The 140,343-nt window shown below is 53.4% G+C and overlaps 1 protein-coding gene and 3 long non-coding RNA genes across 11 annotated transcripts; all 4 read right to left on the minus strand.

Moving 5' to 3' along the window:
• Window positions 1-4,517: 4,517 nt before the first annotated feature.
• Window positions 4,518-47,342, minus strand: LOC106026765 (uncharacterized). 8 transcript variants are annotated; one of them, XM_063241626.1, is made up of 18 exons: window positions 45,243-47,342; window positions 44,965-45,115; window positions 44,638-44,844; window positions 35,767-40,740; window positions 35,489-35,639; window positions 35,162-35,368; window positions 26,281-31,258; window positions 26,003-26,153; window positions 25,676-25,882; window positions 16,815-22,850; window positions 16,538-16,688; window positions 16,211-16,417; window positions 12,770-13,432; window positions 12,172-12,351; window positions 10,809-10,887; window positions 5,430-5,536; window positions 4,951-5,063; window positions 4,518-4,744 (listed from the first exon to the last, which is right to left on the minus strand). In XM_063241626.1, exons 10-13 carry the CDS (start codon window positions 17,291-17,293, stop codon window positions 13,223-13,225), a joined length of 1,047 nt encoding a protein of 348 aa, XP_063097696.1. In that variant the 5' UTR covers window positions 17,294-22,850; window positions 25,676-25,882; window positions 26,003-26,153; window positions 26,281-31,258; window positions 35,162-35,368; window positions 35,489-35,639; window positions 35,767-40,740; window positions 44,638-44,844; window positions 44,965-45,115; window positions 45,243-47,342; the 3' UTR covers window positions 4,518-4,744; window positions 4,951-5,063; window positions 5,430-5,536; window positions 10,809-10,887; window positions 12,172-12,351; window positions 12,770-13,222. The 8 variants fall into 8 exon arrangements, 7 of the variants coding, with proteins under 7 accessions (XP_063097696.1, XP_063097695.1, XP_063097698.1 ...); XM_063241625.1 differs by having other exon boundaries at window positions 4,518-4,778; XM_063241628.1 differs by lacking the exon at window positions 5,430-5,536.
• A 59-nt stretch (window positions 47,343-47,401) lies between these two features.
• LOC134474322 (uncharacterized) lies at window positions 47,402-73,635 on the minus strand. Its single transcript, XR_010045110.1, has 6 exons — window positions 73,587-73,635; window positions 73,260-73,466; window positions 64,330-69,314; window positions 64,052-64,202; window positions 63,725-63,931; window positions 47,402-50,220 (listed from the first exon to the last, which is right to left on the minus strand). It is a non-coding gene; the product is annotated as an uncharacterized LOC134474322 (long non-coding RNA).
• A 9,589-nt stretch (window positions 73,636-83,224) lies between these two features.
• On the minus strand, window positions 83,225-94,135 carry LOC134474304 (uncharacterized). The gene is made up of 5 exons (XR_010045049.1): window positions 92,926-94,135; window positions 92,648-92,798; window positions 92,321-92,527; window positions 83,401-88,391; window positions 83,225-83,273 (listed from the first exon to the last, which is right to left on the minus strand). It is a non-coding gene; the product is annotated as an uncharacterized LOC134474304 (long non-coding RNA).
• Window positions 94,136-94,176: 41 nt separating this feature from the next.
• LOC134474340 (uncharacterized) lies at window positions 94,177-102,302 on the minus strand. The gene is made up of 3 exons (XR_010045124.1): window positions 102,204-102,302; window positions 101,877-102,083; window positions 94,177-97,921 (listed from the first exon to the last, which is right to left on the minus strand). It is a non-coding gene; the product is annotated as an uncharacterized LOC134474340 (long non-coding RNA).
• Between the last annotated feature and the right edge of the window lie 38,041 nt (window positions 102,303-140,343).

Consider the following 140,343-nt stretch of genomic DNA (forward strand, 5'->3'; position numbering starts at 1 on the left):
TCTCTTGCTCCTCCTCTTTCTCCTGCTCCTCCCAGTGCAACCTTCTGCTTCTGCCTGGGTGCAGGCGCAGTGCTCATAGGGAGAAGCTCACTTTGGCGGGTTTCAGGCTCCTGGGCCCTGGCCTTTCAGATCCTGCTGGTCGTGTCTTGCAGTAGGCGTTCTGGGGCATCCTGAAGCTGCAGGAACATGTCCCACCAGGACTCTTGTTCCTCTGCCTCTTGGCCCTTAAAGTGTCTGTGACAATGCAGTTTCCATAAATGATCTCTCTTTTCAGTGAGCCGTCCATTGCACGTCTCTATGCATCAGAGCTTTTGAGGTGTGCGATTCTCTAGCAGGGGTTGAAGGCCACAATGCGGGATGAAGCTCTCATTATAGATTGTGTCTGGGTTTTTGCAGAGAAACTGGCAGAAGCAGTCATAGAAGGCTGCCTGTTCGCATGATATCCACAGGTGAAACTCGAGAAGCCTAGCATCGTGGTGTGGGTTCGGTGGGCACTGCAGCTGGCTTCCTTGTCTAACTTCCGGTTTGCCCTCAGAAGGTCTGGTGGAGGCAGCCGGGCTGTGCTGTGGAGGTTTTGAATGATGTGTTCTGACAAGGTGTGTTACACGGATGTGCTCCATGCCTCCCAGGCGACGTAGTATTGGTGGCACAGAGGCAGAGATACCTCACAGTCTGGGCCGGAGGTATGAGGCTGGATCTGGCCGTGGCCCTGGTGATTAGAAACGTCCTATGGTGGAGAAGCAGAAGCCACCAACCTGAGGTGCTTCTGGCTGCTGCCTGTGCTCTGGGGGCAGGCTGCAAAGTGGCTGGGAGGCGTGGGGTGTTGAGGCCGTCCTATGTGTCCATTCTGAGCCTCATAGGCTGGGCTTCCCGGCTCTGCATTTTCATGTGGGAAGCCCCAGGCATGCCATACCTCCGAGGAAGCATATCCCTGCCAAGGCCTTCTGTGGCCCTGCCTCCTGAATGTCCTGAAGGCTCTGTCTGGCCTTGGGCTGGGATACAGCCAAGCATTTCCATTGGGCCACCAAGTCCCTGGCCAACCTGCCAAGCTGCTGGTCTTTGCACAAACTCTTGACTGTCTCTGACACCTAAGTGCTCAAGGACTTCTGCAGTCATTGGTAGGGTGGAGAGCTTCCTTAAGTATTTGCCAAGCTTGTGGGAGTCGCTTGTGCCCAGCAGGCACCCTTGAAGCTTGTGTGCTGCTTGAATCACAGGTTCTAACCTGGGCCTCACCATACCTGTCCTACCCAGGTCTCACCGCCCTGGCCAAGCACCCTGGAGCAGCGATGGCTGCTCACCCTTCTCTGGACCAAGCTGGGCTCCCAGGTCCAGAGGGGGCAGGGTTCACACAGCAGAGATGGGTTGCTCCAACACACAGTTCAGTGAAATCCATGCAGTCTGGGTTCAGAGAGGCCACCACAATCCCCACCTTCAACAAAACAACAGGTGTTTTTCCAAGTGCAGAGCTGAGCTGCAGGAGAGCAACCTTCCTCCTTTCTCTTCCTGCTTCTCACTCGCCTCTCCCACATGCATCAGGCCTAAGCAGCCAGCAGATTCTCCGTCCCAGTGTGCGTCCCAGCCAAGCAACACAAGAGCCCCCAGGGCAGCTCTCAAGGCTTGGGTCCTTTTTATGCCTTGAGCTCCGCCCATTCACCCATAATGCATCTGGCCAGAAGTCCCACCCACTGTGCAAAAGCCTTGCTATGAGAGAGGCTGGAGGTGGGCCCTCCTCTTCCCTCTTCACCTCATCCCTTCATTCATGAGCCGTACTCTTGTTCCACTTTCTCTTACTTTCTGGTCTCCTTGCCTCCTGCCTTCACTTCCCCTGCCCTGGGCTGTACACAAAGGTCATTGGGATGAGCTCTGTGCCCGAAGGCGGCCCACTGCCATGAGCTCTTTGGCCACAGGTGGCCCTGTGGTCAAATCATGTCATGTGGGGCCCAGCAGGTTCTCTTTCAGCTGAGGAAGGGCCGGGGCTGAGCTCAAAGCGCCCTCTGCCTGCACCAGCCTCCCAGAGTCCTGGCATGAGAGGCTTGAAGCTAAAGTCCCTGCCTAGAGATGGATCTGCTCTCAGCAATCCACTAGGCTTCATGCACTCCCCTCTTCCAATCAAACCATGAGGCTTGAGAGTCACCACAATTCACACCATCTGGCCTTTCCACAGGGCCTTTGGTGTTGGGGCTGGAGTGTGTCTGCTCTAGTAACCTCTCCAGCTCTGGAGGTCATCTGCCCCCCTTTTGGCAAGTAAGTAGCTGGGAGCAAGGATGGATGACAAGCTGACAGACAAAAGCATGTGGCATCTTCTCACCATCCAGAGATACCACAGTGTTTTTCAAGAGGTGTAGGCTGATAGCTTCAGGCAGCCTGCTCCCCTCCTGGCTCTCAACATTGAGTCAGGAGCATATGTGGATCCTGAACATGAAAGCACACACATAGTGTCCCTTTCCCTGCCTCACCAGAATCATCACACACAGGATCTGGGGCATCACACCTTTGACAGCTCTTGCAATGTGCCCCAGTGGGGCTGCATCTCATCCCCAGCCAGTCTCTACACATTGAATTTCTTCACAGTCACAGGGGACACAATGTAAACTGACTCAGGAACACAGTGTCTAGAAACCAGAGTCCCAGCATCTTATAGGGCCTAGCGGCATGGCAGCCCTCTATGTTCTCCTGAGAAGCAGAAGCACTCAACCCATGCTTCTCAGGAAATGACCAGTCTGCAACTGAGACAAGGGTCCCTTTTCAAGCATGGATAAACCCTAGAGATTCTACATTTCATTCTGTGTGTCTGTATGTGTAATTCTCTCTCTCTCTGTCTCTCTGTCTGTCTCTGTCTCTCTCTCTCTTCCTCCGTGTGTCTGCATGTGTGTGTGTTTCTGTGCATGTGTAGGTGTCTTTGTGTGTATTTGTTTTTGTCTGTGTGTTTGGCAGTGTTTGTGTGTTTGCATGAGTGTGACAGGATGTGTTTCAATCTGTGTGTCTGTGTGTGCATATGTCTGTGTGTGCCTGTGAAGAATTTTGGGCTTGACTATGCGTAGGGCCATCTCCATCCCAGGACAATGGCATTAAGGAACATCCACAGGCCTTTCTGAGATTTGCCACCAACCCTGCGGCTTGCACGTCGGCCCCACTGGGTCAGAACTTGCCACTGCCCCGCCACAGATCGCCAGAGCCACCACCTGCGGTAGTCTGTGTCAATGAAGGTAGCACAAGCCCCTTGTCCAGAGCTGGAGATCCAACTTCACAGGCCAGTCTCCTAGGGATTGTCTCATCCTTGAAGAAGAGAGGGAGAGCCCAAGTGAAAAGTGGGAAGGCGTTTACATTCAGAGGGGGCTCTAGCCCTTTTGCTTAGGGTGGCTGGGACAGCAAGACTGCACCCTAGGCACAAGCCTGTCTTGCCCTGTGTGTGTGTTCTAGCAGTTGGGGACACCTACTGGGAGATTTGTGGGCCCAGACTAATGTGTGTTTAAGCCTTGGGAATTCCTAGGATGGAAAGAAGTGCTGGCTAGGAGAGTGTTATGCTCTATGCTTATTGCCCTAGTAACCATGTACCTGGAGCACAGATCACATTGTTATAAATGTGATAAATTAACTGAGGTGTTGCCATACTGTTCTGTATGTGTCATCACCATAGTAACCTGTTTGCTGTGTCAGCCATTGTTCCCTTTGCGAGAGACAAATAATGCTGTGTCAACCTTTGTTCGTTTTGTGAGAAACAAATGTTCCTGGAATTAGCAGACCAAAGGCTGTAACTTAAGAAAAAAAGGGATAACCACCAACTGGGAAACATCTCTGATCTCAAGCAAAGGGAAACAAAGGCCTTCCAAATTCCTGCTTTGTCATGTCACTTGGTTAATGTGCTATAAAAATCTTTCAAAATTCTGACTCAGTTGCACAGCTTTGCAAATTTCATCTGCACTGTGTTGCTGGTGGCAGCTAAAATAAAAGTGCTTCCTTTTTAAAAAATGATGTTGTCTGGCCCTGTTTTTCATCTCAGGTGCTTTTTGGGGTACTACATTTGGGAGTTCATCTGGGATTACACAGGGACCCCTCCCCACATTATTTTTCACCAATCGATTGGCTTGAACCATCTGTATTTGGATCTTTTGTTCTTTGTAATTTGAATGTGTACGTTTGAAGTTGCAGACGAGCCTGGCTGGCTCCTTCTGCACCAGAGCAGGATGCCCTCTGGGAAAGGGCTTCTAGCCCATTTGTGATTTGGGAATTTTTGCCCATTTGGTTTTGTGCTTGGTATATTTTTACTGTGGAGCCATTTGCTTGTTTGAATCTGTTACCTCAGTACTAACATTCATATTTCTTTTATTTCTCTAAAACTACTGTTGCAGGTTCCATGTGGCTTATTGGACTTAAGGGTTATAATGAAAATTTATTTTCCTTTAGGTCACCAAACTGCGGAGAGAAAATCCTTTGTTTGTGTCTTTAATGTCAGTCTTGTCTTTTGTGGTGCCTTGTTAAATGTTTTAGTCCTCAACTGATTACTTACAACCTCGGCATGCCTTTAAAAATTATTTTTATTTCTGGTTAAAATGCAAATATATATATATATATATATAAATTAAAAAGGAATGTAATTCTCAGTGCCATCCCGACTAGGAGCCATCAGCGTTCAGAATCGCCGGACTCCTCTTCCTCACCCCTCAGGGCCTTATTTCTCTTTTGGAGTCTGTCTTCTCCATTCACCACCCCACTTGGGATGACTACAAGCAGATTTTGGTAGGTTCTGTTTACAGCAGAAGGGAGAGAGAACATTCATACTGTGGGATAAAAAATAGTATGAATTCCAGATAAAAACCTGTTCTCTGATCCTGAATGCCAGAACCATGTTTTCCCCTTTCCCGCCCTGACTGGAAAACCAGAGGTAACAAGGCTCTTGATCAGTATCGCCAGTTGTTCTCAGAATCCTTTAAGGGATGCCAGAAAACCCACCAATTTTTCCAAGGTAGAAGAGGTGAGACAGTTGGATGACGAGTCCTCCTTGGGGTTTCTGGAATAATTGCTAGAGGCTTATTACTTTTGTACACCCATAGATCCAGTGGCACCTAAAAATGCAAGGGCCATTAATATTGCCTTTGTAACTGTTGGCCCCTGATATTAAGTGAAAATTGCAAAGGCTTGAGGGATTTGAGGAAACGCCCCTCAGTTATTTATTAGAGTTTGCTTAGAACTGATTCTTTCCTCCCAGCAGATGCAAGCCATTCAACAGATTCCAGTCCCTGTGACTAGAAAGCAACTATGAGAATTTCTAAGAGCCATAGGATATTGCTTGCTTTAGATTACAGACTCAGGAGACCAGGCTTTTAAGAAATCAGTCTTAACAGAAGCTCCAGCTCTGGCTCTGCCAAATTTGCAAAACCTCTTTCCCTCTATGTTGATGAAAAGTGAGGGATAGCAAAAGGAGTACTGACCCAGAGATTAGGACCATGGCAAAGGCCTGTTGCCTATCTTTCCAAGAGACTTGATAATGTGGCAGCCACATGGCTGCCTTGCCTCCAGATGATTGCCTCAGGCCCTCCTGGTGAAAGAAACCCAAAAATTGACATTTGAACAAAAACTTTTAATTATCTCCTCTCATTCACTGGAGACTCTCATCAAAGCTCTGCTGGACTGATGGCTGCCTAACTCCTGAGTCATGCACTATCAGGCTTTACTTCTGGATCTGAGTACCATCAGTTTAAAGGGGACAAGGGCTTTGAACCCAGATACTCTTCTGCCTGATGATGACCCCTCCTTTCCCCTCTGATCATCTCATGGGCATTCGACCAGACTTGACAGATGAACCACTATCTGGAGTTCGATCATATTTCTCCAATGGAAGCAGTTACATCTGTCAAGGTAAGCAGGTCACAGGAGCCACCATCACTATGGACTCTCAGATTCTATGAGGCAGGAACACCAGCCTAATGGGCTGAACTGATTGCCCTCACTGAGGCCCTCAAGTTGTCAGACTGATAGCAGATACGCATTGGCTCCTGCCCATATTCATGGGGCCATTTATCAAGAATAGGGTTTATTGATTTTAGGGGAACAAAAGATCAAAATGCTCCCCAAGTTTTGGATTTTTCAGCTGCCATTTGGCTGCCAAGGAAGGTGGTTAATAAATAATCTAGCAGACACTGCTGCCCAAAAGCAGCAACAAAATCAGTGGGGATTAAGACAGCCCCAGCATTGCTGCTGATTCCATCTATTCTGTCAGAGCCCTTTTCTCAAAAAGTCTTGCATTTGGCAGCTCAACTCCAAGCAAAGCCTCATATCCCCAGGGGCTGGTACCAACTGCCTGATAAGCGAGTCCTCCTCCCTGAGGCCTTGGGATGAGAACTCACTCAACAAGCTCATCAGTTCACTCATGTGGGAGGATCAAAACTCACTGTCCTTTTTAGAGATAGTTTCTTTATCCTTCAGCTATTGAAGCTTAGTCTGTGAACATTAGTGCCAGTTGGTAAACTCAAAGTGACAGCAACAAATGGAAACCATTCATTATCGTGGGACTATGCCTGGAAAACATTGGGAAATAGATTTCACAGAAATGGGAAAGCCTGGACTTCAAGGGAATAAAGTACTTATTAGTACTGGTAGATACTTTCACTGGATGGGTCAAAGCTTTTCCTACTAAGTCTTGAGTCAGCCCTGATAGCAGTTTCCCTGATTTGGCCTCCCTTTATCCATGAAATCTGACAATGGCCTGGATTTTATAGCCCAGATAACTCAAAAACTAACCCAAGATTTGCAGATTGATTAGAAACTCCATTGTGCTTACTGGCTTCAAATTTCAGGACAAGTAGAAAGGATGAACCAGACTTTAAAAATGGTAATAACTAAGATGGCCTTAAAAACTGGCAAGAACTGGGTGAGTCTCCTTCATTTTGCCCTCTTGCATGCATGATGTACCCTCTATGTTTCAGGTGTTTCCCCTTTTGAAGCTCTATATGGGAGACTTCCTCCTCTTATTCCTAAGGTTTCTGAGGAAAAACTAGCTGATCTAGCTAATCAAGATCTTGTTAAGTCCCTCCAGGCCCTTCAGCTAGTTCTGACTTCCATCCATCGGTTATTTGGACAACAATATCCTCCGCCTGCAGCCCATCCTGAGGACAAACTTCCTGCAATGGAACCAGGAACACTAGTCCTCATCAAGAGACATCACTGTGAATCTCTCGAACCATGGTGGGGAGGCCCCTACACTGTGGTCCTCAGTACTCTGACTGCCGTCAAATTCACTGGAAAGCCTGCCTGGATTCATCATCCCCACTTCAAACTGGTTCCAGCCTCTGACAGCAATCAGCCTACAGATAAGTGGACTGTTTTTCCCTCCATGGAGTCTTTAAAGCTTAAAATTGCCAAATGTATCCGATAATCTTGTTCTTATGTGTTTTTCCTTATGAGACCCCAAGGAGATACCTCATAATCCACTGTTTGGAACTTGGAGAATTACTATTTCACAGGTCAATTATTCATAGACAATACTACTGTCTATGGGATAATTAAGATAGATTTATGTGCCCTATTAAATAACATCCCAGCAAAAATTAGACAGAAGAGAATGTTATTGGGTCAGCATTCCATACTGCTGGAAACCAACTGGGCCTTTCAGGGACCTATGTAGTCAAAAGGAATTACAGTCCACTGGGAGGTATCTTTGCCCCCAAAAGCAACAGCCAGCCTTAGATCCCAGGTGTTCACACTCCATAGAGACAAAATATTTTTGTGGACATTGAGCTTGTGAATCTTATGTCTCCTTGGCAGGGAAATAAACGGGGGTCATTACCTTTTTCTCACTTGGGAAACCCCATCTTCCGTTCTCCTCCACCAGACTTCCTGCTCCTGAGACCTGTTTGCCCTCTGCCATATCTGTGCCATCTGGAGACCCCTTCTTGCTTCTAGACATTGCTTATGGCAAATCAACTTTTAAATTCCTGTGCAGACAACACCACTTGTTGGTGAGATGCTAGGCCCCTGCTCACATTGGCTGCCTCCCACTCCTCGCACACTTCCCCTTATGCTGCGCTCTGTAATCTTACATCTTCAGCTTTGGTTCATAATTTTTCTTATCCTGCTAATCAGCACCTTGTTGCTCCCAACAGAGCCTGGTTTGCCTGTACTTCTGGTATAACTCCTTGTTCCATGCGTTACCTGTTCACTCAGTGCCCTGAGCTTTGCATATTAACCCATATATTTCCCCAAGTGTACTGGCACTCTGGAGATAATGGTAGGAGTCACTAGTTCACTAGCTTTGACTTAAAGAATCCAGTCCTGGTGAAGAGAAATCCTGTATGCTTACCTGTATAACTGGAAATTGGGATGGCGGGGTCAATAAGTTTAGGAGTGTCCAGCCTAATAATTGGAGACCAAAACTATAGATACTTAAGTGTACTCATTGATAAAGATCTATCAGCCCTTAGTGACATTGTCTCCAAATTAGATGATTCTTTAAGTTCACTGGCTGAGATGGTTTTACAAAACTGGCGGGGTCTAGACTTCCTGGTCCTGAAGGACAGAGGCCTCTGTCTGGCATTAGGAGAAAATTGTTGCTGCTCTGTCAGTTACTCTGGGGTTATCAGACAAAGTATGGCCAGCCTTAAAAGGTAGCTACAGGAATGAGAACAAGCCAGACAAGCTGAACAGAATTGGTTTGAATGATGGTTTTCTCTATCTCCCTGGTTGACAATGTTAATCACGACAGCCTCTAGACCTGTTAGTCTCACTTACTTGTTTAACAATTGTCCCTTGCATTATAAACAAATTGGTAAATTATGTCAATAATTAGGTTCAAACTATAAAACTCATGATTTTAAGGACACAAGTTTATGAACAGATACCACTGCTTGAAAACTCAGTGAGACAATGATTTGGCTCACTGACAAAAATTAGTGGGGAATGTTATGCTCTATGCTTATCATCCTAGTAACCATGTACCGGGAGCACCGACCACATTGTTATAAATTTTATATAAATTAACAGAGGCATCACCATACTGTTTGTATGTGTCATCACCTTAGTAACCTGTTTGCTGTGTCAACCTTTGTTCCCTTTGTGAGAGACAAATGATGCTGTGTCAACCTTTGTTTGTTTTATGAGCAACAAATGTTCCTGGAATTAGCAGACCCAAGGCTGTAACTTAAGAAAAAAACAAGGACTAACCACCAACTGTGAAAAGTGTCTGACCTCAAGCAAAGGGAAACAAAGGCCTTCCAAATTCCTGCTCTGTCACATCACTCAGTTGATGTGCTATAAAAATCTTTCAAAATTCTGACTCAGTTGCACAGCTTTGCAAATTCCATCTGCACTGTGTTGCTGGTGCCAGCTAAAATAAAAGCGTTTCCTTTTTAAAAAATGATGTTGTCTAGCTCTGTTTTTCATCTTGGGGGTCTTTTTGGGGTACTACAGAGACTTTTGATTTTCCTCTCCTGGCTAGGGCTCTAGCAAAGGCTGGTTTCGACTGCAGGGACCCTTACCTTGTGAGTCCCTGTGCCCTTGTCCCTGGCAAGCCCAAGATGGTCAAGTGGCCAGGCTTCTGGCAGTGCTTTCAAGGGCGGATAAACCCTAGGAATTCTGCATTTCATTCTATGTGTCTGTATGTATATGTCTCTCTCTGTCTCTGTGTCTCTCTCTCTCCCTCCCCAGCCTCCCAGAGCCCAGAGACCAGAGCCCAGAGCCCAGCAGCTGTCCTGAGAAAAGCAAAGAAAGAGACAGAGATGAAAACGGAGAAACAGACAGAGGCACACATGCCCAAAGAGTCAAAGAGTCCCCTGAAAAAAGCATGGAAGGGGGCAGGTGGGCTGGTGGTAAAAAGGAAAGGACAGGAAGAATAAATTTGGGATGAGGGAGGAAGGGAGTGATCCGCAAGAGGCAAAGGGAATGAAGACAGACATGGCGATCTGAGCAGCCAGATCCAGGCGGAGGTGGACATTAGAATCCACTGAGCTGAGCAGAGCTGAGCTGAGCTGAGCTGAGCTGAAATGAACTGAGCTGCATGTGTCAGGCTCATGGCTGAGGATCAAGGCATAAGTGTGTGTGTGTGCTGTTAGGGTCTGAGAAAAAGCAGGGAGGAAGAGAGTGAAAAGAGGCACAGGGCCAGCAAAACAGCTGAGAGACAGCTAAAAGCAAGGGCCAGGTGCAGGATGAAAAGCACAGAGAGAGAGAGAGAGAGAGAGAGAGAGAGAGAGAGAGAGAGAGAGAGAGAGAGAGAGAGAGAGAGAGGGAGAGAGAGAGAGAGAGCAAAAAGAGGGAAACGGGACTCAAGTGGGTTCGTAGATGATCTAGGAGTCAGTCTAATCAGGGGCAAATGGATAGACAGACACATTTGGTGTTTAGCGAGCCCAGCTGAGCAGAGCCAAGCAGAGCCGAGCAGTGCAGTGCTGAGCCTAGCTAGTTGCATATGCCAGTTTATAGGTGATGATTAGGACATCTGTGTGTTACAGGTGGGTGCGGGTGGATATGGGGGCAGCACGTTTGTGTTGTGAACCTGCACTCATCAGTGGCCAGTGTGAGCGCAGGAGGCTGGGAGCCAGGGAGCCAAGCCTGAACACTCTTCCTGTGTTTTTTCACAGATCTCTGGATCCGAGAACCACCAAACCAAACAGGCAGACAGGTATCCTGCTGGAAATGAGATTCGACTAGAGTCTGACATCGATTTTCGCTTAGCATCAGACAGACAGACAGACAGACACACAGAAAGACAGACAGACAGAAAGACAGACAGACACCTATCTTCTAACACCTCCTTTGGTGAAGTGAGAGGGTTGATTTTTGTCTCCTGTGTGTGGCAGGTGTGGGGAAGGGGCGTGGCTCACCCTGCTCGCTGGCTTCTTTTGCTTCTCTCATAGGACTTGAACAGTGAGTGAGTGATTTCTCCATGTTTCACGATGCTGCCTTTGGAACAGAAAAACAAAATTTTTTCCAGGGGAAAAATTCACCTAGAGTCTCCAGTTCCTTTTTGGTAGAACACAGAAACTTCCTCCCTGGATGAGGGGCATCTAATACGGCCTCTAAGCTGACATTCCTCTGTGGTGGGTGGGGGAGGGAGTAGGAGGTGGGGATTCACAGGCATGGGGGCTTCTCTAAGCCACTGGCTCATGAAACCCAGCATATTGCTAACCCTGACCCCTCTGCTAGACCTAATCCTAACCCCTGAGGGCCACTCCCTTGACCCAATGCACTGCTACCCAAATCCTCAAGAACCACGTCCTGCCTCCAGACATACCACTGGAAGTGATTTAGCTATAATCTGACATTCATCAGTCAAGGATGGGCTCATCAGAACTAGGGGTCTGCAGACCCCCTACCAGTTGGAGGGTGGAGCCATATGGGTCACACTAGGCTGTGCTCCACAGAGAGTCAGTCCCTCTAGGTGGTACTAGCACTGCTCCCTCCTGAACCTCAGAGGAGGAGCTGATATCAGCCTGCTCTGTGACCCCAACAACCTTCCAGTGTTAGCCCAGGAGGGTAGCTAGTGGGCACAATGCAGACCATCATATGAGCCTGAAGGGTCTATGCAGAGCCCAGGATGAAGGTAAGTGTAGGGGAAAAGACCCCAACATTGGAGGACCCATGGAGGCAGGCAAGACCAACAGCAGGGATTCATTCCAGGGGCTGTGCCTGCTTTTCAGAAGGACCCAGGCCAGTCCTGGCACACACTAGATGCTGACCCAGCCCTATACACACACAACCCTGAGTTCCCCTACATGCAGCCCAAAGACAGAGACAGTCAACAGCACGTGGCACCACCTCTCTCCTGTCATCAGACACAGCCACCACTTGCTATGGCACCCTTGGTGGCAGGTAACAAGGTAACTCCCTTCTGACCAGACAGACAGACAGACAGAGGGTGACAGGGCTGCAGGTTCCTCGAAGACATGGGCCCCAGGAAAATGTGCCCATCTGTGTGTCGGTACAGTTCTTCTGTCTTCACTTGCCACAGACAGTCCATGTGACCTTCACATCCTTTTGTGTGTCAGCTGTGCGGGTGCCCCCTGGTGCTCCTGGATGGCCTCCTTCCTTGGTCATAGCCTTCCTTAGGAATCTCCTGACCCCTTGGCCTGTCCATGTAGGAGGGCCCTGCTGGGGCAAGGCATCCCCCTCACACTCACACACACATGTGCACACTAGAAACGGGCAGGATACATATCTATAGCCAAGCGAGGGTCCTGGCATCACCTCAGAGGGTACTAGTGTCCAGCAGCAGCCATCAGAGATTGGTACGGAGCCCAGTGGACTCCAGTCTCCAACCTAAGCCTCAGTCCCCAGTGGGAAACCTTCCCTGCACAAAGTATATGCTCGGGGATATGGGCCTATAGGTGCTCGTGGTCTACACCAACAGCCAGCCCGGGTGGTCATCTGCAAAAGAGAGAGAGAGAGAGAAATAGCCCTCATCACTGTGTCATCAGCTTTCCTGCCTGCCATGCTCTTCTCAGATGAGACAGCGCCATCTGCTGGCTACAGGGGACATGCACATCGTCCTCTTTGCCCGAATGAGACAGCGCCCCTTTTGGCTAAAGAGGACAGGCACATTATCCCAGAGGTACCACCAGGATCCAAGTTCTCGGACAACCTCCAACCTCCTATAGATGAAAAGAGAAATGGGGAAGAAACACTGGCCTCAGATGCAAGGCCAAAGGCAACTCCAGAAAGATGCCAGTCCTCAGGAAAGCCAGTGTCAGAGCACCTTCCTTAGCTTTCACAGCCTAAAACCCTGACACTGAGCCTAAGCCTAAGCCTAACCCTCCCAAGTGAGGTGCCTTCCTCCCTCCTGTACCTCCCTCCAACTCGGGCAGGTCCATTCCAGAAAGAATGTGTCGCGCGCAGTGTCTGTGATGTCTTTCTCTGCCTCTATGTCTGTCTGGGTGGACTTAAGAATCTTCCACTGTGGCTGGGTTTGCAAGCTTTGCCCTCTGGTGGCCAAACATGGAACAGGCGGCAGCATCAGAGTGAACTGCAAAAGGGATAGAGTCTCTGAAAGAGAGAATCCCAAAAGACATCCTGATATTGTTCCAAACAATTTGGCTCGAATCTTTCAGTCCTTTTAAGTTGACCGACAGCTGAACCCTGCTTCTTTGGGTGAGCAGGTTTCCATGTTTTTCTCAATCTGTAGGTACCACAGCTCATTCTGGTTTTCTCATGGGACTTGTATCCTGAGTCATCTTCCATTTTCTTGGGTCAAATACAGGGCACTAGTAAAATGAAATTCTGGGCTTGTTGCTGGTGTCAGTTATGCCAAGCTACCACATGGGCCAGAGAGCAAAAAGATGCAAATGGTCTGAAGTGAGTTCGTGAATGACAGACACACAGAGGAATCCGAGCAGCAGGATGGATGCATTTGCAGTCCAGTGAGATGAGCTGAGCTTAGCTGGCCTGCACTGAGGGACCACCACTGGCCTGGATCACTGGTGTCAAAAGTCTCAGAGAGTCGCTGGTCAGCCTGGAGCCAGGAAAAAAAATCACAAAGACTTTGAACAGTGAACCACCAGAAGGAAAGATGTCCCACTGCAAAGGATTTAGCGAGAGTCTGACATCCAGTCAGACACACAGACAGACACCTGACCTATGTGTCTCCTGCTTCCTGGGTGGAGTGAGTGGGTTGATTCTACTCTCCTGCGTGTGGTTAAGGCTCATCTGCTTTTCTCATGGGACTTCGGCCCTCCCTCCTTCCCCGAGTATGGATCGTCCATATTTCACAAGGCTTTTTCACCCAGAACCACCAGATAAATAGAGACAGACATCCTGTCACAAAAGTGAGAGAGAGAGAGAGAGAGAGAGAGAGAGAGAGAGAGAGAGAGAGAGACAGAGAGAGAGAGAGAGTCTTATATCGATATTGGGGGTGGCATGTGTCTGTTAGCGTGAGGAACTAAGACTGTGTGTGTGTATGTATCTATCAGGATGAGTGTGGTGAGTGGGACATTGTGTGTGTGTTACTGTGAGTTGGGGGAATGATTTTAGGGTGAGGGTGGGAAACGTGGCTTGTGTGTGTTTTAGTGTGAAGTAGGAGAAGGAGCCAGCTTGTGTTTTCCGAATGAGCCCATGGAACGGGGCATGTGTGTATATTTAGCATGAGCTTGGGGTAGACGGCGTGTGTGTGTTTTGAGGGTGAGCCCAGGGATTCTGGCATGTGTGAGCATATTAGGGTGAAGTTCAGGAGCGGGGAATGTGTGTGTTTTCACCTGAGTGTAGGAAACCGGGCATGTGTGTGTGTGTGTTTTTGGGGTGAAATGCGACCAATCTGACGTCTCAGGAACCCAGCTGCTCCCTCGGAGCACTGACAGGTCACCCTGAAGCCTGAAATCCTAACCCTAACCCTTTTCCCAAGCAGTAACCCTAACCCTAACTCAAACCCTAGCCTAACCCCGCCTCGCTTTTCCTCCCTCCCATGGCTAACCCAAAATCATGGCATTTGGGTTCCTCACTGGTAGACAGACAGACAGACAGACAGACAGATAGACAGACAGGGAGACACACACACACACACACACACACACACACACACGCACACGCACACCCACACGCACAGGCACACAGCAGATTCCAAGCTTCTTACATTGACAGACTTTGGAATATCTTATTAGCTGAGCTGGGAAACCTCCCACCTGCATGCAAGGGCACCCCCTCTTCCACATGTGTTGGAGGCAGACACTCATACCCACCAGCCTCGGCTGGCCCCAGAGCCAACCAGGACTGAGCAGAGGGACGGAAGGAGGGAGGGACAGAGGGACAGATGGACAAATGGTCTTTAGTGGTCCTTCCTTCCTTCCTTCCTTCCTTCCTTCCTTCCTTCCTTCCTTCCTTCCTCCCTTGCTTCTGGTCAAATAAGGGGCATGTAGGGAGTTGGAGACCAGCCTAGGCTCCAAAGGGAGCTCAATGCCAGGCCGAACTGCATCCATAGAGAATCCCTGGCTCAAGAAGTGAAAAAAATTAAAAATAAAACAAATAAAAGACACGAAAACATAAATCCTTTACAAATGATGGGGGAAGTGTGGTTTGAAAGGCCATGACACTGAGCATTTCTGAGACTGCGTGGCTGGCAGGATTCCAGGGTATTAAACTGGTGACCTCCCATTTGAAGTGTGGGCACAGGGACCGCTGAGCCAGAGGCCCAGAAGGTTCATGGCTGACGTCCGTTTTTGAATAGAGACAGAGACAGGTGCAGTCTGTCTGTCTGTCTGGCTACACTCCCTCCCTTGTGAGCTAAATGCATCAGTGCTGCCCCCAGACCACTCCTGAGCCCCTTTCTCTGCCACATGTGGGAAACAGGCAGGGAGACAGACCAGCTGAAATGGGAGGGGACGGGATGGGAGGTTTGAACTCACATGCAAATTAAAAAGTGACCCTGGACTTAGTCACATCCAGCTCCCACCTCCACCAGCAGCACCCACCGCTCCTTCCTTCCATCTCTGGCTAATCCAAGCTCAGTTCCGAGGGCCCAAACTCCACTCCACACATCTCTCCCTAATTCACCATCAATCCCAAGAGCCTAATGCCCCCACCCTTCCACCCCTTCCCCTGGTGTTGGTGCCTAGGATTGGGGTGGGGGCCCCGAGTTTCTGTCCATCTGTGGGTCCAGCATCAGTATTGAGGAGAGAAGGAGGAGGAGGAGGGAGAAGAATGAAAGGAGGTGAGAGCCAGGGGTGAAATGGAGTGGAGCGCTGGAAAGGCAGAAGCAGCAGCCACCACCGTGGTCCAAGCAAACAAACCCCAAAACATCAGAGAGCAGGCAGAGTGAGGAGAGAGGAGAGAGGAGGGAGGGGAAAGCACAGAGAGAGAGAGAGACAGAGGGAGAGAGAGAGCAAGCCTAGAGAGGGAGAGAGGAGGAGGGCAGAGGTCCAAAAATGGGCGGGGTGGAGGGACTGATGAATGGAGACAGTGATGATTCTCCCTTTATTGGTTCTTCTGTTCATACATTCCTTCATTCGTTCATTCTCTCATTCATTCATTTATTCGCCCCTTGGTTTGCAGGGAGCCTTTCTTTGTTCCTTCCCTTCCTTCCATCTTTATGGGTGAAAGTCAGATGGCTGCCCTGGAGCCTGGTGGGTGTGTGGCCCTAAGAGGCACAGAGGAGAGGCATGAAGCATCCCAGGGCTGGAAGGAAGGGCCCTGCCCTACGTGGCAGAGGCTGCCATAGCCTGGCAAGAGGGCAGCCCAGAACGTGAGCCCTCCACAATGCACGGGGGGGCGGAGGCGGGGGAGGCTGCTGAAGAACCCTCACCTGGCTGGGCTGTGCTGTGTGGTGTATGGCTGTGGTCCCAGTCATCTCCTCTTGCTCATCGTGGTGGGGTCCTGGAAGGCAGGAAGGCCAGCAGGCAGTCAGGCAGGCAGGCAGGTAGGAGCTTCGAGCAGAGGGGGCAGCTTGGAGCTGGGAGCTTGGAGCTGGGGGGGCCAAAGCCCTGAGCCCAGAGAGCTGGGTTCCAGGAACCTGGAGGGAGGGAACCAGCAAGGGGTGAGCAAAGGGTGGGCCAGGGGGCGGCCCAGAAAGTGAGCCCAGCACCACACACCACAAAACATCATGGGGGCCCCCAGGCACAAGGACCCTCACCTTGCTGGCTGTCTGGTAGACAGCTGTTGTCCTCCTCAACTCATCGTGGCCCGCATCATCATGGGGTCCTGGAGGGCACGCAGGCTGGCAGGAGGGAGGAGGTGCATGGTGAACCAGAATCCAGGAGCTGGGAGTGCCAAGTCCCAGGAACCTGGAGGAAAACATGGAGCCAGTGAAGGCTGAGCTGGGGAGGCAAGGGGGAGGCCCAGAACTGCACCCCACCACTATACTCCACTCCACGGGGGGCAGGCGGGCGGCTCAGTCCAGTGACCCTCACCTCACTCGATGCATGGCAGATGGTTGTTGTCCCCATCTCTTCTTGGTCCGCATTGTCATGGGGTCCCAGAAGGCAGGCAGGTAGCCAGGCAAGCAGGCAGAGCTCCTGGGAGAGCTGGGAGCCAGGAGCTGGGCAAGCAAGAGGGGTCCTGGGAACCTGGAGGGGAATGGAGAGAGAAAGCAGCGAGGGGGTGCTCTGGAGGGCAAGCCAGGGGTCTGGCTGTGTGGGCCGGTTAACTCCTGCTGCCTGGTGCCTGGTGCCTGAGCCTGTGAAGCCTTGAGCTTGCTCAGGGAGAATGCATGGGAAATCCCGGAGGCCAGGAGCCAGTAGATCTGGCCACGCCCGTGCAGCCCTGCTAATCCCTCCACCCTGGCTGCAGATCCCTCCACCCTGGCCGCTAACCCTTGCATCTCCTCCTGTGGCACCTTGCTGGTGTCCAGGAAGCCCCTTTCCCTTTGCTCACTTTCTTGCTCGCTCATTGGTTGAGGAGGAGGACGGGGTTGTGGCGGGTCCTCAGGATTTCAGAGGCAGGATTTTCATTTTATTTCATTTATTTATTTTTTTGGTCTTTTTCATTTTTATCTGTACTGGGGATCGAATTCAGGACTGCCTGCTTGCAAGGCAGGTGCTTATGCCCCTGAGTTAAACCCCCAGCCCCCAGGATTTTCATTTAAAAAAATGGAAAAAAATATGGGGCTGGTTAGGGATTAGGGCTGAGAGAGCAGAGGGCCATCAGCGTGTGGGGATCAGCAGGGTGTACTCCAAAGAACTCTGGATGGGAGAATCACCAAAATGGGATGACCACGTGGACAGTGAGGACTAGGAGGGAGGGTGGCCTGTGCTGATGCCCCTGGGTGAAGGCAAGGAGGCTGGCAGCCAGGCCAGGAGCACAGAGGAAGGCAAGGAGCCAGGGAAGGAAGGGGGCCCGGGAAGCAAGGACATCAGGGAGGCAATCCAGGGCAGACAGAGGAGGCAGAGAAGCCTGGGGAGGCTGAGCAGCACCCAGGGACCACAAAGGAAGGCAAGGAGGAGCCAGGGAGCCCAGGGAGCCTGGGAAGAAGGGGTGCCAGGGAAGCCAGGAGGGGGATCAGGAGATCCAGCCAGGGCAGCCAGAAGAGGCAGAGAGGATAGAGGAGGCAGGGCACCCAGGGAGCTCAGGGAACCCAGAAATCCCAGAGAAAGCAGGGTAAGCCCAGGGAGGGAACCTTGACTGAACTCTGCCCAACCTTGGAAGGCAGACAGCCAGCCACTCAGGGACTCAGGAGAACCTCGGAGGCCTTGGATGCTGAGAGGAAGCAGGAAAGCCTAGGAGAATTCGATGTTCTGTCAGCAGACAGACTTTTCCCACTTGGAAAATTTCACCTCGGCTGTGGAATTCATGTTGGATGAACCCACAGCAGATCCAATCCAGCCTGGGGTGTGGCATGGCTGCTGGGGCGTGGCAGTCCATTGCCTCCCTAAATCCCTGCCTGTTAAGCCCAGAGGCTGGCTAAACTGCCACCCTCCACTAATCCTAACCCTAGCCATTCTAACCCTAGTTGCCTGGGGTCCACTGCTCTGCCCTAATCCAGCGCTCCTCTAGGTAAGCCTCAGGAACCAACACCCTGTTGCCACCCTACTCCACTCCCTGCATCCCATCTGCCACCCCCAGGCAGCCCACTCACTCACTCAGTCCCCTCCAGTCTGTTCCCAGCCTCCAAGAGCCCAGAGACCACAGCCCAGAAACCAGAGCACAGAGCCCAGAGCCAAAAGGCAAGAATGTAAAACTTCAAAGAGCAGAGGTCCTGAGAAAAGCAAAGAAAGAGACAGACACAGAGATGGAGAAACTGCCACAGACAGAGATGTCCAAAGAGTCAAAGGGCTACCCGGAGAATAGCACAGAGGGGACAGGCCAGCCAGTGGTAAAAGGGAAAGGGGGGGGGATAAACTGGGGAATGAGGGAAGGAGGGAGGGATCCAAGAGAGGCAAAGGGACTGAAGACAGACAGGGCAATCCCAGCAGCAAGACCCAGGCAGAGGCTTAGGTTAGAATCCACTGAGCTGAGCTGAGCTGAGCTGAGCTGCTGTGTATGTTAGGCTAGTGGGTGAGGATCAGGAAATAGGTGTGTGTGTGTGTGTGTGTGTGTGTGTGTGTGTGTGTGTGTGTTTGTTGTTAGGGTGTTAAAAAAGTGGGGAGGGCAACAGTGAAAAGAGACATGGGTGGGGCGGCACAAACAGCTGAGACCCAGCCCCAAAAAGCCCAGGGGAAGGTAAGAAAGCAGAGAGAGACTGAAAAGCAGCCCAGGGAGGGAGAAAACCCGAGAGAGTGAAAAAAGACTGCAGCTCCTCCCCCTGCAAACAAAACCAGAGAGAACCCAAACTAGGCAAAGGCCAGAGGAAAGCAGAGACAGCGAGAGACAGTGACAGAGACAGAGAGACAGACAGACAGAGAGAGTGAGGCAGAAAGAGAGATGCAGAAAGAGTCTAAGGGCTCAGAGAACAGTACAGAGAGGGTGCAGATGGGTGGTAAAAGGGACAGGACAGGGATGAAAACAGGGAGGGATCAGAGGGAAGATCCAAAGGTGTTTGTGTAGGACAGATGTGGGAATCCCAGCAGAGACATGCAGGAAGAGGAGTAGGTAGATCTGGGATCCATCAGCAGAGCTGAGCTGAGCCGTGAGTGTTAGGCTCACGGGTGAGGATCAAGGCATAAGGGTGTGTGTGGTGTTAGGGTCTGAGAAAAAGCAGGGAAGGAGAGAGTGGAAAAAGGCACGGGGCCCCAAGAACAGCTGAGAGACAGTTAAAAGCAAGGGCCATTGCAGGACATAAAGCAGAGAGAGGTAGAGAGAGAGAGAGAGAAAGAGTGAGAGAGAGAGAGAGAGCAAACAGAGGGAAACGGGACCCAAGTGGGTTCATGGATGATGATCTAGGAGTCAGTCCAATCAGGGGGCAAATGGATAGACAGACACATTTGGTGTTTATGGAGCCCAGCTGAGCTGAGCCAAGTGAAGCAGAGCAGTGCAGTGCTGAGCCGAACTGAGCTTCATATTCCAGTTTTATAGGTGAGGATCAGGACACCTCTGTGTGTTGTTAGAGTTGGGGTTTGGGTGGATGCGGGGGGAGCATGTTTGTGTTGTGAACCTGCACTCATCAGTGCCCAGTGTGAGCACAGGAGGCTGGGAGCCAGGGAGCCAAGCCTGAACACTCTTTCTGTGTTTTTTTTTCACAGATCTCTGGATCCGAGGACCACCAAACCAAACAGGCCGACAGGTATCCCACTGGAAATGACATTCGGCTAGAGTTTGACATGGATTTTCACTCAGCATCAGACAGACAGAGAGACAGACACCTTTCTCCTCCCGCCTCCTTTGGTGAAGTGAGAGGGCTGATTTTTGTCTCCTGTGTGAGGCAGGCCTGGGGAAGGGGCGTGGTTCACCCTGCTGGCTGGCTCCTTTTGCTGCTCTGATGGGACTTTAAAGGTGAGTGAGGCATTTCTCCATGTTTGAGTATGCTACCTTTGGAACAGAGAAACACAATAAATATTTCCATGGCGAACAATTCAACTAGACTGTCGATTTGCTTTTTGGTACAACACAGCAACTTCCTCTCTAGGTGGGGGTGTTTCTAATCCAGCCTCTAAGCTGGCATTCCTTTGTGGTGGGTGGGGGAGGGAGTAGGAGGTGGGGGTTCATGTGAATAGGGGCTTCTCTAAGCCACAGGCTCCCTAATCCCAGCAGATCTCTAACCCTCACGCCTCTGCTAGACCTAACACCAACCCCATAGGGCCACTCCCGTGACCTAACACACTGCTCCCCAAATCCTCAACAACCACCTCCTGGCTCCAGAAGTCCCACTGGAAGTGACTTAGTTAGAATCAGACATTCATCAGTCAAGGTGTGGGCTCATCAGAACTAGGGGTCTTCAGACACCCTCCCAGTTGGAGGGTGGAGCCATATGGGTCACACTAGGCTTTGTTCCACAGAGAGAGTCAGTCACTTTAGGCAGTACTGACACTGCTCCCTCCTGAACCTCAGGGGAGAAGCTGATATCAGGCTGCTCTGTGACCCCAACAACCTTCCATTGTTGGGCTTGGAGGTTAGCTAGTGGGCACAATGCAGACCATCGTATGAGCCTGAAGGGTCTATGCAGAGCCCAGGGTGAAGGTAAGGGTGGGGTAAAGACCCCAACATTGGAGGACCCACAGAGGCAGGAAAGACCAACAACAGGGATTCATTCCAGGGGCTGTGCCTGCTTTCAGAAGGACCCAGGCCAGTCCTGGCACACACTGGATGCTGACCCAGTCATATACACACACAACCCTGAGTTCCCCTACATGCAGCCCAAAGACAAGGACAGCCAACAACATGTGGCACCACCTCTCTCCCGTCTGTCATCAGACACAGCCACCACTTGCTATGGCACCCTTGGTGGCAGGAAACAAGGTAACTCCCTTCTGACCAGACAGACAGACAGAGGGTGAAAAGGCTGCAGGTTCCTTGAAGACATGGGCCCCAGAAAATGTGCCCATCTGTGTGTCGGTACAGTTCTTCTGTCTTCACTTGCCACAGACAGGTGAACCAGTCCATGTGACCCTCACGTCCATTTGTGTGTCAGCTGTGCGGTGCCCCCTGGTGCTCCCGGATGGCCTCCTTTCTTGGTCATAGCCTTCCTTACGAATCTCCTGACCCCTTGGCCTGTCCATGTAGGAGGGCCCTGCTGGGGAAGGCATCCCCCTGACACACACACGAGCACACTAGAAACGGGCAGGACACATATCTATAGCCATCCGAGGGTCCTGGCACCACCGCAGAGGGTACTGGTGTCCAGCAGCAGCCATCAGAGATTGGTACGGAGCCCAGTGGCCTCCAGTCTCCAACTGAAGCCTCAGTCCCACCTGGGAAACCTTTCCTGCACAAAGTATATGCTAGGGGATCTGAGCCTACAGATGCTCGTGGTGTACACCAACAGCGAGCCCGGGTGGTCATCTGCAAAAGAGAGAGAGAAATAGCCCCCATCACTGTGTCATCAGCTTTCCTGCCTGCCACGCTCTCCTCAGATGAGACAGCACCATCAGGTGGCCAGAGGGACACGCACATCGTCTTCTTCTGCCCAAATGAGACAGCGCCTCTGGTGGCTAAAGAGGACAGGCACATTATCCCAGAGGTACTGCCAGGGTCCAAGTTCTCTGACAACCTCCAGCCTTTTATGGATGAAGAGAGATGGAGAAGAAACACTGGCCTCAGATGCAAGGCCACAGGCAACCCCAGAGAGATGTTAGTCCTCAGGAAAGCTAGTGTCAGAGCACCTTCCTTAGCTTCTACAGCCTAAAACTCTGACCCTAGCCTAAGCCTAAGCCTAACCCTCCCAAATGAGGTGCCATCCTCCCTCCTGTGCCCCCCTCCAACACGGGCAGGTCCATTCCAGAAAGAATGTGTCGCGCGCAGTGTCTGTGATGTCTTTCTCTGCCTCTATGCCTGTCTAGGTGGACTTGAGAATCTTCCACTGTGGCTGGGTTCTCAGCTTTGCCCTCTGGTGGCCAAACATGGAACAGGCGGCAGTATCAGAGTGAACTGGAAAGGGATAGAGTCTCTGAAAGAGAGAATCCCAAAAGACATCCTGATACTGTTCCAAACAATTTGGCTCGAATCTTTCAGTCCTTTTAAGTTGACCGACAGCTGAACCCTGCTTCTTTGGGTGAGCAGGTTTCCATGTTTTTCTCAATCTGTAGGTACCACAGCTCATTCTGGTTTTCTCATGGGACTTGTAGCCTGAGTCATCTTCCATTTTCTTGGGTCCAATACAGGGCACTAGTAAAATGAAATTCTGGGCTTGTTGCTGATGCTGTCAGTTATGCCAAGTTACAACATGGGCTAAAGAGCAAAAAAATGCAAACGGTCTGAAGTGAGTTCGTGAATGACAGACACACAGAGGAATCCGAGCAGCAGGATGGATGCATTTGCAGTCCAGTGAGATGAGCTGAGTTTAGCTGGCCTGCAATGAGGGACCACCACTGGCCTGGATCACTGGTTTCCAAAGTCTCAGAGAGTCGCTGGTCAGCCTGGGGCCAGGAACAAAATCACAAAGACTTTGAACAGTGAACCACCAGAAGGAAAGATGTCCCACTGCAAAGGATTTAGCGGGATTCTGACACCAGTCAGACAGACAGACAGACACCTGACCTGTCTGTCTCCTGCTTCCTGGGTGGAGTGAGTGGGTTGATTTTTCTCTCCTGAGTGTGGTTAAGGCACATTCTGCTTTTCTTATGGGACTTCGGCCCTCCCTCCTTCCCCCAGTATGGATCATCCATATTTCACAAGGCTTTTTCACCCAGAATCACCAGATAAATAGAGACAGACATCCTGTCACAAAAGTTAGGGAGAGAGAGAGAGAGAGAGAGAGAGACAGAGAGAGAGACAGAGAGAGAGACAGAGAGAGAGGGAGAGAGAGTGAGTCTTACATCAATATTTTGGGTGGCATGTGTCTGTTAGCGTGAGGAACTAGGATTTTGTGTGTATATGTATCTATCAGGATGAGTCTGGTGAATGGGACATTGTGTGTGTGTTACTGTGAGTTGGTATGATTTTAGGGTGAGGGTGGGAAACGTGGCTTGTGTGTGTTTTAGTGTGAAGTAGGAGAAGGAGCCAGCTTGTGTTTTCTGAATGAGCCCATGGAACGGGGCATGCGTGTATATTTAGCATGAGCTTGGGGTAGACGGCTTGTGTGTGTTTTAGTGTAAAGCAGAGAAGGTCTTGTTTGTGTTTTGAGGGTGAGCCCAGGGATTCTGGCATGTGTGAGCATATTAGGGTCAAGTTCAGGAGCGGGGAATGTGTGTGTTTTCAAGCTGAGTGTAGGAAACCTGGCATGTGTGTGTGTGTGTTTGGGGTGAAATGGTACTAATCCGACGTCTCAGGAATCCGGCCGCTCCCTCGAAGCACTGAAAGGTGACCCTGAAGCCTAAAATCCTAACCCTAACCCTTTTCCCAAACAGTAACACAAACTCTAACTCTAACCCTAGCCATAACCCCGCCTTGCTTTTCCTCCCTGCCATGGCTAACTCAAAATCATGGCATTTGGGTTCCTCACTGGTAGCCAGACAGACGGACAGACAGACAGGCAGACACACACACACACACACACACACACACACACACACACACACACACAGCAGATTCCAAGTTGCTTACATTGACAGACTTTAGAATATCTTATTAGCTGAGCTGGGAAACCTCCCACCTGCACACCAGGACACCCCCTCTTCCACATGTGTTGGAGTCAGACACTGAAACCCACGACCCTTGGCTGGCCCCAGAACCAACCGGGACTGAGCAGAGGAATGAAAGGAGGGAGGGACAGAGGGACAGATGGACCATGGTCTTTTAGTGGTCCTTCCTTCTTCCTTCCTTCCTTCCTTCCTTCCTTCCTTCCTTCCTTCCTTCCTTTCTTCCTTCCTTCTTTCCTCCCTTCCTTCCTCCCTTGCTTCTGGTCAAATAAGGGGCATGTTGGGAGTTGGAGACCAGCCTAGGCTCCAAAGGGAGCTCAAGGCCAGGCCAAATTGCATCCCTAGAGACCCTGGCTCAAGAAGCGAAAAAAATTAAAAATAAAACAAATAAAAGACACAAAAACATAAATCCTTTATAAATGGTGGGGGAAGTGTGGTTCGAAAGGCCATGGCACCGAGCATTTCTGAGGCGGCGTGGCTGGCAGGATTCCAGTGTATTAAACTGGTGACCTCCCATTTGAAGTGTGGGCACAGGGACCGCTGAGCCAGAGGCCCAGAAGGTTCATGGCTAACTTCCGTTTTTGAATAGAGACAGAGACAGGTGCAGGTTGTCTGTCTGTCTGGCTACACTCCCTCCCTTGTGGGCTAAATGCATCAGCGCTGGCCCCCAGAACACTCCTGAGCCCCTTTCTCTGCCACCTGTGGGAAACAGGCAGGGAGACAGACCAGCTGAAATGGGAGGGGACGGGATGGGAGGTTTGAACTCACATGCAAATTAAAAAGTGACCCCGGACTTAGTCACATCCAGCTCCCACCTCCACCAGCAGCACCCACTGCTCCTTCCTTCCATCTCGGGCTAATCCAGGCTCAGTTCCGAGGGCCCAAACTCCACTCCACACATCTCTCCCTAATTCACCATCAATCCCAAGAGGCTAATGCCCCCACCCTTCCACCCCTTCCCCTGGTCTTGGTGCCTAGGATTGGGGTGGGGGCCCCGAGTTTCTGTCCATCTGTGGGTCCAGCATCAGTATTGAGGAGAGAAGGAGGAGGAGGAGGGAGAAGAATGAAAGGAGGTGAGAGCCGGGGGTGAAATGGAGTGGAGCGCTGGAAAGGCAGAAGCAGCCAGCCACCACCGTGGTCCAAGCAAACAAACCCCCAAACAGCAGAGAGCAGGCAGAGTGAGGAGAGAGGAGAGAGGAGGGAGGGGAAAGCACAGAGACAGAGGGAGACAGAGGGAGAGAGAGAGCAAGCCTGGTGAGGGAGAGAGGAGGAGGGCAGAGGTCCAAAAATGGGCGGGGTGGAGGGACTGATGAATGGAGACAGTGATGATTCTCCCTTTATTGGTTCTTCTGTTCATACATTCCTTCATTCGTTCATTCACTCATTCATTCACTTATTCGTCCCTTGGTTTGCAGGGAGCCTTTCTTTGTTCCTTCCCTTCCTTCCATCTTTATGGGTGAAAGTCAGATGGCTGCCCTGGAGCCTGGTGGGTGTGTGGCCCTAAGAGGCACAGAGGAGAGGCATGAAGGATCCCAGGGCTGGAAGGAAGGGCCCTGCCTACGTGGCAGAGGCTACAATAGCCTGGCAAGAGGGCAGCCCAGAACGTGACCCCTCCACAATGCACGGGGGTGGGGGGGTGGGGGAGGCTGCTCAAGAACCCTCACCTGGCTGTGCTGTGGTGTGTGCTGGATGGCTGTGGTCCCAGTCATCTCCTCTTGCTCATCGTCGTGGGGTCCTGGAAGGCAGGAAGGCCAGCAGGCAGTCAGGCAGGCAGGCAGGTAGGAGCTTCCAGCAGAGCCGGCAGCTTGGAGCTGGGAGGCTGCAGCTGGGGGGGCCAGAGCCCTGAGCCCAGAGAGCTGGGTTCCAGGAACCTGGAGGAAGGCAATGAGCAAGGGTTGAGCAAAGGGTGGGCCAGCAGGTGGCCCAGTAAGTGACCCCAGCACCACACACCACAAAACATCATGGGGGCCCCCAGGCACAAGGACCCTCACCTTGCTGGCTGTCTGGTGGACAGCTGTTGTCCGCCTCAACTCATCGTGGCCCGCATCATCACGGGGTCCTGGAGGGCAGGCAGGCTGGCAGGAGGGAGGAGATGCATGGTGAGCCAGGATCCAGGAGCTGGGAGTGCCAAGTCCCAGGAACCTGGAGGAAAACATGGAGCCAGTGAAGGCTGAGCTGGGGAGGGCAGGGGAGAGGCCCAGAACTCCACCGCACCACTATACACCCCTCCACGGGGGGCAGGCGGGCGGCTCAGTCCAGTGACCCTCACCTCACTCGATGCATGGCAGATGGCTGTTGTCCCCATCTCTTCTTGGTCCGCATTGTCATGGGGTCCCTGAAGTCAGGCAGGTAGCCAGGCAAGCAGGCAGAGCTCCTGGGAGAGCTGGGAGCCAGGAGCTGGGCCAGCAAGAGGGGTCCTGGGAACCTGGAGGGGAATGGAGAGAGAAAGCAGGGAAGGGGAGCTCTGGAGGGCCAGCCAGAGGTCTGGCTGTGTGGGCTGGTTAACTCCTGCTGCATGGTGTCTGGTGCCTGAGCTTGTTAAGGCTTGAGGTCAGTCAGGGAGAATGCATGGGAAACCCTGGAGCCCAGGAGCCCAAGATCTGGCCACGCCCGTGCAGCCCAGCTAATCCCTCCATGCTGGCTGCAGATCCCATCAACCTGGCCCCTAATCCTTTCATCTCCTCCTGTGGCACCACCCTGGTGTCCCGGAAGTCCCCTTTCCCTTCACTCACTTCCTGGCTCGCTCATTGGCTGAGGAGGAGGATGGCATTATGGGGTGGACTCAGGATTTCAGAGGCAGGGTTTTCATTTCATTTTTTTTTCTTGGTCTTTTTCATTTTTATCTGTACCGGGGATCGAATTCAGGACCCCCTGCTTGCAAGGCAGGTGTTTATGCCGCTGAGTTAAACACCCAGCCCCCAGGATTTTCATTTTAAAAAAGTGGAAAAGAATATGGGGCTGATTAGGGATTAGGGCTGAGAGGGCAGAGAGCCATCAGCGTGTGGGGATCAGCAGGGTGTACTCCACAGAACTCTGGATGGGAGAATCACCAAAATGGGATGGCCACGTGGACAGTGAGGACTAGGAGGGAGGGTGGCCTGTGCTGATGCCCCTGGGTGAAGGCAAGGAGGCTGGCAGCCAGGCCAGGAGCACAGAGGAAGGCAAGCAGCCAGGGAAGGAAGGGGGCCCGGGAAGCAAGGACATCAGGGAGGCAATCCAGGGCAGACAGAGGAGGCGGAGAAGCCTGGGGAGGCAGAGCAGCACCCAGGGACCAGGAAGGAAGGCAAGGAGGAGCCAGGGAGCCCAGGGAGCCTGGGAAGAAGGGGTGTCAGGGAAGCCAGGAGGGAGACTGGGGAAGCCAGCCAGGGCAGCCAGAAGAGGCAGAGAGGATAGAGGAGGCAGGGCACCCAGGGAGCTCAGGGAACCCAGAAATCCCAGACAAAGTAGGGTTTAAAGCCAGGCAGGGAACCTTGACTGAACTCTGCCCAATCTTGGAAGGCAGAGAGCCAGCGACTCAGGGACTCAGGAGAACCTCGGAGGCCTTGGATGCTGAGAGGAAGCAGGAAAGCCTCGGAGAATTCGATGTTCAGTCAGCAGACAGACTTTTCCCACTTGGAAAATTTCACCTAGGCTGTGGAATTCATGGTGCATGAACCCACAGCAGATCCAATCCAGCCTGGGGTGTGGCATGGCTGCTGGGGCGTGGCAGCCCATTGCCTCCCTAAATCCCTGCCTGTTAAGCCCAGAGGCTGGCTAAACTGCAACCCTGCGCTAATTCTAACCCAGGCCATCCTAACCCTAGCTGCCTGGGGTCCACTGGCCTGCCCTAATCCAGCACTCCTCTAGCTAAGCCTCCGGAACCAACACCCTGTTGCCACCCTACTCCACTCCCTGCATCCTGTCTGCCACTCCCAGGCAGCCCACTCACTCACTCAGTCCCCTCCACTCTGTGCCCAGCCTCCAAGAGCCCAGAGACCACAGCACAGAAACCAGAGCACAGAGCCCAGAGCCAAAAGGCAAGAATGTAAAACTTCAAAGAGCAGAGGTCCTGAGAAAAGCAAAGAAAGAGACAGAGACAGAGATGGAGAAACAGCCAGAGACAGAGATGTCCAAAGAGTTAAAGGGCCCCCCGGAGAATAGCACAGAGGGGACAGCCCAGCCAGTGGTAAATGGGAAAGGAGGGGGGGGGGATAAACTGGGGAATGAGGGATGGAGGGAGGGATCCAAAAGAGGCAAAGGGACTGAAGACAGACAGGGCAATCCCAGCAGCAAGACCCAGGCAGAGGCTTAGATTAGAATCCACTGAGCTGAGCTGAGCTGAGCTGCTGTGTGTGTTAGGCTCATGGTTGATGATCAGGGCATAGGTGTGTGTGTGTGTATGTGTGTGTGTGTGTGTGTGTGTGTGTGTGTGTGTGTGTGTCTGTGTGATGTTACAGTCTGTAAAAGAGTGGGGAAGGCCCCAGTTAACAGAGACATGGGTGAGGCTGCACAAACAACTGAGACCCAGCCCCAAAAAGCCCAGGGGAAGGTAAGAAAGCAGAGAGAGACTGAAAGCAGCCCAGGGAGGGAGAAAACCCGAGAGAGTGAAAAAAGACTGCAGCTCCTCCCCCTGCAAACAAAACCAGAGAGAACCCAAACTAGGCAAAGGCCAGAGGAAAGCAGAGACAGAGAAAGACAGAGAAACAGACAGAGACAGAGACAGTGACAGAGACAGAGAGACAGACAGAGAGAGTGAGGCAGAAAGAGTCTAAGGGCTCAGAGAAAGGTACAGAGAGTGTGCAGATGGGTGGTAAAAGGGACAGGACTGGGGATGAAAACAGGGAGGGATCGGAGAGAGGATCCAAAGGTGTTTGTGTAGGACAGATGTGGGAATCCCAGCAGACAGGCAGGAAGAGGAGTAGGTAGATCTGGGATCCATCAGCAGAGCTCAGCTGAGCCCTGAGTGTTAGGCTCTCGGGTGAAGATCAAGGCATAAGGGTGTGTGTGGTGTTAGGGTCTGAGAAAAAGCAGGGAGGAGAGAGTGAAAAAAGGCATAGGGCCACAAGGACAGCTGAGAGACAGCTAAAAGCAAGGCCCCTTGCACGACAAAAAGCAGAGAGAGAGAGAGAGAGACAGAGAGAGAGAGAGAGAGAGAGAGAGAGAGCAAACAGAGAGAAACGGGTCCCAAGTGGGTTCATGGATGATGATCTAGGAGTCAGTCCAATCAGGGGGCAAATGGATAGACAGACACATGTGGGGTTTATGGAGCCCAGCTGAGCAGAGCCAAGTGAAGCAGAGCAGTGCAGTGCTGAGCCGAGCTGAGCTTCATATGCCAGTTTTATAGGTGATGATCAGGACATCTGTGTGGGTTGTTAGAGTTGGGGTGTGGGTGGATGCGGGGGGAGCATGTTTGTGTTGTGAACCTGCACTCATCAGTGCCCAGTGTGAGCGCAGGAGGCTGGGAGCCAGGGAGCCAAGCCTGAACACTCTTTCTGTGTTTTTTCACGGATCTCTGGATCTGAGAACCACCAAACCAAACAGGCAGACAGGTATCCCACTGGAAATGACATTCAGCTAGAGGTTGACATGGATTTTCACTCAGCATCAGACAGACAGACAGACACCTTTCTCCTCCCGCCTCCTTTGGTGAAGTAAGAGGGCTGATTTTTGTCTCCTGTGTGAGGCAGGCCTGGGGAAGGGGCGTGGTTCACCCTGCTGGCTGGCTCCTTTTGCTGCTCTGATGGGACTTTTAAGGTGAGCCAGTGATTTCTCCATGTTTCAGGATGCTACGTTAGGAAAAGAGAAATGCAATAAATTTTTCCATGGGGAACAATTCAACTAGACTGTCAAGTTGCTTTTTGGTACAACACAGCAACTTCCTCTAGGGTGGGGTTGATTCTAATCCAGCATCTAAACTGGCATTCCTTTGTGGTGGGTGGGGGATGGAGTAGGAGGTGGGGGTTCATGTGAATAGGGGCTTCTCTAAGCCACTGGCTCCCTAATCCCAGCAGATCTCTAACCCTCACCCCTCTGGTAGACCTAACATGAACCCCCCCAGGGCCACTCCCGCAACTTAATACACTGCTCCCCAAATCCTCAACAACCACCTCCTGGCTCTAGAAGTCCTGCTGGAAGTGACTTAATTAGAATCTGACATTCATCAGTGATGGGTGGGCTCATCAGAACTAGAGGTCTTCAGTCCCCCTCCCAGTTGGAGGGTGGAACTATATGGGTCACACTAGGCTGTGCTCTACAGAGAGATTCAGTCCCTTTAGAGGGTACTGGCACTGCTCTTTCCTCAACCTCAGAGGAGGAGCCAATATCAGGCTGCTCTGTGACCCCAACAACCTTCCATTGTTAGCCCTGGAGGGTAGCTAGTGGGCATGATGCAGACCATCGTATGAGCCTGAAGGATCTATGCAGAGCCCAGGATGAAGGTAAGGGTAGGGGGAAAAGACCCCAACATTGGAGGCCCCATGGAGGCAGGCAAGACCAACAGCAGGAATTCATTCCAGGGGCTGTGCCTGCTCTCAGAAGGACCCAGGCCAGTCCTGGCACACACTGGATGCTGACCCAGCCCTATACACACACAACCCTGAGTTCCCCTACATGCAGCCCAAAGACAGAGACAGCCAACAACACGTGGCACCACCTCTCTCCTGTCTGTCATCAGACACAGCCACCGCTTGCTATGGCACCCTTGGTGGCAGGTAACAAGGTAACTCCCTTCTGATCAGACAGATAGACAGAGGGTGACAAGGCTGCAGGTTCCTCGAAGACATGGGCCCCAGGAAAATGTGCCCATCTGTGTGTCGGTACAGTTCTTCTGTCTTCACTTGCCACAGACAGGTGAACCAGTCCATGTGACCCTCACGTCCATTTGTGTGTCAGCTGTGCGGGTGCCCCCTGGTGCTCCCCGATGGCCTCCTTCCTTGGTCATAGCCTTCCTTACGAATCTCCTGACCCCTTGGCCCGAACATGTAGGAGGGCCCTGCTGGGGCAAGGCATCCCCCACACACTCACACACACGTGCACAGTAGAAACGGGCAGGATACATATCTATAGCCATCCGAGGGTCCTGGCACCACCTCAGAGGGTACTGGTGTCCAGCAGCAGCCATCAGAGATTGGTATGGAACCCAGTGGCCTCCAGTCTCCGACCTAAGCCGCAGTGCCACGTGGGAAACCTTCCCTGCACAAAGTATATGCTCTGGGATCTGAGCCTATAGATGCTCATGGTCTACACCAACAGCCAGCCCAGGTGGTCATCTGCAAAAGAGAGAGAGAGAGAAATAGCCCCCATCACTGTGTCATCAGCTTCCCTGCCTGCCACGCTCTCCTCAGATGAGACAGCGCCATCTGGTTGCTAGAGTGGACATGCACATCCTCCTCTTCTGCCCAAATGAGACAGCGCCCCTGTTGCTAAAGAGGACAGGTACATTATCCCAGAGGTACCGCCAGGGTCCAAGTTCTCTGACAACCTCCAGTCTCTTATGGATGAAAACAGAGATGGGGAAGAAACACTGGCCTCAGATGCAAGGCCACAGGCAACCCCAGAAAGATGCCAGTCCTCAGGAAAGCCAGTGTCAGAGCACCTTCCTTAGCTTCCACTGCCTAAAACCCTGACACTGAGCCTAAGCCTAAGCCTAACGCTCCCAAATGAGGTGCCGTCCTCCCTCCTGTTTCCCCCTCCAACACGGGACAGGTCCATTCCAAAAGAATGTGTCGCGTGCAGTATCTGTGATGTCTTTCTCTGCTTCTATGTCTGTCTCTGGACTTAAGAATCTTCCACTGTGGCTGGGTTCGCAAGCTTTGCCCTCTGGTGGCCAAAACATGGAACAGGCGGCAGCATCTGAGTGAACTGGAAAGTGACAGAGTCTCTGAAGGAGAGAATCCCAAAAGACATCCTGATACTGTTCCAAACAATTTGGCTCGAATCTTTCAGTCATTTTCAGTTGACCCACACCTGAATCCTGCTTCTTTGGGTGAGAAGGTTTCCATGTTTTTGTCAATCTGTAGGTACCACAGCTCATTCTAGATTTCCGATGGGACTTGTATTCTGAGTCACCTTCCATTTTCTTGGGTCAAATTCAGGGCACTAGTAAAATGAAATTCTGGGCTTGTTGCTGATGCTGTCAGTTATGCCAAGCTACAACATGGGTCAGAGAGCAAAGAGATGCAAAAGATCTGAAGTGAGTTCGTGAATGACAGACACACAGAGGAATCCGAGCAGCAGGATGGATGCATTTGCAGTCCAGTGAGATGAGCTGAGCTTAGCTGGCCTGCACTGAGTGACCACCACTGGCCTGGATCACTGGTTTCCAAAGTCTCAGAGAGTCGCTGGTCAGCCTGGAGCCAGCAAAAAATATCACAAAGACTTTGAACAGTGAACCACCAGAAGGAAAGATGTCCTCCTGCAAAGGATTTAGTGAGAGTCTGACACCCAGTCAGACAGACAGACAGACAGACAGACAAACACCTGATCTGTGTGTCTTCTGCTTCCTGGGTGGAGTGAGTGGGTTGATTTTACTCTCCTGCGGGTGGTTAAGGCTCATTCTGCTTTTCTCATGGGACTTCGGCCCTACCTTTCTCCCCAAGTGTGGATCGTCCATATTTCACAAGGGTTTTTCACCCAGAACCGCCAGCAAAATACAGACAGATATCCTGTCACAAAAGTGAGAGAGAGAGAGAGAGAGAGAGAGAGAGAGAGAGAGAGAGAGAGAGCAAGAGAGAGAGAGAGAGAGAGGGAGAGAGAGCGAGTCTTGCATCAATATTTGGGGTGGCATGTGTCTGTTAGCGTGAGGAACTAGGATTGTGCGTGTGTATGTATCTATTAGGATGAGTCTGGTGAGTGGGACATTGTGTGTGTGTTACTGTGAGTTGGTATGATTTTAGGGTGAGGGTGGGAAACGTGGCTTGTGTGTGTGTTTTAGTGTGAAGTAGGAGAAGGAGCCAGCTTGTGTTTTCCGAATGAGCCCATGGAACGGGCATGTGTGTATATTTAGCATGAGCTTTGGGTAGACGGCTTGTGTGTGTTTTGAGGGTGAGCCCAGGGATTCTGGCATGTGTGAGCATATTAGGGTGAAGTTCAGGAGCGGGGAATGTGTGTGTTTTCAAGCTGAGTGTAGGAAACCGGGCATGTGTGTGTGTGTGTTTTTGGGGTGAAATGCGACCAATCTGACGTCTCAGGAACTTAGCTGCTCCCTCGGAGCACTGACAGGTCACCCTGAAGCCTGAAATCCTAACCCTAACCCTTTTCTCAAACAGTAACACAAACCCTAACTCGAACCCTAGCCCTAACCCCGCCTTGCTTGTCCTCCCTCCCATGGCTAACTCAAAATCATGGCATTTGGGTTCATCACTGGTAGACAGGCAGAAAGACAGACAGACAGACAGACAGGCAGACACACACACACACACACAGACACACACACACACAGACACACACACACAGCAGATTCCAAGCTGCTTACATTGACAGGCTTTGGAATATCTTATTAGCTGAGCTGGGAAACCTCCCACCTGCACACCAGGACACCCCCTCTTCCACATGTGTTGGAGTCAGACACTGAAACCCACGACCCTTGGCTGGCCCCAGAACCAACCGGGACTGAGCAGAGGAATGAAAGGAGGGAGGGACAGAGGGACAGATGGACCATGGTCTTTTAGTGGTCCTTCCTTCTTCCTTCCTTCCTTCCTTCCTTCCTTCCTTCCTTCCTTCCTTCCTTCCTTTCTTCCTTCCTTCTTTCCTCCCTTCCTTCCTCCCTTGCTTCTGGTCAAATAAGGGGCATGTTGGGAGTTGGAGACCAGCCTAGGCTCCAAAGGGAGCTCAAGGCCAGGCCAAATTGCATCCCTAGAGACCCTGGCTCAAGAAGCGAAAAAAATTAAAAATAAAACACATAAAAGACACAAAAACATAAATCCTTTATAAATGATGGGGGAAGTGTGGTTCGAAAGGCCATGGCACCGAGCATTTCTGAGGCGGCGTGGCTGGCAGGATTCCAGTGTATTAAACTGGTGACCTCCCATTTGAAGTGTGGGCACAGGGACCGCTGAGCCAGAGGCCCAGAAGGTTCATGGCTGACGTCAGTTTTTGAATAGAGACAGAGACAGGTGCAGGTTGTCTGTCTGTCTGGCTACACTCCCTCCCTTGTGGGCTAAATGCATCAGCGCTGGCCCCCAGACCACTCCTGAGCCCCTTTCTCTGCCACATGTGGGAAACAGGCAGGGAGACAGACCAGCTGAAATGGGAGGGCACGGGATGGGAGGTTTGAACTCACATGCAAATTAAAAAGTGACCCTGGACTTAGTCACATCCAGCTCCCACCTCCACCAGCAGCACCCACCGCTCCTTCCTTCCATCTCGGGCTAATCCAGGCTCAGTTCCGAGGGCCCAAACTCCACTCCACACATCTCTCCCTAATTCACCATCAATCCCAATAGCCTAATGCCCCCGCCCTTCCCCCCTTCCCTGGTGTTGGTGCCTAGGATTGGGGTGGGGGCCCCGAGTTTCTGTCCATCTGTGGGTCCAGCATCAGTATTGAGGAGAGAAGGAGGAGGAGGAGGGAGAAGAATGAAAGGAGGTGAGAGCCAGGGGTGAAATGGAGTGGAGCGCTGGAAAGGCAGAAGCAGCAGCCACCACCGTGGTCCAAGCAAACAAACCCCCAAACAGCAGAGAGCAGGCAGAGTGAGGAGAGAGGGGAGAGGAGGGAGGGGAAAGCACAGAGAGAGGGAGACAGAGGGAGAGAGAGAGCAAGCCTAGAGAGGGAGAGAGGAGGAGGGCAGAGGTCCAAAAATGGGCGGGGTGGAGGGACTGATGAATGGAGACAGTGATGATTCTCCCTTTATTGGTTCTTCTGTTCATACATTCCTTCATTCGTTCATTCACTCATTCATTCACTTATTCGTCCCTTGGTTTGCAGGGAGCCTTTCTTTGTTCCTTCCCTTCCTTCCATCTTTATGGGTGAAAGTCAGATGGCTGCCCTGGAGCCTGGTGGGTGTGTGGCCCTAAGAGGCACAGAGGAGAGGCATGAAGGATCCCAGGGCTGGAAGGAAGGGCCCTGCCTACGTGGCAGAGGCTACAATAGCCTGGCAAGAGGGCAGCCCAGAACGTGACCCCTCCACAATGCACGGGGGTGGGGGGGGTGGGGGAGGCTGCTCAAGAACCCTCACCTGGCTGTGCTGTGGTGTGTGCTGGATGGCTGTGGTCCCCCTCATCTCCTCTTGCTCATCGTCGTGGGGTCCTGGAAGGCAGGAAGGCCAGCAGGCAGTCAGGCAGGCAGGCAGGTAGGAGCTTCCAGCAGAGCCGGCAGCTTGGAGCTGGGAGGCTGCAGCTGGGGGGGCCAGAGCCCTGAGCCCAGAGAGCTGGGTTCCAGGAACCTGGAGGAAGGCAATGAGCAAGGGTTGAGCAAAGGGTGGGCCAGCGGGTGGCCCAGTAAGTGACCCCAGCACCACACACCACAAAACATCATGGGGGCCCCCAGGCACAAGGACCCTCACCTTGCTGGCTGTCTGGTGGACAGCTGTTGTCCGCCTCAACTCATCGTGGCCCGCATCATCACGGGGTCCTGGAGGGCAGGCAGGCTGGCAGGAGGGAGGAGATGCATGGTGAGCCAGGATCCAGGAGCTGGGAGTGCCAAGTCCCAGGAACCTGGAGGAAAACATGGAGCCAGTGAAGGCTGAGCTGGGGAGGGCAGGGGAGAGGCCCAGAACTCCACCGCACCACTATACACCCCTCCACGGGGGGCAGGCGGGCGGCTCAGTCCAGTGACCCTCACCTCACTCGATGCATGGCAGATGGCTGTTGTCCCCATCTCTTCTTGGTCCGCATTGTCATGGGGTCCCTGAAGTCAGGCAGGTAGCCAGGCAAGCAGGCAGAGCTCCTGGGAGAGCTGGGAGCCAGGAGCTGGGCCAGCAAGATGGGTCCTGGGAACCTGGAGGGGAATGGAGAGAGAAAGCAGGGAAGGGGAGCTCTGGAGGGCCAGCCAGAGGTCTGGCTGTGTGGGCTGGTTAACTCCTGCTGCATGGTGTCTGGTGCCTGAGCTTGTTAAGGCTTGAGGTCAGTCAGGGAGAATGCATGGGAAACCCTGGAGCCCAGGAGCCCAAGATCTGGCCACGCCCGTGCAGCCCAGCTAATCCCTCCATGCTGGCTGCAGATCCCATCAACCTGGCCCCTAATCCTTTCATCTCCTCCTGTGGCACCACCCTGGTGTCCCGGAAGTCCCCTTTCCCTTCACTCACTTCCTGGCTCGCTCATTGGCTGAGGAGGAGGATGGCATTATGGGGTGGACTCAGGATTTCAGAGGCAGGGTTTTCATTTCATTTTTTTTTCTTGGTCTTTTTCATTTTTATCTGTACCGGGGATCGAATTCAGGACCCCCTGCTTGCAAGGCAGGTGTTTATGCCGCTGAGTTAAACACCCAGCCCCCAGGATTTTCATTTTAAAAAAGTGGAAAAGAATATGGGGCTGATTAAGGATTAGGGCTGAGAGGGCAGAGAGCCATCAGCGAGTGGGGATCAGCAGGGTGTACTCCAAAGAACTCTGGATGGGAGAATCACCAAAATGGGATGGCCACGTGGACAGTGAGGACTAGGAGGGAGGGTGGCCTGTGCTGATGCCCCTGGGTGAAGGCAAGGAGGCTGGCAGCCAGGCCAGGAGCACAGAGGAAGGCAAGCAGCCAGGGAAGGAAGGGGGCCCGGGAAGCAAGGACATCAGGGAGGCAATCCAGGGCAGACAGAGGAGGCGGAGAAGCCTGGGGAGGCAGAGCAGCACCCAGGGACCACGAAGGAAGGCAAGGAGGAGCCAGGGAGCCCAGGGAGCCTGGGAAGAAGGGGTGCCAGGGAAGCCAGGAGGGAGACTGGGGAAGCCAGCCAGGGCAGCCAGAAGAGGCAGAGAGGATAGAGGAGGCAGGGCACCCAGGGAGCTCAGGGAACCCAGAAATCCCAGACAAAGCAGGGTTTAAAGCCAGGCAGGGAACCTTGACTGAACTCTGCCCAATCTTGGAAATCAGAAAGCCAGGGACTCAGGGACACAGGAGAACCTCGGAGGCCTTGGATGCTGAGAGGAAGCAGGAAAGCCTCGGAGAATTCGATGTTCAGTCAGCAGACAGACTTTTCCCACTTGGAAAATTTCACCTAGGCTGTGGAATTCATGGTGCATGAACCCACAGCAGATCCAATCCAGCCTGGGGTGTGGCATGGCTGCTGGGGCGTGGCAGCCCATTGCCTCCCTAAATCCCTGCCTGTTAAGCCCAGAGGCTGGCTAAACTGCAACCCTGCGCTAATTCTAACCCAGGCCATCCTAACCCTAGCTGCCTGGGGTCCACTGGCCTGCCCTAATCCAGCACTCCTCTAGCTAAGCCTCCGGAACCAACACCCTGTTGCCACCCTACTCCACTCCCTGCATCCTGTCTGCCACTCCCAGGCAGCCCACTCACTCACTCAGTCCCCTCCACTCTGTGCCCAGCCTCCAAGAGCCCAGAGACCACAGCACAGAAACCAGAGCACAGAGCCCAGAGCCAAAAGGCAAGAATGTAAAACTTCAAAGAGCAGAGGTCCTGAGAAAAGCAAAGAAAGAGACAGAGACAGAGATGGAGAAACAGCCAGAGACAGAGATGTCCAAAGAGTTAAAGGGCCCCCCGGAGAATAGCACAGAGGGGACAGCCCAGCCAGTGGTAAATGGGAAAGGAGGGGGGGGGGATAAACTGGGGAATGAGGGATGGAGGGAGGGATCCAAAAGAGGCAAAGGGACTGAAGACAGACAGGGCAATCCCAGCAGCAAGACCCAGGCAGAGGCTTAGATTAGAATCCACTGAGCTGAGCTGAGCTGAGCTGCTGTGTGTGTTAGGCTCATGGTTGATGATCAGGGCATAGGTGTGTGTGTGTGTGTATGTGTGTGTGTGTGTGTGTGTGTGTGTGTGTGTGTGTGTGTGTCTGTGTGATGTTACGGTCTGTAAAAGAGTGGGGAAGGCCCCAGTTAACAGAGACATGGGTGAGGCTGCACAAACAACTGAGACCCAGCCCCAAAAAGCCCAGGGGAAGGTAAGAAAGCAGAGAGAGACTGAAAGCAGCCCAGGGAGGGAGAAAACCCGAGAGAGTGAAAAAAGACTGCAGCTCCTCCCCCTGCAAACAAAACCAGAGAGAACCCAAACTAGGCAAAGGCCAGAGGAAAGCAGAGACAGAGAAAGACAGAGAAACAGACAGAGACAGAGACAGTGACAGAGACAGAGAGACAGACAGAGAGAGTGAGGCAGAAAGAGTCTAAGGGCTCAGAGAAAGGTACAGAGAGTGTGCAGATGGGTGGTAAAAGGGACAGGACTGGGGATGAAAACAGGGAGGGATCGGAGAGAGGATCCAAAGGTGTTTGTGTAGGACAGATGTGGGAATCCCAGCAGACAGGCAGGAAGAGGAGTAGGTAGATCTGGGATCCATCAGCAGAGCTCAGCTGAGCCCTGAGTGTTAGGCTCTCGGGTGAAGATCAAGGCATAAGGGTGTGTGTGGTGTTAGGGTCTGAGAAAAAGCAGGGAGGAGAGAGTGAAAAAAGGCATAGGGCCACAAGGACAGCTGAGAGACAGCTAAAAGCAAGGCCCCTTGCACGACAAAAAGCAGAGAGAGAGAGAGAGAGAGACAGAGAGAGAGAGAGAGAGAGCAAACAGAGAGAAACGGGTCCCAAGTGGGTTCATGGATGATGATCTAGGAGTCAGTCCAATCAGGGGGCAAATGGATAGACAGACACATGTGGGGTTTATGGAGCCCAGCTGAGCAGAGCCAAGTGAAGCAGAGCAGTGCAGTGCTGAGCCGAGCTGAGCTTCATATGCCAGTTTTATAGGTGATGATCAGGACATCTGTGTGGGTTGTTAGAGTTGGGGTGTGGGTGGATGCGGGGGGAGCATGTTTGTGTTGTGAACCTGCACTCATCAGTGCCCAGTGTGAGCGCAGGAGGCTGGGAGCCAGGGAGCCAAGCCTGAACACTCTTTCTGTGTTTTTTCACGGATCTCTGGATCTGAGAACCACCAAACCAAACAGGCAGACAGGTATCCCACTGGAAATGACATTCAGCTAGAGGTTGACATGGATTTTCACTCAGCATCAGACAGACAGACAGACACCTTTCTCCTCCCGCCTCCTTTGGTGAAGTAAGAGGGCTGATTTTTGTCTCCTGTGTGAGGCAGGCCTGGGGAAGGGGCGTGGTTCACCCTGCTGGCTGGCTCCTTTTGCTGCTCTGATGGGACTTTTAAGGTGAGCCAGTGATTTCTCCATGTTTCAGGATGCTACGTTAGGAAAAGAGAAATGCAATAAATTTTTCCATGGGGAACAATTCAACTAGACTGTCAAGTTGCTTTTTGGTACAACACAGCAACTTCCTCTAGGGTGGGGTTGATTCTAATCCAGCATCTAAACTGGCATTCCTTTGTGGTGGGTGGGGGATGGAGTAGGAGGTGGGGGTTCATGTGAATAGGGGCTTCTCTAAGCCACTGGCTCCCTAATCCCAGCAGATCTCTAACCCTCACCCCTCTGGTAGACCTAACATGAACCCCCCCAGGGCCACTCCCGCAACTTAATACACTGCTCCCCAAATCCTCAACAACCACCTCCTGGCTCTAGAAGTCCTGCTGGAAGTGACTTAATTAGAATCTGACATTCATCAGTGATGGGTGGGCTCATCAGAACTAGAGGTCTTCAGTCCCCCTCCCAGTTGGAGGGTGGAACTATATGGGTCACACTAGGCTGTGCTCTACAGAGAGATTCAGTCCCTTTAGAGGGTACTGGCACTGCTCTTTCCTCAACCTCAGAGGAGGAGCCAATATCAGGCTGCTCTGTGACCCCAACAACCTTCCATTGTTAGCCCTGGAGGGTAGCTAGTGGGCATGATGCAGACCATCGTATGAGCCTGAAGGATCTATGCAGAGCCCAGGATGAAGGTAAGGGTAGGGGGAAAAGACCCCAACATTGGAGGCCCCATGGAGGCAGGCAAGACCAACAGCAGGAATTCATTCCAGGGGCTGTGCCTGCTCTCAGAAGGACCCAGGCCAGTCCTGGCACACACTGGATGCTGACCCAGCCCTATACACACACAACCCTGAGTTCCCCTACATGCAGCCCAAAGACAGAGACAGCCAACAACACGTGGCACCACCTCTCTCCTGTCTGTCATCAGACACAGCCACCGCTTGCTATGGCACCCTTGGTGGCAGGTAACAAGGTAACTCCCTTCTGATCAGACAGATAGACAGAGGGTGACAAGGCTGCAGGTTCCTCGAAGACATGGGCCCCAGGAAAATGTGCCCATCTGTGTGTCGGTACAGTTCTTCTGTCTTCACTTGCCACAGACAGGTGAACCAGTCCATGTGACCCTCACGTCCATTTGTGTGTCAGCTGTGCGGGTGCCCCCTGGTGCTCCCCGATGGCCTCCTTCCTTGGTCATAGCCTTCCTTACGAATCTCCTGACCCCTTGGCCCGAACATGTAGGAGGGCCCTGCTGGGGCAAGGCATCCCCCACACACTCACACACACGTGCACAGTAGAAACGGGCAGGATACATATCTATAGCCATCCGAGGGTCCTGGCACCACCTCAGAGGGTACTGGTGTCCAGCAGCAGCCATCAGAGATTGGTATGGAACCCAGTGGCCTCCAGTCTCCGACCTAAGCCGCAGTGCCACGTGGGAAACCTTCCCTGCACAAAGTATATGCTCTGGGATCTGAGCCTATAGATGCTCATGGTCTACACCAACAGCCAGCCCAGGTGGTCATCTGCAAAAGAGAGAGAGAGAGAAATAGCCCCCATCACTGTGTCATCAGCTTCCCTGCCTGCCACGCTCTCCTCAGATGAGACAGCGCCATCTGGTGGCTAGAGTGGACATGCACATCCTCCTCTTCTGCCCAAATGAGACAGCGCCCCTGTTGGCTAAAGAGGACAGGTACATTATCCCAGAGGTACCGCCAGGGTCCAAGTTCTCTGACAACCTCCAGTCTCTTATGGATGAAAACAGAGATGGGGAAGAAACACTGGCCTCAGATGCAAGGCCACAGGCAACCCCAGAAAGATGCCAGTCCTCAGGAAAGCCAGTGTCAGAGCACCTTCCTTAGCTTCCACTGCCTAAAACCCTGACACTGAGCCTAAGCCTAAGCCTAACGCTCCCAAATGAGGTGCCGTCCTCCCTCCTGTTTCCCCCTCCAACACGGGACAGGTCCATTCCAAAAGAATGTGTCGCGTGCAGTATCTGTGATGTCTTTCTCTGCTTCTATGTCTGTCTCTGGACTTAAGAATCTTCCACTGTGGCTGGGTTCGCAAGCTTTGCCCTCTGGTGGCCAAAACATGGAACAGGCGGCAGCATCTGAGTGAACTGGAAAGTGACAGAGTCTCTGAAGGAGAGAATCCCAAAAGACATCCTGATACTGTTCCAAACAATTTGGCTCGAATCTTTCAGTCATTTTCAGTTGACCCACACCTGAATCCTGCTTCTTTGGGTGAGAAGGTTTCCATGTTTTTGTCAATCTGTAGGTACCACAGCTCATTCTAGATTTCCGATGGGACTTGTATTCTGAGTCACCTTCCATTTTCTTGGGTCAAATTCAGGGCACTAGTAAAATGAAATTCTGGGCTTGTTGCTGATGCTGTCAGTTATGCCAAGCTACAACATGGGTCAGAGAGCAAAGAGATGCAAAAGATCTGAAGTGAGTTCGTGAATGACAGACACACAGAGGAATCCGAGCAGCAGGATGGATGCATTTGCAGTCCAGTGAGATGAGCTGAGCTTAGCTGGCCTGCACTGAGTGACCACCACTGGCCTGGATCACTGGTTTCCAAAGTCTCAGAGAGTCGCTGGTCAGCCTGGAGCCAGCAAAAAATATCACAAAGACTTTGAACAGTGAACCACCAGAAGGAAAGATGTCCTCCTGCAAAGGATTTAGCGAGAGTCTGACACCCAGTCAGACAGACAGACAGACAGACAGACAAACACCTGATCTGTGTGTCTTCTGCTTCCTGGGTGGAGTGAGTGGGTTGATTTTACTCTCCTGCGGGTGGTTAAGGCTCATTCTGCTTTTCTCATGGGACTTCGGCCCTACCTTTCTCCCCAAGTGTGGATCGTCCATATTTCACAAGGGTTTTTCACCCAGAACCGCCAGCAAAATACAGACAGATATCCTGTCACAAAAGTGAGAGAGAGAGAGAGAGAGAGAGAGAGAGAGAGAGAGAGAGCAAGAGAGAGAGAGAGAGAGAGGGAGAGAGAGCGAGTCTTGCATCAATATTTGGGGTGGCATGTGTCTGTTAGCGTGAGGAACTAGGATTGTGCGTGTGTATGTATCTATTAGGATGAGTCTGGTGAGTGGGACATTGTGTGTGTGTTACTGTGAGTTGGTATGATTTTAGGGTGAGGGTGGGAAACGTGGCTTGTGTGTGTGTTTTAGTGTGAAGTAGGAGAAGGAGCCAGCTTGTGTTTTCCGAATGAGCCCATGGAACGGGCATGTGTGTATATTTAGCATGAGCTTTGGGTAGACGGCTTGTGTGTGTTTTGAGGGTGAGCCCAGGGATTCTGGCATGTGTGAGCATATTAGGGTGAAGTTCAGGAGCGGGGAATGTGTGTGTTTTCAAGCTGAGTGTAGGAAACCGGGCATGTGTGTGTGTGTGTTTTTGGGGTGAAATGCGACCAATCTGACGTCTCAGGAACTTAGCTGCTCCCTCGGAGCACTGACAGGTCACCCTGAAGCCTGAAATCCTAACCCTAACCCTTTTCTCAAACAGTAACACAAACCCTAACTCGAACCCTAGCCCTAACCCCGCCTTGCTTGTCCTCCCTCCCATGGCTAACTCAAAATCATGGCATTTGGGTTCATCACTGGTAGACAGGCAGAAAGACAGACAGACAGACAGACAGGCAGACACACACACACACACAGACACACACACACACAGACACACACACACAGCAGATTCCAAGCTGCTTACATTGACAGGCTTTGGAATATCTTATTAGCTGAGCTGGGAAACCTCCCACCTGCACACCAGGACACCCCCTCTTCCACATGTGTTGGAGTCAGACACTGAAACCCACGACCCTTGGCTGGCCCCAGAACCAACCGGGACTGAGCAGAGGAATGAAAGGAGGGAGGGACAGAGGGACAGATGGACCATGGTCTTTTAGTGGTCCTTCCTTCTTCCTTCCTTCCTTCCTTCCTTCCTTCCTTCCTTCCTTCCTTCCTTCCTTTCTTCCTTCCTTCTTTCCTCCCTTCCTTCCTCCCTTGCTTCTGGTCAAATAAGGGGCATGTTGGGAGTTGGAGACCAGCCTAGGCTCCAAAGGGAGCTCAAGGCCAGGCCAAATTGCATCCCTAGAGACCCTGGCTCAAGAAGCGAAAAAAATTAAAAATAAAACACATAAAAGACACAAAAACATAAATCCTTTATAAATGATGGGGGAAGTGTGGTTCGAAAGGCCATGGCACCGAGCATTTCTGAGGCGGCGTGGCTGGCAGGATTCCAGTGTATTAAACTGGTGACCTCCCATTTGAAGTGTGGGCACAGGGACCGCTGAGCCAGAGGCCCAGAAGGTTCATGGCTGACGTCAGTTTTTGAATAGAGACAGAGACAGGTGCAGGTTGTCTGTCTGTCTGGCTACACTCCCTCCCTTGTGGGCTAAATGCATCAGCGCTGGCCCCCAGACCACTCCTGAGCCCCTTTCTCTGCCACATGTGGGAAACAGGCAGGGAGACAGACCAGCTGAAATGGGAGGGCACGGGATGGGAGGTTTGAACTCACATGCAAATTAAAAAGTGACCCTGGACTTAGTCACATCCAGCTCCCACCTCCACCAGCAGCACCCACCGCTCCTTCCTTCCATCTCGGGCTAATCCAGGCTCAGTTCCGAGGGCCCAAACTCCACTCCACACATCTCTCCCTAATTCACCATCAATCCCAATAGCCTAATGCCCCCGCCCTTCCCCCCCTTCCCTGGTGTTGGTGCCTAGGATTGGGGTGGGGGCCCCGAGTTTCTGTCCATCTGTGGGTCCAGCATCAGTATTGAGGAGAGAAGGAGGAGGAGGAGGGAGAAGAATGAAAGGAGGTGAGAGCCAGGGGTGAAATGGAGTGGAGCGCTGGAAAGGCAGAAGCAGCAGCCACCACCGTGGTCCAAGCAAACAAACCCCCAAACAGCAGAGAGCAGGCAGAGTGAGGAGAGAGGGGAGAGGAGGGAGGGGAAAGCACAGAGAGAGGGAGACAGAGGGAGAGAGAGAGCAAGCCTAGAGAGGGAGAGAGGAGGAGGGCAGAGGTCCAAAAATGGGCGGGCTGGAGGGACTGATGAATGGAGACAGTGATGATTCTCCCTTTATTGGTTCTTCTGTTCATACATTCCTTCATTCGTTCATTCACTCATTCATTCACTTATTCGTCCCTTGGTTTGCAGGGAGCCTTTCTTTGTTCCTTCCCTTCCTTCCATCTTTATGGGTGAAAGTCAGATGGCTGCCCTGGAGCCTGGTGGGTGTGTGGCCCTAAGAGGCACAGAGGAGAGGCATGAAGGATCCCAGGGCTGGAAGGAAGGGCCCTGCCTACGTGGCAGAGGCTACAATAGCCTGGCAAGAGGGCAGCCCAGAACGTGACCCCTCCACAATGCACGGGGGTGGGGGGGGTGGGGGAGGCTGCTCAAGAACCCTCACCTGGCTGTGCTGTGGTGTGTGCTGGATGGCTGTGGTCCCCCTCATCTCCTCTTGCTCATCGTCGTGGGGTCCTGGAAGGCAGGAAGGCCAGCAGGCAGTCAGGCAGGCAGGCAGGTAGGAGCTTCCAGCAGAGCCGGCAGCTTGGAGCTGGGAGGCTGCAGCTGGGGGGGCCAGAGCCCTGAGCCCAGAGAGCTGGGTTCCAGGAACCTGGAGGAAGGCAATGAGCAAGGGTTGAGCAAAGGGTGGGCCAGCGGGTGGCCCAGTAAGTGACCCCAGCACCACACACCACAAAACATCATGGGGGCCCCCAGGCACAAGGACCCTCACCTTGCTGGCTGTCTGGTGGACAGCTGTTGTCCGCCTCAACTCATCGTGGCCCGCATCATCACGGGGTCCTGGAGGGCAGGCAGGCTGGCAGGAGGGAGGAGATGCATGGTGAGCCAGGATCCAGGAGCTGGGAGTGCCAAGTCCCAGGAACCTGGAGGAAAACATGGAGCCAGTGAAGGCTGAGCTGGGGAGGGCAGGGGAGAGGCCCAGAACTCCACCGCACCACTATACACCCCTCCACGGGGGGCAGGCGGGCGGCTCAGTCCAGTGACCCTCACCTCACTCGATGCATGGCAGATGGCTGTTGTCCCCATCTCTTCTTGGTCCGCATTGTCATGGGGTCCCTGAAGTCAGGCAGGTAGCCAGGCAAGCAGGCAGAGCTCCTGGGAGAGCTGGGAGCCAGGAGCTGGGCCAGCAAGATGGGTCCTGGGAACCTGGAGGGGAATGGAGAGAGAAAGCAGGGAAGGGGAGCTCTGGAGGGCCAGCCAGAGGTCTGGCTGTGTGGGCTGGTTAACTCCTGCTGCATGGTGTCTGGTGCCTGAGCTTGTTAAGGCTTGAGGTCAGTCAGGGAGAATGCATGGGAAACCCTGGAGCCCAGGAGCCCAAGATCTGGCCACGCCCGTGCAGCCCAGCTAATCCCTCCATGCTGGCTGCAGATCCCATCAACCTGGCCCCTAATCCTTTCATCTCCTCCTGTGGCACCACCCTGGTGTCCCGGAAGTCCCCTTTCCCTTCACTCACTTCCTGGCTCGCTCATTGGCTGAGGAGGAGGATGGCATTATGGGGTGGACTCAGGATTTCAGAGGCAGGGTTTTCATTTCATTTTTTTTTCTTGGTCTTTTTCATTTTTATCTGTACCGGGGATCGAATTCAGGACCCCCTGCTTGCAAGGCAGGTGTTTATGCCGCTGAGTTAAACACCCAGCCCCCAGGATTTTCATTTTAAAAAAGTGGAAAAGAATATGGGGCTGATTAAGGATTAGGGCTGAGAGGGCAGAGAGCCATCAGCGAGTGGGGATCAGCAGGGTGTACTCCAAAGAACTCTGGATGGGAGAATCACCAAAATGGGATGGCCACGTGGACAGTGAGGACTAGGAGGGAGGGTGGCCTGTGCTGATGCCCCTGGGTGAAGGCAAGGAGGCTGGCAGCCAGGCCAGGAGCACAGAGGAAGGCAAGCAGCCAGGGAAGGAAGGGGGCCCGGGAAGCAAGGACATCAGGGAGGCAATCCAGGGCAGACAGAGGAGGCGGAGAAGCCTGGGGAGGCAGAGCAGCACCCAGGGACCACGAAGGAAGGCAAGGAGGAGCCAGGGAGCCCAGGGAGCCTGGGAAGAAGGGGTGCCAGGGAAGCCAGGAGGGAGACTGGGGAAGCCAGCCAGGGCAGCCAGAAGAGGCAGAGAGGATAGAGGAGGCAGGGCACCCAGGGAGCTCAGGGAACCCAGAAATCCCAGACAAAGCAGGGTTTAAAGCCAGGCAGGGAACCTTGACTGAACTCTGCCCAATCTTGGAAATCAGAAAGCCAGGGACTCAGGGACACAGGAGAACCTCGGAGGCCTTGGATGCTGAGAGGAAGCAGGAAAGCCTCGGAGAATTCGATGTTCAGTCAGCAGACAGACTTTTCCCACTTGGAAAATTTCACCTAGGCTGTGGAATTCATGGTGCATGAACCCACAGCAGATCCAATCCAGCCTGGGGTGTGGCATGGCTGCTGGGGCGTGGCAGCCCATTGCCTCCCTAAATCCCTGCCTGTTAAGCCCAGAGGCTGGCTAAACTGCAACCCTGCGCTAATTCTAACCCAGGCCATCCTAACCCTAGCTGCCTGGGGTCCACTGGCCTGCCCTAATCCAGCACTCCTCTAGCTAAGCCTCCGGAACCAACACCCTGTTGCCACCCTACTCCACTCCCTGCATCCTGTCTGCCACTCCCAGGCAGCCCACTCACTCACTCAGTCCCCTCCACTCTGTGCCCAGCCTCCAAGAGCCCAGAGACCACAGCACAGAAACCAGAGCACAGAGCCCAGAGCCAAAAGGCAAGAATGTAAAACTTCAAAGAGCAGAGGTCCTGAGAAAAGCAAAGAAAGAGACAGAGACAGAGATGGAGAAACAGCCAGAGACAGAGATGTCCAAAGAGTTAAAGGGCCCCCCGGAGAATAGCACAGAGGGGACAGCCCAGCCAGTGGTAAATGGGAAAGGAGGGGGGGGGGATAAACTGGGGAATGAGGGATGGAGGGAGGGATCCAAAAGAGGCAAAGGGACTGAAGACAGACAGGGCAATCCCAGCAGCAAGACCCAGGCAGAGGCTTAGATTAGAATCCACTGAGCTGAGCTGAGCTGAGCTGCTGTGTGTGTTAGGCTCATGGTTGATGATCAGGGCATAGGTGTGTGTGTGTGTGTATGTGTGTGTGTGTGTGTGTGTGTGTGTGTGTGTGTGTGTGTGTGTGTCTGTGTGATGTTACGGTCTGTAAAAGAGTGGGGAAGGCCCCAGTTAACAGAGACATGGGTGAGGCTGCACAAACAACTGAGACCCAGCCCCAAAAAGCCCAGGGGAAGGTAAGAAAGCAGAGAGAGACTGAAAGCAGCCCAGGGAGGGAGAAAACCCGAGAGAGTGAAAAAAGACTGCAGCTCCTCCCCCTGCAAACAAAACCAGAGAGAACCCAAACTAGGCAAAGGCCAGAGGAAAGCAGAGACAGAGAAAGACAGAGAAACAGACAGAGACAGAGACAGTGACAGAGACAGAGAGACAGACAGAGAGAGTGAGGCAGAAAGAGTCTAAGGGCTCAGAGAAAGGTACAGAGAGTGTGCAGATGGGTGGTAAAAGGGACAGGACTGGGGATGAAAACAGGGAGGGATCGGAGAGAGGATCCAAAGGTGTTTGTGTAGGACAGATGTGGGAATCCCAGCAGACAGGCAGGAAGAGGAGTAGGTAGATCTGGGATCCATCAGCAGAGCTCAGCTGAGCCCTGAGTGTTAGGCTCTCGGGTGAAGATCAAGGCATAAGGGTGTGTGTGGTGTTAGGGTCTGAGAAAAAGCAGGGAGGAGAGAGTGAAAAAAGGCATAGGGCCACAAGGACAGCTGAGAGACAGCTAAAAGCAAGGCCCCTTGCACGACAAAAAGCAGAGAGAGAGAGAGAGAGAGACAGAGAGAGAGAGAGAGAGAGCAAACAGAGAGAAACGGGTCCCAAGTGGGTTCATGGATGATGATCTAGGAGTCAGTCCAATCAGGGGGCAAATGGATAGACAGACACATGTGGGGTTTATGGAGCCCAGCTGAGCAGAGCCAAGTGAAGCAGAGCAGTGCAGTGCTGAGCCGAGCTGAGCTTCATATGCCAGTTTTATAGGTGATGATCAGGACATCTGTGTGGGTTGTTAGAGTTGGGGTGTGGGTGGATGCGGGGGGAGCATGTTTGTGTTGTGAACCTGCACTCATCAGTGCCCAGTGTGAGCGCAGGAGGCTGGGAGCCAGGGAGCCAAGCCTGAACACTCTTTCTGTGTTTTTTCACGGATCTCTGGATCTGAGAACCACCAAACCAAACAGGCAGACAGGTATCCCACTGGAAATGACATTCAGCTAGAGTTTGACATGGATTTTCACTCAGCATCAGACAGACAGACAGACACCTTTCTCCTCCCGCCTCCTTTGGTGAAGTAAGAGGGCTGATTTTTGTCTCCTGTGTGAGGCAGGCCTGGGGAAGGGGCGTGGTTCACCCTGCTGGCTGGCTCCTTTTGCTGCTCTGATGGGACTTTTAAGGTGAGCCAGTGATTTCTCCATGTTTCAGGATGCTACGTTAGGAAAAGAGAAATGCAATAAATTTTTCCATGGGGAACAATTCAACTAGACTGTCAAGTTGCTTTTTGGTACAACACAGCAACTTCCTCTCTAGGTGGGGGTGTTTCTAATCCAGCCTCTAAGCTGGCATTCCTTTGTGGTGGGTGGGGGATGGAGTAGGAGGTGGGGGTTCATGTGAATAGGGGCTTCTCTAAGCCACTGGCTCCCTAATCCCAGCAGATCTCTAACCCTCACCCCTCTGGTAGACCTAACATGAACCCCCCAGGGCCACTCCCGCAACTTAATACACTGCTCCCCAAATCCTCAACAACCACCTCCTGGCTCTAGAAGTCCTGCTGGAAGTGACTTAATTAGAATCTGACATTCATCAGTGATGGGTGGGCTCATCAGAACTAGAGGTCTTCAGTCCCCCTCCTAGTTGGAGGGTGGAACTATATGGGTCACACTAGGCTGTGCTCTACAGAGAGATTCAGTCCCTTTAGAGGGTACTGGCACTGCTCTTTCCTCAACCTCAGAGGAGGAGCCAATATCAGGCTGCTCTGTGACCCCAACAACCTTCCATTGTTAGCCCTGGAGGGTAGCTAGTGGGCATGATGCAGACCATCGTATGAGCCTGAAGGATCTATGCAGAGCCCAGGATGAAGGTAAGGGTAGGGGGAAAAGACCCCAACATTGGAGGCCCCATGGAGGCAGGCAAGACCAACAGCAGGAATTCATTCCAGGGGCTGTGCCTGCTCTCAGAAGGACCCAGGCCAGTCCTGGCACACACTGGATGCTGACCCAGCCCTATACACACACAACCCTGAGTTCCCCTACATGCAGCCCAAAGACAGAGACAGCCAACAACACGTGGCACCACCTCTCTCCTGTCTGTCATCAGACACAGCCACCGCTTGCTATGGCACCCTTGGTGGCAGGTAACAAGGTAACTCCCTTCTGATCAGACAGATAGACAGAGGGTGACAAGGCTGCAGGTTCCTCGAAGACATGGGCCCCAGGAAAATGTGCCCATCTGTGTGTCGGTACAGTTCTTCTGTCTTCACTTGCCACAGACAGGTGAACCAGTCCATGTGACCCTCACGTCCATTTGTGTGTCAGCTGTGCGGGTGCCCCCTGGTGCTCCCCGATGGCCTCCTTCCTTGGTCATAGCCTTCCTTACGAATCTCCTGACCCCTTGGCCCGAACATGTAGGAGGGCCCTGCTGGGGCAAGGCATCCCCCACACACTCACACACACGTGCACAGTAGAAACGGGCAGGATACATATCTATAGCCATCCGAGGGTCCTGGCACCACCTCAGAGGGTACTGGTGTCCAGCAGCAGCCATCAGAGATTGGTATGGAACCCAGTGGCCTCCAGTCTCCGACCTAAGCCGCAGTGCCACGTGGGAAACCTTCCCTGCACAAAGTATATGCTCTGGGATCTGAGCCTATAGATGCTCATGGTCTACACCAACAGCCAGCCCAGGTGGTCATCTGCAAAAGAGAGAGAGAGAGAAATAGCCCCCATCACTGTGTCATCAGCTTCCCTGCCTGCCACGCTCTCCTCAGATGAGACAGCGCCATCTGGTTGCTAGAGTGGACATGCACATCCTCCTCTTCTGCCCAAATGAGACAGCGCCCCTGTTGCTAAAGAGGACAGGTACATTATCCCAGAGGTACCGCCAGGGTCCAAGTTCTCTGACAACCTCCAGTCTCTTATGGATGAAAACAGAGATGGGGAAGAAACACTGGCCTCAGATGCAAGGCCACAGGCAACCCCAGAAAGATGCCAGTCCTCAGGAAAGCCAGTGTCAGAGCACCTTCCTTAGCTTCCACTGCCTAAAACCCTGACACTGAGCCTAAGCCTAAGCCTAACGCTCCCAAATGAGGTGCCGTCCTCCCTCCTGTTTCCCCCTCCAACACGGGACAGGTCCATTCCAAAAGAATGTGTCGCGTGCAGTATCTGTGATGTCTTTCTCTGCTTCTATGTCTGTCTCTGGACTTAAGAATCTTCCACTGTGGCTGGGTTCGCAAGCTTTGCCCTCTGGTGGCCAAAACATGGAACAGGCGGCAGCATCTGAGTGAACTGGAAAGTGACAGAGTCTCTGAAGGAGAGAATCCCAAAAGACATCCTGATACTGTTCCAAACAATTTGGCTCGAATCTTTCAGTCATTTTCAGTTGACCCACACCTGAATCCTGCTTCTTTGGGTGAGAAGGTTTCCATGTTTTTGTCAATCTGTAGGTACCACAGCTCATTCTAGATTTCCGATGGGACTTGTATTCTGAGTCACCTTCCATTTTCTTGGGTCAAATTCAGGGCACTAGTAAAATGAAATTCTGGGCTTGTTGCTGATGCTGTCAGTTATGCCAAGCTACAACATGGGTCAGAGAGCAAAGAGATGCAAAAGATCTGAAGTGAGTTCGTGAATGACAGACACACAGAGGAATCCGAGCAGCAGGATGGATGCATTTGCAGTCCAGTGAGATGAGCTGAGCTTAGCTGGCCTGCACTGAGTGACCACCACTGGCCTGGATCACTGGTTTCCAAAGTCTCAGAGAGTCGCTGGTCAGCCTGGAGCCAGCAAAAAATATCACAAAGACTTTGAACAGTGAACCACCAGAAGGAAAGATGTCCTCCTGCAAAGGATTTAGTGAGAGTCTGACACCCAGTCAGACAGACAGACAGACAGACAGACACACACCTGATCTGTGTGTCTTCTGCTTCCTGGGTGGAGTGAGTGGGTTGATTTTACTCTCCTGCGGGTGGTTAAGGCTCATTCTGCTTTTCTCATGGGACTTCGGCCCTACCTTTCTCCCCAAGTGTGGATCGTCCATATTTCACAAGGGTTTTTCACCCAGAACCGCCAGCAAAATACAGACAGATATCCTGTCACAAAAGTGAGAGAGAGAGAGAGAGAGAGAGAGAGAGAGAGAGAGAGAGAGAGCAAGAGAGAGAGAGAGAGAGAGGGAGAGAGAGCGAGTCTTGCATCAATATTTGGGGTGGCATGTGTCTGTTAGCGTGAGGAACTAGGATTGTGCGTGTGTATGTATCTATTAGGATGAGTCTGGTGAGTGGGACATTGTGTGTGTGTTACTGTGAGTTGGTATGATTTTAGGGTGAGGGTGGGAAACGTGGCTTGTGTGTGTGTTTTAGTGTGAAGTAGGAGAAGGAGCCAGCTTGTGTTTTCCGAATGAGCCCATGGAACGGGCATGTGTGTATATTTAGCATGAGCTTTGGGTAGACGGCTTGTGTGTGTTTTGAGGGTGAGCCCAGGGATTCTGGCATGTGTGAGCATATTAGGGTGAAGTTCAGGAGCGGGGAATGTGTGTGTTTTCAAGCTGAGTGTAGGAAACCGGGCATGTGTGTGTGTGTGTTTTTGGGGTGAAATGCGACCAATCTGACGTCTCAGGAACTTAGCTGCTCCCTCGGAGCACTGACAGGTCACCCTGAAGCCTGAAATCCTAACCCTAACCCTTTTCTCAAACAGTAACACAAACCCTAACTCGAACCCTAGCCCTAACCCCGCCTTGCTTGTCCTCCCTCCCATGGCTAACTCAAAATCATGGCATTTGGGTTCATCACTGGTAGACAGGCAGAAAGACAGACAGACAGACAGACAGGCAGACACACACACACACACAGACACACACACACACAGACACACACACACAGCAGATTCCAAGCTGCTTACATTGACAGGCTTTGGAATATCTTATTAGCTGAGCTGGGAAACCTCCCACCTGCACACCAGGACACCCCCTCTTCCACATGTGTTGGAGTCAGACACTGAAACCCACGACCCTTGGCTGGCCCCAGAACCAACCGGGACTGAGCAGAGGAATGAAAGGAGGGAGGGACAGAGGGACAGATGGACCATGGTCTTTTAGTGGTCCTTCCTTCTTCCTTCCTTCCTTCCTTCCTTCCTTCCTTCCTTCCTTCCTTTCTTCCTTCCTTCTTTCCTCCCTTCCTTCCTCCCTTGCTTCTGGTCAAATAAGGGGCATGTTGGGAGTTGGAGACCAGCCTAGGCTCCAAAGGGAGCTCAAGGCCAGGCCAAATTGCATCCCTAGAGACCCTGGCTCAAGAAGCGAAAAAAATTAAAAATAAAACACATAAAAGACACAAAAACATAAATCCTTTATAAATGATGGGGGAAGTGTGGTTCGAAAGGCCATGGCACCGAGCATTTCTGAGGCGGCGTGGCTGGCAGGATTCCAGTGTATTAAACTGGTGACCTCCCATTTGAAGTGTGGGCACAGGGACCGCTGAGCCAGAGGCCCAGAAGGTTCATGGCTGACTTCCGTTTTTGAATAGAGACAGAGACAGGTGCAGGTTGTCTGTCTGTCTGGCTACACTCCCTCCCTTGTGGGCTAAATGCATCAGCGCTGGCACCCAGACCACTCCTGAGCCCCTTTCTCTGCCACATGTGGGAAACAGGCAGGGAGACAGACCAGCTGAAATGGGAGGGGACGGGATGGGAGGTTTGAACTCACATGCAAATTAAAAAGTGACCCTGGACTTAGTCACATCCAGCTCCCACCTCCACCAGCAGCACCCACCGCTCCTTCCTTCCATCTCGGGCTAATCCAGGCTCAGTTCCGAGGGCCCAAACTCCACTCCACACATCTCTCCCTAATTCACCATCAATCCCAAGAGGCTAATGCCCCCACCCTTCCACCCCTTTCCCTGGTCTTGGTGCCTAGGATTGGGGTGGGGGCCCCGAGTTTCTGTCCATCTGTGGGTCCAGCAGAAGTATTGAGGAGAGAAGGAGGAGGAGGAGGGAGAAGAATGAAAGGAGGTGAGAGCCGGGGGTGAAATGGAGTGGAGCGCTGGAAAGGCAGAAGCAGCCAGCCACCACCGTGGTCCAAGCAAACAAACCCCCAAACAGCAGAGAGCAGGCAGAGTGAGGAGAGAGGAGAGAGGAGGGAGGGGAAAGCACAGAGACAGAGGGAGAGAGAGAGCAAGCCTAGAGAGGGAGAGAGGAGGAGGGCAGAGGTCCAAAAATGGGCTGGCTGGAGGGACTGATGAATGGAGACAGTGATGATTCTCCCTTTATTGGTTCTTCTGTTCATACATTCCTTCATTCGTTCATTCACTCATTCATTCACTTATTCGTCCCTTGGTTTGCAGGGAGCCTTTCTTTGTTCCTTCCCTTCCTTGCATCTTTATGGGTGAAAGTCAGATGGCTGCCCTAGAGCCTGGTGGGTGTGTGGCCCTAAGAAGCACAAAGGAGAGGCATGAAGCATCCCAGGGCAGGAAGGAAGGGCCCTGCCTACGTGGCAGAGGCTGCCATAGCCTGGCAAGAGGGCAGCCCAGAACGTGAGCCCTCCACAATGCACGGGGGGGCGGGGGCGGGGGAGGCTGCTGAAGAACCCTCACCTGGCTATGCTGTGGTGTGTGGTGGATGGCTGTGGTCCCAGTCATCTCCTCTTGCTCATCCTGGTGGGGTCCTGGAAGGCAGGAAGGCCAGCAGGCAGTCAGGCAGGCAGGCAGGTAGGAGCTTCGAGCAGAGGGGGCAGCTTGGAGCTGGGAGCTTGGAGCTGGGGGGGCCAAAGCCCTGAGCCCAGAGAGCTGGGTTCCAGGAACCTGGAGGGAGGGAACCAGCAAGGGGTGAGCAAAGGGTGGGCCAGGGGGCGGCCCAGAAAGTGAGCCCAGCACCACACACCACAAAACATCATGGGGGCCCCCAGGCACAAGGACCCTCACCTTGCTGGCTGTCTGGTGGACAGCTGTTGTATGCCTCAACTCATCGTGGCCCGCATCATCATGGGGTCCTGGAGGGCAGGCAGGCTGGCAGGAGGGAGGAGGTGCATGGTGAGCCAGGATCCAGGAGCTGGGAGTGCCAAGTCCCAGGAACCTGGAGGAAAACATGGAGCCAGTGAAGGCTGAGCCTGGGAGGGCAGCGGGGGAGGCCCAGAACTCCACCCCACCACTATACTCCACTGCACGGGGGGCAGGCGGGCGGCTCAGTCCAGTGACTCTCACCTCACTCGATGCATGGCAGATGGCTGTTGTCCCCATCTCTTCTTGGTCCGCATTGTCATGGGGTCCCAAAAGTCAGGCAGGTAGCCAGGCAAGCAGGCAGAGCTCCTGGGAGAGCTGGGAGCCAGGAGCTGGGCAAGCAAGAGGGGTCCTGGGAACCTGGAGGGGAATGGAGAGAGAAAGCAGCAAGGGGGTGCTCTGGAGGGCAAGCCAGGGTCTGGCTGTGTGGGCCGGTTAACTCCTGCTGTGCAGTGTCTGGTACCTGAGCTTATAAGCCTTGAGCTCTCTCAGGGAGAATGCATGGGAAACCCTGGCAGCCAGGAGTCACTAGATCTGGCCACGCCCGTGCAGACCTGCTAATCCCTCCATCCTGGCTGCAGATCCCTCCACCCTGGCCACTAACCCTTGCATCTCCTCCTGTGGCACCATGCTGCTGTCCCGGAAGTCCCTTTCCCTTTGCTCACTTTCTTGCTCCCTCATTGGCTGAGGAGGAGGACTGGGGTGCAGGATGGGCTCAGGATTTCAGAGGCAGGATTTTCATTTTATTTATTTTTTCGTCTTTTTCATTTTTATCTGTACTAGGGATCGAATTCAGGACCGCCTGCTTGCAAGGCAGGTGCTTATGCTGCTGAGTTAAACCCTGAGACCCCAGGATTTTCATTTAAAAAAACTGGAAAAGAATATGGGGCTGATTAGGGATTAGGGCTGAGAGGGCAGAGGGCCATCAGCGAGTGGGGATCAGCAGGGTGTACTCCACAGAACTCTGGATGGGAGAATCACCAAAATGGGATGGCCACGTGGACAGTGAGGACTAGGAGGGAGGGTGGCCTGTGCTGATGCCCCTGGGTGAAGGCAAGGAGGCTGGCAGCCAGGCCAGGAGCACAGAGGAAGGCAAGGAGCCAGGGAAGGAAGGGGGCCCGGGAAGCAAGGACATCAGGGAGGCAATCCAGGGCAGACAGATGAGGCGGAGAAGCCTGGGGAGGCAGAGCAGCACCCAGGGACCACGAAGGAAGGCAAGGAGGAGCCAGGGAGCCCAGGGAGCCTGGGAAAAAGGGGTGCCAGGGAAGCCAGGAGGGAGATCAGGAGATCCAGCCAGGGCAGCCAGAAGAGGCAGAGAAGATAGAGGAGGCAGGGCACCCAGGGAGCTCAGGGAACCCAGAAATCCCAGACAAAGCAGGGTAAGCCCAGGGAGGGAACCTTGACTGAACTCTGCCCAGTCTTGGAAGGCAGAGAGCCAGCGACTCAGGGACTCAGGAGAACCTCGGAGGCCTTGGATGCGGAGAGGAAGCAGGAAAGCCTAGGAGAATTTGATGTTCAGTCAGCAGACAGACTTTTCCCACTTGGAAAATTTCACCTAGGCTGTGGAATTCATGGTGCATGAACCCACAGCAGATCCAATCCAGCCTGGGGTGTGGCATGGCTGCTGGGGGGTGGCAACCCGGTCCCTCCCTAAATCCCTGCCTGCTAAGCCCAGAGGCTGGCTAAACTGCCACCCTGCGCTAATCCTAACCCTAGCCATCCTAACCCTAGCTGCCTGGGGTCCACTGCTCTGCCCTAATCCAGCGCTCCTCTAGGTAAGCCTCCGGAACCAACACCCTGTTGCCACCCTACTCCACTCCCTGCATCCCATCTGCCACCCCCAGGCAGCCCACTCACTCACTCAGTCCCCTCCAGTCTGTTCCCAGCCTCCAAGAGCCCAGAGACCACAGCCCAGAAACCAGAGCACAGAGCCCAGAGCCAAAAGGCAAGAATGTAAAACTTCAAAGAGCAAAGGTCCTGAGAAAAGCAAAGAAAGAGACAGACACAGAGATGGAGAAACAGCCAGAGACAGAGATGTCCAAAGAGTCAAAGGGCCCCCCGGAGAATAGCACAGAGGGGACAGGCCAGCCAGTGGTAAATGGGAAAGGAGGGGGGGGATAAACTGGGGAATGAGGGAAGGAGGGAGGGATCCAAAAGATGCAAAGGGACTGAAGACAGACAGGGCAATCCCAGCAGGAAGACCCAGGCAGAGGCTTAGATTAGAATCCCCTGAGCTGAGCTGAGCTGAGCTGAGCTGAGCTGAGCTGAGCTGAGCTGAGCTGAGCTGAGCTGCTGTGTATGTTAGGCTAGTGGGTGAGTATCAGGGCATAGCTGTGTGTGTGTGTGTGTGTGTGTGTGTGTGTGTGTGTGTGTGTTATTAGGGTCTGTAAAAGAGTGGGGAGGGCAACAGTGAACAGAGACATGGGCGGGCTGCACAAACAGCTGAGACCCAGCCCCAAAAAGCCCAGGGGAAGGTAAGAAAGCAGAGAGAGACTGAACAGCAGCCCAGGGAAGGGAGAAAACCCGAGAGAGTGAAAAAAGACTGCAGCTCCTCCCCCTGCAAACAAAACCAGAGAGAACCCAAACTAGGCAAAGGCCAGAGGAAAGCAGAGACAGACAGAGACAGTGACAGAGACAGAGAGACAGACAGACAGACAGAGAGAGTGAGGCAGAAAGAGAGATGCAGAAAGAGTCTAAGGGCTCAGAGAACAGTACAGAGAGGGTGCAGATGGGGGTTAAAAGGGACGGGATGGGGGATGAAAACAGGGAGGGATCAGAGAGAAGATCCAAAGGTGTTTGTGTAGGACAGATGTGGGAATCCCAGCAGACATGCAGGAAGAGGAGTAGGTAGATCTGGGATCCATCAGCAGAGCTGAGCTGAGCCGCGAGTGTTAGGCTCACGGGTGAGGATCAAGGCATAAGGGTGTGTGTGGTGTTAGGGTCTGAGAAAAAGCAGGGAGGAGAGAGTGAAAAAAGGCACGGGGCCCCAAGAACAGCTGAGAGTGAGCTGAAAGCAAGGGCCATTGCAGGACAAAAAGCAGAGAGAGAGAGAGAGAGAGAGAGAGAGAGAGAGAGAGAGAGAGAGAGACAGAGACAGAGAGAGAGACAGAGAGAGGCAGAGAGAGAGACAGAGAGAGAGAGACAGAGAGAGATAGAGAGATAGAGAGATAGAGAGAGATAGAGAGAGAGAGAGCAAATAGAGGGAAAGGGACCCAAGTGGGTTCATGGATGATGATCTAGGAGTCAGTCCAATCAGGGGGCAAATGGATAGACAGACACATTTGGTGTTTATGGAGCCCAGCTGAGCAGAGCCAAGTGAAGCAGAGCAGTGCCGTGCTGAGCCGAGCTGAGCTTCATATGCCAGTTTTATAGGTGAGGATCAGGACACCTCTGTGTATTGTTAGAGTTGGGGTTTGGGTGGATGCGGAGGGAGCATGTTTGTGTTGTGAACCTGCACTCATCAGTGCCCAGTGTGAGCGCAGGAGGCTGGGAGCCAGGGAGCCAAGCCTGAACACTCTTTCTGTGTTTTTTCACAGACTCTTGATCCCAGTACCACCAAACCAAACAGGCAGACAGGTATCCCACTGGAAATGACATTCGGCTAGAGTTTGACATGCATTTTCACTCAGCATCAGACAGACAGAGAGACAGACACCTTTCTCCTCCCGCCTCCTTTGGTGAAGTAAGAGGGCTGATTTTTGTCTCCTGTGTGAGGCAGGCCTGGGGAAGGGGCGTGGTTCACCCTGCTGGCTGGCTCCTTTTGCTGCTCTGATGGGACTTGAAAGGTGAGTGAGGCATTTCTCCATGTTTGAGTATGCTACCTTTGGAACAGAGAAACGCAATAAATATTTCCATGGCGAACAATTCAACTAGACTGTCGATTTGCTTTTTGGTACAACACAGCAACTTCCTCTCTAGGTGGGGGTGTTTCTAATCCAGCCTCTAAGCTGGCATTCCTTTGTGGTGGGTGGGGGAGGGAGTGGGAGGTGGGGGTTCATGTGAATAGCGGCATCTCTAAGCCACTGGCTCCCTAATCCCAGCAGATCTCTAACCCTCACACCTCTGCTAGACCTAACACCAACCCCCTAGGGCCACTCCCGTGACCTAACACACTGCTCCCGAAATCCTCAACAACCACCTCCTGGCTCCAGAAGTCCCGCTGGAAGTGACTTAATTAGACTCTGACATTCATCAGTCATCAGAACTAGGGGTCTTCCGACCCCCTCCCAGTTGGAGGGTGGAGCCATATGGGTCACACTAGGCTTTGTTCCACAGAGAGAGTCAGTCACTTTAGGCAGTACTGACACTGCTCCCTCCTGAACCTCAGGGGAGAAGCTGATATCAGGCTGCTCTGTGACCCCAACAACCTTCCATTGTTGGGCTTGGAGGTTAGCTAGTGGGCACAATGCAGACCATCGTATGAGCCTGAAGGGTCTCTGCAGAGCCCAGGGTGAAGGTAAGGGTGGGGGAAAAGACCCCAACATTGGAGGACCCACAGAGGCAGGAAAGACCAACAACAGGGATTCATTCCAGGGGCTGTGCCTGCTTTCAGAAGGACCCAGGCCAGTCCTGGCACACACTGGATGCTGACCCAGTCATATACACACACAACCCTGAGTTCCCCTACATGCAGCCCAAAGACAAGGACAGCCAACAACATGTGGCACCACCTCTCTCCCGTCTGTCATCAGACACAGCCACCACTTGCTATGGCACCCTTGGTGGCAGGAAACAAGGTAACTCCCTTCTGACAAGACAGACAGACAGAGGGTGAAAAGGCTGCAGGTTCCTTGAAGACATGGGCCTCAGGAAAATGTGCCCATCTGTGTGTCGGTACAGTTCTTCTGTCTTCACTTGCCACAGACAGGTGAACCAGTCCATGTGACCCTCACGTCCATTTGTGTGTCAGCTGTGCAGTGCCCCCTGGTGCTCCCGGATGGCCTCCTTCCTTGGTCATAGCCTTCCTTACGAATCTCCTGACCCCTTGGCCTGTCCATGTAGGAGGGCCCCGCTGGGGAAGGCATCCCCCTGACACACACACGAGCACACTAGAAACGGGCAGGACACATATCTATAGCCATCCGAGGGTACTGGCACCACCGCAGAGGGTACTGGTGTCCAGCAGCAGCCATCAGAGATTGGTACGGAGCCCAGTGGCCTCCAGTCTCCAACTGAAGCCTCAGTCCCACCTGGGAAACCTTTCCTGCACAAAGTATATGCTAGGGGATCTGAGCCTACAGATGCTCGTGGTGTACACCAACAGCGAGCCCGCGTGGTCATCTGCAAAACAGAGAGAGAAATAGCCCCCATCACTGTGTCATCAGCTTTCCTGCCTGCCACGCTCTCCTCAGATGAGACAGCACCATCAGGTGGCCAGAGGGACACGCACATCGTCTTCTTCTGCCCAAATGAGACAGCGCCTCTGGTGGCTAAAGAGGACAGGCACATTATCCCAGAGGTACTGCCAGGGTCCAAGTTCTCTGACAACCTCCAGCCTTTTATGGATGAAGAGAGATGGAGAAGAAACACTGGCCTCAGATGCAAGGCCACAGGCAACCCCAGAGAGATGTTAGTCCTCAGGAAAGCTAGTGTCAGAGCACCTTCCTTAGCTTCTACAGCCTAAAACTCTGACCCTAGCCTAAGCCTAAGCCTAACCCTCCCAAATGAGGTGCCATCCTCCCTCCTGTGCCCCCCTCCAACACGGGCAGGTCCATTCCAGAAAGAATGTGTCGCGCGCAGTGTCTGTGATGTCTTTCTCTGCCTCTATGCCTGTCTAGGTGGACTTGAGAATCTTCCACTGTGGCTGGGTTCTCAGCTTTGCCCTCTGGTGGCCAAACATGGAACAGGCGGCAGTATCAGAGTGAACTGGAAAGGGATAGAGTCTCTGAAAGAGAGAATCCCAAAAGACATCCTGATACTGTTCCAAACAATTTGGCTCGAATCTTTCAGTCCTTTTAAGTTGACCGACAGCTGAACCCTGCTTCTTTGGGTGAGCAGGTTTCCATGTTTTTCTCAATCTGTAGGTACCACAGCTCATTCTGGTTTTCTCATGGGACTTGTAGCCTGAGTCATCTTCCATTTTCTTGGGTCCAATACAGGGCACTAGTAAAATGAAATTCTGGGCTTGTTGCTGATGCTGTCAGTTATGCCAAGTTACAACATGGGCTAAAGAGCAAAAAAATGCAAACGGTCTGAAGTGAGTTCGTGAATGACAGACACACAGAGGAATCCGAGCAGCAGGATGGATGCATTTGCAGTCCAGTGAGATGAGCTGAGTTTAGCTGGCCTGCAATGAGGGACCACCACTGGCCTGGATCACTGGTTTCCAAAGTCTCAGAGAGTCGCTGGTCAGCCTGGGGCCAGGAACAAAATCACAAAGACTTTGAACAGTGAACCACCAGAAGGAAAGATGTCCCACTGCAAAGGATTTAGCGGGATTCTGACACCAGTCAGACAGACAGACAGACACCTGACCTGTCTGTCTCCTGCTTCCTGGGTGGAGTGAGTGGGTTGATTTTTCTCTCCTGAGTGTGGTTAAGGCACATTCTGCTTTTCTTATGGGACTTCGGCCCTCCCTCCTTCCCCCAGTATGGATCATCCATATTTCACAAGGCTTTTTCACCCAGAATCACCAGATAAATAGAGACAGACATCCTGTCACAAAAGTTAGGGAGAGAGAGAGAGAGAGAGAGACAGAGAGAGAGACAGAGAGAGAGACAGAGAGAGAGGGAGAGAGAGTGAGTCTTACATCAATATTTTGGGTGGCATGTGTCTGTTAGCGTGAGGAACTAGGATTGTGTGTGTATATGTATCTATCAGGATGAGTCTGGTGAATGGGACATTGTGTGTGTGTTACTGTGAGTTGGTATGATTTTAGGGTGAGGGTGGGAAACGTGGCTTGTGTGTGTTTTAGTGTGAAGTAGGAGAAGGAGCCAGCTTGTGTTTTCCGAATGAGCCCATGGAACGGGGCATGCGTGTATATTTAGCATGAGCTTGGGGTAGACGGCTTGTGTGTGTTTTAGTGTAAAGCAGAGAAGGGCTTGTGTGTGTTTTGAGGGTGAGCCCAGGGATTCTGGCATGTGTGAGCATATTAGGGTCAAGTTCAGGAGCGGAGAATGTGTGTGTTTTCAAGCTGAGTGTAGGAAACCTGGCATGTGTGTGTGTGTGTTTGACGTGAAATGCTACCAATCCGACGTCTCAGGAATCCGGCCGCTCCCTCGAAGCACTGAAAGGTGACCCTGAAGCCTAAAATCCTAACCCTAACCCTTTTCCCAAACAGTAACACAAACTCTAACTCTAACCCTAGCCCTAACCCCGCCTCGCTTTTCCTCCCTCCCATGGCTAACCCAAAATCATGGCATTTGGGTTCCTCACTGGTAGACAGACAGACTGACAGACAGACAGGCAGGCAGGCAGGCAGGCAGACACAGACACACACACACACACACACACACACACACACACACACAAGCACAGACACACAGGCACACAGCAGATTCCAAGCTGCTTACATTGACTGACTTTGGAATATCTTATTAGCTGAGCTGGGTGACCTCCCACCTGCACGCAAGGGCACCCCCTCTTCCACATGTGTTGGAGGCAGACACTCATACACAACAGCCTCGGCTGGCCCAGGAACCAACCAGGACTGAGCAGAGGAACGGAAGGAGGGAGGGACAGAGCTACAGATGGACAAATGGACTTTAGTGGTCTTTCCTTCTTCCTTCCTTCCTTCCTTCCTTCCTTCCTTCCTTCCTTCCTTCCTTCGTTCCTTTCTTCCTTCCTTCCTTCCTTTCTCCCTTGCTTCTGGTCAAATAAAGGGCATGTTGGGAGTTGGAGACCAGCCTAGGCTCCAAAGGGAGCTCATGGCAAGGCCGAACTGCATCCATAGAGAGACCCTGGCTCAAGAAGTGAAAAAAATTAAAAATAAAACAAATAAAAGACACAAAAACATAAATCCTTTATAAATGATGGGGGAAGTGTGGTTCGAAAGGCCATGGCACCGAGCATTTCTGAGACTGCGTGGCTGGCAGGATTCCAGGGTATTAAACTGGTGACCTCCCATTTGAAGTATGGGCACAGGGACCGCTGAGCCAGAGGCCCAGAAGGTTCATGGCTGACTTCCGTTTTTGAATAGAGACAGAGACAGGTGCAGGTTGTCTGTCTGTCTGGCTACACTCCCTCCCTTGTGGGCTAAATGCATCAGCGCTGGCCCCCAGACCACTCCTGAGCCCCTTTCTCTGCCACCTGGGGGAAACAGGCAGGGAGACAGACCAGCTGAAATGGGAGGGCACGGGATGGGAGGTTTGAACTCACATGCAAATTAAAAAGTGACCCCGGACATAGTCACATCCAGCTCCCACCTCCACCAGCAGCACCCACCGCTCCTTCCTTCCATCTCGGGCTAATCCAGGCTCAGTTCCGAGGGCCCAAACTCCACTCCACACATCTCTCCCTAATTCACCATCAATCCCAAGAGGCTAATGCCCCCACCCTTCCACCCCTTCCCCTGGTCTTGGTGCCTAGGATTGGGGTGGGGGCCCCGAGTTTCTGTCCATCTGTGGTTCCAGCAGAAGTATTGAGGAGAGAAGGAGGAGGAGGAGGGAGAAGAATGAAAGGAGGTGAGAGCCGGGGGTGAAATGGAGTGGAGCGCTGGAAAGGCAGAAGCAGCAGCCACCACCGTGGTCCAAGCAAACAAACCCCCAAACAGCAGAGAGCAGGCAGAGTGAGGAGAGAGGAGAGAGGAGGGAGGGGAAAGCACAGAGACAGAGGGAGAGACACAGAGGGAGAGAGAGAGCAAGCCTAGAGAGGGAGAGAGGAGGAGGGCAGAGGTCCAAAAATGGGCGGGGTGGAGGGACTGATGAATGGAGACAGTGATGATTCTCCCTTTATTGGTTCTTCTGTTCATACATTCCTTCATTCGTTCATTCACTCATTCATTCACTTATTCGTCCCTTGGTTTGCAGGGAGCCTTTCTTTGTTCCTTCCCTTCCTTCCATCTTTATGGGTGAAAGTCAGATGGCTGCCCTGGAGCCTGGTGGGTGTGTGGCCCTAAGAGGCACAGAGGAGAGGCATGAAGGATCCCAGGGCTGGAAGGAAGGGCCCTGCCTACGTGGCAGAGGCTACAATAGCCTGGCAAGAGGGCAGCCCAGAACGTGACCCCTCCACAATGCACGGGGGTGGGGGGGGGTGGGGGAGGCTGCTCAAGAACCCTCACCTGGCTGTGCTGTGGTGTGTGCTGGATGGCTGTGGTCCCCCTCATCTCCTCTTGCTCATCGTCGTGGGGTCCTGGAAGGCAGGAAGGCCAGCAGGCAGTCAGGCAGGCAGGCAGGTAGGAGCTTCCAGCAGAGCCGGCAGCTTGGAGCTGGGAGGCTGCAGCTGGGGGGGCCAGAGCCCTGAGCCCAGAGAGCTGGGTTCCAGGAACCTGGAGGAAGGCAATGAGCAAGGGTTGAGCAAAGGGTGGGCCAGCGGGTGGCCCAGTAAGTGACCCCAGCACCACACACCACAAAACATCATGGGGGCCCCCAGGCACAAGGACCCTCACCTTGCTGGCTGTCTGGTGGACAGCTGTTGTCCGCCTCAACTCATCGTGGCCCGCATCATCACGGGGTCCTGGAGGGCAGGCAGGCTGGCAGGTGGGAGGAGATGCATGGTGAGCCAGGATCCAGGAGCTGGGAGTGCCAAGTCCCAGGAACCTGGAGGAAAACATGGAGCCAGTGAAGGCTGAGCTGGGGAGGGCAGGGGAGAGGCCCAGAACTCCACCGCACCACTATACACCCCTCCACGGGGGGCAGGCAGGCGGCTCAGTCCAGTGACCCTCACCTCACTCGATGCATGGCAGATGGCTGTTGTCCCCATCTCTTCTTGGTCCGCATTGTCATGGGGTCCCTGAAGTCAGGCAGGTAGCCAGGCAAGCAGGCAGAGCTCCTGGGAGAGCTGGGAGCCAGGAGCTGGGCCAGCAAGAGGGGTCCTGGGAACCTGGAGGGGAATGGAGAGAGAAAGCAGGGAAGGGGAGCTCTGGAGGGCCAGCCAGAGGTCTGGCTGTGTGGGCTGGTTAACTCCTGCTGCATGGTGTCTGGTGCCTGAGCTTGTTAAGGCTTGAGGTCAGTCAGGGAGAATGCATGGGAAACCCTGGAGCCCAGGAGCCCAAGATCTGGCCACGCCCGTGCAGCCCAGCTAATCCCTCCATGCTGGCTGCAGATCCCATCAACCTGGCCCCTAATCCTTTCATCTCCTCCTGTGGCACCACCCTGGTGTCCCGGAAGTCCCCTTTCCCTTCACTCACTTCCTGGCTCGCTCATTGGCTGAGGAGGAGGATGGCATTATGGGGTGGACTCAGGATTTCAGAGGCAGGGTTTTCATTTCATTTTTTTTTCTTGGTCTTTTTCATTTTTATCTGTACCGGGGATCGAATTCAGGACCCCCTGCTTGCAAGGCAGGTGTTTATGCCGCTGAGTTAAACACCCAGCCCCCAGGATTTTCATTTTAAAAAAGTGGAAAAGAATATGGGGCTGATTAGGGATTAGGGCTGAGAGGGCAGAGAGCCATCAGCGAGTGGGGATCAGCAGGGTGTACTCCAAAGAACTCTGGATGGGAGAATCACCAAAATGGGATGGCCACGTGGACAGTGAGGACTAGGAGGGAGGGTGGCCTGTGCTGATGCCCCTGGGTGAAGGCAAGGAGGCTGGCAGCCAGGCCAGGAGCACAGAGGAAGGCAAGCAGCCAGGGAAGGAAGGGGGCCCGGGAAGCAAGGACATCAGGGAGGCAATCCAGGGCAGACAGAGGAGGCGGAGAAGCCTGGGGAGGCAGAGCAGCACCCAGGGACCAGGAAGGAAGGCAAGGAGGAGCCAGGGAGCCCAGGGAGCCTGGGAAGAAGGGGTGCCAGGGAAGCCAGGAGGGAGACTGGGGAAGCCAGCCAGGGCAGCCAGAAGAGGCAGAGAGGATAGAGGAGGCAGGGCACCCAGGGAGCTCAGGGAACCCAGAAATCCCAGAGAAAGCAGGGTTTAAAGCCAGGCAGGGAACCTTGACTGAACTCTGCCCAATCTTGGAAATCAGAAAGCCAGGGACTCAGGGACACAGGAGAACCTCGGAGGCCTTGGATGCTGAGAGGAAGCAGGAAAGCCTCGGAGAATTCGATGTTCAGTCAGCAGACAGACTTTTCCCACTTGGAAAATTTCACCTAGGCTGTGGAATTCATGGTGCATGAACCCACAGCAGATCCAATCCAGCCTGGGGTGTGGCATGGCTGCTGGGGCGTGGCAGCCCATTGCCTCCCTAAATCCCTGCCTGTTAAGCCCAGAGGCTGGCTAAACTGCAACCCTGCGCTAATTCTAACCCAGGCCATCCTAACCCTAGCTGCCTGGGGTCCACTGGCCTGCCCTAATCCAGCACTCCTCTAGCTAAGCCTCCGGAACCAACACCCTGTTGCCACCCTACTCCACTCCCTGCATCCTGTCTGCCACTCCCAGGCAGCCCACTCACTCACTCAGTCCCCTCCACTCTGTGCCCAGCCTCCAAGAGCCCAGAGACCACAGCACAGAAACCAGAGCACAGAGCCCAGAGCCAAAAGGCAAGAATGTAAAACTTCAAAGAGCAGAGGTCCTGAGAAAAGCAAAGAAAGAGACAGAGACAGAGATGGAGAAACAGCCAGAGACAGAGATGTCCAAAGAGTTAAAGGGCCCCCCGGAGAATAGCACAGAGGGGACAGCCCAGCCAGTGGTAAATGGGAAAGGAGGGGGGGGGATAAACTGGGGAATGAGGGATGGAGGGAGGGATCCAAAAGAGGCAAAGGGACTGAAGACAGACAGGGCAATCCCAGCAGCAAGACCCAGGCAGAGGCTTAGATTAGAATCCACTGAGCTGAGCTGAGCTGAGCTGCTGTGTGTGTTAGGCTCATGGTTGATGATCAGGGCATAGGTGTGTGTGTGTGTATGTGTGTGTGTGTGTGTGTGTGTGTGTGTGTGTGTGTGTGTGTGTGTCTGTGTGATGTTACGGTCTGTAAAAGAGTGGGGAAGGCCCCAGTTAACAGAGACATGGGTGAGGCTGCACAAACAACTGAGACCCAGCCCCAAAAAGCCCAGGGGAAGGTAAGAAAGCAGAGAGAGACTGAAAGCAGCCCAGGGAGGGAGAAAACCCGAGAGAGTGAAAAAAGACTGCAGCTCCTCCCCCTGCAAACAAAACCAGAGAGAACCCAAACTAGGCAAAGGCCAGAGGAAAGCAGAGACAGAGAAAGACAGAGAAACAGACAGAGACAGAGACAGTGACAGAGACAGAGAGACAGACAGAGAGAGTGAGGCAGAAAGAGTCTAAGGGCTCAGAGAAAGGTACAGAGAGTGTGCAGATGGGTGGTAAAAGGGACAGGACTGGGGATGAAAACAGGGAGGGATCGGAGAGAGGATCCAAAGGTGTTTGTGTAGGACAGATGTGGGAATCCCAGCAGACAGGCAGGAAGAGGAGTAGGTAGATCTGGGATGCATCAGCAGAGCTCAGCTGAGCCCTGAGTGTTAGGCTCTCGGGTGAAGATCAAGGCATAAGGGTGTGTGTGGTGTTAGGGTCTGAGAAAAAGCAGGGAGGAGAGAGTGAAAAAAGGCATAGGGCCACAAGGACAGCTGAGAGACAGCTAAAAGCAAGGCCCCTTGCACGACAAAAAGCAGAGAGAGAGAGAGAGAGAGACAGAGAGAGAGAGAGAGAGAGAGAGAGAGAGCAAACAGAGAGAAACGGGTCCCAAGTGGGTTCATGGATGATGATCTAGGAGTCAGTCCAATCAGGGGGCAAATGGATAGACAGACACATGTGGGGTTTATGGAGCCCAGCTGAGCAGAGCCAAGTGAAGCAGAGCAGTGCAGTGCTGAGCCGAGCTGAGCTTCATATGCCAGTTTTATAGGTGATGATCAGGACATCTGTGTGGGTTGTTAGAGTTGGGGTGTGGGTGGATGCGGGGGGAGCATGTTTGTGTTGTGAACCTGCACTCATCAGTGCCCAGTGTGAGCGCAGGAGGCTGGGAGCCAGGGAGCCAAGCCTGAACACTCTTTCTGTGTTTTTTCACGGATCTCTGGATCTGAGAACCACCAAACCAAACAGGCAGACAGGTATCCCACTGGAAATGACATTCAGCTAGAGGTTGACATGGATTTTCACTCAGCATCAGACAGACAGACAGACACCTTTCTCCTCCCGCCTCCTTTGGTGAAGTAAGAGGGCTGATTTTTGTCTCCTGTGTGAGGCAGGCCTGGGGAAGGGGCGTGGTTCACCCTGCTGGCTGGCTCCTTTTGCTGCTCTGATGGGACTTTTAAGGTGAGCCAGTGATTTCTCCATGTTTCAGGATGCTACGTTAGGAAAAGAGAAATGCAATAAATTTTTCCATGGGGAACAATTCAACTAGACTGTCAAGTTGCTTTTTGGTACAACACAGCAACTTCCTCTAGGGTGGGGTTGATTCTAATCCAGCATCTAAACTGGCATTCCTTTGTGGTGGGTGGGGGATGGAGTAGGAGGTGGGGGTTCATGTGAATAGGGGCTTCTCTAAGCCACTGGCTCCCTAATCCCAGCAGATCTCTAACCCTCACCCCTCTGGTAGACCTAACATGAACCCCCCCAGGGCCACTCCCGCAACTTAATACACTGCTCCCCAAATCCTCAACAACCACCTCCTGGCTCTAGAAGTCCTGCTGGAAGTGACTTAATTAGAATCTGACATTCATCAGTGATGGGTGGGCTCATCAGAACTAGAGGTCTTCAGTCCCCCTCCCAGTTGGAGGGTGGAACTATATGGGTCACACTAGGCTGTGCTCTACAGAGAGATTCAGTCCCTTTAGAGGGTACTGGCACTGCTCTTTCCTCAACCTCAGAGGAGGAGCCAATATCAGGCTGCTCTGTGACCCCAACAACCTTCCATTGTTAGCCCTGGAGGGTAGCTAGTGGGCATGATGCAGACCATCGTATGAGCCTGAAGGATCTATGCAGAGCCCAGGATGAAGGTAAGGGTAGGGGGAAAAGACCCCAACATTGGAGGCCCCATGGAGGCAGGCAAGACCAACAGCAGGAATTCATTCCAGGGGCTGTGCCTGCTCTCAGAAGGACCCAGGCCAGTCCTGGCACACACTGGATGCTGACCCAGCCCTATACACACACAACCCTGAGTTCCCCTACATGCAGCCCAAAGACAGAGACAGCCAACAACACGTGGCACCACCTCTCTCCTGTCTGTCATCAGACACAGCCACCGCTTGCTATGGCACCCTTGGTGGCAGGTAACAAGGTAACTCCCTTCTGATCAGACAGATAGACAGAGGGTGACAAGGCTGCAGGTTCCTCGAAGACATGGGCCCCAGGAAAATGTGCCCATCTGTGTGTCGGTACAGTTCTTCTGTCTTCACTTGCCACAGACAGGTGAACCAGTCCATGTGACCCTCACGTCCATTTGTGTGTCAGCTGTGCGGGTGCCCCCTGGTGCTCCCCGATGGCCTCCTTCCTTGGTCATAGCCTTCCTTACGAATCTCCTGACCCCTTGGCCCGAACATGTAGGAGGGCCCTGCTGGGGCAAGGCATCCCCCACACACTCACACACACGTGCACAGTAGAAACGGGCAGGATACATATCTATAGCCATCCGAGGGTCCTGGCACCACCTCAGAGGGTACTGGTGTCCAGCAGCAGCCATCAGAGATTGGTATGGAACCCAGTGGCCTCCAGTCTCCGACCTAAGCCGCAGTGCCACGTGGGAAACCTTCCCTGCACAAAGTATATGCTCTGGGATCTGAGCCTATAGATGCTCATGGTCTACACCAACAGCCAGCCCAGGTGGTCATCTGCAAAAGAGAGAGAGAGAGAAATAGCCCCCATCACTGTGTCATCAGCTTCCCTGCCTGCCACGCTCTCCTCAGATGAGACAGCGCCATCTGGTTGCTAGAGTGGACATGCACATCCTCCTCTTCTGCCCAAATGAGACAGCGCCCCTGTTGCTAAAGAGGACAGGTACATTATCCCAGAGGTACCGCCAGGGTCCAAGTTCTCTGACAACCTCCAGTCTCTTATGGATGAAAACAGAGATGGGGAAGAAACACTGGCCTCAGATGCAAGGCCACAGGCAACCCCAGAAAGATGCCAGTCCTCAGGAAAGCCAGTGTCAGAGCACCTTCCTTAGCTTCCACTGCCTAAAACCCTGACACTGAGCCTAAGCCTAAGCCTAACGCTCCCAAATGAGGTGCCGTCCTCCCTCCTGTTTCCCCCTCCAACACGGGACAGGTCCATTCCAAAAGAATGTGTCGCGTGCAGTATCTGTGATGTCTTTCTCTGCTTCTATGTCTGTCTCTGGACTTAAGAATCTTCCACTGTGGCTGGGTTCGCAAGCTTTGCCCTCTGGTGGCCAAAACATGGAACAGGCGGCAGCATCTGAGTGAACTGGAAAGTGACAGAGTCTCTGAAGGAGAGAATCCCAAAAGACATCCTGATACTGTTCCAAACAATTTGGCTCGAATCTTTCAGTCATTTTCAGTTGACCCACACCTGAATCCTGCTTCTTTGGGTGAGAAGGTTTCCATGTTTTTGTCAATCTGTAGGTACCACAGCTCATTCTAGATTTCCGATGGGACTTGTATTCTGAGTCACCTTCCATTTTCTTGGGTCAAATTCAGGGCACTAGTAAAATGAAATTCTGGGCTTGTTGCTGATGCTGTCAGTTATGCCAAGCTACAACATGGGTCAGAGAGCAAAGAGATGCAAAAGATCTGAAGTGAGTTCGTGAATGACAGACACACAGAGGAATCCGAGCAGCAGGATGGATGCATTTGCAGTCCAGTGAGATGAGCTGAGCTTAGCTGGCCTGCACTGAGTGACCACCACTGGCCTGGATCACTGGTTTCCAAAGTCTCAGAGAGTCGCTGGTCAGCCTGGAGCCAGCAAAAAATATCACAAAGACTTTGAACAGTGAACCACCAGAAGGAAAGATGTCCTCCTGCAAAGGATTTAGCGAGAGTCTGACACCCAGTCAGACAGACAGACAGACAGACAGACAGACAGACACCTGACCTGTGTGTCTTCTGCTTCCTGGGTGGAGTGAGTGAGTTGATTTTACTCTCCTGCGTGTGGTTAAGGCTCATTCTGCTTTTCTCATGGGACTTCGGCCCTACCTTTCTCCCCAAGTGTGGATCGTCCATATTTCACAAGGGTTTTTCACCCAGAACCGCCAGCAAAATACAGACAGATATCCTGTCACAAAAGTGAGAGAGAGAGAGAGAGAGAGAGAGAGAGAGAGAGAGAGAGAGAGACAAAGAGAGACAGAGAGAGAGATAGAGAGAGAGCGAGAGAGAGAGAGAGAGAGAGCGAGTCTTACATCAATATTTGGGGTGGCATGTGTCTGTTAGCGTGAGGAACTAGGATTGTGCGTGTGTATGTATCTATTAGGATGAGTCTGGTGAGTGGGACATTGTGTGTGTGTTACTGTGAGTTGGTATGATTTTAGGGTGAGGGTGGGAAACGTGGCTTGTGTGTGTGTTTTAGTGTGAAGTAGGAGAAGGAGCCAGCTTGTGTTTTCCGAATGAGCCCATGGAACGGGGCATGTGTGTATATTTAGCATGAGCTTTGGGTAGACGGCTTGTGTGTGTTTTGAGGGTGAGCCCAGGGATTCTGGCATGTGTGAGCATATTAGGGTGAAGTTCAGGAGCGGGGAATGTGTGTGTTTTCAAGCTGAGTGTAGGAAACCGGGCATGTGTGTGTGTTTTTGGGGTGAAATGCGACCAATCTGACGTCTCAGGAACCCAGCTACTCCCTCGGAGCACTGACAGGTCACCCTGAAGCCTGAAATCCTAACCCTAACCCTTTTCTCAAACAGTAACACAAAGCCTAACTCGAACCCTAGCCCTAACCCCGCCTTGCTTGTCCTCCCTCCCATGGCTAACTCAAAATCATGGCATTTGGGTTCATCACTGGTAGACAGGCAGACAGACAGACAGACAGACAGACAGGCAGACACACACACACACACAGACACACACACACACAGACACACACACACAGCAGATTCCAAGCTGCTTACATTGACAGGCTTTGGAATATCTTATTAGCTGAGCTGGGAAACCTCCCACCTGCACACCAGGACACCCCCTCTTCCACATGTGTTGGAGTCAGACACTGAAACCCACGACCCTTGGCTGGCCCCAGAACCAACCGGGACTGAGCAGAGGAATGAAAGGAGGGAGGGACAGAGGGACAGATGGACCATGGTCTTTTAGTGGTCCTTCCTTCTTCCTTCCTTCCTTCCTTCTTTCCTTCCTTCCTTCCTTCCTTCCTTCCTTCCTTCCTTCCTTCCTTTCTTCCTTCCTTCTTTCCTCCCTTCCTTCCTCCCTTGCTTCTGGTCAAATAAGGGGCATGTTGGGAGTTGGAGACCAGCCTAGGCTCCAAAGGGAGCTCAAGGCCAGGCCAAATTGCATCCCTAGAGACCCTGGCTCAAGAAGCGAAAAAAATTAAAAATAAAACACATAAAAGACACAAAAACATAAATCCTTTATAAATGATGGGGGAAGTGTGGTTCGAAAGGCCATGGCACCGAGCATTTCTGAGGCGGCGTGGCTGGCAGGATTCCAGTGTATTAAACTGGTGACCTCCCATTTGAAGTGTGGGCACAGGGACCGCTGAGCCAGAGGCCCAGAAGGTTCATGGCTGACTTCCGTTTTTGAATAGAGACAGAGACAGGTGCAGGTTGTCTGTCTGTCTGGCTACACTCCCTCCCTTGTGGGCTAAATGCATCAGCGCTGGCCCCCAGACCACTCCTGAGCCCCTTTCTCTGCCACATGTGGGAAACAGGCAGGGAGACAGACCAGCTGAAATGGGAGGGGACGGGATGGGAGGTTTGAACTCACATGCAAATTAAAAAGTGACCCCGGACTTAGTCACATCCAGCTCCCACCTCCACCAGCAGCACCCACCGCTCCTTCCTTCCATCTCTGGCTCATCCAGGCTCAGTTCCGAGGGCCCAAACTCCACTCCACACATCTCTCCCTAATTCACCATCAATCCCAAGAGGCTAATGCCCCCACCCTTCCACCCCTTCCCCTGGTCTTGGTGCCTAGGATTGGGGTGGGGGCCCCGAGTTTCTGTCCATCTGTGGTTCCAGCATCAGTATTGAGGAGAGAAGGAGGAGGAGGAGGGAGAAGAATGAAAGGAGGTGAGAGCCGGGGGTGAAATGGAGTGGAGCGCTGGAAAGGCAGAAGCAGCCAGCCACCACCGTGGTCCAAGCAAACAAACCCCAAAACATCAGAGAGCAGGCAGAGTGAGGAGAGAGGAGAGAGGAGGGAGGGGAAAGCACAGAGAGAGAGAGAGACAGAGGGAGAGAGAGAGCAAGCCTGGTGAGGGAGAAAGGAGGAGGGCAGAGGTCCAAAAATGGGCGGGGTGGAGGGACTGATGAATGGAGACAGTGATGATTCTCCCTTTATTGGTTCTTCTGTTCATACATTCCTTCATTCGTTCATTCACTCATTCATTCACTTATTCGTCCCTTGGTTTGCAGGGAGCCTTTCTTTGTTCCTTCCCTTCCTTCCATCTTTATGGGTGAAAGTCAGATGGCTGCCCTGGAGCCTGGTGGGTGTGTGGCCCTAAGAGGCACAGAGGAGAGGCATGAAGGATCCCAGGGCTGGAAGGAAGGGCCCTGCCTACGTGGCAGAGGCTACAATAGCCTGGCAAGAGGGCAGCCCAGAACGTGACCCCTCCACAATGCACGGGGGTGGGGGGGGTGGGGGAGGCTGCTCAAGAACCCTCACCTGGCTGTGCTGTGGTGTGTGCTGGATGGCTGTGGTCCCCCTCATCTCCTCTTGCTCATCGTCGTGGGGTCCTGGAAGGCAGGAAGGCCAGCAGGCAGTCAGGCAGGCAGGCAGGTAGGAGCTTCCAGCAGAGCCGGCAGCTTGGAGCTGGGAGGCTGCAGCTGGGGGGGCCAGAGCCCTGAGCCCAGAGAGCTGGGTTCCAGGAACCTGGAGGAAGGCAATGAGCAAGGGTTGAGCAAAGGGTGGGCCAGCGGGTGGCCCAGTAAGTGACCCCAGCACCACACACCACAAAACATCATGGGGGCCCCCAGGCACAAGGACCCTCACCTTGCTGGCTGTCTGGTGGACAGCTGTTGTCCGCCTCAACTCATCGTGGGCCGCATCATCACGGGGTCCTGGAGGGCAGGCAGGCTGGCAGGAGGGAGGAAATGCATGGTGAGACAGGATCCAGGAGCTGGGAGTGCCAAGTCCCAGGAACCTGGAGGAAAACATGGAGCCAGTGAAGGCTGAGCTGGGGAGGGCAGGGGAGAGGCCCAGAACTCCACCGCACCACTATACACCCCTCCACGGGGGGCAGGCGGGCGGCTCAGTCCAGTGACCCTCACCTCACTCGATGCATGGCAGATGGCTGTTGTCCCCATCTCTTCTTGGTCCGCATTGTCATGGGGTCCCTGAAGTCAGGCAGGTAGCCAGGCAAGCAGGCAGAGCTCCTGGGAGAGCTGGGAGCCAGGAGCTGGGCCAGCAAGAGAGGTCCTGGGAACCTGGAGGGGAATGGAGAGAGAAAGCAGGGAAGGGGAGCTCTGGAGGGCCAGCCAGAGGTCTGGCTGTGTGGGCTGGTTAACTCCTGCTGCATGGTGTCTGGTGCCTGAGCTTGTTAAGGCTTGAGGTCAGTCAGGGAGAATGCATGGGAAACCCTGGAGCCCAGGAGCCCAAGATCTGGCCACGCCCGTGCAGCCCAGCTAATCCCTCCATGCTGGCTGCAGATCCCATCAACCTGGCCCCTAATCCTTTCATCTCCTCCTGTGGCACCACCCTGGTGTCCCGGAAGTCCCCTTTCCCTTCACTCACTTCCTGGCTCGCTCATTGGCTGAGGAGGAGGATGGCATTATGGGGTGGACTCAGGATTTCAGAGGCAGGGTTTTCATTTCATTTTTTTTTCTTGGTCTTTTTCATTTTTATCTGTACCGGGGATCGAATTCAGGACCCCCTGCTTGCAAGGCAGGTGTTTATGCCGCTGAGTTAAACACCCAGCCCCCAGGATTTTCATTTTAAAAAAGTGGAAAAGAATATGGGGCTGATTAGGGATTAGGGCTGAGAGGGCAGAGAGCCATCAGCGTGTGGGGATCAGCAGGGTGTACTCCACAGAACTCTGGATGGGAGAATCACCAAAATGGGATGGCCACGTGGACAGTGAGGACTAGGAGGGAGGGTGGCCTGTGCTGATGCCCCTGGGTGAAGGCAAGGAGGCTGGCAGCCAGGCCAGGAGCACAGAGGAAGGCAAGCAGCCAGGGAAGGAAGGGGGCCCGGGAAGCAAGGACATCAGGGAGGCAATCCAGGGCAGACAGAGGAGGCGGAGAAGCCTGGGGAGGCAGAGCAGCACCCAGGGACCAGGAAGGAAGGCAAGGAGGAGCCAGGGAGCCCAGGGAGCCTGGGAAGAAGGGGTGTCAGGGAAGCCAGGAGGGAGACTGGGGAAGCCAGCCAGGGCAGCCAGAAGAGGCAGAGAGGATAGAGGAGGCAGGGCACCCAGGGAGCTCAGGGAACCCAGAAATCCCAGACAAAGCAGGGTTTAAAGCCAGGCAGGGAACCTTGACTGAACTCTGCCCAATCTTGGAAGGCAGAGAGCCAGCGACTCAGGGACTCAGGAGAACCTCGGAGGCCTTGGATGCTGAGAGGAAGCAGGAAAGCCTCGGAGAATTCGATGTTCAGTCAGCAGACAGACTTTTCCCACTTGGAAAATTTCACCTAGGCTGTGGAATTCATGGTGCATGAACCCACAGCAGATCCAATCCAGCCTGGGGTGTGGCATGGCTGCTGGGGCGTGGCAGCCCATTGCCTCCCTAAATCCCTGCCTGTTAAGCCCAGAGGCTGGCTAAACTGCAACCCTGCGCTAATTCTAACCCAGGCCATCCTAACCCTAGCTGCCTGGGGTCCACTGGCCTGCCCTAATCCAGCACTCCTCTAGCTAAGCCTCCGGAACCAACACCCTGTTGCCACCCTACTCCACTCCCTGCATCCTGTCTGCCACTCCCAGGCAGCCCACTCACTCACTCAGTCCCCTCCACTCTGTGCCCAGCCTCCAAGAGCCCAGAGACCACAGCACAGAAACCAGAGCACAGAGCCCAGAGCCAAAAGGCAAGAATGTAAAACTTCAAAGAGCAGAGGTCCTGAGAAAAGCAAAGAAAGAGACAGAGACAGAGATGGAGAAACAGCCAGAGACAGAGATGTCCAAAGAGTTAAAGGGCCCCCCGGAGAATAGCACAGAGGGGACAGCCCAGCCAGTGGTAAATGGGAAAGGAGGGGGGGGGGATAAACTGGGGAATGAGGGATGGAGGGAGGGATCCAAAAGAGGCAAAGGGACTGAAGACAGACAGGGCAATCCCAGCAGCAAGACCCAGGCAGAGGCTTAGATTAGAATCCACTGAGCTGAGCTGAGCTGAGCTGCTGTGTGTGTTAGGCTCATGGTTGATGATCAGGGCATAGGTGTGTGTGTGTGTATGTGTGTGTGTGTGTGTGTGTGTGTGTGTGTGTGTGTGTGTGTGTGTCTGTGTGATGTTACGGTCTGTAAAAGAGTGGGGAAGGCCCCAGTTAACAGAGACATGGGTGAGGCTGCACAAACAACTGAGACCCAGCCCCAAAAAGCCCAGGGGAAGGTAAGAAAGCAGAGAGAGACTGAAAGCAGCCCAGGGAGGGAGAAAACCCGAGAGAGTGAAAAAAGACTGCAGCTCCTCCCCCTGCAAACAAAACCAGAGAGAACCCAAACTAGGCAAAGGCCAGAGGAAAGCAGAGACAGAGAAAGACAGAGAAACAGACAGAGACAGAGACAGTGACAGAGACAGAGAGACAGACAGAGAGAGTGAGGCAGAAAGAGTCTAAGGGCTCAGAGAAAGGTACAGAGAGTGTGCAGATGGGTGGTAAAAGGGACAGGACTGGGGATGAAAACAGGGAGGGATCGGAGAGAGGATCCAAAGGTGTTTGTGTAGGACAGATGTGGGAATCCCAGCAGACAGGCAGGAAGAGGAGTAGGTAGATCTGGGATCCATCAGCAGAGCTCAGCTGAGCCCTGAGTGTTAGGCTCTCGGGTGAAGATCAAGGCATAAGGGTGTGTGTGGTGTTAGGGTCTGAGAAAAAGCAGGGAGGAGAGAGTGAAAAAAGGCATAGGGCCACAAGGACAGCTGAGAGACAGCTAAAAGCAAGGCCCCTTGCACGACAAAAAGCAGAGAGAGAGAGAGAGAGACAGAGAGAGAGAGAGAGAGAGAGAGAGAGAGAGAGAGAGCAAACAGAGAGAAACGGGTCCCAAGTGGGTTCATGGATGATGATCTAGGAGTCAGTCCAATCAGGGGGCAAATGGATAGACAGACACATGTGGGGTTTATGGAGCCCAGCTGAGCAGAGCCAAGTGAAGCAGAGCAGTGCAGTGCTGAGCCGAGCTGAGCTTCATATGCCAGTTTTATAGGTGATGATCAGGACATCTGTGTGGGTTGTTAGAGTTGGGGTGTGGGTGGATGCGGGGGGAGCATGTTTGTGTTGTGAACCTGCACTCATCAGTGCCCAGTGTGAGCGCAGGAGGCTGGGAGCCAGGGAGCCAAGCCTGAACACTCTTTCTGTGTTTTTTCACGGATCTCTGGATCTGAGAACCACCAAACCAAACAGGCAGACAGGTATCCCACTGGAAATGACATTCAGCTAGAGGTTGACATGGATTTTCACTCAGCATCAGACAGACAGACAGACACCTTTCTCCTCCCGCCTCCTTTGGTGAAGTAAGAGGGCTGATTTTTGTCTCCTGTGTGAGGCAGGCCTGGGGAAGGGGCGTGGTTCACCCTGCTGGCTGGCTCCTTTTGCTGCTCTGATGGGACTTTTAAGGTGAGCCAGTGATTTCTCCATGTTTCAGGATGCTACGTTAGGAAAAGAGAAATGCAATAAATTTTTCCATGGGGAACAATTCAACTAGACTGTCAAGTTGCTTTTTGGTACAACACAGCAACTTCCTCTAGGGTGGGGTTGATTCTAATCCAGCATCTAAACTGGCATTCCTTTGTGGTGGGTGGGGGATGGAGTAGGAGGTGGGGGTTCATGTGAATAGGGGCTTCTCTAAGCCACTGGCTCCCTAATCCCAGCAGATCTCTAACCCTCACCCCTCTGGTAGACCTAACATGAACCCCCCCAGGGCCACTCCCGCAACTTAATACACTGCTCCCCAAATCCTCAACAACCACCTCCTGGCTCTAGAAGTCCTGCTGGAAGTGACTTAATTAGAATCTGACATTCATCAGTGATGGGTGGGCTCATCAGAACTAGAGGTCTTCAGTCCCCCTCCCAGTTGGAGGGTGGAACTATATGGGTCACACTAGGCTGTGCTCTACAGAGAGATTCAGTCCCTTTAGAGGGTACTGGCACTGCTCTTTCCTCAACCTCAGAGGAGGAGCCAATATCAGGCTGCTCTGTGACCCCAACAACCTTCCATTGTTAGCCCTGGAGGGTAGCTAGTGGGCATGATGCAGACCATCGTATGAGCCTGAAGGATCTATGCAGAGCCCAGGATGAAGGTAAGGGTAGGGGGAAAAGACCCCAACATTGGAGGCCCCATGGAGGCAGGCAAGACCAACAGCAGGAATTCATTCCAGGGGCTGTGCCTGCTCTCAGAAGGACCCAGGCCAGTCCTGGCACACACTGGATGCTGACCCAGCCCTATACACACACAACCCTGAGTTCCCCTACATGCAGCCCAAAGACAGAGACAGCCAACAACACGTGGCACCACCTCTCTCCTGTCTGTCATCAGACACAGCCACCGCTTGCTATGGCACCCTTGGTGGCAGGTAACAAGGTAACTCCCTTCTGATCAGACAGATAGACAGAGGGTGACAAGGCTGCAGGTTCCTCGAAGACATGGGCCCCAGGAAAATGTGCCCATCTGTGTGTCGGTACAGTTCTTCTGTCTTCACTTGCCACAGACAGGTGAACCAGTCCATGTGACCCTCACGTCCATTTGTGTGTCAGCTGTGCGGGTGCCCCCTGGTGCTCCCCGATGGCCTCCTTCCTTGGTCATAGCCTTCCTTACGAATCTCCTGACCCCTTGGCCCGAACATGTAGGAGGGCCCTGCTGGGGCAAGGCATCCCCCACACACTCACACACACGTGCACAGTAGAAACGGGCAGGATACATATCTATAGCCATCCGAGGGTCCTGGCACCACCTCAGAGGGTACTGGTGTCCAGCAGCAGCCATCAGAGATTGGTATGGAACCCAGTGGCCTCCAGTCTCCGACCTAAGCCGCAGTGCCACGTGGGAAACCTTCCCTGCACAAAGTATATGCTCTGGGATCTGAGCCTATAGATGCTCATGGTCTACACCAACAGCCAGCCCAGGTGGTCATCTGCAAAAGAGAGAGAGAGAGAAATAGCCCCCATCACTGTGTCATCAGCTTCCCTGCCTGCCACGCTCTCCTCAGATGAGACAGCGCCATCTGGTTGCTAGAGTGGACATGCACATCCTCCTCTTCTGCCCAAATGAGACAGCGCCCCTGTTGCTAAAGAGGACAGGTACATTATCCCAGAGGTACCGCCAGGGTCCAAGTTCTCTGACAACCTCCAGTCTCTTATGGATGAAAACAGAGATGGGGAAGAAACACTGGCCTCAGATGCAAGGCCACAGGCAACCCCAGAAAGATGCCAGTCCTCAGGAAAGCCAGTGTCAGAGCACCTTCCTTAGCTTCCACTGCCTAAAACCCTGACACTGAGCCTAAGCCTAAGCCTAACGCTCCCAAATGAGGTGCCGTCCTCCCTCCTGTTTCCCCCTCCAACACGGGACAGGTCCATTCCAAAAGAATGTGTCGCGTGCAGTATCTGTGATGTCTTTCTCTGCTTCTATGTCTGTCTCTGGACTTAAGAATCTTCCACTGTGGCTGGGTTCGCAAGCTTTGCCCTCTGGTGGCCAAAACATGGAACAGGCGGCAGCATCTGAGTGAACTGGAAAGTGACAGAGTCTCTGAAGGAGAGAATCCCAAAAGACATCCTGATACTGTTCCAAACAATTTGGCTCGAATCTTTCAGTCATTTTCAGTTGACCCACACCTGAATCCTGCTTCTTTGGGTGAGAAGGTTTCCATGTTTTTGTCAATCTGTAGGTACCACAGCTCATTCTAGATTTCCGATGGGACTTGTATTCTGAGTCACCTTCCATTTTCTTGGGTCAAATTCAGGGCACTAGTAAAATGAAATTCTGGGCTTGTTGCTGATGCTGTCAGTTATGCCAAGCTACAACATGGGTCAGAGAGCAAAGAGATGCAAAAGATCTGAAGTGAGTTCGTGAATGACAGACACACAGAGGAATCCGAGCAGCAGGATGGATGCATTTGCAGTCCAGTGAGATGAGCTGAGCTTAGCTGGCCTGCACTGAGTGACCACCACTGGCCTGGATCACTGGTTTCCAAAGTCTCAGAGAGTCGCTGGTCAGCCTGGAGCCAGCAAAAAATATCACAAAGACTTTGAACAGTGAACCACCAGAAGGAAAGATGTCCTCCTGCAAAGGATTTAGCGAGAGTCTGACACCCAGTCAGACAGACAGACAGACAGACAGACAGACAGACACCTGACCTGTGTGTCTTCTGCTTCCTGGGTGGAGTGAGTGAGTTGATTTTACTCTCCTGCGTGTGGTTAAGGCTCATTCTGCTTTTCTCATGGGACTTCGGCCCTACCTTTCTCCCCAAGTGTGGATCGTCCATATTTCACAAGGGTTTTTCACCCAGAACCGCCAGCAAAATACAGACAGATATCCTGTCACAAAAGTGAGAGAGAGAGAGAGAGAGAGAGAGAGAGAGAGAGAGAGACAAAGAGAGACAGAGAGAGAGATAGAGAGAGAGCGAGAGAGAGAGAGAGAGAGAGCGAGTCTTACATCAATATTTGGGGTGGCATGTGTCTGTTAGCGTGAGGAACTAGGATTGTGCGTGTGTATGTATCTATTAGGATGAGTCTGGTGAGTGGGACATTGTGTGTGTGTTACTGTGAGTTGGTATGATTTTAGGGTGAGGGTGGGAAACGTGGCTTGTGTGTGTGTTTTAGTGTGAAGTAGGAGAAGGAGCCAGCTTGTGTTTTCCGAATGAGCCCATGGAACGGGGCATGTGTGTATATTTAGCATGAGCTTTGGGTAGACGGCTTGTGTGTGTTTTGAGGGTGAGCCCAGGGATTCTGGCATGTGTGAGCATATTAGGGTGAAGTTCAGGAGCGGGGAATGTGTGTGTTTTCAAGCTGAGTGTAGGAAACCGGGCATGTGTGTGTGTTTTTGGGGTGAAATGCGACCAATCTGACGTCTCAGGAACCCAGCTACTCCCTCGGAGCACTGACAGGTCACCCTGAAGCCTGAAATCCTAACCCTAACCCTTTTCTCAAACAGTAACACAAAGCCTAACTCGAACCCTAGCCCTAACCCCGCCTTGCTTGTCCTCCCTCCCATGGCTAACTCAAAATCATGGCATTTGGGTTCATCACTGGTAGACAGGCAGACAGACAGACAGACAGACAGACAGGCAGACACACACACACACACAGACACACACACACACAGACACACACACACAGCAGATTCCAAGCTGCTTACATTGACAGGCTTTGGAATATCTTATTAGCTGAGCTGGGAAACCTCCCACCTGCACACCAGGACACCCCCTCTTCCACATGTGTTGGAGTCAGACACTGAAACCCACGACCCTTGGCTGGCCCCAGAACCAACCGGGACTGAGCAGAGGAATGAAAGGAGGGAGGGACAGAGGGACAGATGGACCATGGTCTTTTAGTGGTCCTTCCTTCTTCCTTCCTTCCTTCCTTCTTTCCTTCCTTCCTTCCTTCCTTCCTTCCTTCCTTCCTTCCTTCCTTTCTTCCTTCCTTCTTTCCTCCCTTCCTTCCTCCCTTGCTTCTGGTCAAATAAGGGGCATGTTGGGAGTTGGAGACCAGCCTAGGCTCCAAAGGGAGCTCAAGGCCAGGCCAAATTGCATCCCTAGAGACCCTGGCTCAAGAAGCGAAAAAAATTAAAAATAAAACACATAAAAGACACAAAAACATAAATCCTTTATAAATGATGGGGGAAGTGTGGTTCGAAAGGCCATGGCACCGAGCATTTCTGAGGCGGCGTGGCTGGCAGGATTCCAGTGTATTAAACTGGTGACCTCCCATTTGAAGTGTGGGCACAGGGACCGCTGAGCCAGAGGCCCAGAAGGTTCATGGCTGACTTCCGTTTTTGAATAGAGACAGAGACAGGTGCAGGTTGTCTGTCTGTCTGGCTACACTCCCTCCCTTGTGGGCTAAATGCATCAGCGCTGGCCCCCAGACCACTCCTGAGCCCCTTTCTCTGCCACATGTGGGAAACAGGCAGGGAGACAGACCAGCTGAAATGGGAGGGGACGGGATGGGAGGTTTGAACTCACATGCAAATTAAAAAGTGACCCCGGACTTAGTCACATCCAGCTCCCACCTCCACCAGCAGCACCCACCGCTCCTTCCTTCCATCTCTGGCTCATCCAGGCTCAGTTCCGAGGGCCCAAACTCCACTCCACACATCTCTCCCTAATTCACCATCAATCCCAAGAGGCTAATGCCCCCACCCTTCCACCCCTTCCCCTGGTCTTGGTGCCTAGGATTGGGGTGGGGGCCCCGAGTTTCTGTCCATCTGTGGTTCCAGCATCAGTATTGAGGAGAGAAGGAGGAGGAGGAGGGAGAAGAATGAAAGGAGGTGAGAGCCGGGGGTGAAATGGAGTGGAGCGCTGGAAAGGCAGAAGCAGCCAGCCACCACCGTGGTCCAAGCAAACAAACCCCAAAACATCAGAGAGCAGGCAGAGTGAGGAGAGAGGAGAGAGGAGGGAGGGGAAAGCACAGAGAGAGAGAGAGACAGAGGGAGAGAGAGAGCAAGCCTGGTGAGGGAGAAAGGAGGAGGGCAGAGGTCCAAAAATGGGCGGGGTGGAGGGACTGATGAATGGAGACAGTGATGATTCTCCCTTTATTGGTTCTTCTGTTCATACATTCCTTCATTCGTTCATTCACTCATTCATTCACTTATTCGTCCCTTGGTTTGCAGGGAGCCTTTCTTTGTTCCTTCCCTTCCTTCCATCTTTATGGGTGAAAGTCAGATGGCTGCCCTGGAGCCTGGTGGGTGTGTGGCCCTAAGAGGCACAGAGGAGAGGCATGAAGGATCCCAGGGCTGGAAGGAAGGGCCCTGCCTACGTGGCAGAGGCTACAATAGCCTGGCAAGAGGGCAGCCCAGAACGTGACCCCTCCACAATGCACGGGGGTGGGGGGGGTGGGGGAGGCTGCTCAAGAACCCTCACCTGGCTGTGCTGTGGTGTGTGCTGGATGGCTGTGGTCCCCCTCATCTCCTCTTGCTCATCGTCGTGGGGTCCTGGAAGGCAGGAAGGCCAGCAGGCAGTCAGGCAGGCAGGCAGGTAGGAGCTTCCAGCAGAGCCGGCAGCTTGGAGCTGGGAGGCTGCAGCTGGGGGGGCCAGAGCCCTGAGCCCAGAGAGCTGGGTTCCAGGAACCTGGAGGAAGGCAATGAGCAAGGGTTGAGCAAAGGGTGGGCCAGCGGGTGGCCCAGTAAGTGACCCCAGCACCACACACCACAAAACATCATGGGGGCCCCCAGGCACAAGGACCCTCACCTTGCTGGCTGTCTGGTGGACAGCTGTTGTCCGCCTCAACTCATCGTGGCCCGCATCATCACGGGGTCCTGGAGGGCAGGCAGGCTGGCAGGAGGGAGGAAATGCATGGTGAGCCAGGATCCAGGAGCTGGGAGTGCCAAGTCCCAGGAACCTGGAGGAAAACATGGAGCCAGTGAAGGCTGAGCTGGGGAGGGCAGGGGAGAGGCCCAGAACTCCACCGCACCACTATACACCCCTCCACGGGGGGCAGGCGGGCGGCTCAGTCCAGTGACCCTCACCTCACTCGATGCATGGCAGATGGCTGTTGTCCCCATCTCTTCTTGGTCCGCATTGTCATGGGGTCCCTGAAGTCAGGCAGGTAGCCAGGCAAGCAGGCAGAGCTCCTGGGAGAGCTGGGAGCCAGGAGCTGGGCCAGCAAGAGGGGTCCTGGGAACCTGGAGGGGAATGGAGAGAGAAAGCAGGGAAGGGGAGCTCTGGAGGGCCAGCCAGAGGTCTGGCTGTGTGGGCTGGTTAACTCCTGCTGCATGGTGTCTGGTGCCTGAGCTTGTTAAGGCTTGAGGTCAGTCAGGGAGAATGCATGGGAAACCCTGGAGCCCAGGAGCCCAAGATCTGGCCACGCCCGTGCAGCCCAGCTAATCCCTCCATGCTGGCTGCAGATCCCATCAACCTGGCCCCTAATCCTTTCATCTCCTCCTGTGGCACCACCCTGGTGTCCCGGAAGTCCCCTTTCCCTTCACTCACTTCCTGGCTCGCTCATTGGCTGAGGAGGAGGATGGCATTATGGGGTGGACTCAGGATTTCAGAGGCAGGGTTTTCATTTCATTTTTTTTTCTTGGTCTTTTTCATTTTTATCTGTACCGGGGATCGAATTCAGGACCCCCTGCTTGCAAGGCAGGTGTTTATGCCGCTGAGTTAAACACCCAGCCCCCAGGATTTTCATTTTAAAAAAGTGGAAAAGAATATGGGGCTGATTAGGGATTAGGGCTGAGAGGGCAGAGAGCCATCAGCGTGTGGGGATCAGCAGGGTGTACTCCACAGAACTCTGGATGGGAGAATCACCAAAATGGGATGGCCACGTGGACAGTGAGGACTAGGAGGGAGGGTGGCCTGTGCTGATGCCCCTGGGTGAAGGCAAGGAGGCTGGCAGCCAGGCCAGGAGCACAGAGGAAGGCAAGCAGCCAGGGAAGGAAGGGGGCCCGGGAAGCAAGGACATCAGGGAGGCAATCCAGGGCAGACAGAGGAGGCGGAGAAGCCTGGGGAGGCAGAGCAGCACCCAGGGACCAGGAAGGAAGGCAAGGAGGAGCCAGGGAGCCCAGGGAGCCTGGGAAGAAGGGGTGCCAGGGAAGCCAGGAGGGAGACTGGGGAAGCCAGCCAGGGCAGCCAGAAGAGGCAGAGAGGATAGAGGAGGCAGGGCACCCAGGGAGCTCAGGGAACCCAGAAATCCCAGACAAAGCAGGGTTTAAAGCCAGGCAGGGAACCTTGACTGAACTCTGCCCAATCTTGGAAATCAGAGAGCCAGGGACTCAGGGACACAGGAGAACCTCGGAGGCCTTGGATGCTGAGAGGAAGCAGGAAAGCCTCGGAGAATTCGATGTTCAGTCAGCAGACAGACTTTTCCCACTTGGAAAATTTCACCTAGGCTGTGGAATTCATGGTGCATGAACCCACAGCAGATCCAATCCAGCCTGGGGTGTGGCATGGCTGCTGGGGCGTGGCAGCCCATTGCCTCCCTAAATCCCTGCCTGTTAAGCCCAGAGGCTGGCTAAACTGCAACCCTGCGCTAATTCTAACCCAGGCCATCCTAACCCTAGCTGCCTGGGGTCCACTGGCCTGCCCTAATCCAGCACTCCTCTAGCTAAGCCTCCGGAACCAACACCCTGTTGCCACCCTACTCCACTCCCTGCATCCTGTCTGCCACTCCCAGGCAGCCCACTCACTCACTCAGTCCCCTCCACTCTGTGCCCAGCCTCCAAGAGCCCAGAGACCACAGCACAGAAACCAGAGCACAGAGCCCAGAGCCAAAAGGCAAGAATGTAAAACTTCAAAGAGCAGAGGTCCTGAGAAAAGCAAAGAAAGAGACAGAGACAGAGATGGAGAAACAGCCAGAGACAGAGATGTCCAAAGAGTTAAAGGGCCCCCCGGAGAATAGCACAGAGGGGACAGCCCAGCCAGTGGTAAATGGGAAAGGAGGGGGGGGGATAAACTGGGGAATGAGGGATGGAGGGAGGGATCCAAAAGAGGCAAAGGGACTGAAGACAGACAGGGCAATCCCAGCAGCAAGACCCAGGCAGAGGCTTAGATTAGAATCCACTGAGCTGAGCTGAGCTGAGCTGCTGTGTGTGTTAGGCTCATGGTTGATGATCAGGGCATAGGTGTGTGTGTGTGTATGTGTGTGTGTGTGTGTGTGTGTGTGTGTGTGTGTGTGTGTGTGTGTGTCTGTGTGATGTTACGGTCTGTAAAAGAGTGGGGAAGGCCCCAGTTAACAGAGACATGGGTGAGGCTGCACAAACAACTGAGACCCAGCCCCAAAAAGCCCAGGGGAAGGTAAGAAAGCAGAGAGAGACTGAAAGCAGCCCAGGGAGGGAGAAAACCCGAGAGAGTGAAAAAAGACTGCAGCTCCTCCCCCTGCAAACAAAACCAGAGAGAACCCAAACTAGGCAAAGGCCAGAGGAAAGCAGAGACAGAGAAAGACAGAGAAACAGACAGAGACAGAGACAGTGACAGAGACAGAGAGACAGACAGAGAGAGTGAGGCAGAAAGAGTCTAAGGGCTCAGAGAAAGGTACAGAGAGTGTGCAGATGGGTGGTAAAAGGGACAGGACTGGGGATGAAAACAGGGAGGGATCGGAGAGAGGATCCAAAGGTGTTTGTGTAGGACAGATGTGGGAATCCCAGCAGACAGGCAGGAAGAGGAGTAGGTAGATCTGGGATCCATCAGCAGAGCTCAGCTGAGCCCTGAGTGTTAGGCTCTCGGGTGAAGATCAAGGCATAAGGGTGTGTGTGGTGTTAGGGTCTGAGAAAAAGCAGGGAGGAGAGAGTGAAAAAAGGCATAGGGCCACAAGGACAGCTGAGAGACAGCTAAAAGCAAGGCCCCTTGCACGACAAAAAGCAGAGAGAGAGAGAGAGAGAGAGAGAGAGAGAGAGAGAGAGAGAGAGAGAGAGAGAGCAAACAGAGAGAAACGGGTCCCAAGTGGGTTCATGGATGATGATCTAGGAGTCAGTCCAATCAGGGGGCAAATGGATAGACAGACACATGTGGGGTTTATGGAGCCCAGCTGAGCAGAGCCAAGTGAAGCAGAGCAGTGCAGTGCTGAGCCGAGCTGAGCTTCATATGCCAGTTTTATAGGTGATGATCAGGACATCTGTGTGGGTTGTTAGAGTTGGGGTGTGGGTGGATGCGGGGGGAGCATGTTTGTGTTGTGAACCTGCACTCATCAGTGCCCAGTGTGAGCGCAGGAGGCTGGGAGCCAGGGAGCCAAGCCTGAACACTCTTTCTGTGTTTTTTCACGGATCTCTGGATCTGAGAACCACCAAACCAAACAGGCAGACAGGTATCCCACTGGAAATGACATTCAGCTAGAGGTTGACATGGATTTTCACTCAGCATCAGACAGACAGACAGACACCTTTCTCCTCCCGCCTCCTTTGGTGAAGTAAGAGGGCTGATTTTTGTCTCCTGTGTGAGGCAGGCCTGGGGAAGGGGCGTGGTTCACCCTGCTGGCTGGCTCCTTTTGCTGCTCTGATGGGACTTTTAAGGTGAGCCAGTGATTTCTCCATGTTTCAGGATGCTACGTTAGGAAAAGAGAAATGCAATAAATTTTTCCATGGGGAACAATTCAACTAGACTGTCAAGTTGCTTTTTGGTACAACACAGCAACTTCCTCTAGGGTGGGGTTGATTCTAATCCAGCATCTAAACTGGCATTCCTTTGTGGTGGGTGGGGGATGGAGTAGGAGGTGGGGGTTCATGTGAATAGGGGCTTCTCTAAGCCACTGGCTCCCTAATCCCAGCAGATCTCTAACCCTCACCCCTCTGGTAGACCTAACATGAACCCCCCCAGGGCCACTCCCGCAACTTAATACACTGCTCCCCAAATCCTCAACAACCACCTCCTGGCTCTAGAAGTCCTGCTGGAAGTGACTTAATTAGAATCTGACATTCATCAGTGATGGGTGGGCTCATCAGAACTAGAGGTCTTCAGTCCCCCTCCCAGTTGGAGGGTGGAACTATATGGGTCACACTAGGCTGTGCTCTACAGAGAGATTCAGTCCCTTTAGAGGGTACTGGCACTGCTCTTTCCTCAACCTCAGAGGAGGAGCCAATATCAGGCTGCTCTGTGACCCCAACAACCTTCCATTGTTAGCCCTGGAGGGTAGCTAGTGGGCATGATGCAGACCATCGTATGAGCCTGAAGGATCTATGCAGAGCCCAGGATGAAGGTAAGGGTAGGGGGAAAAGACCCCAACATTGGAGGCCCCATGGAGGCAGGCAAGACCAACAGCAGGAATTCATTCCAGGGGCTGTGCCTGCTCTCAGAAGGACCCAGGCCAGTCCTGGCACACACTGGATGCTGACCCAGCCCTATACACACACAACCCTGAGTTCCCCTACATGCAGCCCAAAGACAGAGACAGCCAACAACACGTGGCACCACCTCTCTCCTGTCTGTCATCAGACACAGCCACCGCTTGCTATGGCACCCTTGGTGGCAGGTAACAAGGTAACTCCCTTCTGATCAGACAGATAGACAGAGGGTGACAAGGCTGCAGGTTCCTCGAAGACATGGGCCCCAGGAAAATGTGCCCATCTGTGTGTCGGTACAGTTCTTCTGTCTTCACTTGCCACAGACAGGTGAACCAGTCCATGTGACCCTCACGTCCATTTGTGTGTCAGCTGTGCGGGTGCCCCCTGGTGCTCCCCGATGGCCTCCTTCCTTGGTCATAGCCTTCCTTACGAATCTCCTGACCCCTTGGCCCGAACATGTAGGAGGGCCCTGCTGGGGCAAGGCATCCCCCACACACTCACACACACGTGCACAGTAGAAACGGGCAGGATACATATCTATAGCCATCCGAGGGTCCTGGCACCACCTCAGAGGGTACTGGTGTCCAGCAGCAGCCATCAGAGATTGGTATGGAACCCAGTGGCCTCCAGTCTCCGACCTAAGCCGCAGTGCCACGTGGGAAACCTTCCCTGCACAAAGTATATGCTCTGGGATCTGAGCCTATAGATGCTCATGGTCTACACCAACAGCCAGCCCAGGTGGTCATCTGCAAAAGAGAGAGAGAGAGAAATAGCCCCCATCACTGTGTCATCAGCTTCCCTGCCTGCCACGCTCTCCTCAGATGAGACAGCGCCATCTGGTGGCTAGAGTGGACATGCACATCCTCCTCTTCTGCCCAAATGAGACAGCGCCCCTGTTGGCTAAAGAGGACAGGTACATTATCCCAGAGGTACCGCCAGGGTCCAAGTTCTCTGACAACCTCCAGTCTCTTATGGATGAAAACAGAGATGGGGAAGAAACACTGGCCTCAGATGCAAGGCCACAGGCAACCCCAGAAAGATGCCAGTCCTCAGGAAAGCCAGTGTCAGAGCACCTTCCTTAGCTTCCACTGCCTAAAACCCTGACACTGAGCCTAAGCCTAAGCCTAACGCTCCCAAATGAGGTGCCGTCCTCCCTCCTGTTTCCCCCTCCAACACGGGACAGGTCCATTCCAAAAGAATGTGTCGCGTGCAGTATCTGTGATGTCTTTCTCTGCTTCTATGTCTGTCTCTGGACTTAAGAATCTTCCACTGTGGCTGGGTTCGCAAGCTTTGCCCTCTGGTGGCCAAAACATGGAACAGGCGGCAGCATCTGAGTGAACTGGAAAGTGACAGAGTCTCTGAAGGAGAGAATCCCAAAAGACATCCTGATACTGTTCCAAACAATTTGGCTCGAATCTTTCAGTCATTTTCAGTTGACCCACACCTGAATCCTGCTTCTTTGGGTGAGAAGGTTTCCATGTTTTTGTCAATCTGTAGGTACCACAGCTCATTCTAGATTTCCGATGGGACTTGTATTCTGAGTCACCTTCCATTTTCTTGGGTCAAATTCAGGGCACTAGTAAAATGAAATTCTGGGCTTGTTGCTGATGCTGTCAGTTATGCCAAGCTACAACATGGGTCAGAGAGCAAAGAGATGCAAAAGATCTGAAGTGAGTTCGTGAATGACAGACACACAGAGGAATCCGAGCAGCAGGATGGATGCATTTGCAGTCCAGTGAGATGAGCTGAGCTTAGCTGGCCTGCACTGAGTGACCACCACTGGCCTGGATCACTGGTTTCCAAAGTCTCAGAGAGTCGCTGGTCAGCCTGGAGCCAGCAAAAAATATCACAAAGACTTTGAACAGTGAACCACCAGAAGGAAAGATGTCCTCCTGCAAAGGATTTAGCGAGAGTCTGACACCCAGTCAGACAGACAGACAGACAGACAGACAGACAGACACACACCTGACCTGTGTGTCTTCTGCTTCCTGGGTGGAGTGAGTGAGTTGATTTTACTCTCCTGCGGGTGGTTAAGGCTCATTCTGCTTTTCTCATGGGACTTCGGCCCTACCTTTCTCCCCAAGTGTGGATCGTCCATATTTCACAAGGGTTTTTCACCCAGAACCGCCAGCAAAATACAGACAGATATCCTGTCACAAAAGTGAGAGAGAGAGAGAGAGAGAGAGAGAGAGAGAGAGAGAGAGACAAAGAGAGACAGAGAGAGAGATAGAGAGAGAGCGAGAGAGAGAGAGAGAGAGAGAGAGCGAGTCTTACATCAATATTTGGGGTGGCATGTGTCTGTTAGCGTGAGGAACTAGGATTGTGCGTGTGTATGTATCTATTAGGATGAGTCTGGTGAGTGGGACATTGTGTGTGTGTTACTGTGAGTTGGTATGATTTTAGGGTGAGGGTGGGAAACGTGGCTTGTGTGTGTGTTTTAGTGTGAAGTAGGAGAAGGAGCCAGCTTGTGTTTTCCGAATGAGCCCATGGAACGGGGCATGTGTGTATATTTAGCATGAGCTTTGGGTAGACGGCTTGTGTGTGTTTTGAGGGTGAGCCCAGGGATTCTGGCATGTGTGAGCATATTAGGGTGAAGTTCAGGAGCGGGGAATGTGTGTGTTTTCAAGCTGAGTGTAGGAAACCGGGCATGTGTGTGTGTTTTTGGGGTGAAATGCGACCAATCTGACGTCTCAGGAACCCAGCTACTCCCTCGGAGCACTGACAGGTCACCCTGAAGCCTGAAATCCTAACCCTAACCCTTTTCTCAAACAGTAACACAAAGCCTAACTCGAACCCTAGCCCTAACCCCGCCTTGCTTGTCCTCCCTCCCATGGCTAACTCAAAATCATGGCATTTGGGTTCATCACTGGTAGACAGGCAGACAGACAGACAGACAGACAGACAGGCAGACACACACACACACACAGACACACACACACACAGACACACACACACAGCAGATTCCAAGCTGCTTACATTGACAGGCTTTGGAATATCTTATTAGCTGAGCTGGGAAACCTCCCACCTGCACACCAGGACACCCCCTCTTCCACATGTGTTGGAGTCAGACACTGAAACCCACGACCCTTGGCTGGCCCCAGAACCAACCGGGACTGAGCAGAGGAATGAAAGGAGGGAGGGACAGAGGGACAGATGGACCATGGTCTTTTAGTGGTCCTTCCTTCTTCCTTCCTTCCTTCCTTCCTTCCTTCCTTCCTTCCTTCCTTCCTTTCTTCCTTCCTTCTTTCCTCCCTTCCTTCCTCCCTTGCTTCTGGTCAAATAAGGGGCATGTTGGGAGTTGGAGACCAGCCTAGGCTCCAAAGGGAGCTCAAGGCCAGGCCAAATTGCATCCCTAGAGACCCTGGCTCAAGAAGCGAAAAAAATTAAAAATAAAACACATAAAAGACACAAAAACATAAATCCTTTATAAATGATGGGGGAAGTGTGGTTCGAAAGGCCATGGCACCGAGCATTTCTGAGGCGGCGTGGCTGGCAGGATTCCAGTGTATTAAACTGGTGACCTCCCATTTGAAGTGTGGGCACAGGGACCGCTGAGCCAGAGGCCCAGAAGGTTCATGGCTGACTTCCGTTTTTGAATAGAGACAGAGACAGGTGCAGGTTGTCTGTCTGTCTGGCTACACTCCCTCCCTTGTGGGCTAAATGCATCAGCGCTGGCCCCCAGACCACTCCTGAGCCCCTTTCTCTGCCACATGTGGGAAACAGGCAGGGAGACAGACCAGCTGAAATGGGAGGGGACGGGATGGGAGGTTTGAACTCACATGCAAATTAAAAAGTGACCCCGGACTTAGTCACATCCAGCTCCCACCTCCACCAGCAGCACCCACCGCTCCTTCCTTCCATCTCTGGCTCATCCAGGCTCAGTTCCGAGGGCCCAAACTCCACTCCACACATCTCTCCCTAATTCACCATCAATCCCAAGAGGCTAATGCCCCACCCTTCCACCCCTTCCCCTGGTCTTGGTGCCTAGGATTGGGGTGGGGGCCCCGAGTTTCTGTCCATCTGTGGTTCCAGCATCAGTATTGAGGAGAGAAGGAGGAGGAGGAGGGAGAAGAATGAAAGGAGGTGAGAGCCGGGGGTGAAATGGAGTGGAGCGCTGGAAAGGCAGAAGCAGCCAGCCACCACCGTGGTCCAAGCAAACAAACCCCAAAACATCAGAGAGCAGGCAGAGTGAGGAGAGAGGAGAGAGGAGGGAGGGGAAAGCACAGAGAGAGAGAGAGACAGAGGGAGAGAGAGAGCAAGCCTGGTGAGGGAGAAAGGAGGAGGGCAGAGGTCCAAAAATGGGCGGGGTGGAGGGACTGATGAATGGAGACAGTGATGATTCTCCCTTTATTGGTTCTTCTGTTCATACATTCCTTCATTCGTTCATTCACTCATTCATTCACTTATTCGTCCCTTGGTTTGCAGGGAGCCTTTCTTTGTTCCTTCCCTTCCTTCCATCTTTATGGGTGAAAGTCAGATGGCTGCCCTGGAGCCTGGTGGGTGTGTGGCCCTAAGAGGCACAGAGGAGAGGCATGAAGGATCCCAGGGCTGGAAGGAAGGGCCCTGCCTACGTGGCAGAGGCTACAATAGCCTGGCAAGAGGGCAGCCCAGAACGTGACCCCTCCACAATGCACGGGGGTGGGGGGGGTGGGGGAGGCTGCTCAAGAACCCTCACCTGGCTGTGCTGTGGTGTGTGCTGGATGGCTGTGGTCCCCCTCATCTCCTCTTGCTCATCGTCGTGGGGTCCTGGAAGGCAGGAAGGCCAGCAGGCAGTCAGGCAGGCAGGCAGGTAGGAGCTTCCAGCAGAGCCGGCAGCTTGGAGCTGGGAGGCTGCAGCTGGGGGGGCCAGAGCCCTGAGCCCAGAGAGCTGGGTTCCAGGAACCTGGAGGAAGGCAATGAGCAAGGGTTGAGCAAAGGGTGGGCCAGCGGGTGGCCCAGTAAGTGACCCCAGCACCACACACCACAAAACATCATGGGGGCCCCCAGGCACAAGGACCCTCACCTTGCTGGCTGTCTGGTGGACAGCTGTTGTCCGCCTCAACTCATCGTGGCCCGCATCATCACGGGGTCCTGGAGGGCAGGCAGGCTGGCAGGAGGGAGGAGATGCATGGTGAGCCAGGATCCAGGAGCTGGGAGTGCCAAGTCCCAGGAACCTGGAGGAAAACATGGAGCCAGTGAAGGCTGAGCTGGGGAGGGCAGGGGAGAGGCCCAGAACTCCACCGCACCACTATACACCCCTCCACGGGGGGCAGGCGGGCGGCTCAGTCCAGTGACCCTCACCTCACTCGATGCATGGCAGATGGCTGTTGTCCCCATCTCTTCTTGGTCCGCATTGTCATGGGGTCCCTGAAGTCAGGCAGGTAGCCAGGCAAGCAGGCAGAGCTCCTGGGAGAGCTGGGAGCCAGGAGCTGGGCCAGCAAGAGGGGTCCTGGGAACCTGGAGGGGAATGGAGAGAGAAAGCAGGGAAGGGGAGCTCTGGAGGGCCAGCCAGAGGTCTGGCTGTGTGGGCTGGTTAACTCCTGCTGCATGGTGTCTGGTGCCTGAGCTTGTTAAGGCTTGAGGTCAGTCAGGGAGAATGCATGGGAAACCCTGGAGCCCAGGAGCCCAAGATCTGGCCACGCCCGTGCAGCCCAGCTAATCCCTCCATGCTGGCTGCAGATCCCATCAACCTGGCCCCTAATCCTTTCATCTCCTCCTGTGGCACCACCCTGGTGTCCCGGAAGTCCCCTTTCCCTTCACTCACTTCCTGGCTCGCTCATTGGCTGAGGAGGAGGATGGCATTATGGGGTGGACTCAGGATTTCAGAGGCAGGGTTTTCATTTCATTTTTTTTTCTTGGTCTTTTTCATTTTTATCTGTACCGGGGATCGAATTCAGGACCCCCTGCTTGCAAGGCAGGTGTTTATGCCGCTGAGTTAAACACCCAGCCCCCAGGATTTTCATTTTAAAAAAGTGGAAAAGAATATGGGGCTGATTAGGGATTAGGGCTGAGAGGGCAGAGAGCCATCAGCGTGTGGGGATCAGCAGGGTGTACTCCACAGAACTCTGGATGGGAGAATCACCAAAATGGGATGGCCACGTGGACAGTGAGGACTAGGAGGGAGGGTGGCCTGTGCTGATGCCCCTGGGTGAAGGCAAGGAGGCTGGCAGCCAGGCCAGGAGCACAGAGGAAGGCAAGCAGCCAGGGAAGGAAGGGGGCCCGGGAAGCAAGGACATCAGGGAGGCAATCCAGGGCAGACAGAGGAGGCGGAGAAGCCTGGGGAGGCAGAGCAGCACCCAGGGACCAGGAAGGAAGGCAAGGAGGAGCCAGGGAGCCCAGGGAGCCTGGGAAGAAGGGGTGCCAGGGAAGCCAGGAGGGAGACTGGGGAAGCCAGCCAGGGCAGCCAGAAGAGGCAGAGAGGATAGAGGAGGCAGGGCACCCAGGGAGCTCAGGGAACCCAGAAATCCCAGACAAAGCAGGGTTTAAAGCCAGGCAGGGAACCTTGACTGAACTCTGCCCAATCTTGGAAATCAGAGAGCCAGGGACTCAGGGACACAGGAGAACCTCGGAGGCCTTGGATGCTGAGAGGAAGCAGGAAAGCCTCGGAGAATTCGATGTTCAGTCAGCAGACAGACTTTTCCCACTTGGAAAATTTCACCTAGGCTGTGGAATTCATGGTGCATGAACCCACAGCAGATCCAATCCAGCCTGGGGTGTGGCATGGCTGCTGGGGCGTGGCAGCCCATTGCCTCCCTAAATCCCTGCCTGTTAAGCCCAGAGGCTGGCTAAACTGCAACCCTGCGCTAATTCTAACCCAGGCCATCCTAACCCTAGCTGCCTGGGGTCCACTGGCCTGCCCTAATCCAGCACTCCTCTAGCTAAGCCTCCGGAACCAACACCCTGTTGCCACCCTACTCCACTCCCTGCATCCTGTCTGCCACTCCCAGGCAGCCCACTCACTCACTCAGTCCCCTCCACTCTGTGCCCAGCCTCCAAGAGCCCAGAGACCACAGCACAGAAACCAGAGCACAGAGCCCAGAGCCAAAAGGCAAGAATGTAAAACTTCAAAGAGCAGAGGTCCTGAGAAAAGCAAAGAAAGAGACAGAGACAGAGATGGAGAAACAGCCAGAGACAGAGATGTCCAAAGAGTTAAAGGGCCCCCCGGAGAATAGCACAGAGGGGACAGCCCAGCCAGTGGTAAATGGGAAAGGAGGGGGGGGGGATAAACTGGGGAATGAGGGATGGAGGGAGGGATCCAAAAGAGGCAAAGGGACTGAAGACAGACAGGGCAATCCCAGCAGCAAGACCCAGGCAGAGGCTTAGATTAGAATCCACTGAGCTGAGCTGAGCTGAGCTGCTGTGTGTGTTAGGCTCATGGTTGATGATCAGGGCATAGGTGTGTGTGTGTGTATGTGTGTGTGTGTGTGTGTGTGTGTGTGTGTGTGTGTGTGTGTGTGTGTGTGTCTGTGTGATGTTACGGTCTGTAAAAGAGTGGGGAAGGCCCCAGTTAACAGAGACATGGGTGAGGCTGCACAAACAACTGAGACCCAGCCCCAAAAAGCCCAGGGGAAGGTAAGAAAGCAGAGAGAGACTGAAAGCAGCCCAGGGAGGGAGAAAACCCGAGAGAGTGAAAAAAGACTGCAGCTCCTCCCCCTGCAAACAAAACCAGAGAGAACCCAAACTAGGCAAAGGCCAGAGGAAAGCAGAGACAGAGAAAGACAGAGAAACAGACAGAGACAGAGACAGTGACAGAGACAGAGAGACAGACAGAGAGAGTGAGGCAGAAAGAGTCTAAGGGCTCAGAGAAAGGTACAGAGAGTGTGCAGATGGGTGGTAAAAGGGACAGGACTGGGGATGAAAACAGGGAGGGATCGGAGAGAGGATCCAAAGGTGTTTGTGTAGGACAGATGTGGGAATCCCAGCAGACAGGCAGGAAGAGGAGTAGGTAGATCTGGGATCCATCAGCAGAGCTCAGCTGAGCCCTGAGTGTTAGGCTCTCGGGTGAAGATCAAGGCATAAGGGTGTGTGTGGTGTTAGGGTCTGAGAAAAAGCAGGGAGGAGAGAGTGAAAAAAGGCATAGGGCCACAAGGACAGCTGAGAGACAGCTAAAAGCAAGGCCCCTTGCACGACAAAAAGCAGAGAGAGAGAGAGAGAGAGAGAGAGAGAGAGAGAGAGAGAGAGAGAGAGAGAGAGCAAACAGAGAGAAACGGGTCCCAAGTGGGTTCATGGATGATGATCTAGGAGTCAGTCCAATCAGGGGGCAAATGGATAGACAGACACATGTGGGGTTTATGGAGCCCAGCTGAGCAGAGCCAAGTGAAGCAGAGCAGTGCAGTGCTGAGCCGAGCTGAGCTTCATATGCCAGTTTTATAGGTGATGATCAGGACATCTGTGTGGGTTGTTAGAGTTGGGGTGTGGGTGGATGCGGGGGGAGCATGTTTGTGTTGTGAACCTGCACTCATCAGTGCCCAGTGTGAGCGCAGGAGGCTGGGAGCCAGGGAGCCAAGCCTGAACACTCTTTCTGTGTTTTTTCACGGATCTCTGGATCTGAGAACCACCAAACCAAACAGGCAGACAGGTATCCCACTGGAAATGACATTCAGCTAGAGGTTGACATGGATTTTCACTCAGCATCAGACAGACAGACAGACACCTTTCTCCTCCCGCCTCCTTTGGTGAAGTAAGAGGGCTGATTTTTGTCTCCTGTGTGAGGCAGGCCTGGGGAAGGGGCGTGGTTCACCCTGCTGGCTGGCTCCTTTTGCTGCTCTGATGGGACTTTTAAGGTGAGCCAGTGATTTCTCCATGTTTCAGGATGCTACGTTAGGAAAAGAGAAATGCAATAAATTTTTCCATGGGGAACAATTCAACTAGACTGTCAAGTTGCTTTTTGGTACAACACAGCAACTTCCTCTAGGGTGGGGTTGATTCTAATCCAGCATCTAAACTGGCATTCCTTTGTGGTGGGTGGGGGATGGAGTAGGAGGTGGGGGTTCATGTGAATAGGGGCTTCTCTAAGCCACTGGCTCCCTAATCCCAGCAGATCTCTAACCCTCACCCCTCTGGTAGACCTAACATGAACCCCCCCAGGGCCACTCCCGCAACTTAATACACTGCTCCCCAAATCCTCAACAACCACCTCCTGGCTCTAGAAGTCCTGCTGGAAGTGACTTAATTAGAATCTGACATTCATCAGTGATGGGTGGGCTCATCAGAACTAGAGGTCTTCAGTCCCCCTCCCAGTTGGAGGGTGGAACTATATGGGTCACACTAGGCTGTGCTCTACAGAGAGATTCAGTCCCTTTAGAGGGTACTGGCACTGCTCTTTCCTCAACCTCAGAGGAGGAGCCAATATCAGGCTGCTCTGTGACCCCAACAACCTTCCATTGTTAGCCCTGGAGGGTAGCTAGTGGGCATGATGCAGACCATCGTATGAGCCTGAAGGATCTATGCAGAGCCCAGGATGAAGGTAAGGGTAGGGGGAAAAGACCCCAACATTGGAGGCCCCATGGAGGCAGGCAAGACCAACAGCAGGAATTCATTCCAGGGGCTGTGCCTGCTCTCAGAAGGACCCAGGCCAGTCCTGGCACACACTGGATGCTGACCCAGCCCTATACACACACAACCCTGAGTTCCCCTACATGCAGCCCAAAGACAGAGACAGCCAACAACACGTGGCACCACCTCTCTCCTGTCTGTCATCAGACACAGCCACCGCTTGCTATGGCACCCTTGGTGGCAGGTAACAAGGTAACTCCCTTCTGATCAGACAGATAGACAGAGGGTGACAAGGCTGCAGGTTCCTCGAAGACATGGGCCCCAGGAAAATGTGCCCATCTGTGTGTCGGTACAGTTCTTCTGTCTTCACTTGCCACAGACAGGTGAACCAGTCCATGTGACCCTCACGTCCATTTGTGTGTCAGCTGTGCGGGTGCCCCCTGGTGCTCCCCGATGGCCTCCTTCCTTGGTCATAGCCTTCCTTACGAATCTCCTGACCCCTTGGCCCGAACATGTAGGAGGGCCCTGCTGGGGCAAGGCATCCCCCACACACTCACACACACGTGCACAGTAGAAACGGGCAGGATACATATCTATAGCCATCCGAGGGTCCTGGCACCACCTCAGAGGGTACTGGTGTCCAGCAGCAGCCATCAGAGATTGGTATGGAACCCAGTGGCCTCCAGTCTCCGACCTAAGCCGCAGTGCCACGTGGGAAACCTTCCCTGCACAAAGTATATGCTCTGGGATCTGAGCCTATAGATGCTCATGGTCTACACCAACAGCCAGCCCAGGTGGTCATCTGCAAAAGAGAGAGAGAGAGAAATAGCCCCCATCACTGTGTCATCAGCTTCCCTGCCTGCCACGCTCTCCTCAGATGAGACAGCGCCATCTGGTGGCTAGAGTGGACATGCACATCCTCCTCTTCTGCCCAAATGAGACAGCGCCCCTGTGCTAAAGAGGACAGGTACATTATCCCAGAGGTACCGCCAGGGTCCAAGTTCTCTGACAACCTCCAGTCTCTTATGGATGAAAACAGAGATGGGGAAGAAACACTGGCCTCAGATGCAAGGCCACAGGCAACCCCAGAAAGATGCCAGTCCTCAGGAAAGCCAGTGTCAGAGCACCTTCCTTAGCTTCCACTGCCTAAAACCCTGACACTGAGCCTAAGCCTAAGCCTAACGCTCCCAAATGAGGTGCCGTCCTCCCTCCTGTTTCCCCCTCCAACACGGGACAGGTCCATTCCAAAAGAATGTGTCGCGTGCAGTATCTGTGATGTCTTTCTCTGCTTCTATGTCTGTCTCTGGACTTAAGAATCTTCCACTGTGGCTGGGTTCGCAAGCTTTGCCCTCTGGTGGCCAAAACATGGAACAGGCGGCAGCATCTGAGTGAACTGGAAAGTGACAGAGTCTCTGAAGGAGAGAATCCCAAAAGACATCCTGATACTGTTCCAAACAATTTGGCTCGAATCTTTCAGTCATTTTCAGTTGACCCACACCTGAATCCTGCTTCTTTGGGTGAGAAGGTTTCCATGTTTTTGTCAATCTGTAGGTACCACAGCTCATTCTAGATTTCCGATGGGACTTTGTATTCTGAGTCACCTTTTCCATTTTCTTGGGTCAAATTCAGGGCACTAGTAAAATGAAATTCTGGGCTTGTTGCTGATGCTGTCAGTTATGCCAAGCTACAACATGGGTCAGAGAGCAAAGAGATGCAAAAGATCTGAAGTGAGTTCGTGAATGACAGACACACAGAGGAATCCGAGCAGCAGGATGGATGCATTTGCAGTCCAGTGAGATGAGCTGAGCTTAGCTGGCCTGCACTGAGTGACCACCACTGGCCTGGATCACTGGTTTCCAAAGTCTCAGAGAGTCGCTGGTCAGCCTGGAGCCAGCAAAAAATATCACAAAGACTTTGAACAGTGAACCACCAGAAGGAAAGATGTCCTCCTGCAAAGGATTTAGCGAGAGTCTGACACCCAGTCAGACAGACAGACAGACAGACAGACAGACAGACACCTGACCTGTGTGTCTTCTGCTTCCTGGGTGGAGTGAGTGAGTTGATTTTACTCTCCTGCGTGTGGTTAAGGCTCATTCTGCTTTTCTCATGGGACTTCGGCCCTACCTTTCTCCCCAAGTGTGGATCGTCCATATTTCACAAGGGTTTTTCACCCAGAACCGCCAGCAAAATACAGACAGATATCCTGTCACAAAAGTGAGAGAGAGAGAGAGAGAGAGAGAGAGAGAGAGAGAGAGAGACAAAGAGAGACAGAGAGAGAGATAGAGAGAGAGCGAGAGAGAGAGAGAGAGAGAGCGAGTCTTACATCAATATTTGGGGTGGCATGTGTCTGTTAGCGTGAGGAACTAGGATTGTGCGTGTGTATGTATCTATTAGGATGAGTCTGGTGAGTGGGACATTGTGTGTGTGTTACTGTGAGTTGGTATGATTTTAGGGTGAGGGTGGGAAACGTGGCTTGTGTGTGTGTTTTAGTGTGAAGTAGGAGAAGGAGCCAGCTTGTGTTTTCCGAATGAGCCCATGGAACGGGGCATGTGTGTATATTTAGCATGAGCTTTGGGTAGACGGCTTGTGTGTGTTTTGAGGGTGAGCCCAGGGATTCTGGCATGTGTGAGCATATTAGGGTGAAGTTCAGGAGCGGGGAATGTGTGTGTTTTCAAGCTGAGTGTAGGAAACCGGGCATGTGTGTGTGTTTTTGGGGTGAAATGCGACCAATCTGACGTCTCAGGAACCCAGCTACTCCCTCGGAGCACTGACAGGTCACCCTGAAGCCTGAAATCCTAACCCTAACCCTTTTCTCAAACAGTAACACAAAGCCTAACTCGAACCCTAGCCCTAACCCCGCCTTGCTTGTCCTCCCTCCCATGGCTAACTCAAAATCATGGCATTTGGGTTCATCACTGGTAGACAGGCAGACAGACAGACAGACAGACAGACAGGCAGACACACACACACACACAGACACACACACACACAGACACACACACACAGCAGATTCCAAGCTGCTTACATTGACAGGCTTTGGAATATCTTATTAGCTGAGCTGGGAAACCTCCCACCTGCACACCAGGACACCCCCTCTTCCACATGTGTTGGAGTCAGACACTGAAACCCACGACCCTTGGCTGGCCCCAGAACCAACCGGGACTGAGCAGAGGAATGAAAGGAGGGAGGGACAGAGGGACAGATGGACCATGGTCTTTTAGTGGTCCTTCCTTCTTCCTTCCTTCCTTCCTTCTTTCCTTCCTTCCTTCCTTCCTTCCTTCCTTCCTTCCTTCCTTCCTTCCTTCCTTCCTTTCTTCCTTCCTTCTTTCCTCCCTTCCTTCCTCCCTTGCTTCTGGTCAAATAAGGGGCATGTTGGGAGTTGGAGACCAGCCTAGGCTCCAAAGGGAGCTCAAGGCCAGGCCAAATTGCATCCCTAGAGACCCTGGCTCAAGAAGCGAAAAAAATTAAAAATAAAACACATAAAAGACACAAAAACATAAATCCTTTATAAATGATGGGGGAAGTGTGGTTCGAAAGGCCATGGCACCGAGCATTTCTGAGGCGGCGTGGCTGGCAGGATTCCAGTGTATTAAACTGGTGACCTCCCATTTGAAGTGTGGGCACAGGGACCGCTGAGCCAGAGGCCCAGAAGGTTCATGGCTGACTTCCGTTTTTGAATAGAGACAGAGACAGGTGCAGGTTGTCTGTCTGTCTGGCTACACTCCCTCCCTTGTGGGCTAAATGCATCAGCGCTGGCCCCCAGACCACTCCTGAGCCCCTTTCTCTGCCACATGTGGGAAACAGGCAGGGAGACAGACCAGCTGAAATGGGAGGGGACGGGATGGGAGGTTTGAACTCACATGCAAATTAAAAAGTGACCCCGGACTTAGTCACATCCAGCTCCCACCTCCACCAGCAGCACCCACCGCTCCTTCCTTCCATCTCTGGCTCATCCAGGCTCAGTTCCGAGGGCCCAAACTCCACTCCACACATCTCTCCCTAATTCACCATCAATCCCAAGAGGCTAATGCCCCCACCCTTCCACCCCTTCCCCTGGTCTTGGTGCCTAGGATTGGGGTGGGGGCCCCGAGTTTCTGTCCATCTGTGGTTCCAGCATCAGTATTGAGGAGAGAAGGAGGAGGAGGAGGGAGAAGAATGAAAGGAGGTGAGAGCCGGGGGTGAAATGGAGTGGAGCGCTGGAAAGGCAGAAGCAGCCAGCCACCACCGTGGTCCAAGCAAACAAACCCCAAAACATCAGAGAGCAGGCAGAGTGAGGAGAGAGGAGAGAGGAGGGAGGGGAAAGCACAGAGAGAGAGAGAGACAGAGGGAGAGAGAGAGCAAGCCTGGTGAGGGAGAAAGGAGGAGGGCAGAGGTCCAAAAATGGGCGGGGTGGAGGGACTGATGAATGGAGACAGTGATGATTCTCCCTTTATTGGTTCTTCTGTTCATACATTCCTTCATTCGTTCATTCACTCATTCATTCACTTATTCGTCCCTTGGTTTGCAGGGAGCCTTTCTTTGTTCCTTCCCTTCCTTCCATCTTTATGGGTGAAAGTCAGATGGCTGCCCTGGAGCCTGGTGGGTGTGTGGCCCTAAGAGGCACAGAGGAGAGGCATGAAGGATCCCAGGGCTGGAAGGAAGGGCCCTGCCTACGTGGCAGAGGCTACAATAGCCTGGCAAGAGGGCAGCCCAGAACGTGACCCCTCCACAATGCACGGGGGTGGGGGGGGTGGGGGAGGCTGCTCAAGAACCCTCACCTGGCTGTGCTGTGGTGTGTGCTGGATGGCTGTGGTCCCCCTCATCTCCTCTTGCTCATCGTCGTGGGGTCCTGGAAGGCAGGAAGGCCAGCAGGCAGTCAGGCAGGCAGGCAGGTAGGAGCTTCCAGCAGAGCCGGCAGCTTGGAGCTGGGAGGCTGCAGCTGGGGGGGCCAGAGCCCTGAGCCCAGAGAGCTGGGTTCCAGGAACCTGGAGGAAGGCAATGAGCAAGGGTTGAGCAAAGGGTGGGCCAGCGGGTGGCCCAGTAAGTGACCCCAGCACCACACACCACAAAACATCATGGGGGCCCCCAGGCACAAGGACCCTCACCTTGCTGGCTGTCTGGTGGACAGCTGTTGTCCGCCTCAACTCATCGTGGCCCGCATCATCACGGGGTCCTGGAGGGCAGGCAGGCTGGCAGGAGGGAGGAAATGCATGGTGAGCCAGGATCCAGGAGCTGGGAGTGCCAAGTCCCAGGAACCTGGAGGAAAACATGGAGCCAGTGAAGGCTGAGCTGGGGAGGGCAGGGGAGAGGCCCAGAACTCCACCGCACCACTATACACCCCTCCACGGGGGGCAGGCGGGCGGCTCAGTCCAGTGACCCTCACCTCACTCGATGCATGGCAGATGGCTGTTGTCCCCATCTCTTCTTGGTCCGCATTGTCATGGGGTCCCTGAAGTCAGGCAGGTAGCCAGGCAAGCAGGCAGAGCTCCTGGGAGAGCTGGGAGCCAGGAGCTGGGCCAGCAAGAGGGGTCCTGGGAACCTGGAGGGGAATGGAGAGAGAAAGCAGGGAAGGGGAGCTCTGGAGGGCCAGCCAGAGGTCTGGCTGTGTGGGCTGGTTAACTCCTGCTGCATGGTGTCTGGTGCCTGAGCTTGTTAAGGCTTGAGGTCAGTCAGGGAGAATGCATGGGAAACCCTGGAGCCCAGGAGCCCAAGATCTGGCCACGCCCGTGCAGCCCAGCTAATCCCTCCATGCTGGCTGCAGATCCCATCAACCTGGCCCCTAATCCTTTCATCTCCTCCTGTGGCACCACCCTGGTGTCCCGGAAGTCCCCTTTCCCTTCACTCACTTCCTGGCTCGCTCATTGGCTGAGGAGGAGGATGGCATTATGGGGTGGACTCAGGATTTCAGAGGCAGGGTTTTCATTTCATTTTTTTTTCTTGGTCTTTTTCATTTTTATCTGTACCGGGGATCGAATTCAGGACCCCCTGCTTGCAAGGCAGGTGTTTATGCCGCTGAGTTAAACACCCAGCCCCCAGGATTTTCATTTTAAAAAAGTGGAAAAGAATATGGGGCTGATTAGGGATTAGGGCTGAGAGGGCAGAGAGCCATCAGCGTGTGGGGATCAGCAGGGTGTACTCCACAGAACTCTGGATGGGAGAATCACCAAAATGGGATGGCCACGTGGACAGTGAGGACTAGGAGGGAGGGTGGCCTGTGCTGATGCCCCTGGGTGAAGGCAAGGAGGCTGGCAGCCAGGCCAGGAGCACAGAGGAAGGCAAGCAGCCAGGGAAGGAAGGGGGCCCGGGAAGCAAGGACATCAGGGAGGCAATCCAGGGCAGACAGAGGAGGCGGAGAAGCCTGGGGAGGCAGAGCAGCACCCAGGGACCAGGAAGGAAGGCAAGGAGGAGCCAGGGAGCCCAGGGAGCCTGGGAAGAAGGGGTGCCAGGGAAGCCAGGAGGGAGACTGGGGAAGCCAGCCAGGGCAGCCAGAAGAGGCAGAGAGGATAGAGGAGGCAGGGCACCCAGGGAGCTCAGGGAACCCAGAAATCCCAGACAAAGCAGGGTTTAAAGCCAGGCAGGGAACCTTGACTGAACTCTGCCCAATCTTGGAAATCAGAGAGCCAGGGACTCAGGGACACAGGAGAACCTCGGAGGCCTTGGATGCTGAGAGGAAGCAGGAAAGCCTCGGAGAATTCGATGTTCAGTCAGCAGACAGACTTTTCCCACTTGGAAAATTTCACCTAGGCTGTGGAATTCATGGTGCATGAACCCACAGCAGATCCAATCCAGCCTGGGGTGTGGCATGGCTGCTGGGGCGTGGCAGCCCATTGCCTCCCTAAATCCCTGCCTGTTAAGCCCAGAGGCTGGCTAAACTGCAACCCTGCGCTAATTCTAACCCAGGCCATCCTAACCCTAGCTGCCTGGGGTCCACTGGCCTGCCCTAATCCAGCACTCCTCTAGCTAAGCCTCCGGAACCAACACCCTGTTGCCACCCTACTCCACTCCCTGCATCCTGTCTGCCACTCCCAGGCAGCCCACTCACTCACTCAGTCCCCTCCACTCTGTGCCCAGCCTCCAAGAGCCCAGAGACCACAGCACAGAAACCAGAGCACAGAGCCCAGAGCCAAAAGGCAAGAATGTAAAACTTCAAAGAGCAGAGGTCCTGAGAAAAGCAAAGAAAGAGACAGAGACAGAGATGGAGAAACAGCCAGAGACAGAGATGTCCAAAGAGTTAAAGGGCCCCCCGGAGAATAGCACAGAGGGGACAGCCCAGCCAGTGGTAAATGGGAAAGGAGGGGGGGGGGATAAACTGGGGAATGAGGGATGGAGGGAGGGATCCAAAAGAGGCAAAGGGACTGAAGACAGACAGGGCAATCCCAGCAGCAAGACCCAGGCAGAGGCTTAGATTAGAATCCACTGAGCTGAGCTGAGCTGAGCTGCTGTGTGTGTTAGGCTCATGGTTGATGATCAGGGCATAGGTGTGTGTGTGTGTATGTGTGTGTGTGTGTGTGTGTGTGTGTGTGTGTGTGTGTGTGTGTGTGTCTGTGTGATGTTACGGTCTGTAAAAGAGTGGGGAAGGCCCCAGTTAACAGAGACATGGGTGAGGCTGCACAAACAACTGAGACCCAGCCCCAAAAAGCCCAGGGGAAGGTAAGAAAGCAGAGAGAGACTGAAAGCAGCCCAGGGAGGGAGAAAACCCGAGAGAGTGAAAAAAGACTGCAGCTCCTCCCCCTGCAAACAAAACCAGAGAGAACCCAAACTAGGCAAAGGCCAGAGGAAAGCAGAGACAGAGAAAGACAGAGAAACAGACAGAGACAGAGACAGTGACAGAGACAGAGAGACAGACAGAGAGAGTGAGGCAGAAAGAGTCTAAGGGCTCAGAGAAAGGTACAGAGAGTGTGCAGATGGGTGGTAAAAGGGACAGGACTGGGGATGAAAACAGGGAGGGATCGGAGAGAGGATCCAAAGGTGTTTGTGTAGGACAGATGTGGGAATCCCAGCAGACAGGCAGGAAGAGGAGTAGGTAGATCTGGGATCCATCAGCAGAGCTCAGCTGAGCCCTGAGTGTTAGGCTCTCGGGTGAAGATCAAGGCATAAGGGTGTGTGTGGTGTTAGGGTCTGAGAAAAAGCAGGGAGGAGAGAGTGAAAAAAGGCATAGGGCCACAAGGACAGCTGAGAGACAGCTAAAAGCAAGGCCCCTTGCACGACAAAAAGCAGAGAGAGAGACAGAGAGAGAGAGAGAGAGAGAGAGAGAGAGAGAGAGAGAGAGAGAGCAAACAGAGAGAAACGGGTCCCAAGTGGGTTCATGGATGATGATCTAGGAGTCAGTCCAATCAGGGGGCAAATGGATAGACAGACACATGTGGGGTTTATGGAGCCCAGCTGAGCAGAGCCAAGTGAAGCAGAGCAGTGCAGTGCTGAGCCGAGCTGAGCTTCATATGCCAGTTTTATAGGTGATGATCAGGACATCTGTGTGGGTTGTTAGAGTTGGGGTGTGGGTGGATGCGGGGGGAGCATGTTTGTGTTGTGAACCTGCACTCATCAGTGCCCAGTGTGAGCGCAGGAGGCTGGGAGCCAGGGAGCCAAGCCTGAACACTCTTTCTGTGTTTTTTCACGGATCTCTGGATCTGAGAACCACCAAACCAAACAGGCAGACAGGTATCCCACTGGAAATGACATTCAGCTAGAGGTTGACATGGATTTTCACTCAGCATCAGACAGACAGACAGACACCTTTCTCCTCCCGCCTCCTTTGGTGAAGTAAGAGGGCTGATTTTTGTCTCCTGTGTGAGGCAGGCCTGGGGAAGGGGCGTGGTTCACCCTGCTGGCTGGCTCCTTTTGCTGCTCTGATGGGACTTTTAAGGTGAGCCAGTGATTTCTCCATGTTTCAGGATGCTACGTTAGGAAAAGAGAAATGCAATAAATTTTTCCATGGGGAACAATTCAACTAGACTGTCAAGTTGCTTTTTGGTACAACACAGCAACTTCCTCTAGGGTGGGGTTGATTCTAATCCAGCATCTAAACTGGCATTCCTTTGTGGTGGGTGGGGGATGGAGTAGGAGGTGGGGGTTCATGTGAATAGGGGCTTCTCTAAGCCACTGGCTCCCTAATCCCAGCAGATCTCTAACCCTCACCCCTCTGGTAGACCTAACATGAACCCCCCCAGGGCCACTCCCGCAACTTAATACACTGCTCCCCAAATCCTCAACAACCACCTCCTGGCTCTAGAAGTCCTGCTGGAAGTGACTTAATTAGAATCTGACATTCATCAGTGATGGGTGGGCTCATCAGAACTAGAGGTCTTCAGTCCCCCTCCCAGTTGGAGGGTGGAACTATATGGGTCACACTAGGCTGTGCTCTACAGAGAGATTCAGTCCCTTTAGAGGGTACTGGCACTGCTCTTTCCTCAACCTCAGAGGAGGAGCCAATATCAGGCTGCTCTGTGACCCCAACAACCTTCCATTGTTAGCCCTGGAGGGTAGCTAGTGGGCATGATGCAGACCATCGTATGAGCCTGAAGGATCTATGCAGAGCCCAGGATGAAGGTAAGGGTAGGGGGAAAAGACCCCAACATTGGAGGCCCCATGGAGGCAGGCAAGACCAACAGCAGGAATTCATTCCAGGGGCTGTGCCTGCTCTCAGAAGGACCCAGGCCAGTCCTGGCACACACTGGATGCTGACCCAGCCCTATACACACACAACCCTGAGTTCCCCTACATGCAGCTCAAAGACAGAGACAGCCAACAACACGTGGCACCACCTCTCTCCTGTCTGTCATCAGACACAGCCACCGCTTGCTATGGCACCCTTGGTGGCAGGTAACAAGGTAACTCCCTTCTGATCAGACAGATAGACAGAGGGTGACAAGGCTGCAGGTTCCTCGAAGACATGGGCCCCAGGAAAATGTGCCCATCTGTGTGTCGGTACAGTTCTTCTGTCTTCACTTGCCACAGACAGGTGAACCAGTCCATGTGACCCTCACGTCCATTTGTGTGTCAGCTGTGCGGGTGCCCCCTGGTGCTCCCCGATGGCCTCCTTCCTTGGTCATAGCCTTCCTTATGAATCTCCTGACCCCTTGGCCCGAACATGTAGGAGGGCCCTGCTGGGGCAAGGCATCCCCCACACACTCACACACACGTGCACAGTAGAAACGGGCAGGATACATATCTATAGCCATCCGAGGGTCCTGGCACCACCTCAGAGGGTACTGGTGTCCAGCAGCAGCCATCAGAGATTGGTATGGAACCCAGTGGCCTCCAGTCTCCGACCTAAGCCGCAGTGCCACGTGGGAAACCTTCCCTGCACAAAGTATATGCTCTGGGATCTGAGCCTATAGATGCTCATGGTCTACACCAACAGCCAGCCCAGGTGGTCATCTGCAAAAGAGAGAGAGAGAGAAATAGCCCCCATCACTGTGTCATCAGCTTCCCTGCCTGCCACGCTCTCCTCAGATGAGACAGCGCCATCTGGTGGCTAGAGTGGACATGCACATCCTCCTCTTCTGCCCAAATGAGACAGCGCCCCTGTTGGCTAAAGAGGACAGGTACATTATCCCAGAGGTACCGCCAGGGTCCAAGTTCTCTGACAACCTCCAGTCTCTTATGGATGAAAACAGAGATGGGGAAGAAACACTGGCCTCAGATGCAAGGCCACAGGCAACCCCAGAAAGATGCCAGTCCTCAGGAAAGCCAGTGTCAGAGCACCTTCCTTAGCTTCCACTGCCTAAAACCCTGACACTGAGCCTAAGCCTAAGCCTAACGCTCCCAAATGAGGTGCCGTCCTCCCTCCTGTTTCCCCCTCCAACACGGGACAGGTCCATTCCAAAAGAATGTGTCGCGTGCAGTATCTGTGATGTCTTTCTCTGCTTCTATGTCTGTCTCTGGACTTAAGAATCTTCCACTGTGGCTGGGTTCGCAAGCTTTGCCCTCTGGTGGCCAAAACATGGAACAGGCGGCAGCATCTGAGTGAACTGGAAAGTGACAGAGTCTCTGAAGGAGAGAATCCCAAAAGACATCCTGATACTGTTCCAAACAATTTGGCTCGAATCTTTCAGTCATTTTCAGTTGACCCACACCTGAATCCTGCTTCTTTGGGTGAGAAGGTTTCCATGTTTTTGTCAATCTGTAGGTACCACAGCTCATTCTAGATTTCCGATGGGACTTGTATTCTGAGTCACCTTCCATTTTCTTGGGTCAAATTCAGGGCACTAGTAAAATGAAATTCTGGGCTTGTTGCTGATGCTGTCAGTTATGCCAAGCTACAACATGGGTCAGAGAGCAAAGAGATGCAAAAGATCTGAAGTGAGTTCGTGAATGACAGACACACAGAGGAATCCGAGCAGCAGGATGGATGCATTTGCAGTCCAGTGAGATGAGCTGAGCTTAGCTGGCCTGCACTGAGTGACCACCACTGGCCTGGATCACTGGTTTCCAAAGTCTCAGAGAGTCGCTGGTCAGCCTGGAGCCAGCAAAAAATATCACAAAGACTTTGAACAGTGAACCACCAGAAGGAAAGATGTCCTCCTGCAAAGGATTTAGCGAGAGTCTGACACCCAGTCAGACAGACAGACAGACAGACAGACAGACAGACACACACCTGACCTGTGTGTCTTCTGCTTCCTGGGTGGAGTGAGTGAGTTGATTTTACTCTCCTGCGGGTGGTTAAGGCTCATTCTGCTTTTCTCATGGGACTTCGGCCCTACCTTTCTCCCCAAGTGTGGATCGTCCATATTTCACAAGGGTTTTTCACCCAGAACCGCCAGCAAAATACAGACAGATATCCTGTCACAAAAGTGAGAGAGAGAGAGAGAGAGAGAGAGAGAGAGAGAGAGAGACAAAGAGAGACAGAGAGAGAGATAGAGAGAGAGCGAGAGAGAGAGAGAGAGAGAGAGAGCGAGTCTTACATCAATATTTGGGGTGGCATGTGTCTGTTAGCGTGAGGAACTAGGATTGTGCGTGTGTATGTATCTATTAGGATGAGTCTGGTGAGTGGGACATTGTGTGTGTGTTACTGTGAGTTGGTATGATTTTAGGGTGAGGGTGGGAAACGTGGCTTGTGTGTGTGTTTTAGTGTGAAGTAGGAGAAGGAGCCAGCTTGTGTTTTCCGAATGAGCCCATGGAACGGGGCATGTGTGTATATTTAGCATGAGCTTTGGGTAGACGGCTTGTGTGTGTTTTGAGGGTGAGCCCAGGGATTCTGGCATGTGTGAGCATATTAGGGTGAAGTTCAGGAGCGGGGAATGTGTGTGTTTTCAAGCTGAGTGTAGGAAACCGGGCATGTGTGTGTGTTTTTGGGGTGAAATGCGACCAATCTGACGTCTCAGGAACCCAGCTACTCCCTCGGAGCACTGACAGGTCACCCTGAAGCCTGAAATCCTAACCCTAACCCTTTTCTCAAACAGTAACACAAACCCTAACTCGAACCCTAGCCCTAACCCCGCCTTGCTTGTCCTCCCTCCCATGGCTAACTCAAAATCATGGCATTTGGGTTCATCACTGGTAGACAGGCAGAAAGACAGACAGACAGACAGACAGGCAGACACACACACACACACAGACACACACACACACAGACACACACACACAGCAGATTCCAAGCTGCTTACATTGACAGGCTTTGGAATATCTTATTAGCTGAGCTGGGAAACCTCCCACCTGCACACCAGGACACCCCCTCTTCCACATGTGTTGGAGTCAGACACTGAAACCCACGACCCTTGGCTGGCCCCAGAACCAACCGGGACTGAGCAGAGGAATGAAAGGAGGGAGGGACAGAGGGACAGATGGACCATGGTCTTTTAGTGGTCCTTCCTTCTTCCTTCCTTCCTTCCTTCTTTCCTTCCTTCCTTCCTTCCTTCCTTCCTTCCTTCCTTCCTTCCTTTCTTCCTTCCTTCTTTCCTCCCTTCCTTCCTCCCTTGCTTCTGGTCAAATAAGGGGCATGTTGGGAGTTGGAGACCAGCCTAGGCTCCAAAGGGAGCTCAAGGCCAGGCCAAATTGCATCCCTAGAGACCCTGGCTCAAGAAGCGAAAAAAATTAAAAATAAAACACATAAAAGACACAAAAACATAAATCCTTTATAAATGATGGGGGAAGTGTGGTTCGAAAGGCCATGGCACCGAGCATTTCTGAGGCGGCGTGGCTGGCAGGATTCCAGTGTATTAAACTGGTGACCTCCCATTTGAAGTGTGGGCACAGGGACCGCTGAGCCAGAGGCCCAGAAGGTTCATGGCTGACTTCCGTTTTTGAATAGAGACAGAGACAGGTGCAGGTTGTCTGTCTGTCTGGCTACACTCCCTCCCTTGTGGGCTAAATGCATCAGCGCTGGCCCCCAGACCACTCCTGAGCCCCTTTCTCTGCCACATGTGGGAAACAGGCAGGGAGACAGACCAGCTGAAATGGGAGGGGACGGGATGGGAGGTTTGAACTCACATGCAAATTAAAAAGTGACCCCGGACTTAGTCACATCCAGCTCCCACCTCCACCAGCAGCACCCACCGCTCCTTCCTTCCATCTCTGGCTCATCCAGGCTCAGTTCCGAGGGCCCAAACTCCACTCCACACATCTCTCCCTAATTCACCATCAATCCCAAGAGGCTAATGCCCCCACCCTTCCACCCCTTCCCCTGGTCTTGGTGCCTAGGATTGGGGTGGGGGCCCCGAGTTTCTGTCCATCTGTGGTTCCAGCATCAGTATTGAGGAGAGAAGGAGGAGGAGGAGGGAGAAGAATGAAAGGAGGTGAGAGCCGGGGGTGAAATGGAGTGGAGCGCTGGAAAGGCAGAAGCAGCCAGCCACCACCGTGGTCCAAGCAAACAAACCCCAAAACATCAGAGAGCAGGCAGAGTGAGGAGAGAGGAGAGAGGAGGGAGGGGAAAGCACAGAGAGAGAGAGAGACAGAGGGAGAGAGAGAGCAAGCCTGGTGAGGGAGAAAGGAGGAGGGCAGAGGTCCAAAAATGGGCGGGGTGGAGGGACTGATGAATGGAGACAGTGATGATTCTCCCTTTATTGGTTCTTCTGTTCATACATTCCTTCATTCGTTCATTCACTCATTCATTCACTTATTCGTCCCTTGGTTTGCAGGGAGCCTTTCTTTGTTCCTTCCCTTCCTTCCATCTTTATGGGTGAAAGTCAGATGGCTGCCCTGGAGCCTGGTGGGTGTGTGGCCCTAAGAGGCACAGAGGAGAGGCATGAAGGATCCCAGGGCTGGAAGGAAGGGCCCTGCCTACGTGGCAGAGGCTACAATAGCCTGGCAAGAGGGCAGCCCAGAACGTGACCCCTCCACAATGCACGGGGGTGGGGGGGGTGGGGGAGGCTGCTCAAGAACCCTCACCTGGCTGTGCTGTGGTGTGTGCTGGATGGCTGTGGTCCCCCTCATCTCCTCTTGCTCATCGTCGTGGGGTCCTGGAAGGCAGGAAGGCCAGCAGGCAGTCAGGCAGGCAGGCAGGTAGGAGCTTCCAGCAGAGCCGGCAGCTTGGAGCTGGGAGGCTGCAGCTGGGGGGGCCAGAGCCCTGAGCCCAGAGAGCTGGGTTCCAGGAACCTGGAGGAAGGCAATGAGCAAGGGTTGAGCAAAGGGTGGGCCAGCGGGTGGCCCAGTAAGTGACCCCAGCACCACACACCACAAAACATCATGGGGGCCCCCAGGCACAAGGACCCTCACCTTGCTGGCTGTCTGGTGGACAGCTGTTGTCCGCCTCAACTCATCGTGGCCCGCATCATCACGGGGTCCTGGAGGGCAGGCAGGCTGGCAGGAGGGAGGAAATGCATGGTGAGCCAGGATCCAGGAGCTGGGAGTGCCAAGTCCCAGGAACCTGGAGGAAAACATGGAGCCAGTGAAGGCTGAGCTGGGGAGGGCAGGGGAGAGGCCCAGAACTCCACCGCACCACTATACACCCCTCCACGGGGGGCAGGCGGGCGGCTCAGTCCAGTGACCCTCACCTCACTCGATGCATGGCAGATGGCTGTTGTCCCCATCTCTTCTTGGTCCGCATTGTCATGGGGTCCCTGAAGTCAGGCAGGTAGCCAGGCAAGCAGGCAGAGCTCCTGGGAGAGCTGGGAGCCAGGAGCTGGGCCAGCAAGAGGGGTCCTGGGAACCTGGAGGGGAATGGAGAGAGAAAGCAGGGAAGGGGAGTTCTGGAGGGCCAGCCAGAGGTCTGGCTGTGTGGGCTGGTTAACTCCTGCTGCATGGTGTCTGGTGCCTGAGCTTGTTAAGGCTTGAGGTCAGTCAGGGAGAATGCATGGGAAACCCTGGAGCCCAGGAGCCCAAGATCTGGCCACGCCCGTGCAGCCCAGCTAATCCCTCCATGCTGGCTGCAGATCCCATCAACCTGGCCCCTAATCCTTTCATCTCCTCCTGTGGCACCACCCTGGTGTCCCGGAAGTCCCCTTTCCCTTCACTCACTTCCTGGCTCGCTCATTGGCTGAGGAGGAGGATGGCATTATGGGGTGGACTCAGGATTTCAGAGGCAGGGTTTTCATTTCATTTTTTTTTCTTGGTCTTTTTCATTTTTATCTGTACCGGGGATCGAATTCAGGACCCCCTGCTTGTAAGGCAGGTGTTTATGCCGCTGAGTTAAACACCCAGCCCCCAGGATTTTCATTTTAAAAAAGTGGAAAAGGATATGGGGCTGATTAGGGATTAGGGCTGAGAGGGCAGAGAGCCATCAGCGTGTGGGGATCAGCAGGGTGTACTCCACAGAACTCTGGATGGGAGAATCACCAAAATGGGATGGCCACGTGGATAGTGAGGACTAGGAGGGAGGGTGGCCTGTGCTGATGCCCCTGGGTGAAGGCAAGGAGGCTGGCAGCCAGGCCAGGAGCACAGAGGAAGGCAAGCAGCCAGGGAAGGAAGGGGGCCCGGGAAGCAAGGACATCAGGGAGGCAATCCAGGGCAGACAGAGGAGGCGGAGAAGCCTGGGGAGGCAGAGCAGCACCCAGGGACCAGGAAGGAAGGCAAGGAGGAGCCAGGGAGCCCAGGGAGCCTGGGAAGAAGGGGTGTCAGGGAAGCCAGGAGGGAGACTGGGGAAGCCAGCCAGGGCAGCCAGAAGAGGCAGAGAGGATAGAGGAGGCAGGGCACCCAGGGAGCTCAGGGAACCCAGAAATCCCAGACAAAGCAGGGTTTAAAGCCAGGCAGGGAACCTTGACTGAACTCTGCCCAATCTTGGAAGGCAGAGAGCCAGCGACTCAGGGACTCAGGAGAACCTCGGAGGCCTTGGATGCTGAGAGGAAGCAGGAAAGCCTCGGAGAATTCGATGTTCAGTCAGCAGACAGACTTTTCCCACTTGGAAAATTTCACCTAGGCTGTGGAATTCATGGTGCATGAACCCACAGCAGATCCAATCCAGCCTGGGGTGTGGCATGGCTGCTGGGGCGTGGCAGCCCATTGCCTCCCTAAATCCCTGCCTGTTAAGCCCAGAGGCTGGCTAAACTGCAACCCTGCGCTAATTCTAACCCAGGCCATCCTAACCCTAGCTGCCTGGGGTCCACTGGCCTGCCCTAATCCAGCACTCCTCTAGCTAAGCCTCCGGAACCAACACCCTGTTGCCACCCTACTCCACTCCCTGCATCCTGTCTGCCACTCCCAGGCAGCCCACTCACTCACTCAGTCCCCTCCACTCTGTGCCCAGCCTCCAAGAGCCCAGAGACCACAGCACAGAAACCAGAGCACAGAGCCCAGAGCCAAAAGGCAAGAATGTAAAACTTCAAAGAGCAGAGGTCCTGAGAAAAGCAAAGAAAGAGACAGAGACAGAGATGGAGAAACAGCCAGAGACAGAGATGTCCAAAGAGTTAAAGGGCCCCCCGGAGAATAGCACAGAGGGGACAGCCCAGCCAGTGGTAAATGGGAAAGGAGGGGGGGGGGGATAAACTGGGGAATGAGGGATGGAGGGAGGGATCCAAAAGAGGCAAAGGGACTGAAGACAGACAGGGCAATCCCAGCAGCAAGACCCAGGCAGAGGCTTAGATTAGAATCCACTGAGCTGAGCTGAGCTGAGCTGCTGTGTGTGTTAGGCTCATGGTTGATGATCAGGGCATAGGTGTGTGTGTGTGTATGTGTGTGTGTGTGTGTGTGTGTGTGTGTGTGTGTGTGTGTGTGTGTGTCTGTGTGATGTTACGGTCTGTAAAAGAGTGGGGAAGGCCCCAGTTAACAGAGACATGGGTGAGGCTGCACAAACAACTGAGACCCAGCCCCAAAAAGCCCAGGGGAAGGTAAGAAAGCAGAGAGAGACTGAAAGCAGCCCAGGGAGGGAGAAAACCCGAGAGAGTGAAAAAAGACTGCAGCTCCTCCCCCTGCAAACAAAACCAGAGAGAACCCAAACTAGGCAAAGGCCAGAGGAAAGCAGAGACAGAGAAAGACAGAGAAACAGACAGAGACAGAGACAGTGACAGAGACAGAGAGACAGACAGAGAGAGTGAGGCAGAAAGAGTCTAAGGGCTCAGAGAAAGGTACAGAGAGTGTGCAGATGGGTGGTAAAAGGGACAGGACTGGGGATGAAAACAGGGAGGGATCGGAGAGAGGATCCAAAGGTGTTTGTGTAGGACAGATGTGGGAATCCCAGCAGACAGGCAGGAAGAGGAGTAGGTAGATCTGGGATCCATCAGCAGAGCTCAGCTGAGCCCTGAGTGTTAGGCTCTCGGGTGAAGATCAAGGCATAAGGGTGTGTGTGGTGTTAGGGTCTGAGAAAAAGCAGGGAGGAGAGAGTGAAAAAAGGCATAGGGCCACAAGGACAGCTGAGAGACAGCTAAAAGCAAGGCCCCTTGCACGACAAAAAGCAGAGAGAGAGAGAGAGAGATAGAGAGAGAGAGAGAGAGAGAGAGAGAGAGAGAGAGCAAACAGAGAGAAACGGGTCCCAAGTGGGTTCATGGATGATGATCTAGGAGTCAGTCCAATCAGGGGGCAAATGGATAGACAGACACATGTGGGGTTTATGGAGCCCAGCTGAGCAGAGCCAAGTGAAGCAGAGCAGTGCAGTGCTGAGCCGAGCTGAGCTTCATATGCCAGTTTTATAGGTGATGATCAGGACATCTGTGTGGGTTGTTAGAGTTGGGGTGTGGGTGGATGCGGGGGGAGCATGTTTGTGTTGTGAACCTGCACTCATCAGTGCCCAGTGTGAGCGCAGGAGGCTGGGAGCCAGGGAGCCAAGCCTGAACACTCTTTCTGTGTTTTTTCACGGATCTCTGGATCTGAGAACCACCAAACCAAACAGGCAGACAGGTATCCCACTGGAAATGACATTCAGCTAGAGGTTGACATGGATTTTCACTCAGCATCAGACAGACAGACAGACACCTTTCTCCTCCCGCCTCCTTTGGTGAAGTAAGAGGGCTGATTTTTGTCTCCTGTGTGAGGCAGGCCTGGGGAAGGGGCGTGGTTCACCCTGCTGGCTGGCTCCTTTTGCTGCTCTGATGGGACTTTTAAGGTGAGCCAGTGATTTCTCCATGTTTCAGGATGCTACGTTAGGAAAAGAGAAATGCAATAAATTTTTCCATGGGGAACAATTCAACTAGACTGTCAAGTTGCTTTTTGGTACAACACAGCAACTTCCTCTAGGGTGGGGTTGATTCTAATCCAGCCTCTAAACTGGCATTCCTTTGTGGTGGGTGGGGGATGGAGTAGGAGGTGGGGGTTCATGTGAATAGGGGCTTCTCTAAGCCACTGGCTCCCTAATCCCAGCAGATCTCTAACCCTCACCCCTCTGGTAGACCTAACATGAACCCCCCCAGGGCCACTCCCGCAACTTAATACACTGCTCCCCAAATCCTCAACAACCACCTCCTGGCTCTAGAAGTCCTGCTGGAAGTGACTTAATTAGAATCTGACATTCATCAGTGATGGGTGGGCTCATCAGAACTAGAGGTCTTCAGTCCCCCTCCCAGTTGGAGGGTGGAACTATATGGGTCACACTAGGCTGTGCTCTACAGAGAGATTCAGTCCCTTTAGAGGGTACTGGCACTGCTCTTTCCTCAACCTCAGAGGAGGAGCCAATATCAGGCTGCTCTGTGACCCCAACAACCTTTCATTGTTAGCCCTGGAGGGTAGCTAGTGGGCATGATGCAGACCATCGTATGAGCCTGAAGGATCTATGCAGAGCCCAGGATGAAGGTAAGGGTAGGGGGAAAAGACCCCAACATTGGAGGCCCCATGGAGGCAGGCAAGACCAACAGCAGGAATTCATTCCAGGGGCTGTGCCTGCTCTCAGAAGGACCCAGGCCAGTCCTGGCACACACTGGATGCTGACCCAGCCCTATACACACACAACCCTGAGTTCCCCTACATGCAGCCCAAAGACAGAGACAGCCAACAACACGTGGCACCACCTCTCTCCTGTCTGTCATCAGACACAGCCACCGCTTGCTATGGCACCTTTGGTGGCAGGTAACAAGGTAACTCCCTTCTGATCAGACAGATAGACAGAGGGTGACAAGGCTGCAGGTTCCTCGAAGACATGGGCCCCAGGAAAATGTGCCCATCTGTGTGTCGGTACAGTTCTTCTGTCTTCACTTGCCACAGACAGGTGAACCAGTCCATGTGACCCTCACGTCCATTTGTGTGTCAGCTGTGCGGGTGCCCCCTGGTGCTCCCCGATGGCCTCCTTCCTTGGTCATAGCCTTCCTTACGAATCTCCTGACCCCTTGGCCCGAACATGTAGGAGGGCCCTGCTGGGGCAAGGCATCCCCCACACACTCACACACACGTGCACAGTAGAAACGGGCAGGATACATATCTATAGCCATCCGAGGGTCCTGGCACCACCTCAGAGGGTACTGGTGTCCAGCAGCAGCCATCAGAGATTGGTATGGAACCCAGTGGCCTCCAGTCTCCGACCTAAGCCGCAGTGCCACGTGGGAAACCTTCCCTGCACAAAGTATATGCTCTGGGATCTGAGCCTATAGATGCTCATGGTCTACACCAACAGCCAGCCCAGGTGGTCATCTGCAAAAGAGAGAGAGAGAGAAATAGCCCCCATCACTGTGTCATCAGCTTCCCTGCCTGCCACGCTCTCCTCAGATGAGACAGCGCCATCTGGTGGCTAGAGTGGACATGCACATCCTCCTCTTCTGCCCAAATGAGACAGCGCCCCTGTTGCTAAAGAGGACAGGTACATTATCCCAGAGGTACCGCCAGGGTCCAAGTTCTCTGACAACCTCCAGTCTCTTATGGATGAAAACAGAGATGGGGAAGAAACACTGGCCTCAGATGCAAGGCCACAGGCAACCCCAGAAAGATGCCAGTCCTCAGGAAAGCCAGTGTCAGAGCACCTTCCTTAGCTTCCACTGCCTAAAACCCTGACACTGAGCCTAAGCCTAAGCCTAACGCTCCCAAATGAGGTGCCGTCCTCCCTCCTGTTTCCCCCTCCAACACGGGACAGGTCCATTCCAAAAGAATGTGTCGCGTGCAGTATCTGTGATGTCTTTCTCTGCTTCTATGTCTGTCTCTGGACTTAAGAATCTTCCACTGTGGCTGGGTTCGCAAGCTTTGCCCTCTGGTGGCCAAAACATGGAACAGGCGGCAGCATCTGAGTGAACTGGAAAGTGACAGAGTCTCTGAAGGAGAGAATCCCAAAAGACATCCTGATACTGTTCCAAACAATTTGGCTCGAATCTTTCAGTCATTTTCAGTTGACCCACACCTGAATCCTGCTTCTTTGGGTGAGAAGGTTTCCATGTTTTTGTCAATCTGTAGGTACCACAGCTCATTCTAGATTTCCGATGGGACTTGTATTCTGAGTCACCTTCCATTTTCTTGGGTCAAATTCAGGGCACTAGTAAAATGAAATTCTGGGCTTGTTGCTGATGCTGTCAGTTATGCCAAGCTACAACATGGGTCAGAGAGCAAAGAGATGCAAAAGATCTGAAGTGAGTTCGTGAATGACAGACACACAGAGGAATCCGAGCAGCAGGATGGATGCATTTGCAGTCCAGTGAGATGAGCTGAGCTTAGCTGGCCTGCACTGAGTGACCACCACTGGCCTGGATCACTGGTTTCCAAAGTCTCAGAGAGTCGCTGGTCAGCCTGGAGCCAGCAAAAAATATCACAAAGACTTTGAACAGTGAACCACCAGAAGGAAAGATGTCCTCCTGCAAAGGATTTAGCGAGAGTCTGACACCCAGTCAGACAGACAGACAGACAGACAGACAGACAGACAGACACCTGACCTGTGTGTCTTCTGCTTCCTGGGTGGAGTGAGTGAGTTGATTTTACTCTCCTGCGTGTGGTTAAGGCTCATTCTGCTTTTCTCATGGGACTTCGGCCCTACCTTTCTCCCCAAGTGTGGATCGTCCATATTTCACAAGGGTTTTTCACCCAGAACCGCCAGCAAAATACAGACAGATATCCTGTCACAAAAGTGAGAGAGAGAGAGAGAGAGAGAGAGAGAGAGAGAGAGAGAGACAAAGAGAGACAGAGAGAGAGATAGAGAGAGAGCGAGAGAGAGAGAGAGAGAGAGAGAGCGAGTCTTACATCAATATTTGGGGTGGCATGTGTCTGTTAGCGTGAGGAACTAGGATTGTGCGTGTGTATGTATCTATTAGGATGAGTCTGGTGAGTGGGACATTGTGTGTGTGTTACTGTGAGTTGGTATGATTTTAGGGTGAGGGTGGGAAACGTGGCTTGTGTGTGTGTTTTAGTGTGAAGTAGGAGAAGGAGCCAGCTTGTGTTTTCCGAATGAGCCCATGGAACGGGGCATGTGTGTATATTTAGCATGAGCTTTGGGTAGACGGCTTGTGTGTGTTTTGAGGGTGAGCCCAGGGATTCTGGCATGTGTGAGCATATTAGGGTGAAGTTCAGGAGCGGGGAATGTGTGTGTTTTCAAGCTGAGTGTAGGAAACCGGGCATGTGTGTGTGTTTTTGGGGTGAAATGCGACCAATCTGACGTCTCAGGAACCCAGCTACTCCCTCGGAGCACTGACAGGTCACCCTGAAGCCTGAAATCCTAACCCTAACCCTTTTCTCAAACAGTAACACAAAGCCTAACTCGAACCCTAGCCCTAACCCCGCCTTGCTTGTCCTCCCTCCCATGGCTAACTCAAAATCATGGCATTTGGGTTCATCACTGGTAGACAGGCAGACAGACAGACAGACAGACAGACAGGCAGACACACACACACACACAGACACACACACACAGAGACACACACACACAGCAGATTCCAAGCTGCTTACATTGACAGGCTTTGGAATATCTTATTAGCTGAGCTGGGAAACCTCCCACCTGCACACCAGGACACCCCCTCTTCCACATGTGTTGGAGTCAGACACTGAAACCCACGACCCTTGGCTGGCCCCAGAACCAACCGGGACTGAGCAGAGGAATGAAAGGAGGGAGGGACAGAGGGACAGATGGACCATGGTCTTTTAGTGGTCCTTCCTTCTTCCTTCCTTCCTTCCTTCCTTCCTTCCTTCCTTCCTTCCTTCCTTCCTTTCTTCCTTCCTTCTTTCCTCCCTTCCTTCCTCCCTTGCTTCTGGTCAAATAAGGGGCATGTTGGGAGTTGGAGACCAGCCTAGGCTCCAAAGGGAGCTCAAGGCCAGGCCAAATTGCATCCCTAGAGACCCTGGCTCAAGAAGCGAAAAAAATTAAAAATAAAACACATAAAAGACACAAAAACATAAATCCTTTATAAATGATGGGGGAAGTGTGGTTCGAAAGGCCATGGCACCGAGCATTTCTGAGGCGGCGTGGCTGGCAGGATTCCAGTGTATTAAACTGGTGACCTCCCATTTGAAGTGTGGGCACAGGGACCGCTGAGCCAGAGGCCCAGAAGGTTCATGGCTGACTTCCGTTTTTGAATAGAGACAGAGACAGGTGCAGGTTGTCTGTCTGTCTGGCTACACTCCCTCCCTTGTGGGCTAAATGCATCAGCGCTGGCCCCCAGACCACTCCTGAGCCCCTTTCTCTGCCACATGTGGGAAACAGGCAGGGAGACAGACCAGCTGAAATGGGAGGGGACGGGATGGGAGGTTTGAACTCACATGCAAATTAAAAAGTGACCCCGGACTTAGTCACATCCAGCTCCCACCTCCACCAGCAGCACCCACCGCTCCTTCCTTCCATCTCTGGCTCATCCAGGCTCAGTTCCGAGGGCCCAAACTCCACTCCACACATCTCTCCCTAATTCACCATCAATCCCAAGAGGCTAATGCCCCCACCCTTCCACCCCTTCCCCTGGTCTTGGTGCCTAGGATTGGGGTGGGGGCCCCGATTTTCTGTCCATCTGTGGTTCCAGCATCAGTATTGAGGAGAGAAGGAGGAGGAGGAGGGAGAAGAATGAAAGGAGGTGAGAGCCGGGGGTGAAATGGAGTGGAGCGCTGGAAAGGCAGAAGCAGCCAGCCACCACCGTGGTCCAAGCAAACAAACCCCAAAACATCAGAGAGCAGGCAGAGTGAGGAGAGAGGAGAGAGGAGGGAGGGGAAAGCACAGAGAGAGAGAGAGACAGAGGGAGAGAGAGAGCAAGCCTGGTGAGGGAGAAAGGAGGAGGGCAGAGGTCCAAAAATGGGCGGGGTGGAGGGACTGATGAATGGAGACAGTGATGATTCTCCCTTTATTGGTTCTTCTGTTCATACATTCCTTCATTCGTTCATTCACTCATTCATTCACTTATTCGTCCCTTGGTTTGCAGGGAGCCTTTCTTTGTTCCTTCCCTTCCTTCCATCTTTATGGGTGAAAGTCAGATGGCTGCCCTGGAGCCTGGTGGGTGTGTGGCCCTAAGAGGCACAGAGGAGAGGCATGAAGGATCCCAGGGCTGGAAGGAAGGGCCCTGCCTACGTGGCAGAGGCTACAATAGCCTGGCAAGAGGGCAGCCCAGAACGTGACCCCTCCACAATGCACGGGGGTGGGGGGGGTGGGGGAGGCTGCTCAAGAACCCTCACCTGGCTGTGCTGTGGTGTGTGCTGGATGGCTGTGGTCCCCCTCATCTCCTCTTGCTCATCGTCGTGGGGTCCTGGAAGGCAGGAAGGCCAGCAGGCAGTCAGGCAGGCAGGCAGGTAGGAGCTTCCAGCAGAGCCGGCAGCTTGGAGCTGGGAGGCTGCAGCTGGGGGGGCCAGAGCCCTGAGCCCAGAGAGCTGGGTTCCAGGAACCTGGAGGAAGGCAATGAGCAAGGGTTGAGCAAAGGGTGGGCCAGCGGGTGGCCCAGTAAGTGACCCCAGCACCACACACCACAAAACATCATGGGGGCCCCCAGGCACAAGGACCCTCACCTTGCTGGCTGTCTGGTGGACAGCTGTTGTCCGCCTCAACTCATCGTGGCCCGCATCATCACGGGGTCCTGGAGGGCAGGCAGGCTGGCAGGAGGGAGGAAATGCATGGTGAGCCAGGATCCAGGAGCTGGGAGTGCCAAGTCCCAGGAACCTGGAGGAAAACATGGAGCCAGTGAAGGCTGAGCTGGGGAGGGCAGGGGAGAGGCCCAGAACTCCACCGCACCACTATACACCCCTCCACGGGGGGCAGGCGGGCGGCTCAGTCCAGTGACCCTCACCTCACTCGATGCATGGCAGATGGCTGTTGTCCCCATCTCTTCTTGGTCCGCATTGTCATGGGGTCCCTGAAGTCAGGCAGGTAGCCAGGCAAGCAGGCAGAGCTCCTGGGAGAGCTGGGAGCCAGGAGCTGGGCCAGCAAGAGGGGTCCTGGGAACCTGGAGGGGAATGGAGAGAGAAAGCAGGGAAGGGGAGCTCTGGAGGGCCAGCCAGAGGTCTGGCTGTGTGGGCTGGTTAACTCCTGCTGCATGGTGTCTGGTGCCTGAGCTTGTTAAGGCTTGAGGTCAGTCAGGGAGAATGCATGGGAAACCCTGGAGCCCAGGAGCCCAAGATCTGGCCACGCCCGTGCAGCCCAGCTAATCCCTCCATGCTGGCTGCAGATCCCATCAACCTGGCCCCTAATCCTTTCATCTCCTCCTGTGGCACCACCCTGGTGTCCCGGAAGTCCCCTTTCCCTTCACTCACTTCCTGGCTCGCTCATTGGCTGAGGAGGAGGATGGCATTATGGGGTGGACTCAGGATTTCAGAGGCAGGGTTTTCATTTCATTTTTTTTTCTTGGTCTTTTTCATTTTTATCTGTACCGGGGATCGAATTCAGGACCCCCTGCTTGCAAGGCAGGTGTTTATGCCGCTGAGTTAAACACCCAGCCCCCAGGATTTTCATTTTAAAAAAGTGGAAAAGAATATGGGGCTGATTAGGGATTAGGGCTGAGAGGGCAGAGAGCCATCAGCGTGTGGGGATCAGCAGGGTGTACTCCACAGAACTCTGGATGGGAGAATCACCAAAATGGGATGGCCACGTGGACAGTGAGGACTAGGAGGGAGGGTGGCCTGTGCTGATGCCCCTGGGTGAAGGCAAGGAGGCTGGCAGCCAGGCCAGGAGCACAGAGGAAGGCAAGCAGCCAGGGAAGGAAGGGGGCCCGGGAAGCAAGGACATCAGGGAGGCAATCCAGGGCAGACAGAGGAGGCGGAGAAGCCTGGGGAGGCAGAGCAGCACCCAGGGACCAGGAAGGAAGGCAAGGAGGAGCCAGGGAGCCCAGGGAGCCTGGGAAGAAGGGGTGCCAGGGAAGCCAGGAGGGAGACTGGGGAAGCCAGCCAGGGCAGCCAGAAGAGGCAGAGAGGATAGAGGAGGCAGGGCACCCAGGGAGCTCAGGGAACCCAGAAATCCCAGACAAAGCAGGGTTTAAAGCCAGGCAGGGAACCTTGACTGAACTCTGCCCAATCTTGGAAATCAGAAAGCCAGGGACTCAGGGACACAGGAGAACCTCGGAGGCCTTGGATGCTGAGAGGAAGCAGGAAAGCCTCGGAGAATTCGATGTTCAGTCAGCAGACAGACTTTTCCCACTTGGAAAATTTCACCTAGGCTGTGGAATTCATGGTGCATGAACCCACAGCAGATCCAATCCAGCCTGGGGTGTGGCATGGCTGCTGGGGCGTGGCAGCCCATTGCCTCCCTAAATCCCTGCCTGTTAAGCCCAGAGGCTGGCTAAACTGCAACCCTGCGCTAATTCTAACCCAGGCCATCCTAACCCTAGCTGCCTGGGGTCCACTGGCCTGCCCTAATCCAGCACTCCTCTAGCTAAGCCTCCGGAACCAACACCCTGTTGCCACCCTACTCCACTCCCTGCATCCTGTCTGCCACTCCCAGGCAGCCCACTCACTCACTCAGTCCCCTCCACTCTGTGCCCAGCCTCCAAGAGCCCAGAGACCACAGCACAGAAACCAGAGCACAGAGCCCAGAGCCAAAAGGCAAGAATGTAAAACTTCAAAGAGCAGAGGTCCTGAGAAAAGCAAAGAAAGAGACAGAGACAGAGATGGAGAAACAGCCAGAGACAGAGATGTCCAAAGAGTTAAAGGGCCCCCCGGAGAATAGCACAGAGGGGACAGCCCAGCCAGTGGTAAATGGGAAAGGAGGGGGGGGGATAAACTGGGGAATGAGGGATGGAGGGAGGGATCCAAAAGAGGCAAAGGGACTGAAGACAGACAGGGCAATCCCAGCAGCAAGACCCAGGCAGAGGCTTAGATTAGAATCCACTGAGCTGAGCTGAGCTGAGCTGCTGTGTGTGTTAGGCTCATGGTTGATGATCAGGGCATAGGTGTGTGTGTGTGTATGTGTGTGTGTGTGTGTGTGTGTGTGTGTGTGTGTGTGTGTGTGTGTCTGTGTGATGTTACGGTCTGTAAAAGAGTGGGGAAGGCCCCAGTTAACAGAGACATGGGTGAGGCTGCACAAACAACTGAGACCCAGCCCCAAAAAGCCCAGGGGAAGGTAAGAAAGCAGAGAGAGACTGAAAGCAGCCCAGGGAGGGAGAAAACCCGAGAGAGTGAAAAAAGACTGCAGCTCCTCCCCCTGCAAACAAAACCAGAGAGAACCCAAACTAGGCAAAGGCCAGAGGAAAGCAGAGACAGAGAAAGACAGAGAAACAGACAGAGACAGAGACAGTGACAGAGACAGAGAGACAGACAGAGAGAGTGAGGCAGAAAGAGTCTAAGGGCTCAGAGAAAGGTACAGAGAGTGTGCAGATGGGTGGTAAAAGGGACAGGACTGGGGATGAAAACAGGGAGGGATCGGAGAGAGGATCCAAAGGTGTTTGTGTAGGACAGATGTGGGAATCCCAGCAGACAGGCAGGAAGAGGAGTAGGTAGATCTGGGATCCATCAGCAGAGCTCAGCTGAGCCCTGAGTGTTAGGCTCTCGGGTGAAGATCAAGGCATAAGGGTGTGTGTGGTGTTAGGGTCTGAGAAAAAGCAGGGAGGAGAGAGTGAAAAAAGGCATAGGGCCACAAGGACAGCTGAGAGACAGCTAAAAGCAAGGCCCCTTGCACGACAAAAAGCAGAGAGAGAGAGAGAGAGAGAGAGAGAGAGAGAGAGAGAGAGAGAGAGCAAACAGAGAGAAACGGGTCCCAAGTGGGTTCATGGATGATGATCTAGGAGTCAGTCCAATCAGGGGGCAAATGGATAGACAGACACATGTGGGGTTTATGGAGCCCAGCTGAGCAGAGCCAAGTGAAGCAGAGCAGTGCAGTGCTGAGCCGAGCTGAGCTTCATATGCCAGTTTTATAGGTGATGATCAGGACATCTGTGTGGGTTGTTAGAGTTGGGGTGTGGGTGGATGCGGGGGGAGCATGTTTGTGTTGTGAACCTGCACTCATCAGTGCCCAGTGTGAGCGCAGGAGGCTGGGAGCCAGGGAGCCAAGCCTGAACACTCTTTCTGTGTTTTTTCACGGATCTCTGGATCTGAGAACCACCAAACCAAACAGGCAGACAGGTATCCCACTGGAAATGACATTCAGCTAGAGGTTGACATGGATTTTCACTCAGCATCAGACAGACAGACAGACACCTTTCTCCTCCCGCCTCCTTTGGTGAAGTAAGAGGGCTGATTTTTGTCTCCTGTGTGAGGCAGGCCTGGGGAAGGGGCGTGGTTCACCCTGCTGGCTGGCTCCTTTTGCTGCTCTGATGGGACTTTTAAGGTGAGCCAGTGATTTCTCCATGTTTCAGGATGCTACGTTAGGAAAAGAGAAATGCAATAAATTTTTCCATGGGGAACAATTCAACTAGACTGTCAAGTTGCTTTTTGGTACAACACAGCAACTTCCTCTAGGGTGGGGTTGATTCTAATCCAGCATCTAAACTGGCATTCCTTTGTGGTGGGTGGGGGATGGAGTAGGAGGTGGGGGTTCATGTGAATAGGGGCTTCTCTAAGCCACTGGCTCCCTAATCCCAGCAGATCTCTAACCCTCACCCCTCTGGTAGACCTAACATGAACCCCCCCAGGGCCACTCCCGCAACTTAATACACTGCTCCCCAAATCCTCAACAACCACCTCCTGGCTCTAGAAGTCCTGCTGGAAGTGACTTAATTAGAATCTGACATTCATCAGTGATGGGTGGGCTCATCAGAACTAGAGGTCTTCAGTCCCCCTCCCAGTTGGAGGGTGGAACTATATGGGTCACACTAGGCTGTGCTCTACAGAGAGATTCAGTCCCTTTAGAGGGTACTGGCACTGCTCTTTCCTCAACCTCAGAGACGGAGCCAATATCAGGCTGCTCTGTGACCCCAACAACCTTCCATTGTTAGCCCTGGAGGGTAGCTAGTGGGCATGATGCAGACCATCGTATGAGCCTGAAGGATCTATGCAGAGCCCAGGATGAAGGTAAGGGTAGGGGGAAAAGACCCCAACATTGGAGGCCCCATGGAGGCAGGCAAGACCAACAGCAGGAATTCATTCCAGGGGCTGTGCCTGCTCTCAGAAGGACCCAGGCCAGTCCTGGCACACACTGGATGCTGACCCAGCCCTATACACACACAACCCTGAGTTCCCCTACATGCAGCCCAAAGACAGAGACAGCCAACAACACGTGGCACCACCTCTCTCCTGTCTGTCATCAGACACAGCCACCGCTTGCTATGGCACCCTTGGTGGCAGGTAACAAGGTAACTCCCTTCTGATCAGACAGATAGACAGAGGGTGACAAGGCTGCAGGTTCCTCGAAGACATGGGCCCCAGGAAAATGTGCCCATCTGTGTGTCGGTACAGTTCTTCTGTCTTCACTTGCCACAGACAGGTGAACCAGTCCATGTGACCCTCACGTCCATTTGTGTGTCAGCTGTGCGGGTGCCCCCTGGTGCTCCCCGATGGCCTCCTTCCTTGGTCATAGCCTTCCTTACGAATCTCCTGACCCCTTGGCCCGAACATGTAGGAGGGCCCTGCTGGGGCAAGGCATCCCCCACACACTCACACACACGTGCACAGTAGAAACGGGCAGGATACATATCTATAGCCATCCGAGGGTCCTGGCACCACCTCAGAGGGTACTGGTGTCCAGCAGCAGCCATCAGAGATTGGTATGGAACCCAGTGGCCTCCAGTCTCCGACCTAAGCCGCAGTGCCACGTGGGAAACCTTCCCTGCACAAAGTATATGCTCTGGGATCTGAGCCTATAGATGCTCATGGTCTACACCAACAGCCAGCCCAGGTGGTCATCTGCAAAAGAGAGAGAGAGAGAAATAGCCCCCATCACTGTGTCATCAGCTTCCCTGCCTGCCACGCTCTCCTCAGATGAGACAGCGCCATCTGGTTGCTAGAGTGGACATGCACATCCTCCTCTTCTGCCCAAATGAGACAGCGCCCCTGTTGGCTAAAGAGGACAGGTACATTATCCCAGAGGTACCGCCAGGGTCCAAGTTCTCTGACAACCTCCAGTCTCTTATGGATGAAAACAGAGATGGGGAAGAAACACTGGCCTCAGATGCAAGGCCACAGGCAACCCCAGAAAGATGCCAGTCCTCAGGAAAGCCAGTGTCAGAGCACCTTCCTTAGCTTCCACTGCCTAAAACCCTGACACTGAGCCTAAGCCTAAGCCTAACGCTCCCAAATGAGGTGCCGTCCTCCCTCCTGTTTCCCCCTCCAACACGGGACAGGTCCATTCCAAAAGAATGTGTCGCGTGCAGTATCTGTGATGTCTTTCTCTGCTTCTATGTCTGTCTCTGGACTTAAGAATCTTCCACTGTGGCTGGGTTCGCAAGCTTTGCCCTCTGGTGGCCAAAACATGGAACAGGCGGCAGCATCTGAGTGAACTGGAAAGTGACAGAGTCTCTGAAGGAGAGAATCCCAAAAGACATCCTGATACTGTTCCAAACAATTTGGCTCGAATCTTTCAGTCATTTTCAGTTGACCCACACCTGAATCCTGCTTCTTTGGGTGAGAAGGTTTCCATGTTTTTGTCAATCTGTAGGTACCACAGCTCATTCTAGATTTCCGATGGGACTTGTATTCTGAGTCACCTTCCATTTTCTTGGGTCAAATTCAGGGCACTAGTAAAATGAAATTCTGGGCTTGTTGCTGATGCTGTCAGTTATGCCAAGCTACAACATGGGTCAGAGAGCAAAGAGATGCAAAAGATCTGAAGTGAGTTCGTGAATGACAGACACACAGAGGAATCCGAGCAGCAGGATGGATGCATTTGCAGTCCAGTGAGATGAGCTGAGCTTAGCTGGCCTGCACTGAGTGACCACCACTGGCCTGGATCACTGGTTTCCAAAGTCTCAGAGAGTCGCTGGTCAGCCTGGAGCCAGCAAAAAATATCACAAAGACTTTGAACAGTGAACCACCAGAAGGAAAGATGTCCTCCTGCAAAGGATTTAGCGAGAGTCTGACACCCAGTCAGACAGACAGACAGACAGACAGACAGACAGACAGACAGACACACACCTGACCTGTGTGTCTTCTGCTTCCTGGGTGGAGTGAGTGAGTTGATTTTACTCTCCTGCGGGTGGTTAAGGCTCATTCTGCTTTTCTCATGGGACTTCGGCCCTACCTTTCTCCCCAAGTGTGGATCGTCCATATTTCACAAGGGTTTTTCACCCAGAACCGCCAGCAAAATACAGACAGACATCCTGTCACAAAAGTGAGAGAGAGAGAGAGAGAGAGAGAGAGAGAGAGAGAGAGAGACAAAGAGAGACAGAGAGAGAGATAGAGAGAGAGCGAGAGAGAGAGAGAGAGGGAGAGAGAGCGAGTCTTACATCAATATTTGGGGTGGCATGTGTCTGTTAGCGTGAGGAACTAGGATTGTGCGTGTGTATGTATCTATTAGGATGAGTCTGGTGAATGGGACATTGTGTGTGTGTTACTGTGAGTTGGGGGAATGATTTTAGGGTGAGGGTGGGAAACGTGGCTTGTGTGTGTTTTAGTGTGAAGTAGGAGAAGGAGCCAGCTTGTGTTTTCCGAATGAGCCCATGGAACGGGGCATGTGTGTATATTTAGCATGAGCTTTGGGTAGACGGCTTGTGTGTGTTTTGAGGGTGAGCCCAGGGATTCTGGCATGTGTGAGCATATTAGGGTGAAGTTCAGGAGCGGGGAATGTGTGTGTTTTCAAGCTGAGTGTAGGAATCCGGGCATGTGTGTGTGTTTTTGGGGTGAAATGCGACCAATCTGACGTCTCAGGAACCCAGCTACTCCCTCGGAGCACTGACAGGTCACCCTGAAGCCTGAAATGCTAACCCTAACCCTTTTCCCAAGCAGTAACACAAAGCCTAACTCGAACCCTAGCCCTAACCCCGCCTTGCTTGTCCTCCCTCCCATGGCTAACTCAAAATCATGGCATTTGGGTTCATCACTGGTAGACAGGCAGAAAGACAGACAGACAGACAGGCAGGCAGACACACACACACACACAGACACACACACACACAGACACACACATACAGCAGATTCCAAGCTGCTTACATTGACAGACTTTGGAATATCTTATTAGCTGAGCTGGGAAACCTCCCACCTGCACACCAGGACACCCCCTCTTCCACATGTGTTGGAGTCAGACACTGAAACCCACGACCCTTGGCTGGCCCCAGAACCAACCGGGACTGAGCAGAGGAATGAAAGGAGGGAGGGACAGAGGGACAGATGGACCATGGTCTTTTAGTGGTCCTTCCTTCTTCCTTCCTTCCTTCCTTCCTTCCTTCCTTCCTTCCTTCCTTCCTTTCTTCCTTCCTTCTTTCCTCCCTTCCTTCCTCCCTTGCTTCTGGTCAAATAAGGGGCATGTTGGGAGTTGGAGACCAGCCTAGGCTCCAAAGGGAGCTCAAGGCCAGGCCAAATTGCATCCCTAGAGACCCTGGCTCAAGAAGCGAAAAAAATTAAAAATAAAACACATAAAAGACACAAAAACATAAATCCTTTATAAATGATGGGGGAAGTGTGGTTCGAAAGGCCATGGCACCGAGCATTTCTGAGGCGGCGTGGCTGGCAGGATTCCAGTGTATTAAACTGGTGACCTCCCATTTGAAGTGTGGGCACAGGGACCGCTGAGCCAGAGGCCCAGAAGGTTCATGGCTGACGTGAGTTTTTGAATAGAGACAGAGACAGGTGCAGGTTGTCTGTCTGTCTGGCTACACTCCCTCCCTTGTGGGCTAAATGCATCAGCGCTGGCCCCCAGACCACTCCTGAGCCCCTTTCTCTGCCACATGTGGGAAACAGGCAGGGAGACAGACCAGCTGAAATGGGAGGGCACGGGATGGGAGGTTTGAACTCACATGCAAATTAAAAAGTGACCCTGGACTTAGTCACATCCAGCTCCCACCTCCACCAGCAGCACCCACCGCTCCTTCCTTCCATCTCGGGCTAATCCAGGCTCAGTTCCGAGGGCCCAAACTCCACTCCACACATCTCTCCCTAATTCACCATCAATCCCAATAGCCTAATGCCCCCGCCCTTCCCCCCCTTCCCTGGTGTTGGTGCCTAGGATTGGGGTGGGGGCCCCGAGTTTCTGTCCATCTGTGGGTCCAGCATCAGTATTGAGGAGAGAAGGAGGAGGAGGAGGGAGAAGAATGAAAGGAGGTGAGAGCCGGGGGTGAAATGGAGTGGAGCGCTGGAAAGGCAGAAGCAGCAGCCACCACCGTGGTCCAAGCAAACAAACCCCCAAACAGCAGAGAGCAGGCAGAGTGAGGAGAGAGGGGAGAGGAGGGAGGGGAAAGCACAGAGAGAGGGAGACAGAGGGAGAGAGAGAGCAAGCCTAGAGAGGGAGAGAGGAGGAGGGCAGAGGTCCAAAAATGGGCGGGCTGGAGGGACTGATGAATGGAGACAGTGATGATTCTCCCTTTATTGGTTCTTCTGTTCATACATTCCTTCATTCGTTCATTCACTCATTCATTCACTTATTCGTCCCTTGGTTTGCAGGGAGCCTTTCTTTGTTCCTTCCCTTCCTTCCATCTTTATGGGTGAAAGTCAGATGGCTGCCCTGGAGCCTGGTGGGTGTGTGGCCCTAAGAGGCACAGAGGAGAGGCATGAAGGATCCCAGGGCTGGAAGGAAGGGCCCTGCCTACGTGGCAGAGGCTACAATAGCCTGGCAAGAGGGCAGCCCAGAACGTGACCCCTCCACAATGCACGGGGGTGGGGGGGGTGGGGGAGGCTGCTCAAGAACCCTCACCTGGCTGTGCTGTGGTGTGTGCTGGATGGCTGTGGTCCCCCTCATCTCCTCTTGCTCATCGTCGTGGGGTCCTGGAAGGCAGGAAGGCCAGCAGGCAGTCAGGCAGGCAGGCAGGTAGGAGCTTCCAGCAGAGCCGGCAGCTTGGAGCTGGGAGGCTGCAGCTGGGGGGGCCAGAGCCCTGAGCCCAGAGAGCTGGGTTCCAGGAACCTGGAGGAAGGCAATGAGCAAGGGTTGAGCAAAGGGTGGGCCAGCGGGTGGCCCAGTAAGTGACCCCAGCACCACACACCACAAAACATCATGGGGGCCCCCAGGCACAAGGACCCTCACCTTGCTGGCTGTCTGGTGGACAGCTGTTGTCCGCCTCAACTCATCGTGGCCCGCATCATCACGGGGTCCTGGAGGGCAGGCAGGCTGGCAGGAGGGAGGAAATGCATGGTGAGCCAGGATCCAGGAGCTGGGAGTGCCAAGTCCCAGGAACCTGGAGGAAAACATGGAGCCAGTGAAGGCTGAGCTGGGGAGGGCAGGGGAGAGGCCCAGAACTCCACCGCACCACTATACACCCCTCCACGGGGGGCAGGCGGGCGGCTCAGTCCAGTGACCCTCACCTCACTCGATGCATGGCAGATGGCTGTTGTCCCCATCTCTTCTTGGTCCGCATTGTCATGGGGTCCCTGAAGTCAGGCAGGTAGCCAGGCAAGCAGGCAGAGCTCCTGGGAGAGCTGGGAGCCAGGAGCTGGGCCAGCAAGAGGGGTCCTGGGAACCTGGAGGGGAATGGAGAGAGAAAGCAGGGAAGGGGAGCTCTGGAGGGCCAGCCAGAGGTCTGGCTGTGTGGGCTGGTTAACTCCTGCTGCATGGTGTCTGGTGCCTGAGCTTGTTAAGGCTTGAGGTCAGTCAGGGAGAATGCATGGGAAACCCTGGAGCCCAGGAGCCCAAGATCTGGCCACGCCCGTGCAGCCCAGCTAATCCCTCCATGCTGGCTGCAGATCCCATCAACCTGGCCCCTAATCCTTTCATCTCCTCCTGTGGCACCACCCTGGTGTCCCGGAAGTCCCCTTTCCCTTCACTCACTTCCTGGCTCGCTCATTGGCTGAGGAGGAGGATGGCATTATGGGGTGGACTCAGGATTTCAGAGGCAGGGTTTTCATTTCATTTTTTTTTCTTGGTCTTTTTCATTTTTATCTGTACCGGGGATCGAATTCAGGACCCCCTGCTTGCAAGGCAGGTGTTTATGCCGCTGAGTTAAACACCCAGCCCCCAGGATTTTCATTTTAAAAAAGTGGAAAAGAATATGGGGCTGATTAAGGATTAGGGCTGAGAGGGCAGAGAGCCATCAGCGAGTGGGGATCAGCAGGGTGTACTCCAAAGAACTCTGGATGGGAGAATCACCAAAATGGGATGGCCACGTGGACAGTGAGGACTAGGAGGGAGGGTGGCCTGTGCTGATGCCCCTGGGTGAAGGCAAGGAGGCTGGCAGCCAGGCCAGGAGCACAGAGGAAGGCAAGCAGCCAGGGAAGGAAGGGGGCCCGGGAAGCAAGGACATCAGGGAGGCAATCCAGGGCAGACAGAGGAGGCGGAGAAGCCTGGGGAGGCAGAGCAGCACCCAGGGACCACGAAGGAAGGCAAGGAGGAGCCAGGGAGCCCAGGGAGCCTGGGAAGAAGGGGTGCCAGGGAAGCCAGGAGGGAGACTAGGGAAGCCAGCCAGGGCAGCCAGAAGAGGCAGAGAGGATAGAGGAGGCAGGGCACCCAGGGAGCTCAGGGAACCCAGAAATCCCAGACAAAGCAGGGTTTAAAGCCAGGCAGGGAACCTTGACTGAACTCTGCCCAATCTTGGAAATCAGAAAGCCAGGGACTCAGGGACACAGGAGAACCTCGGAGGCCTTGGATGCTGAGAGGAAGCAGGAAAGCCTCGGAGAATTCGATGTTCAGTCAGCAGACAGACTTTTCCCACTTGGAAAATTTCACCTAGGCTGTGGAATTCATGGTGCATGAACCCACAGCAGATCCAATCCAGCCTGGGGTGTGGCATGGCTGCTGGGGCGTGGCAGCCCATTGCCTCCCTAAATCCCTGCCTGTTAAGCCCAGAGGCTGGCTAAACTGCAACCCTGCGCTAATTCTAACCCAGGCCATCCTAACCCTAGCTGCCTGGGGTCCACTGGCCTGCCCTAATCCAGCACTCCTCTAGCTAAGCCTCCGGAACCAACACCCTGTTGCCACCCTACTCCACTCCCTGCATCCTGTCTGCCACTCCCAGGCAGCCCACTCACTCACTCAGTCCCCTCCACTCTGTGCCCAGCCTCCAAGAGCCCAGAGACCACAGCACAGAAACCAGAGCACAGAGCCCAGAGCCAAAAGGCAAGAATGTAAAACTTCAAAGAGCAGAGGTCCTGAGAAAAGCAAAGAAAGAGACAGAGACAGAGATGGAGAAACAGCCAGAGACAGAGATGTCCAAAGAGTTAAAGGGCCCCCCGGAGAATAGCACAGAGGGGACAGCCCAGCCAGTGGTAAATGGGAAAGGAGGGGGGGGGATAAACTGGGGAATGAGGGATGGAGGGAGGGATCCAAAAGAGGCAAAGGGACTGAAGACAGACAGGGCAATCCCAGCAGCAAGACCCAGGCAGAGGCTTAGATTAGAATCCACTGAGCTGAGCTGAGCTGAGCTGCTGTGTGTGTTAGGCTCATGGTTGATGATCAGGGCATAGGTGTGTGTGTGTGTGTATGTGTGTGTGTGTGTGTGTGTGTGTGTGTGTGTGTGTGTGTGTGTGTCTGTGTGATGTTACGGTCTGTAAAAGAGTGGGGAAGGCCCCAGTTAACAGAGACATGGGTGAGGCTGCACAAACAACTGAGACCCAGCCCCAAAAAGCCCAGGGGAAGGTAAGAAAGCAGAGAGAGACTGAAAGCAGCCCAGGGAGGGAGAAAACCCGAGAGAGTGAAAAAAGACTGCAGCTCCTCCCCCTGCAAACAAAACCAGAGAGAACCCAAACTAGGCAAAGGCCAGAGGAAAGCAGAGACAGAGAAAGACAGAGAAACAGACAGAGACAGAGACAGTGACAGAGACAGAGAGACAGACAGAGAGAGTGAGGCAGAAAGAGTCTAAGGGCTCAGAGAAAGGTACAGAGAGTGTGCAGATGGGTGGTAAAAGGGACAGGACTGGGGATGAAAACAGGGAGGGATCGGAGAGAGGATCCAAAGGTGTTTGTGTAGGACAGATGTGGGAATCCCAGCAGACAGGCAGGAAGAGGAGTAGGTAGATCTGGGATCCATCAGCAGAGCTCAGCTGAGCCCTGAGTGTTAGGCTCTCGGGTGAAGATCAAGGCATAAGGGTGTGTGTGGTGTTAGGGTCTGAGAAAAAGCAGGGAGGAGAGAGTGAAAAAAGGCATAGGGCCACAAGGACAGCTGAGAGACAGCTAAAAGCAAGGCCCCTTGCACGACAAAAAGCAGAGAGAGAGAGAGAGAGAGACAGAGAGAGAGAGAGAGAGAGCAAACAGAGAGAAACGGGTCCCAAGTGGGTTCATGGATGATGATCTAGGAGTCAGTCCAATCAGGGGGCAAATGGATAGACAGACACATGTGGGGTTTATGGAGCCCAGCTGAGCAGAGCCAAGTGAAGCAGAGCAGTGCAGTGCTGAGCCGAGCTGAGCTTCATATGCCAGTTTTATAGGTGATGATCAGGACATCTGTGTGGGTTGTTAGAGTTGGGGTGTGGGTGGATGCGGGGGGAGCATGTTTGTGTTGTGAACCTGCACTCATCAGTGCCCAGTGTGAGCGCAGGAGGCTGGGAGCCAGGGAGCCAAGCCTGAACACTCTTTCTGTGTTTTTTCACGGATCTCTGGATCTGAGAACCACCAAACCAAACAGGCAGACAGGTATCCCACTGGAAATGACATTCAGCTAGAGTTTGACATGGATTTTCACTCAGCATCAGACAGACAGACAGACACCTTTCTCCTCCCGCCTCCTTTGGTGAAGTAAGAGGGCTGATTTTTGTCTCCTGTGTGAGGCAGGCCTGGGGAAGGGGCGTGGTTCACCCTGCTGGCTGGCTCCTTTTGCTGCTCTGATGGGACTTTTAAGGTGAGCCAGTGATTTCTCCATGTTTCAGGATGCTACGTTAGGAAAAGAGAAATGCAATAAATTTTTCCATGGGGAACAATTCAACTAGACTGTCAAGTCGCTTTTTGGTACAACACAGCAACTTCCTCTAGGGTGGGGTTGATTCTAATCCAGCCTCTAAACTGGCATTCCTTTGTGGTGGGTGGGGGATGGAGTAGGAGGTGGGGGTTCATGTGAATAGGGGCTTCTCTAAGCCACTGGCTCCCTAATCCCAGCAGATCTCTAACCCTCACCCCTCTGGTAGACCTAACATGAACCCCCCAGGGCCACTCCCGCAACTTAATACACTGCTCCCCAAATCCTCAACAACCACCTCCTGGCTCTAGAAGTCCTGCTGGAAGTGACTTAATTAGAATCTGACATTCATCAGTGATGGGTGGGCTCATCAGAACTAGAGGTCTTCAGTCCCCCTCCCAGTTGGAGGGTGGAACTATATGGGTCACACTAGGCTGTGCTCTACAGAGAGATTCAGTCCCTTTAGAGGGTACTGGCACTGCTCTTTCCTCAACCTCAGAGGAGGAGCCAATATCAGGCTGCTCTGTGACCCCAACAACCTTCCATTGTTAGCCCTGGAGGGTAGCTAGTGGGCATGATGCAGACCATCGTATGAGCCTGAAGGATCTATGCAGAGCCCAGGATGAAGGTAAGGGTAGGGGGAAAAGACCCCAACATTGGAGGCCCCATGGAGGCAGGCAAGACCAACAGCAGGAATTCATTCCAGGGGCTGTGCCTGCTCTCAGAAGGACCCAGGCCAGTCCTGGCACACACTGGATGCTGACCCAGCCCTATACACACACAACCCTGAGTTCCCCTACATGCAGCCCAAAGACAGAGACAGCCAACAACACGTGGCACCACCTCTCTCCTGTCTGTCATCAGACACAGCCACCGCTTGCTATGGCACCCTTGGTGGCAGGTAACAAGGTAACTCCCTTCTGATCAGACAGATAGACAGAGGGTGACAAGGCTGCAGGTTCCTCGAAGACATGGGCCCCAGGAAAATGTGCCCATCTGTGTGTCGGTACAGTTCTTCTGTCTTCACTTGCCACAGACAGGTGAACCAGTCCATGTGACCCTCACGTCCATTTGTGTGTCAGCTGTGCGGGTGCCCCCTGGTGCTCCCCGATGGCCTCCTTCCTTGGTCATAGCCTTCCTTACGAATCTCCTGACCCCTTGGCCCGAACATGTAGGAGGGCCCTGCTGGGGCAAGGCATCCCCCACACACTCACACACACGTGCACAGTAGAAACGGGCAGGATACATATCTATAGCCATCCGAGGGTCCTGGCACCACCTCAGAGGGTACTGGTGTCCAGCAGCAGCCATCAGAGATTGGTATGGAACCCAGTGGCCTCCAGTCTCCGACCTAAGCCGCAGTGCCACGTGGGAAACCTTCCCTGCACAAAGTATATGCTCTGGGATCTGAGCCTATAGATGCTCATGGTCTACACCAACAGCCAGCCCAGGTGGTCATCTGCAAAAGAGAGAGAGAGAGAAATAGCCCCCATCACTGTGTCATCAGCTTCCCTGCCTGCCACGCTCTCCTCAGATGAGACAGCGCCATCTGGTTGCTAGAGTGGACATGCACATCCTCCTCTTCTGCCCAAATGAGACAGCGCCCCTGTTGCTAAAGAGGACAGGTACATTATCCCAGAGGTACCGCCAGGGTCCAAGTTCTCTGACAACCTCCAGTCTCTTATGGATGAAAAGAGAGATGGGGAAGAAACACTGGCCTCAGATGCAAGGCCACAGGCAACCCCAGAAAGATGCCAGTCCTCAGGAAAGCCAGTGTCAGAGCACCTTCCTTAGCTTCCACTGCCTAAAACCCTGACACTGAGCCTAAGCCTAAGCCTAACGCTCCCAAATGAGGTGCCGTCCTCCCTCCTGTTTCCCCCTCCAACACGGGACAGGTCCATTCCAAAAGAATGTGTCGCGTGCAGTATCTGTGATGTCTTTCTCTGCTTCTATGTCTGTCTCTGGACTTAAGAATCTTCCACTGTGGCTGGGTTCGCAAGCTTTGCCCTCTGGTGGCCAAAACATGGAACAGGCGGCAGCATCTGAGTGAACTGGAAAGTGACAGAGTCTCTGAAGGAGAGAATCCCAAAAGACATCCTGATACTGTTCCAAACAATTTGGCTCGAATCTTTCAGTCATTTTCAGTTGACCCACACCTGAATCCTGCTTCTTTGGGTGAGAAGGTTTCCATGTTTTTGTCAATCTGTAGGTACCACAGCTCATTCTAGATTTCCGATGGGACTTGTATTCTGAGTCACCTTCCATTTTCTTGGGTCAAATTCAGGGCACTAGTAAAATGAAATTCTGGGCTTGTTGCTGATGCTGTCAGTTATGCCAAGCTACAACATGGGTCAGAGAGCAAAGAGATGCAAAAGATCTGAAGTGAGTTCGTGAATGACAGACACACAGAGGAATCCGAGCAGCAGGATGGATGCATTTGCAGTCCAGTGAGATGAGCTGAGCTTAGCTGGCCTGCACTGAGTGACCACCACTGGCCTGGATCACTGGTTTCCAAAGTCTCAGAGAGTCGCTGGTCAGCCTGGAGCCAGCAAAAAATATCACAAAGACTTTGAACAGTGAACCACCAGAAGGAAAGATGTCCTCCTGCAAAGGATTTAGCGAGAGTCTGACACCCAGTCAGACAGACAGACAGACAGACAGACAGACAGACAGACAGACAGACACCTGACCTGTGTGTCTTCTGCTTCCTGGGTGGAGTGAGTGGGTTGATTTTACTCTCCTGCGGGTGGTTAAGGCTCATTCTGCTTTTCTCATGGGACTTCGGCCCTACCTTTCTCCCCAAGTGTGGATCGTCCATATTTCACAAGGGTTTTTCACCCAGAACCGCCAGCAAAATACAGACAGATATCCTGTCACAAAAGTGAGAGAGAGAGAGAGAGAGAGAGAGAGAGAGAGAGAGAGACAAAGAGAGACAGAGAGAGAGAGAGAGAGAGAGAGAGAGCGAGAGAGAGAGAGAGAGGGAGAGAGAGCGAGTCTTGCATCAATATTTGGGGTGGCATGTGTCTGTTAGCGTGAGGAACTAGGATTGTGCGTGTGTATGTATCTATTAGGATGAGTCTGGTGAGTGGGACATTGTGTGTGTGTTACTGTGAGTTGGTATGATTTTAGGGTGAGGGTGGGAAACGTGGCTTGTGTGTGTGTTTTAGTGTGAAGTAGGAGAAGGAGCCAGCTTGTGTTTTCCGAATGAGCCCATGGAACGGGCATGTGTGTATATTTAGCATGAGCTTGGGGTAGACGTCGTGTGTGTGTTTTAGTGTAAAGGCGAGCAGGGCTTGTGTGTGTTTTCAGGGTGATCCCAGGGATTCTGGCATGTGTGAGCATATTAGGGTGAAGTTCAGGAGCGGGGAATGTGTGTGTTTTCAAGCTGAGTGTAGGAATCCGGGCATGTGTGTGTGTTTTTGGGGTGAAATGCGACCAATCTGACGTCTCAGGAACCCAGCTACTCCCTCGGAGCACTGACAGGTCACCCTGAAGCCTGAAATCCTAACCCTAACCCTTTTCTCAAACAGTAACACAAAGCCTAACTCGAACCCTAGCCCTAACCCCGCCTTGCTTGTCCTCCCTCCCATGGCTAACTCAAAATCATGGCATTTGGGTTCATCACTGGTAGACAGGCAGAAAGACAGACAGACAGACAGACAGGCAGACACACACACACACACAGACACACACACACACAGACACACACACACAGCAGATTCCAAGCTGCTTACATTGACAGGCTTTGGAATATCTTATTAGCTGAGCTGGGAAACCTCCCACCTGCACACCAGGACACCCCCTCTTCCACATGTGTTGGAGTCAGACACTGAAACCCACGACCCTTGGCTGGCCCCAGAACCAACCGGGACTGAGCAGAGGAATGAAAGGAGGGAGGGACAGAGGGACAGATGGACCATGGTCTTTTAGTGGTCCTTCCTTCTTCCTTCCTTCCTTCCTTCCTTCCTTCCTTCCTTCCTTCCTTCCTTTCTTCCTTCCTTCTTTCCTCCCTTCCTTCCTCCCTTGCTTCTGGTCAAATAAGGGGCATGTTGGGAGTTGGAGACCAGCCTAGGCTCCAAAGGGAGCTCAAGGCCAGGCCAAATTGCATCCCTAGAGACCCTGGCTCAAGAAGCGAAAAAAATTAAAAATAAAACACATAAAAGACACAAAAACATAAATCCTTTATAAATGATGGGGGAAGTGTGGTTCGAAAGGCCATGGCACCGAGCATTTCTGAGGCGGCGTGGCTGGCAGGATTCCAGTGTATTAAACTGGTGACCTCCCATTTGAAGTGTGGGCACAGGGACCGCTGAGCCAGAGGCCCAGAAGGTTCATGGCTGACTTCCGTTTTTGAATAGAGACAGAGACAGGTGCAGGTTGTCTGTCTGTCTGGCTACACTCCCTCCCTTGTGGGCTAAATGCATCAGCGCTGGCACCCAGACCACTCCTGAGCCCCTTTCTCTGCCACATGTGGGAAACAGGCAGGGAGACAGACCAGCTGAAATGGGAGGGCACGGGATGGGAGGTTTGAACTCACATGCAAATTAAAAAGTGACCCTGGACTTAGTCACATCCAGCTCCCACCTCCACCAGCAGCACCCACCGCTCCTTCCTTCCATCTCTGGCTAATCCAGGCTCAGTTCCGAGGGCCCAAACTCCACTCCACACATCTCTCCCTAATTCACCATCAATCCCAAGAGGCTAATGCCCCCACCCTTCCACCCCTTCCCCTGGTCTTGGTGCCTAGGATTGGGGTGGGGGCCCCGAGTTTCTGTCCATCTGTGGTTCCAGCATCAGTATTGAGGAGAGAAGGAGGAGGAGGAGGGAGAAGAATGAAAGGAGGTGAGAGCCGGGGGTGAAATGGAGTGGAGCGCTGGAAAGGCAGAAGCAGCAGCCACCACCGTGGTCCAAGCAAACAAACCCCCAAACAGCAGAGAGCAGGCAGAGTGAGGAGAGAGGAGAGAGGAGGGAGGGGAAAGCACAGAGACAGAGGGAGACAGAGGGAGAGAGAGAGCAAGCCTGGTGAGGGAGAAAGGAGGAGGGCAGAGGTCCAAAAATGGGCGGGGTGGAGGGACTGATGAATGGAGACAGTGATGATTCTCCCTTTATTGGTTCTTCTGTTCATACATTCCTTCATTCGTTCATTCACTCATTCATTCACTTATTCGTCCCTTGGTTTGCAGGGAGCCTTTCTTTGTTCCTTCCCTTCCTTCCATCTTTATGGGTGAAAGTCAGATGGCTGCCCTGGAGCCTGGTGGGTGTGTGGCCCTAAGAGGCACAGAGGAGAGGCATGAAGGATCCCAGGGCTGGAAGGAAGGGCCCTGCCTACGTGGCAGAGGCTGCAATAGCCTGGCAAGAGGGCAGCCCAGAACGTGACCCCTCCACAATGCACGGGGGTGGGGGGGGTGGGGGAGGCTGCTCAAGAACCCTCACCTGGCTGTGCTGTGGTGTGTGCTGGATGGCTGTGGTCCCCCTCATCTCCTCTTGCTCATCGTCGTGGGGTCCTGGAAGGCAGGAAGGCCAGCAGGCAGTCAGGCAGGCAGGCAGGTAGGAGCTTCCAGCAGAGCCGGCAGCTTGGAGCTGGGAGGCTGCAGCTGGGGGGGCCAGAGCCCTGAGCCCAGAGAGCTGGGTTCCAGGAACCTGGAGGAAGGCAATGAGCAAGGGTTGAGCAAAGGGTGGGCCAGCGGGTGGCCCAGTAAGTGACCCCAGCACCACACACCACAAAACATCATGGGGGCCCCCAG

This window comes from Cavia porcellus, unplaced genomic scaffold (assembly GCF_034190915.1).
Source record: "Cavia porcellus strain 051 isolate PalLab524CR breed Dunkin Hartley unplaced genomic scaffold, mCavPor4.1 scaffold_32, whole genome shotgun sequence".
NCBI classification, from domain to species: Eukaryota; Metazoa; Chordata; class Mammalia; order Rodentia; family Caviidae; genus Cavia; species Cavia porcellus.

Coding starts and splice junctions, on each gene's coding strand:
- LOC106026765 (XM_063241628.1), bottom strand. CDS start 17,293: ATGAGCGAGCAAGAAAGTGAGCAAAGGGAAAGGGGCTTCCTGGACACC. Junction 16,418..16,537: donor TCTACCAGACAGCCAGCAAG/GTGAGGGTCCTT, acceptor CCCTCCCTCCAG/GTTCCTGGAACCCAGCTCTC. Junction 13,433..16,210: donor ACACAGCACAGCCCAGCCAG/GTGAGGGTTCTT, acceptor TCCTGGCTCCAG/GCTGACCAGCGACTCTCTGA.